Source organism: Gadus chalcogrammus, chromosome 19, assembly GCF_026213295.1.
Source record: "Gadus chalcogrammus isolate NIFS_2021 chromosome 19, NIFS_Gcha_1.0, whole genome shotgun sequence".
Taxonomy (NCBI): Eukaryota; Metazoa; Chordata; class Actinopteri; order Gadiformes; family Gadidae; genus Gadus; species Gadus chalcogrammus.
The window spans coordinates 12,067,449-12,211,627 of NC_079430.1; the positions used below are offsets into that span (position 1 = coordinate 12,067,449).

The following is a 144,179-nucleotide window of genomic DNA, read 5'->3' on the forward strand; positions in this document are numbered from 1 at the left end:
CACTGTCGGTTTTTTTATTGCCCGTCATCAAATAAACGTAAGGGGTAACACTGTCGTTTTTTATCAAATAAAACATAAGGGGTAACACTGTCGTTTTTTATCAAATAAAACATAAGGGGTAACACTGTCGTTTTTTATTGCCCGTCATCAAATAAAACATAAGGAGTAACACTGTCGTTTTTTATCAAATAAAACATGAGGGGTAACACTGTCTTTTTTTATCAAATAAAACATAAGGGGTAAAACTGTCGTTTTTTATTTCCCAGTCATCATATAAAACGTAAGGGGTAACACTGTCGTTTTTTTGATAAAACATAAGGGGTAACACTGTTGTTTTTTATCAAATAAAACGTAAGGGGTAACAGTGTCGTTTTTTATTGCCCGTCATCAAATAAAACGTAAGGGGTAACACTGTAGTTTTTTAATAAAACATAAGGGGTAACACTGTTGTTTTTTATCAAATAAAACATAAGGGGTAACACTGTTGTTTTTTATTTCCCGTCGACAATTAAAACGTAAGCGCTGTTGGGAGGTATATAGGCCTAGGACAACTGATGGATGCGTTGCCTAGAGCGTCCGGGTCCTTGGGCTATGTGTTGTGACTTTAATTCACTACTTGGTCATCACAGATGACCATTCTGCAAGCCATATAAAAGTATAAAATGTATATAAAAGTATAAAATATAAAGCAAAATATGAAAAATCTAGATGAATACACCTCCATGCAACAATCATCAACACCACCAACCGACAATTAGGGAAACTCTTTTGGAGGAACCCAGGCACGCCCACCTACCGTGGAGCAGCAATCACCATGGTGGGTCACATGGAATACACAGTGGGCTGCATGCCTCACTCAACAATAAAGCAGTAGACATGCAATCCCCATGTCCTACATCATCAATAAATCAGTAGTCACACAATAATCATTAAATCCACACAATCATAATGCCATACAATCATCATTAAATCGGTAGCCATAAAATAATTATATCATTCAATCATCAATCAGATTAAAAAAGGCACACATATAGGTTCAAAAGGCACACATATAGGTTCAATCATAGAAAAAACATCAAATACTTCTAAGTATGTGTGACACAAAGTTTTACACTTCATGCATTGAAAGTCAACAAAATAACATAAAAATAGGTGAAATAAGAATGAAATTTAGAATAAAATATTCCCTTCAGATTGGCCTAGATTGTGAATGATTCAGGTGATCTTCATATATCGGTGCGCTGTATGTATGTGGGGGGTTTATTTGGACATTGTTGTAGTAGTTGCTGTCATTTGGTCCTGATTTAATGAGGCCAATGTTCGTCATCAACCCGCCAGTACCGAAAATTGGGAGCTTACTCCCAACCACTCCAAAGAAACCAAGCCGTCCCATCGGCAGTACAGTGGTACAGAAACAGCACGCTTTATTCACCTCCAAACAAAACTAATGCAAATAAAAACATGACCCACAATGGTTGTAGAATGATTTGTTGTTCTATTAGACCAGGTATATCGATTATTGTAGCTACAGGTGCTGTACATCACGGGGCCCCGGGGACTATTCCATGGGGGCTTTCAGGTTTCTGTGTCCTGCTTTGGTGATAAGCATTCACAGTTTGGTGGTCTCACCATTGTCGTCGGGGATGTAGGTCCGGCTATATCCTTTCAGTCCCAGGAACGCTAGCATTTGTTGGACCGTTTTTGGCTTTGGGTACTCTTTATCGCGTTTATGTGTCCTTCGCTGATCTCTCTCTTATTCCCTCCTATTACTTTCCCTAGGAGAGTAATCTCTTCCTTGGCCAGTTGTAGTTTAGCTTTCTTGAGCTTGTAGCCTTTCTTTGCGATGGTCTGCAATAGGGCATCGGTGGCACGTAGACAAGCTTCTTTCGTGTCAGCAGCCTGGAGGAGGTCGTCCTCCACATACTGCACCAGGACCGTTCTGGAAGGAAGGGTCAGTTCTCCCAGGTCCTTTTTCAGGCAGGCGGTGGATATGGTGGGGTTGCATCGGAAACCTTGGGGCATTCTCGTATACGTGTATCGTTGCCCCCTATACATGAAAGTGAAGAAGGGTCTTGACTCGGGCGCTAGGGGGAGGCTGCACTAGAATGCGTTGGCGAGATCCACCACCGTGAACCATTTGTGTTCAGGGCTGACAACATTTAGGGCCACATAGGGGTTTGGGACTTTTTCTGGCGGGGTCACGGTTCGTGTGTTGATGGCCCTCAGATCATGAACCATCCTCCAGGTCAGTCCGTCAGCCTTTTTTATTGGTAGGATCGGAGTGTTCCATTCCGAGGTGGTTTCCTCCAGATCCCTGCGAGACATCCTATTGTTGAAACGGTTGCTCCAGAGTCCACTAGGAACGTGCAACGGTGGCCCCCCTACACACGCCTCCACTGTGGGTTGTCCGAGTCCATTGGTGCGCCCGGTGGGGGTGCACCCTGTTGGGGATTCTGAGGCTGGTATTGCTGTGGTGGGAAGCTCGGTAGGGCTGTGTCTGGGTTGTAAGAGGGGCAGTCCTTGATCCAATGTCCTAGTTGCTTGCAAAGAAAACACGCCTGGGTGAAATGTCGACGCCCACTTCCTCTTCTTCCTCTGTATCCCTGGTTCTGGTGCTGTGGTTGCTGGTATTGTAGTGGGGGCTGGGTGGGCGCCGAGGCGGCCATCGCGTACCCAGGGTAATTGGTGGGTTGGTATGATATCTACGAAGCAAAAGGAGAGGAATTGTATAAGCAGGTGTGGAGACACGCTGCTTAGTAGGACATTTGATGGATGCGTTGACTAGAGTGTTCTGGTCCCTTGGGCTTTATTGTGACTTTAATAATGAACAGGCGTGGCCTCCGTATTGTGCTCTGATTGGCTAAGCATGGTGCTGAGCTGAGCTCCTGGATACCCGTATGTGTACTTGATGCTGGTCCCTTGTGGCTATGTATGGGCATTACAACTTGGTTTGTGGCTTGGTCCTGACCTGGATGTCTGGACTTTCCTCATGGTTAACCGGCTAGCACCCCATCATCAATTTAATGTTTTGCATGTATTTACCTGTATGTCAATTATCGCACCCATTGCACTCCTGACCACCTACTATGCGTTTCTTCTCAAGATTTCTTCCTTGCTGATTTAAGGGAGTTTTTTCTTGCCCTTGTGGGGGGCTTGGGTAAAGGGAGGGTTTCATAAATATTTGGCCTGTTAAGCCCTTTGAGACTGTAATGGTGATTAAGGGCTATACAAATAAAATTGAATGAATTTACCTCTTGTGGCTATGTGCGGGCATTACGCACAGTCAGGCCTCGACCCGGCCTGTTGGTATCTCTAGAATTGATAGGTGTATGAATGGCTCCTCACATGAGCCGGATGCCTCCCTAGTTCTTGTTTTTGAGTTATATTTTCATAAAAAAAATTAAGAGCGTATTTGAAAAGATTTTTGAAAGCAAATTTATTTAATTTTTTTCTTATCTGCAAATGCTGAAAAGGAAAAGAAATAGTCGAGGCTTTTAAGTCAAAAGCTGCAGTAAATAGGATTTAGTGGCATACAATAAACAAACGATTATTGAGAAGACTGATATATATCTGTATTATTCTGTTATTGACACAATGTCTTTTGTCTTCCGAAGACCATTACTCATTTGATACATTTGATCAAGATACAATCATGTTTTGTTAACACACAAACGTGCGCACACACCCTCACACACACCCAAATACATTGTAAACAGGAACGCTTTGGCCAAGGCTGTTACTTCCCCCCCCAGAGAAGATCTAGATTGCTTTGCAACACAATCCTCCACCTCATTGGACTACCTTCAGCACCCCCTCCCCTGCCGTGATCTTCAGTGGGCTCAGCTTGCAGCCCACCCAAAGGTAGGGGTACGCCTTCTCGTTGAAACTGTGCTTAAAGAGGTAGATGAGCACGTTCCGGTCGGCGTCGTGGAACGAGACCCGCCCCTTGTCGTAGTCCAGCCTCACGCGGATCCTCTTGGGGCGGGACTTGAGGATGAGGCGCGACAGTGGCGACGTGCCGGCGAAGTACATTTCGTGGTAGAAGTACACGGTGACGTAGCCGTTCTTCAGCACCGACGACACCTTCTCCTTCCGCTTCACCGACTCGCCGGCCACGCCCACCACCCAGGCCGTGTTCTCGCCCACCTCCACGTCCCACCAATGGCAGCCCGAGGAGAAGCCGCGGTGGCCCAGCACGCCGGCGTCGCGGTCGAAGCGCTCCGGGTTGTCGGGGAGCTTCGGCCGGTCGTCGGTGTCGCTGACCTCCGTGAGGTCGTCCGAGAGGCGGAGCCAGGGGGCGGCGGTGTTGGGGTCAAGGGTCACCGGAGCTGGGGGGGGGGGTGAACCACAGGGGGAGGTGAGGAGCAGACAGAAGGTCCAGGGTTCAAGCCCCGAAACCATGTTCCTTAATGAACTGATCCGGGTTCTAACCCTGAACCATGTTCCTTAATGAACTGACCCGGGTTCTAACCCTGAACCATGTTCCTTAATGAACTGACCCGGGTTCTAACCCTGAACCATGTTCCTTAATGAACTGATCCGGGTTCTAACCCTGAACCATGTTCCTCAATGAACTGATCCGGGTTCTAACCCTGAACCATGTTAATAATGAACTGACCCGGGTTCTAACCCCTTGATTCTATAGGCTGGGAACACCATAACCACTACAACCTTGCTGATGGTTACTGTGTTGCCGTTCTGCAGGGGTAGACACTTGGGCCCAATCCCATTTCTACCCCTTCCTCTTACCCCTCCACCTTGTTTTGAAGGGGTAAGGGTAAGGGGGAAGGGGGGAGGGGTAAGGGGTAGAAATGGGATTGGGCCTTACTGTAACGGACCGTCTCGTACATCCCCACCAACGCAGAGTACTGCAGCGAGCCTAGGTAGCTGGCCACGTCGATCAGGGTTCCCGGCGGCATAGCAGCACAGTCTGGGGTGGTGGCACTGGGGAAAGAGAAGGGACTTAATAAGGGCTTCATTATGCTGACCTAACGCTAGCAACTGCTTCATAATGATGTCCTAACCCTAACCTCTGGAGGAAGAGAAGGGACATTGTTAAAACAAGGTGGCTTTTGGAAGACTTTGTGAAGACGACTCAAGTAGCCTTAGTGCTGACAAAATGGAGTTCAGTGATGACAGACGTTACATGCAGACATAGAGAATGAATACGTGGACTTTTACCTTCCAATGCTGCCGTCCTTGCATTTCTGAAAAACATGATTTGGCAAAATGGAAATCAATGGTTAGAAGATATGTGAACATCATTTATTGGATTTAGTAAGGAAAGTTCTCATACAAAAGACTTGAATACGGAGGTTAGGGCACCCTAATACAAGCAGTTCATTGGGGCTTACATCTTTACTCATTGTGGTGGAGGGTGATGATGACGTTTAGTATGAACGCAGAGCGTAGTGACCTGGGTGTTCCAGAGAGAGGTAGTAGATAACCGATTGCGCCGCTAGCCCCTACTTACCCCTACATTTATTTGAAGTCCCTCCAAGTTATCGTTTGCCGAATGGGGGGAGGGGGGCGGGGGGGGAGATGCTATTTGGGGTAGTCTGATATGCATATGGGTTGGGTTCACACAGGAGATTTGCATTTTGGTTAGGAAACATACATACAAAGTCCTGTATGTAAAAACATAGACTGGGGACTGAGGGTAGGCATTACTTCGTGTGGCATCGCTATAAATAATGTGTACTATGGGAAGGCAGATGCAAGATGGGACGGATTTTCAGACCTAGGAAAGGGTCATGGCCGAAACAGGTTGATGCTACTGCAGTAAGTCTTCTTGGCTATGAAGAGGTTAGCTAAATGACAGGTCAGCTGAAGGACTGACAGGTCGGCTGAAGGACTGACAGGTCGGCTGAAGGACTGACAGGTCGGCTGAAGGACTGACAGGTCGGCTGAAGGACTGACAGGTCGGCTGAAGGACTGACAGGTCGGCTGAAGGACTGACAGGTCGGCTGAAGGACTGACAGGTCGGCTGAAGGACTGACAGGTCGGCTGAGGGACTGACAGGTCGGCTGAGGGACTGACAGGTCGGCTGAAGGACTGACAGGTCGGCTGAAGGACTGACAGAGGTCAGCTGAAGGACTGACAGGTCGGCTGAGGGACTGATAGGTCTGCTGAAGGACTGACAGGTCGGCTGAGGGACTGACAGGTCTGCTGAAGGACTGACAGGTCAGCTGAATGATTGAATGCATAAACAACAATAGAAAACGTAGAATCGCACGTGCAAGAGAGGAACTGCGTCCAGGGCCATGTCTTCCTCCAGCGTCGTGATGGCGTCGGACAGAGACGAGATGTTGACCTCCACCTCGTGCGTCAGCCTCCTCACCACCCCTCTCTTCTCCTCTTCCTCCTGCTTCAGCGACTGCAGGGCTGTACGCTCAGCCTCGTCCAGGAAGTCCCGCAGCTCCTGGAACTCCTGGTGCATCCGCCGCTCCACAAACTGGGCCTGCATCTGGATGGGGTTAGCATTTAGAAGGGTGAGGTGTCGGTGTTGTGAATAACAAAGGAACAGGGCCCGGAGCCTGCACCCTCCCCCCCGCTGCTGATGCGTTTCTTTCTCTACCAATATTCCAGCAGTTTGGCTGAGAAGCCTCCAATATTTTCCAACATACAACCAGTTAGCATTAGCATGCTGAGCTGTCCGTACAACCGGGTCACAACACTGCATCGTTGTATACAATGCTACAACCAGTTTTAACAGGGGCCCAGTGTTGTTGGACCGATGACCCTCACCTCGATATGCGCTGAGGTGTCCGTGTAGTTCTGCTTCATCTTCTCCAACTCCACCATCTTCTGTTGCAGCTCGCTCAGGGAGGTCTTCAAGTCCTCCTGTGAACAGTTAGGGTTAGATTCACTCACCGATAAGCACACTCTGAAATGTAACGTAATTCACACATTCATACCAAGGTCACATATGCCCTTACCAATTAAAGAGTCTGACTTATCAGGCTAAGGAGGGATCCGGAGCCTAGGGAGGCGTCCAGCTCATAAAGGAGGCCATTCATCATGTGTCAATTCTAGAGATACGAGCGGTCAAGATGTTCGAGAGACCCAGACGCTCAAGGCCACAAGTGTAATTCTCGCACATAGCCACAAACAAAGTTGCAACGCCAACACGTAGCCGCAAGGGACAGCACAAAGACACATACGGGTATCCAGGGGCTCGGGAGTTCAGCACCATGCTTAGCCAATCAGAGCACATAACTGAGTCCACGCCTGCCCAGTAGATAATGGTGCGTTCCAGAGCCCATCCAAAGCAATGGGATGTGGAACTTATCCTACCTGAACTGTACTAGCTCCTACTTGGTGAAGTGGGGGTAGGCCGATCACCCCCCAGTTCGCTAGTAGGAGGTTCCACTTCGACGGTGGGATGTTCCACTTCGACAGGCATTCCAGTGCACTTTTCTTAGTTGGAGGTAGGATAAGTCCCACGTCCCACTGGTTTGTATGGGCTCTGGAACGCACCATAAGTCCCAACACATAGCCCAGGGGGTTAGAACGCTCCAGGTAAAGCATCCTTTTGAATGCCCTACTAAGTGTATCTCCACGCGTGCCTGTACAATTCCCCTCCTTTTGCTTCATGTATGTTGGTCAAAACCTTTGCTAAATAAAGTGAGTTAAGACTTTTTCCAAAAGAACACGGCAGATATAAACAATGACAGTGTTTTATACAAGACAACTGTAAGATACAACACCATCATTGGTCAACAGAGATAATAACCTAAGTCAAAGCCTGACGTGTATTGTGGTTATGTTCCATGTTATTATTATTGTTTGTTTTCTTCGATCACAACCTCATCTCCATTATGTTACATCTTAAGTCTGTCTAGATCAGACTTGATAGCAGTCGTTAGGGTTAGAGGATTATGGTTAGTTAGGTCTAACCCTAGCCCGAAGCCACTGAACCAGGACTACCTTCATGTCCGCGGCGGCCTCGCCCGCAGGGCAGCAGTCGTGCCCCTCGTGTCTCCGGGACGTCAGGCAGATCACGCAGATGGGCTCCCGGTCGTCCCGGCAGAAGAGCTTCAGCCGCTCCCCGTGGAGGGGGCACATCTCCCCGGGGTCGGTGTACAGCTCCTCCGGCGGCGACGATAAGGACGAGGGCTCTGCGCCCTCACACAGGTTCCGGAGGGTGAGGCTGGGCACTGGCTCGTCGGAAGACTCCCTCCGGCACAGCGGGCAGTCCCGTCCGCCCCCCCGGCTCGCCCAGTAGTCCCGCAGGCAGCCAGAGCAGAAGCTGTGGCTGCACTGGAGCACCACGGGGTCTCGGAAGATGTCGCAGCAGATTGCGCAGCAGAGATCCACCTCTGCCAGGGACAGTCGACCAGCCATTTTTACTTTCGTTACCACTACCACGGGTTAGTGTTGACGGGAACGAACCAATCAGCAGCCGTCTCTACTTCCTGTACCACTAGCAGTGAACCCTGTGTTCACGGAAACGGACCAACCAGTTGTACGCTGGCCGCTCCTCCCATTCCTCTGGAGCTTCATTGGAGCAAAGGTGATGACGCCACCAGGTAACCTGTCGTCATCGGTAAAAGAAGGAAATCTAAACTAATAAAGGCGCGTTCACGGTCCTGGTAATAAATTATTTCAAACAGTTCATGTGCACTGCGTTCGGAATCTAAAAGTTCTTCACAGCAGGTTTTTTTATCCGATAAAAAACAGTTAGAATTAAACAGAACCTTCTATGATCAGTTGCAAGTTTGAACGCCTTTATTATAGCAACAACAAGTATGGATGCCCGCAGGGAACTCTTTGCGCTTCTTTGCTGAATCAGATGAATCAGTAATTAGGACTGCTTGCGATGGTTGAACATGAGCGCGAATTTATCAGGTGATGTTTAGAATTGTAAGCTATAATGTATCATAATGCAAATGTTAGAATGGGTGTTAAGTTCGCCTCTTAGTGCTTGCTGCAAGTTCACTTTAGTTTATCAATGAAATGGGCAGCCATTGTTGTGACGTGATCTCAGAGGACTTGGGTAGCTTTACTTCCGCACTCGGAGCGAAAACTCTGACCCAACAGAGTGTTCAAAGCACTTTCCTCCGAGCTTAAGGTCCGAACCTCCGAACCTCCCGGAAACTCAGAGCGTTTTGAAGGCGGCACAAAATCTGGCCCCAGTTGCCGAACAGAAGTAGAATCATAAGAGCGTCATGAGGTGTCGTTCCCGAGAAATTTCCACTGTTGCGAAAATGTTTTCCCCATAATTCCCAGTGATATGAACGCGCCATAATTTACTAACTTATTAACTAACTAACCATAGAAATTAGAGCCTTGTATGACTCAACTGAATAAACAGCAAACTACAGGTTTGTAACAGACCTTTATTTAAACAGGCTGCATTTGAAAATAAGAATTTTGTTCTTAATTTGCTTGCCTGGGTAAATAAAGGTTAATGATAAATAATACTACTAACCATAACCCCGACCAAACCTCCATTTATTTAGGCATTGTTAATAAAAAAGAAATTAATAAAAATAACATAATAGATAGCATAAATTGAATAGATATGTAGTGCTTCTTCAAGGGCGCAGTTCTCAATACAACTTCTTGAAATTAATGATCTGTGCCCAAGGTGAAGAATAACTTATTATAATCCAAATTATAAAAGAGGTAAAGGTTAAACTCGTGATTAAATCAGTGGTCAACGAGCCAAGTTCATGAAGCGACTCTCAGTAGGGAATTCAGTTTATATTGAAAATGGGCGGGTTGGTAAATAAGCCACGCCTACAGGCATCTCAAACACACTTTACCCCTCCGTTTTCTTTGCAGCGTTTCATGAATATCTCCGTAAAATCGTACTCATTGCAAAAACGCATCTAGCTGTAGAAACGCTGTAGTACGTATTCAAGGCCACTGCGTGGCGCTGTTTCTCCACCAAAATAAGAAGAAGACGAGGCGGAGCATGCGCATCAAGCCTGCGCGCTATATACAAACATACAGTCGAGGAGGAGAAAGCAGTTGTTAAACCTTGTAGAATGAGCAGAAAATACTTTTTAATCTTCACTTAGTAATTCAATTTACCAAGGGGCTGTATTTAAAGCTACATTAATAATACTTCGATCTCCTTGGCCAAAGAGGCCATCTCTATGTGTGGAAGAAGTGGTCCGATGAGGTACTGATGTTGAATCATGTCATTTAAATAAAGCATAGACTCAATTAATTGACATCAGTGGGCTCCTTCATTACCTCCCACACGATTACATTTAAGGATATTTTACATGATCTCCAGGTACATCCAGAGAGAGCTTTCCTTCCTCCCGTCTCGTCCACCTGCATCAGAGGTCCACTTCCTTGAGTCTTGACCAACAGCAGCCTCCGGCGGCAGGACACAGTAAGCAAAACATCTACAACACAATCCGCACCCAACATCCGAAGTCGGATATACTGGCATTATCTTGAATCCTATTTATGGAGTTTAGCGTTATAATATGCATTACCACTAGGTGTCAGCATGTGCCCACTTATAGGGGGCCAAGCAAATAAATAACTGTGCCACCAACTAAAGCCAACAAACTGTAAACATGTCCATTACATTTTGTATTTATTCGTCTTATTTGAAACTGCATTTATTCATGGAGGAAACACAATATCACGAGGTATTTATCGCTTATAGGGTTAGCCCTGGGTAATGGTGCCTCATTATCTAAGGGCGAGATGCAGGGTTGTTGACGGAGAGGGTTGTCCGTCTGTACGGTCCCTAGTGGAGAGGACAGAAACACTGGCGGGCAGCGGGAGAGTGAGCAATGAGCATCAATGAAATATTGTGATGTGTTGTGTTGTGGTACACGGATGTATTAACAAAATAGTGTGGTTTAGTATGGTTTAGTAACGTATGGAATGCTTGGCCTATGGTATAGATAGCTACATGTCTTCAATAGAAGCCTCTTGTAGTAAAGTGTGGTATAGATAACTACTTTACAATAGAAGCCTCTTGTAGTAAAGTGTGGTATAGATAACTACTTTACAATATAAGCCTCTGATAGTGAAGTGTGGTATAGATAACTACTTTACAATAGAAGCCTCTGATAGTAAAGTGTGGTATAGATAACTACTTTACAATATAAGCCTCTGATAGTAAAGTGTGGTATAGATAACTACTTTACAATATAAGCCTCTGATAGTGAAGTGTGGTATAGATAACTACTTTGCACTAGAAGCCTCTTGTGTAGTAAAGTGTGGTACAGATTGCCTCATGCTTTGAAATAGGATGTCTTGTATAGCAGGGTTTCCCCCAGCACTGTCTTGTTAAGGCGGCCGCCTTAACAAGACTAGGGCCCCGCCTTGACTACCAATGTATTAAAAAAAAAAAAAAAAAAAAAAAAGTTGAAAAAAAAAAAAAAAAAAAAAAAGCGAGATTTTTCTGCCATGAATAGGGTAAGCCCATCATCTTCTCACTATCTTAGTTCAAAATTTAAAATATTAAATATACAACATTGACTTCATTCACTCTATGTGTAGATAAAGACAGACCTGCGAAACTGCAGGGCAAGAGTCTTACAGCCTGCATGAAGATCAGCATCAATGGCCCACCAGTGTCTAAGTTCAATTACAGCAGGGCACTAGAACTGTTCTTTGCACAGCCACGCAGAATTGCATGCACTGATGCCTTTTGTCAGCTGTGCCGCAAATAAGATCCAAAAAAGGAACTGTAAATAGTTGAATTTGCATACAAAAGTTAAGTGTATTGTCCATTATTTGTATTTAATTTGCACTTTTCTTTAATTTTATTTTGTAGTGTCTGCATGTTTGCACAACATTTGTACCTACTGTTGTTTATTTATATGGAAATAAACAGTCGTTTATTTCATTCATGCGTACTGGCATCTTTGAGCAAAATACCCCCAAAATTTTTCGGCGTGGCGCAAAGCGCCGCGCCAACAACACCACCGACTGCTTACCACCTTGACTGAGACATTTACTGGGGGAAACACTGTATAGTATAGTAGTATAATACAGTATAGTAGTAAATAGTATAGTATATAGTTAGTTTAGTTAGCAACAGTCGATAAAGTACAGTCATATATAGTATAGTAGCTAGTTGAGTAAGTTACGGTGAATATAGTACAGTAGTATATAGTATAGTATATATAGTTAGTTGAGTAAATTACGGTGAATATAGTACAGTAGTATATAGTATATTATATAGTTAGTTGATTTTGTTACAGTAAATATACAGTAGTATATAGTATAGCATAGTTAATTGAGGTTGTAACAGTGAATATAGTACAGTAGTTATAGTATAGTATTTAGTTAGTTGAGTTTGTTCCAGTGAATATAGTACAGTAGTAGAATTAGAATATCTTTATTGTCACTGTACACATGTACGATGAGATTAAAACAGCCCTCTCCAAGCAGTGCAAACATACATGAATACAAACACATAAACACAGGACATGAAGAGATAATAAAGGAGGTAGGGTGTGCAGTCCTGAGGAGTGTGTACATTGCAAATAAATAATAAATAATAAATACGGTACTATGCAGTGTAAGATATGTATATATTGCACATTATATATTATTTATATAGTATAGTATTTAGTTAGTTGAGTTGGTTACAGTGAATATAGGCCAATCTAAGATCAGTGTGGCTATCTCTGCCATATTATTTATTATTATTTATAACAACCTGTTTCACTCTGTAGGGAACTGAAATCACTAAATGTTCCAGTGAGCGCTTTGCGGGTCACAGCTGTGAAGAGATGAGAACAGGTAGCATTCATGGAGCAGATGCTGAGAGATTCATGAGCGGGTGTGAGAGTATGAGAGGGAGAGAGCTGGAGATGGAGAGGAAGAGAGAGGAAAGGCCTCAAGGATGGAAATACACTTCAAGACGTTTTCTTTTTTTCCCCAGAGTAGAATATCTCACTCGCCGCAGACAAATTATTTTCATGCTCTTAATGTGTAAAGGGCCGTCTCACACACAAACACACACATAGAGAGAACAGCCCTGCTTTTTCAACCCTTTCATTTGTGTTTGTTCACCCTCACACAAGGGTCTCTGGGAATTGAATTAAGACAACAGTTTCACAGAGCCTGCAGCGGCCATTTTGTATTGCGTGGACATTTGCGTAACATTTCCTCAACTGCAACTAAATGAAAACATCTAATCCAAAGTAAAAGCTTTTCTTTTACCTCTAAACCAATTTAGTTTGAGTCCTCTCCCTCTCTATACCTTCTTTGTGAAGGTACTGTGAAAGTGTGTGTGTGTGTGTGTGTGTGTGTGTGTGTGTGTGTGTGTGTGTGTGTGTGTGTGTGTGTGTGTGTGTGTGTGTGTGTGTGTGTGTGTGTGTGTGTGTGTGTGTGTGTAAAGCAGTGCTGTAATGGACAACCAATGAAACCATCGCTCGCTCTCTCTCTATTAGGCCTGTGGGTTCCGGCAGAGGCATCTCCTGCTGGTGTCTAGTGTTGGACACACACACACACACACACACACACACACACACACACACACACACACACACACACACACACACACACACACACACACACACACACACACACACACACACACACACACACACACACACGCACAGGGTGGCCACATATAAAATGTAATCTTATTTAGAGTGGCTGGCTCAAATCTTGGAGATGGGACGTCTCTCTGGGCTCCTGGAATAATGCCAGAGCTCACCAGCTCCAACAGGAGTAACCATGGTTATGTCTAACCCCCCCCAACACACACACACCTTTACAAACACACACACACGCGCACACACACACACACACACACACACACACATACACACAATTGTTCACTCTCTCAATTTCCCATTCAAAGGACTTTATTGGCATGGGAAACGTACGTTGAGTTGAGTTCGACAAAGCATGAAAAAGGTCAAAAAGGGTACAAATAAGTTACAGCATCCTTCATGAAGGTTTCTCTCTCTCAGCCCACCTTCTCCTCAACAGATCTCTCTCTCTCTCTCTCTCTCTCTCTCTCTCTCTCTCTCTCTCTCTCTCTCTCTCTCTCTCTCTCTCTCTCTCTCTCATTCTCTCAGTTACCCCCCCTGGTTTTACTCAGTCTCTCTCTTTTACACTCTCTCATTCACACGCATGCACACACGCACACCAAGCCCCACGCATGTGGTTATCCGACTGTTCCAGCTCCATCAGCATACCAGTGGAGTTAAAGAGAGTGACATTGATTGAGCACAGCAGCCCTGACAGACAGGGACGACCGAGGCCTGCAGAGCTGTCCTCTCTCCCTCTCTGTTTGTCTCTCTCCCTCTCTCTATATCTCTTCTCCATATTGTATCGTCAGGGTTAGCCCTTGGTAGCTACGCCGTGCTAGGTCGCTACCTAGGCCATGCTAGGTTGATACGACGTGCTAGGTCGCTACGCCGTCCTAGGTCGCTATGCTGCGCTAGGTTGCTACGCCGTGCTAGGTCGCTACGTCGTGCTAGGTCGCTAGGCAACACTAGGACATGCTAGGTCGCTACGCCGGGCTACGTCGCTAGCCCGTAGTCTCTTTGATGTGATGGTGGAGGTGCTGGAGGAGGTGGTGGTGCATTCAGACCACCGGTGGCGTTGACAGGGTCTTCTGCAGGTCCATGTGACCATTAATCATGTGACACCTATGTAGGTCATCTAGCCCCCCCGGGGTGGACAGGTCAAGCCCCTCCCCCAAACGCAATGACTCCCGGACCCATCAGCGGCCATGTGGCAAATCTGCACTGACATAGTGATACTGTGTTTGTGTGTAGCTGTGTGTGTGTGTGTGTGTGTGTGTGTGTGTTTGTGTACTGTATGTGTGTATGTGTGTGTGTATCATTTTTATTTTTATTTTTTATTCCTCTGCATACCACTAAATAGTGCTTCAGTTTGAGAGCCACAATTTGAGAACCAATGGACCAAATCATAAATTCAACAAGGTTTAGGTGGTTCTTTTAACGACCACACTTAATGTAGACATTAAGTCATCAAAATAGAAACGCTAATCACTAATACTCAGCTAACTTTGGATTCTTGGGTCAAGGACCCCCTCAGATTTATCTGAGGGGGTTAAGGTGACGGGATCCAAAGGGTCCTGCATGCACTGATTGAGTTGCATTTTGGCAGCGCCTTGTTCCTTATTAGCTGTTCGGCTCCTGAGAATAATGTCCCCAGAGACCAGAATGCCATAAGGCTCAGCCCAAATGACTCTAACCCCCGACATGTTTTAATACGGACATAAAAGTGGAGGAAAGAAGTGTTGTGTGGTCTTATAAAGCAAAGAAGTACTCAGGAGTAAAGACACTGATAAAGATGGTTCCTTTCTCCTTTTCGGCTGTTTTCTTTATTACTTGCTTTTCTTCAGTACTCTGGGCTGGTTACAGTCGATAACCCCATCCTTAATTAAAGTATTGAGTCTTTCTTCCCCCTCAAAGTCGTGTCTTAAAGAGTTCGGAGGAGTTGCTGTGAATATTATAAGTGTCTGAAGGTTTTAACTGCGGTTGAGGCTTTACGACGTGTGATAACTCGCACCAGCCTCTGATACACCGTCCTGCTCCCCTGTAGAACTAGAGGCTGTCTGTCCTCTGCCTCCACTACACCTCTCACGGTGATAACTAGAGGCTGTCTGTCCTCTGCCTCCACTACACCTCTCACGGTGATAACTAGAGGCTGTCTGTCCTCTGTCCTCTGCCTCCACTACACCTCTCCCAGTGATAACTAGAGGCCATTCTCTGCCTCCTCTCACAGTGAAAACTAGAGCCCGTTCTCTGCCTCCACCTCTCAGAGTGATAACTAGAGGCCGTCTCACAGTATCACAGCAGGGATCTTTCATCAATTATATACAAAGAGATACGGTCGGGCCCAGCCCGAAACATGCGCTGCGATAATGTTGGTTTGGTGTTAGGGTTCGGGTTAAAAGTTCTTCAGGGTTAGGGTTAGGCTTTATGTTGGTAAGGGTTAGGGTTAAATGTTGGTTCGGTGTTAGGGTTAGGGTTAAATGTTGGTTTGGTGTTAGGGTAAGGGTAACCTCATCCTCTCTTTATTGAAGGTCAAATCTGCCTCTGTTTGTTTGATGGTTTATATTGATTACACAGATGGCTTTGAAATGTTTTATTGATTCATTTAGAGCAGCTCATACACACATTGAGTCAAGTGAAGGTTACATAGCATAATTTAAGTTAAGTTAACATAAAATAATTTAAGTTAAGGTAACATAACATCATTTAAGTTAAGGTAACATAACATAATTTAACTAAAGGGAACATAACATAATTTAAGTTAAGGTAATATAACAACATCTATCGGACGTGGAGAATGAGTATTCAACATCCCTACATTTTTCTATGTGGATTTGAAGAACATTTGAACATGGATGTAATTAAAAGGTTCCATTTCCCGAAAACGCAAACCAAAAGGCATCATTCGGTGGAGTTAAACTGCAGTTATTTTGGAGAGTGAAGATAAATATGAAGTCAGTGTTTCAATGGCTGCTTTGTTCTATTTCTAATCATCTTCCACTTTAAAGGGATTAGTAGCTGTGATCAGAGTAATGTTGTCGCTTTCTGGGGTTGTCGGTTGGCCGTGAGTCACACTTTAGTGTGGCTTTGTAGTTATTTATCACTTTTGTTTTAGTCATTAATCCTTTGATTTACTCTTGTAAGAATTTATGAGGATTAATAGCCTCTACTTGTAAACAGAAAGAGACATTATCCTTTGTTTTGTTTGTGACTCTGTTTTCCTGCTTCTATGTCCCCTTTATGTTTTCGTTCTTTACTGTGTTCTTACTGTTCAACGGGTTCAATTAGGTTTCTGGTTGTTTCCCCTTTGATATTCATATTGGATAGAAACTCTTTCATCACCCCCTCACCACTACGTATATGGAGTGTTTTATTCATTCATCATGGATTCATTCATCCAAAGCGACTCACAGGGAATTCCGATCTCATGAAAGAGTTGTTGGTTACAGATACTGGCTTCATCCCAGTCACAAAGCTCTAAGATACTGGTTAACAAGGAAAAGAGAAAGTGAAAGAGAAAGCACCAGAGAGGGAGGAAGAGAGAGTGGGAGAGAGAAAGAGAGAGACAGAGAGAGACAGGGGGAGAGAGAAACTCCCAATTGACTTCACTTCTTGACGATACCGGGCACGTCAGACCTCCAAGACGGATCATTATGGGATGGAGGTGGGGGGGCGGGGGGGTCATGTAAGGTCAACAGAGAGGTCTTGGAGGTCTCACCTCCCCCTGGTTCTGCTCCAGACCAGACCTCATTAACCAAGGCACACCAGCTACTTTATATGCCAGCCGCTAGCCGCTAATGCAGACATCAATGGGGACGGTGGGGCCGGTTCTAACATCGCCGGTCTGTACGGCCCCTGTGAGGGCCCACGGTCAAGGCCCCACACTGCATGCCCACAACAAACTGTAGGCTATGAAGTAAAATCAGTTCATTGCAAGAGATTTCTTTGATTAGTGGTTTTCTTATGGGGACTCTCGGCGCTGTTAAGTATCCGTTACCATCCATCAACCGACATAGACAAAGCTACCAACGGCTAACCATAGAGAACTATACCAGCAAACCAAAGAGAACTATACCAGCTAACCATGGAGAACTACACCAGCCAACCATGGAGGACCATACCAGCTCATCATAGAAAACTATACCAGCTAACCATAGAAAACTATACCAGCTAATCATAGAGACCTATACAAGCTAACCATAGAGACGTATACCAGCTAACCATAGAGACCTCTACCAGCTGAGCACCTGAACCACAGGGTTAATAACACAATCCTGAAGTGAACGAAGAATGAGGAATAATGATGGAGAGCTGACACTTGACCTGACCTTCATCTCTATAGAGACTATGTGTGTGTGTGTGTGTGTGTGTGTGTGTGTGTGTGTGTGTGTGTGTGTGTGTGTGTGTGTGTGTGTGTGTGTGTGTGTGTGTGTGTGTGTGTGTGTGTGTGTGTGTGTGTGTGTGTGAGCGTGTGTGTAGCCCATTCAACCAGACCAGAAACATACACCTGAGGCAATGGGGAATGGGTCAATTCACGGACGTACTTTGGATTATTACTTATGCAAATATGGAAATCAACGAGAGAGAGAGAGAGAGAGAGAGAGAGAGAGAGAGAGAGAGAGAGAGAGAGAGAGTCAGAGAGAGTCAGAGAGAGAGAGAGAGAGAGAGAGAGAGAGAGAGAGAGAGGGGGAGGGGGAGAGAGAGGGAGAGAGAGGTCAATGAGAAGAGCAGTGAGGACAGAGCCATCTTCATAACCTCATTTACATTCAAACTCCATTCTCTTGCACACGCAAACACACATGCATGCGTACACAAACACCATATACTCCCCTTCTAAGACACACACACACACACACACACACACACACACACACACACACACACACACACACACACACACACACACACACACACACACACACACACACACACAGACGCATACGCATACACACCTAATAAAGGGCCTATTCTTGATGTTTTATCTTTCCGAGATATCCATTCCATGTGTAGCGAATGATTCAATTCAATAGCGCAGTTCGGCTGATGCATATGTTTCATTAAAATGAATGTTAATCAAAATGAGCTCAGAATTGTACAATCAAAACTAAGTCCCCACTTAAACCCAGCGCTCATTTTCCTTGTCTGTAATTACAACGAGCCGTTTGTGCCTTGAAGCGAATGGCTGACAATTCTCTTTCCTTCTTCCCCTAAACTGCCTCCCTTTTCATGTGTGTTTATATATATATATATATATATATATAGAATAAATATATATAAGTATATGTGTATCTATATATGTATACACAGTATATGTTATATGTTCCTCATTATTTGAGAGACATGCCATTCTCCCTTTCATCCAGGCAGACGGAAAGGCTGATTAAATTTGTGTCACACAGGGGAAATAAATAAAATCTCAAACACACACATACACACACGCACACTATGCACATCTGGAACCCGGTCGACTTCAGCAAATCTTAGGGATTAATGATCCGTACCTCAATGGGTTTTTTAATGCTCATAGATGCACACTCCCGTTTCCAAAGGCCATACTGATTCTGAGGGCTGTGTTGGCTGCATGTTGCTGGAGCGGGGTGGTGTAAAACAGAGGGGGTTGGAGCTGGGTGGGGCTATAACAGGGAGTTGGAGCCAGCCATGTCAAAGAAAAAATCTGCATGTTCTCTACCACCTCTACCTCTAAGTCAACAACTTTTAGAATGACAGTGAGCAGCTTGCAGGAGAAGGAAGAGCTAGCTTTCTAACCCTGTGTTGTGCGTTTCACACTCGGACGGGTGGACACAACCTCCACCATCAACACCACCAGCACCACGGCCCCCTCCACCACGGCCACCATCACCACCATGACCCTCACTACTATCTCGTCCACCTCCACCATGACCACCACAACCACCTCTACCACCTCCACCATCAACACCACCAGCACCATGACCACAATTTCCACCTCCACCACCACCACCAGCTCCTTCATCATCACCATGACCACCACTACCACCTCCATCATCATCACCATGACAGGTCCTGTACATAGCTACTGTCCTGTCTATAGCTACTGCTAAAAAGTAAAAACACATCTATTCCTGTATGTCTTGGCAGGGAAATAGTTCTGATTCATGGGTAGAGGTTGGAGGAGAAAAAATGAATAAGCTGGATCAAATAGACGGAGGAAAAGTTGGGTAGGAGGGTGTAATTAGGGCTTCAGGCTCCATCAGTGATAGCATTGATCCTATCAGATCTTCCCCTTCCCTTAAATCCTTAACTTAACTTGACTCTAATCCCTGTCTCCGAAAGCCCAACTAGACCCCCTATTAACCTGCCATTCATATCTACAATGGCTCCAAATGATGCCATGTTTTATTCTGAACTGGATGTCTCTGTGGACGTGAAGGGTTGGAACTGGTCATTTACCGACGTACCGATGGTTGGTTCTGTATTCTGAGCTCTGACAGTGGAGGGCAGTCACCTCCTCATGTCTGGTTCCTTTAGAAGCACCAGGAACATGGAGCTTTGGGCAGACTCACCTACATCATTTGTCGAAAAGTGGCAGGGAGGTAGAGGCTGCGAACGTCAAATGCTACGAGAGACAGCTAGAGAAACAGCAGTGTAAATACAGGGGTTATAACTTATTGGTAAGTAGGTGGAGTAACTGGCGTGGTCTTTTTGCCCAGACTTTAAGTTGATATAGCTCTATTTGATTCTAAATCTAGCCCTCAAGTACCTCAGTCATCTGTCTTGTTCATTGGAGTCTGATACAAATAGTCACAGGACAGAGAGGAAAGGCAATATTCCCAGTTACACTAAATATATCTTTGTCTTTAAGCATATTTGTCCTGCAGATTAAGGGTTTTAGAATCTTTTTTTGTCAGTTTCCTCAAAAAAATATGAATGTGTTCAAGTCTTGTGAAGCAGTGGAGAGCAGTCTGTTGTTTTCTGCCACAACAGAGTGGGGGTTTTCGAACAGCAACAACTGAATTATGTGACGAACAATCGCTTACTCAAAACTTCAATATCAAATTTCTTGGGGGGGGGGGGGGCAATTGTTACATTTGTAAAAATAATTCTGAGGCAAAAGCCATTAATGAGAACACACCAGACATTGAGTAGAAGAAGGAAATACGCCAGAAGAAACAAATGACTTTTTTTGGTGGGGGGGAAGGCGATGGAGTACAGAAAAACCAGACTTTAGGATCCTGAGAGAACTGTGCTTTATTTAGATCTTTGTACAGCATCGCTGTCATGCTGGCAGCTCTCTCTTTCTCCCTCACTTCATCCGTCGGCCTCTCTCATTCTCCCTCTCCCCCCACTTTCCTCTCTCTCTCTATATGAATGACATCACAAAACACATTTCTCAACAGCATGGGATTTTAGTTGAGTGCAAAAGTTGGTCTTCTTTTGCTCTCACTACCACATCCACAAGTTGACTATTCTGAAATATCCACAGAGACACTGAATGAGGGGTACAGTATATGTTGTTGGCTGAGGTTGAGGGTTAGGGTTAGCCCCAGCAGGGTTGGGCCGGCGTCGTGCTCAAGGAAACCTGTCAGCCGGTATAGTTTGTAGTTGAACGTCCCCTTCACCCCTCTGCTCGACTACACCTATTTAAAAATAGATGATGGTATCTAATACATTTCCCACAGATACAATATTTATACCATCAGGTTCAAATGCTTATCTCTCTGCCGCGCCTGTAGGGTTGTTATAATAAACGATAATTGGGATCAAATTGAATCTAAACGCTGCAGTGATACAGAACGTCAAGGGAAACAGCAGATAATGGGAGGGCGCTCTGACCCGCCGAAGACCAGACCAACCTTCAGCATCACTGCCACTGATTGTTTCTATGGGACAAGAAATGCATCTCATGCACAATTGACTTGATTTTTAAGTGGCCAGGAACAATCTGTGTGGGGTATGGAATATCTTGACTTTTATTAGCTCTGGCACGGGGACATAAATATTAATGTTTATCCAAAGACTCATGCCATATTAATGACACTGAGCGTCTTATTAAACTGACATCGTTGGAATTCATCCCTCGCTAGAGAGGATGGCTGGGTTTCTAAGGAATTGATCTTGACAGAAATCGTCTGTCTGTCCGTCCGTCCGTCCGTCCGTCCGTCCGTCTGTCTGTCCGTCTCTCTTTCTCTCTACATCTCTTCTCTCTCTCTCTCCCTCTCTTGCTCTCTACATCTCTCTATCTCTCTCTCTCTCTCTCTACATCTCTCTCTCTCTCTTTCTCTCTACATCTCTCTATCTCTCTCTCTCGCTCTCTCTCTACATCTCTCTCTCTCTCTCTCTCTCTCTCTCTCTCTCTCTCTCTCTCTCTCTCTCTCTCTCTCTCTCTCTCTCTCTCTCTCTCTCTACATCTCTCTCTCTCTCTCTCTCTCTCTCTCTCTCTACATCTCTCTCTCTCTCTCTCTCTCTCTCTCTCTCTTCTCTCTCTCTCTCTCTCTCTCTCTCTCTCTCTCTACATCTCTCTCTCTCTCTCTCTCTCTCTCTCTCTCTCTCTCTCTCTCTCTCTCTCTCTCCCTCTCTACATCTCTCTCTCTCTCTCTACATCTCTCTCTCTCTCTACATCTCTCTCTCTCTCTCTCTCTCTCTCTCTCTCTCTCTCTCTCTCTAACCTATCCAATGTAATAATCTATCCAAACCAATACAACAGCGGAGATGATGCCGTGTCCCTCTGTACCTCTGTTCAGTTCCTCTGTATCGTCCAGTTTGTGTGTGTGTGTCCGTTACAGTTTGTGTGAGAGTGTGTGTGTGTGTATCCGCAGGAGTGTGTGTGTCCGTGAGAGTGTGTGTGTGTTCAAGCCAGGCGAGGACAGGAGGAAGGTGTTGTGATTTCCTGCCGTTTCATCAGCGCTGCTGTCAGCCGGTCGGACCAGGCTCTCGAGAGGGCTTGTGGGGCGGGCGGGGGAGGAGGTGGAGGAGGTCTATGGTTGTATAGGCGTTGGGTGGTGATGGGGCGGAAGGGTGATGGTGGAGGCGGAGCTGGAGGAGGGTGATGGTGGAGGTGGAGGTGGAGGAGGGTGATGGTGGAGGCGGAGGTGGAGGAGGGTGATGGTGGAGGCGGAGCTGGAGGAGGGTGATGGTGGAGGTGGAGGTGGAGGAGGGTGATGGTGGAGGCGGAGGTGGAGGAGGGTGATGGTGGAGGTGGAGGAGGGTGATGGTGTAGGCGGAGGTGGAGGAGGGTGATGGTGGAGGTGGAGGAGGGTGATGGTGGAGGTGGAGGAGGGTGATGGTGGAGGTGGAGGAGGGTGATGGTGGAGGTGGAGGAGGGTGATGGTGGAGGTGGAGGTGGAGGAGGGTGATGGTGTAGGCGGAGGTGGAGGAGGGTGGAGGTGGAGGAGGGTGATGGTGGAGGTGGAGGAGGGTGTTGGTGGATGTGGAGGTGATGGATGGTTCTGGTGTAGCTGGAGGTGGTGGAGGTTGATGGGGAGGTGGAGGTGGGTGATGGTGTAGCTGGAGGGGGTGGAGGTGGTGGTGGGTAATGGTGGAGGCGGAGGTGGAGGAGGGTGATGGTGGAGGTGGTGGAGGGTGTTGGTGGAGGTGTAAGTGGAGGAGGGTGTTGGTGTAGCTGGAGGTGGTGGAGGGTGATAGTGGAGGTGGAGGAGGGTGATGGTGTAGCCGGAGGGGGTGGAGGTGGTGGTGGTGGTTGTTGGTAGAGGGGATTGGTGGTGTGCGGCACTGTTAGCTGGATTATACACACACACACACACACACACACACACACACACACACACACACACACACACACACACACACACACACACACACACACACACACACACACACACACACACACACACTTCAGACGGAACACACCCAATACAATACTTAACCCATCCATCCATGAGGTGCCAGGGATGGAAGCCAGTTTAAAGTGATGAAAATATCAGAGAATCGCAACAGGAACATTTTCCTCTTTCCTTTTGAAATTGAGATGTCGCCCCCATCACCCCAGTGGACATTATGACACATTTTAAATCTTCCTTGCACATATCATGTTATACATACATCACGCATATCATGTTTTATATATATACCACCATATCATGTGTTGTACTCTATATAGAATAAATTATATTGGTTATAAAACCTGTAGCATGTGTTATGAAGCCCCTAATGTGTGTTATGAAGCCCAAAGCATGTGTTATGAAGCCCCTCATATGTGTAATGAAGCCCCTATTATGTGTTATGAAGCAACTCATGTGTGTTATGAAGCCCCTATTGTGTTATGATTATGAAGCCACTATTGTGTGTTATGAAGCCACTATTGTGTGTTATGAAGCCACTAGTGTGTGTAATGAAGCCCCTATTGTGTGTTATGAAGCCACTAGTGTGTGTAATGAAGCCCCTATTGTGTGTTATGAAGCCACTATTGTGTGTTATAAAGCCCCTATTGTGTGTAATGGAGCCCCTATTGTGTGTTATGGAGCCACTATTGTGTGTTATGAAGCCACTATTGTGTGTTGCATCTCATTTAATCATGAAAGCCTGAAAGCGTATCATCAGCACTTAAGGGGGCTAGTGTGGCGTATGCTACATGCATCGGGGGCAAGAGAGGTGGCTAACAGACGTTGTGTATTATTTATGAGGGGGGACTATGAGACAATCGCGGCGGTAGAGTAGCTTCCTCACCCGTAGGACAATGAGCCATTAATGCTAATGGATGACCATTAGCGCAATTTGCTTTCCAGGTAATTCCGAATCCCAGGAGGAGTTAGGAAACGTTGTTGCTGTTTGCACGTGGCATCATGCCAGGTCACGTGCTTGGTGCTGACGAGATCCAGCCAATCGGATGACAGCGGTGGTGTTTCGTTCAAAGTTGGTCAGGGGGTTTGTTGGAAGTCGCGCACAGAGTTTTGGCTAGCAGAAGTGTAGCGTCACAGTGAGATGGACGCTGTGTTCCGCTGTAACCAAATAGAGCAACTAGTGATATCTTCTTTAAAGGTGGCATATTATCCCACCAGGTTTGAGTGAGATTAGCTACATTAGTTACAAGTTTGTATTAGTTGCAAGCCAATTTCAAAATCTGTCTCTTCTGACATCACAAGTGTCTCCACCTAGATCAGGGATGGGCAACTTTCATGATAAAGAGGGCCACATTTTTCATCATAACCATCAGAGGGCCACATGACTGCACACTTCAGCTAAACGTGAGCTGAGAGAAGCTACACAATTTTGAATTTGGTAGATACGATTCCTGTATTCTGGTGCATTTTGGGGATGGCCACTACCTAAAAAATCTTCCAGGATCATAATCTATGTACGGTATGTTAATTGAACCAACATACATTCATTTCATGTTTTCCATGCCCAATAAGCCACATGAATGGTTGGTATTTTTATCAGTGCAAAGGGCTCACATACATCATCATTCAATGATGCCACAAAACTGAAAAACAGTGGCCCAACATTAAGTGCAACAACTCAATGAACTCAAACCCAAGAAGCATGATATTCATTGCAGTTGTAGTAGTTGTAGTGGCGACTTAAGTGGATATCTTTAATGACTGATATCGTTTCTAAGCAAACTAGACGCATGGGTTTGCCTTTGAATTCTATGAATTCTTCTGATCTTTCTTGACCGAGTTTTCTGTAACTCGATCAATTATTATTATTATTATTATTATTATTATTATTTATTTATTTTTTTAATGATGTGCGGGCCTGACTGAGTGAGGATGCGGGCCGTAGCCAGTTGCCCATCCCTGACCTAGCTGTATGATGGATAGATGAAGATGAGTAACGTTTGCTACAGTCTACCGTGTAGGTGGGTAGCCTGGTAGACTGATCTATCTAACACGCATCTATTTGGACACGCCCACTTGTGATATCAGAAGAGGCCGATTTTCAAGACGGCTTGTAACGGCTAATCACACTCACACCTGGTGGTATAATCACCTTTAAAAGCCCTTGTGAACCCAATCATCAGTTTTTGATTGTCATTTCTTGTGGAACACAGGAGGTTTGCTCACTGTTCATACGTTCATGCGTTCATGTGTAGACAAGATGCTTCAACGTTCCAAATGTGTCATACAGCTATTTTACATTTGAAATGATTTACAGATTAAATGTGCCCAGCAAGTGAAAGGCAGAAATAGTTTTTCCTATTATTTATTGGGCTCTACAAACATCAGAATGTTATGAAAGGCATCGGTCTGAACTTGAGGTTTCCAGTTTTATGACATCTGATCTCTTCATGTGGTATTCTCTATATGAAGAGACAGCCATATGATTCTTGATGATAGCCGTGTTTAAACACTGTGGCTCCCAGCTCTGGGCTGCAATCTGTCGATGCTATCGACGTCATGGCTGGAAGGACTTTCCAACAGTAATATATTGTATAAAACAGCCTGCTGTTAACCAATCAGAAGGCTTTATTCTCTGGCCCCGTTGAGCGTTCAGACAAACTGTCCGTTGGCAGATGTATTGGTTTGTTTGTCCATCTTTCCATGGAAGGCTGTATCTCACAGCCAATGAAAACTTCTACACACACTCTCTCTCTCTCTCTCTCTCTCTCTCTCTCTCTCTCTCTCTCTCTCTCTCTCTCTCTCTCTCTCCCATCCGCCCTTCCTCTCCCTCTCTTTTTTATCTTTTTTATTTGTTTATTGATATTGCTGTTGTTGTAGCTGATGTTGTCTGGCTGTGCCACCATAACCTCTCCCCTCATTTCTCTCTCTCTCTCTCTCTCTCTCTCTCTCTCTCTCTCTCTCTCTCCATAACATCTCCCCTCCTCTCTGTCTCTCTCCCTCTCTCCCCATAACCTCTACGCTTCTCTCAATCTCTCTGTTTCTCTCCCATCTTTCTCTGCTGTGTACCAAAGTCTCTCTCATCCCTCTCTATGTACCATTGTCTCTCTCTCATCTTTCTCTCACTCCATATTCATCAATTCCTCCCCTCTCTTTCTCTCCCTGTGAAGGAATGTCTTCCTCCCATTTCTTGTTCCTCTGTACACATCCCAAGACACACTGCATCTTAAGTGCTCTCTCTTTCTTTCTTATCCCCCACCCTCTTCTCACTCCCCCACCTTTCTATTACTCCCCCACCTTTCTATTACTCATTTTGGTGCACAGACTGCACCAAAATGCAACAGAGGGTGGCTTTAATTGAAACGAGACTAGCAGCATTAGAAAAATGCAAAGGACCCCTACAGGATACAGTGCCGATGGGTGAGTTTGCTGAGCTCACTCGGATACAGCAAGATGATCAAAGCTACACTGTATCCTTCCCGAAGCTGGACAAGAGAGAGACAGTTCCAGCTGCGTTTCACTGGCACAGAGTCGGCGCTAAGCCAAAACAACATACCAAAGTGAATCAACAAGATCGCTCAACGCCAAATGCTAAACTACCCAAAGCTAAAGTTATCAGCCGGATTAGCCCGTCACTGAAATTAACCCTGCCACTGAAGAACCGGTTCCTGCCACTTCAAGAGTCCACGAACGAGCCTGCCACCCATGCACCCCTGAGCCCCGAGATGCGTCCGGACGGACAGTGCGGACAGAGACGGAACATGAACCAGTCGCCATGGAGGCGAGCTGCGCATGATTCGGCCACCTGTGCACCCCTGACCCCTGAAATGTGTCCGGACAGACGGTACGGACAGACATGGAACAACCAGTCGCCACGGAGGCGGGCTGCGCATGTGTCTGCCACCGTACAACAAGGGTCCATCTCAGAGGAAGCAGATGAACCAGACACTCTGATTATAGGAGACTCAACCATCAAGGATATAACCGGTAAGAAGATCAAAACATGCAACTTCCCATATGGAATGGTTAGTGATATCAACCATAAACTAGCCAAAATCATATTGGAAAACCCCAAAATCTCACAGATTATTGTGCATGCAGGATTTAATGATATTCAAAGAGAACAGTCAGAATTTCTGAAGAGGGATTACACTGATCTATTAGATACACTGGACAAAATACACATCAACTCATTCATCAGTGGACCCATACCATCAGTTGACAGGGGAATAAACAGATTCAGTCGTCTACTTGCACTGAATACATGGCTTTCCAGAGTCTGCAATGAAAGAGGAAGGGGCTTCATTGACAATTTCAACTTATTCTGGGGGCGCAAATATCTTTTCAGAGCAGATGGCCTACACCCAAACAGGTTAGGCTCAAAACTGTTGAGGGACAATCTTCTCTTCTCGCTTTACGCACAGGCCACAATCTTGCCATGGTCTGACGCACAGGCCGCAATCAGAGCACAGGTTGAGAAGAAGCGAGACTACAGCCTCCCCCACACATCTACTCTGCCACTATCTGACACACAGATAGCAGACAGCCCACAGACCTTGAAGAGAGACAACAGCCCGCCCGACGCCATCAACACTGTGCCTTCCCCAATCGCTGATGCTGGCTTGACGAGGAACGGCCACCCCCCTCCTCTGCATTACAGACCAAAGACCTTGAAGAGAGACAACAGCCTGCCCGACACCATGGACACCGTGCCCTCCCCCATCGATATGATAGCATCGCCAGGTCATTCCCACAGGCTGATAACACCAAAGCGGAGGGCGCCCCAGCCCCCCGCCCCCTGTACTGATAGTAGTCCTGAGTATTACTGAGACAAAAAAGGGTTCAGCCGTAGACAAAGTATAAAGGACGTTTCGCATAATCTGTTGAACCCAAGGTTGCCTATGTCAAAACATGGCAACTTTTGCATTCCTGCTGTAACCACTAAGAGAGTAAACAAAGGGAAACGTAGACACACTGCTAACCTCACAAATCTCATACATATTTCCTCCAAACCAAAAACAACCATAAAGCCTATCAACAACACCATCAGGATGAGTCTACTTAATGTTAGGTCTCTTAATAACAAATCATTTTTAGTTAACGATTTTATTACCACCTCTAAACTGGATTTTATGTTTTTAACTGAAACATGGCTGGAACAAAATAACAGTGCAACCGTTCTGATAGAGACAGCTCCTCCCAACTATAACTTTTTTGATGCATGTAGATCTGGAAAAAGAGGTGGAGGGGTTGCTGTTATATTTAAAAATGATTTTCAGGGGAAACAGATGTTATTTGGTGATTTTCCATCATTCGAATACCTTTGTGCTGTATTGAAATGCTCCCCCAGAGTTCTCCTATTAATTATTTACAGGCCACCCACATACTCTGCAAATTTTTTCGATGAATTCACAGAATTATTGTCTAGCATCTCCACAGACTTTGACTGTCTAGTTATAACTGGTGACTTCAATTTTCATACTGATGATTTGAATGACAAGTGTGCAAAAAAACTTTTTACCATTTTGGACACATTTGAACTGTCCCAACATGTGAAAGAGACTACTCATTGTAAGGGCCACACTCTAGACCTGGTTATCACAAAGGGCCTCAATGTTTCTGATCTCTCTGTGACTGATCCTTCCTTGTCTGACCACTTTTGTGTTTTCTTTAATATATCTTTTATTCCCGACATACAGACAAAATCAAATACTGTCAAAAAACGGTATATCAATGAAGAATCGTATGTACTTTTTAGAAAGGCCATCTCCTTACTACCACCTCTCAACCCATGTTCTGCTGATGATCTTGTAGAAAACTTTAATTTGAAAATTTTGAAAATCATGGATGTCATTGCACCTTATAAGGTTAAAACGATTTCTGGAAAGCAAAAGGCACCCTGGAGAAAAGCTGCCTCTGTAACAGCACAGAAAAAAGAATGCAGGAAGGTTGAACGCATCTGGCGTAAAACAAAACTTCAAATTCACCATGATATCTACAAAGAGAGCCTCCGTGCCTACAATTCAGACTTAAAAAGTGCTAGAGAAACATTTTTCTCCAATATCATTAAATCCAATAATAATAATGCAAAAACCCTATTTGCAACTGTTGACAGACTGACCAACCCCCCAACACAAATTCCACCTGATCTCCATTCCAAGCAGAAATGCAATGAGTTTGCAGCTTTTTATACTGATAAAATTGAAGGCATCAGACGCGCCATCAATATCTCCACTTCAAACAAAAATGTTGGACTACCACCCTGTTCAGGCAAAAGTAACGTGGCAGGGATGGCATGCTTTAATGTTATTGACTCTAAAACTCTTGTGGAAACTGTTACACAACTAAAGCCATCCACCTGTTGCCTTGATTCTTTACCTACCAACCTCTTTAAGAATGTTTTTGACTGCCTAGCAATAGGCATATTGCAGATAGTTAACAACTCTCTCCAGTCAGGCAACTTCCCAAAAGCCCTGAAAACTGCAGTTATTAAACCCCTTTTAAAAAAGCGGAGCCTAGATACCTCTATTATTAACAACTACAGACCAATATCAAATCTGCCCTTCATAAGTAAAATCATTGAGAAAGTTGTCCTCCAGCAACTTAATCACTTCCTGGCATCAACTGGTTGTTATGACACCTTCCAATCAGGATTTCGACCCCTGCACAGCACTGAGACCGCCCTCATTAAAGTTGTAAACGACATCCGTCTTAACACAGACTCTGGCAAAACCTCAATACTAATGCTACTAGACCTCAGTGCTGCATTCGACACTGTAGACCATACAATACTTTTGGACAGGTTAGAAAACTGGGTGGGGCTTTCAGGCACAGTCTTAAATTGGTTCAGATCCTACCTACAAAATAGGAACTACTTTGTTTCCATCGGCGACTTTGTATCAGAATCAACCAACGTGATGTGTGGAGTCCCACAAGGTTCGATCTTAGGACCCTCTTTATTCAACATCTACATGCTCCCACTAGGGCAAATCATGCATAATAACAATATTGACCATCATTGCTATGCTGATGACACGCAAATCTATGTATCGCTATCACCAAATGACTATCGGCCCATAGATCTGCTGTGCCAGTGCATTGAGCAAGTGAAAGACTGGATGTGCCGAAATTTCCTTCAGCTAAATGAGGATAAAACAGAGATAATTGTATTTGGTGCTAAAACGGAAAGGCTTAAAGTAACCCAACACCTTCACTCTCTGTCCCTGAAAACCTCAATCAAAGCCAGAAACCTAGGGGTTATCATGGATTCTGATTTACATTTCGAAAGTCACATCAAATCAGTTACAAAATCTGCATATTATCACCTTAAAAATGTAGCAAGACTTAGAGGGCTCATGTCCACAGAAGACTTACAAAAACTTGTACATGCCTTTATCACTAGTAAGCTTGATTACTGCAATGGTCTCCTTACAGGTCTCCCAAAACAAACTCTAAGGAAGCTTCAGCTTGTTCAGAATGCTGCTGCTAGAGTATTAACAAAGACCAAAAAATTTGAACATATTACACCAATTCTTAAATCGTTACATTGGCTTCCTGTAGGTCAGAGAATTGATTTTAAAATCATGTTGCTAACCTATAAATCCCTACATGGTTTAGGCCCAAAATATTTAACTGATATGCTTCCACTACATAAGCCTTCTAGAACACTAAGATCTTCTGAGACCAATCTGTTAATTATCCCCCGAGTAAACACGAAACATGGGAAAGCAGGATTTAGTTACTATGCAACAAATAGCTGGAATAAACTCCCTGAGGATTTAAGACTTGCCCCAACTCTGAGCACCTTCAAAACAAGATTGAAGACTTTTATGTTTGCTTTAGCTTTCTGCTAAATCTTAAATACTTTAGCTTTATTTTACTAAAATGCCTTTTTAACTTTCCCTTTATTTTCTCACTTTACTTACTAAAAAGCCTTTTTAACTTTCTATTTTACTCATTTCTTTGCATATGTTTTCTTTTACTTATCTATTATTTTATTTTAATGTATAACAATGTTTATATGTGAAGCACTTTGAGTCTGCCTTGTGTATGAAAAGTGCTATATAAATAAAGTTGCCTTGCCTTGCCTTGCCTTACTCTCTCTCTCTGACCTCTGTCTGTGTCACCCCCACCCCAATTCTGCAGTGTGTGTGTGTGTGTGTGTGTGTGTGTGTGAGAGGCATAAGCCGCGGCCGCTTAGGGGCCCCCATACTAGGGGGGCCCCCAACCAACCAAATTTCTAAATATATATATCATATTTCTCTTACATTTTTTTAGTCAAGTCGAAAAGGGAAAATAAAATTAAGGGTTTATTTCTCTCTCTCTCTCTCTCTCTCTCTCTCTCTCTCTCTCTCTCTCTCTCTCTCTCTCTCTCTCTCTCTCTCAAGTAGTTAGGGTTAACCCTAACTACTTGTCTTGATGGTTATATTGATAATGATTTGATCTTAAAAAGATAATAAACAGGGCTGATTTTCCTGGCATTTTGGCAAAGACAGTTGTTATCTGAAACCTGATTCTCTTTTGGGTTCCATCGGGACTATTAGTTAGTGTAGTGCTCCACTTTATGTGTTCTCTGCTTCCATCTTCACTTTTGAGTAAAGAAGTGTATGCAGGGTTTAAAGGGGACGATTTTTTTCTCATCTCCAACCTTTACTTCCGCGTAGATTAGCTTTACCTGCCTATCCACCTTTCAGTCTGTAATTATTTTTTCTCCATTCTCTTTTAAAGATCGGATGAGGTGGGCCCCATACATATCTTCACCTTGGGCCCCCAATTTGCTAAATCCGCCACTGTTGGGGGTAACGACCATTTGAACACGATTCAGGAAACCCCCTCTCACCCCTCTAACCCCCTCCCTCTCCTCGCCCCTCTCACCCCTCTCACCCCATCCATCTCTTCATCTCTCTCACCCCTCTCACCCATCCCTCTCCTTACCCCTCCCTCTCCTCACCCCTCTCACCCCTCCCTCTCCTCACCCCTCCAACCCCTCTCACCCCGTCCCTCTCCTCACCCCTCTCACCCCGTCCCTCGCCTCACCCATCCCCATCCAACCCTTTCTGTCTCCTCCCCTCTCTCCCCCCCTGACACCCCTCCCACCGGGCAGCCCCCACCCACCAGCCTCCTCCGTCACCAACAACAACAGAAAGGGCTCCGCTGCTAACATAACTCAGCACTGTGAGGGGACGAGAGACATAGAGAGAGAGAGAGAGAGAGAGAGAGAGAGAGAGAGAGAGTCAGAGAGAGAGAGAGAGAGAGAGAGAGAGAGAGAGTCAGAGAGAGAGAGAGAGAGAGAGAGAGAGAGAGAGAGAGAGAGAGAGAGAGTCAGAGAGAGAGAGAGAGAGAGTCGGACAGAGAGAGAGAGAGGATCTGAGGGACGACCAGCAGGGCAGAGGTTGTACATGAGCAGTCGCTACCAAACAACAACAAGCAGAACCGTGCGACGACAGCCAACACAACAACTGCCAGACCTCCAACATCAAGTAAGTCATTTTCTATTTTGCCGTCGTTTTTTATTGTTGTTTTGCTGTGAGGACGCAGGCCTTGCTGAGCCTGTCGCCGTGGTGATCAGAGATGAAATGCTGTGGTCAGGGTCTTGTTCAGAGAGCATTGACGGACAGAAAGACAAACATACCTCCTTAATAATCCCTGAGACTCCTACTCATAGTCTTGGTGTTTGTTGCTGTCTTTGGTCTTCATTCAATGTCTTACTTAAAGTCAACTTAACTTACAGCCAAACTCAAAGTACCTGGTTAAGGGTTATCAAGCCTACAACAACCACACTTCTTTCTTAGGCCAAAAGTAAGTATCAGTAAGTATCTGGTGTCCATGGTGATCATTGATAGAAATTCTACTTTCCTGAGGACATCTGTCAAGACGTCAAGGCAATGTTATTGTTATTTTTAAAGAAATGAGTCGTCCTCCTCCTCATCGTCATCCGCTTATCCGGGGTCGGGTCGCGGGGGGAGCAGCTCAAGCAGGGGGCCCCAGACTTCCCTTTCCCGGGCCACATTGACCAGCTCTGTCGTTTCATTTAAAATTAAAAAAACATCATTTTTTTAAAATCATTTATTAACATGTAGCCTATACCCCTCATATTTCAGTCAGTCAGTTTTTAATTAAAGTATGTTTCCTTCTACATCACGATCAAACAATAAACCCCAAATCATAAAAGCTTATAAAATAAGTTGCAACTGGTGAAACGCAGCCTCATCTGAAACAAAAGGTCATGCAATGACATTTGCTTGTTCACTCACACTGTGTGCCTTTGCTCTCGGTAAACATTGTAGGAAAGCCATTATCCCAGAGCTCATAGGCTGTGGATTGCTGTGCTGTTTCCACACTAGCTTGGGCCTGTTCCTGCACTGATTAGACATGAGGACCGCGATATGTTGGTGGTACGTCTCTGAGCCATCGCCACCGGGGCAAACGACCGAATGCTTGGACGGGAGCGATGCGCACATGCATGGGTACGTGCATGTGTGCGGCGGCGGCGGGCGGTCAAAGTGGGCCAGCTTTCCCAGGGAATGGTCATTTGGGTCAGGCCTGACTGGAATGAGAAGCCCCCCCCAGGCGGTCGCATTGTGGCGGTGTTATTTGCTCCAGTGGATCTTATGCTTGCGTTGCCATGGCTATCTCCAGGCCCGGTGTAGCAACCCAAGTCAAGACCAGCGAACAGTGATCCTCTCTCTGGGCCCCGTGAGCATTCCTTCCACCGTTAACACAAAAGCTTTTCTTCTGCTCCTTCTTGCTCCAATGGGGGCGACAGCGTGGTTCTCTTTGAGTCTACAGTCCCTTCCTAATGAAAGTAGAGATGATTAAAACGTGGATGTGGAGGATATGAGCTTCAGGAGCCATCCGGCCTCCCCTTGCTGATCCGGAGGAAGTAGCCAGTTAGTCTGGAGCCTCAGCAGCACCCAGCAAGCCTCCTAAACCCAGTGTGCTCTCCTGCTCCACACGTCTTCCACGAGACGGCGGGGGCCTTTTGATTGTCTCGTGTGGAGGTCCTCGTCTCGCTCCACTAGGAGAGCGAGGACCCAGCGGTGTGGAGGTGAGGGGTTCTGTTCCCCCGGCGGCCAGCCCACGCTATGAATCTATGCACTCCCGGATTGTTAGGATGGAAGTATCCACCAAAATGGGGCAAAAAGAAGACAGACTTTGTTCCCCAACTCCCCCAACCCCCATTTACCCCCCCTCCCCCTCCAACGCCAACCCATGTGACCGGGGCCTATATGTCAAGAGAACACACAAAAGCCACGAGGTCCATCCCCCCCCCGGTCGTACGGGTCCCCACAAATGCTTTCTCGCCGTGGAGGAGCTCCAGCAATAAGGCTGAGAAGAACCGTGCTGTGAGGGCCCTGAGAAGCTCTCTCCAGGGGGGGGAGGAAGGCAAGGAAGACCTCTGAATGGAGCCAATTCTAGTCTATAGGGCCGAGAGACAGAGAGAGAGAGTAGAGGGGAGGGAAAGAGAGAGAGAGGACATACACAATGATCTCCATATTGAGTGGCTGGTGTATTCTTGGGGGGGGGGCAGGGGGGCACACATGTGGGTGGAACGGAATGAGGGTCTTTGAACACCGCCAAAGGGCCCCCACAAGTAAGAGAGGAGGAGAAAGTGAGGAGAAAAAAGGAGGAGGAGGGGAGGAATGCCAGGAGAAGGTTGGAGGTGGGGGGGGGGGGGGGGGGATCTGGGCAAACGAGGGTTTCATTTACTGCATCCCCTACTTCTGCTCACCGAACCAAGCGATTGGCACAGTGGCACAGTGAACACCATGATGTAACCATCAGCGTCACCGACGAGAGAGAACCGACCAGGAGAACCGACTTAGCATACCCCGGAGAATGTGTTAGTATCAGCCTGTTGGTTTCACTCTCTACACACTGAGACAGGGGTCCTGTGTTTTCATGGCCGCTGAGCAAACACTCCCGTCCCATCACCAGAGAGGGGGATTCCCTGCCGTAGTTTGGAAAGGCATATGCTCTCCTGCAGCACAACCAAGTGTTTAGCAGGATTGGATGCATGTATTTGGATGTTTTAGTGTGAGAGACTCAGTGCCACACAGAAACACACACACACACACACACACACACGCACACGCACATACACACAGTAAAAGGTTCCGGTAATTAAAGGCATCATTGGGTAGTGAGAACACTTTGCTGTGGTCCTAAGGAGCTCGGGGGATGAGCATGTTTCTCCCGTGGCGCTGTATCACTACAGAGTGGGGGGGGGAAGGGCGGGGGAGGGCGTGGTTAGTAGTTTAGAGAACAAAACCAAAAGGAAAGATCTTTCTTGAAGGGCCAGTAGACTGTAGTGACTTGTAATGTTAGTGTTATCCAGTGAACTGTAGTGACTTGCAGGGTTAGTGTTTTTCCATTGGACTGTACTAGTAAGTTGCAGGGTTAGTGTTATCCAGTGAACTGTAGAGACTTGTGGTGTCCAACCAACGTATCTTAACAAACCATAAAGCATTTCACCCCCAACTGCACTATTAAATGCTGTTGCATAGTCTATGTTATAGTGACTTTATTCTGAAGCAAGCTGTGGGCTGTTCATCTCTAAAGCTACAGATTGCTAGGAGCAAATTGAATTTACTTTGCCTCTCACTGTAATCCCAATAGACAGCTATTATTCAAGTCTGTATTTGTATTGAACAGAAAGTTATCCGGTGCCAAACTTTTCTCACTAAGGCGCTGCCTTGCTAAATGGTTCCATCCCGCGGGGGAGCCGATACCTTTTCAAAGTGGCAACCTAAACAACGTACAATGCGGGCTCAATCAATTAAATCCCCTTTATTTACTGCCTTTCTCCGCAGGCACAGACGCCGAAAATTAACTCCATCGAGCTATACGAATTATTACCAATTTTATATCAATTTAGGTACGGGAGGAATTAGATTGCAGCTTGAGCAAAAAGTCCCAAATGAGACCAAGGGGTGTTGGCTTGTAGCAAACAGACCTTATTAGGAGAAACGGCGGCCGCTCGTCTCTCTTGCTCGACTCCCTTTTACCCGACAAGAGGATCCAAACTATTGGCGTTTGCTGTAATTGAGCCGACCGTGTTGAATGGAAAGTTGAATAGATTGAGCATTGCTGTAGCTTTTTCTGTCACTTCGTGTCACCGCTCCAAGCTCAGCGCTAATTGGATACGCTAATGTCTGAGGTGGAGTGAAATTGGAGACAATGTAGGCTTTCTTTTATTTATTTATTTTTTAATTTGATATGCTTTATGACAGAGTGAGACAGACCGGAAGGTATGGCAGATAGAGTGGAGGACATGCATTAATGGACCATGGGCAGTTGAAGCAGTGGCTCACCGCTTTACCTGGTGAGCCACCGGGATGTCCCGATGTACGTTTTCTGTACATTAGCTTGACCTGTGACAAGCGTATGAAGTAATGTAGCGATTTTACTGTTCATAAAGATCCATTCTCACCGTTGGTACAAGGTGCCAGGATAGAAGACTGACGAGGGTACTTCGTCACCCCTATCTGCTCATTACTGGCATGGATCGGTTATCCCTGCTTTGGATATAAGCTAAAATAGCCGAAATACCAAAGACAGGATAGCTTGCTGTTTGAAGGCGGAGATTACCAAAATCTTCCATTACCAAACCACTTAATGTCAGAATTAGTTTGAAACCATTTACAAATCCCCTGCCGGGGAGAAGGCGTTGGATTCCTGCTTCCATCTCCGTCAGATTTAATCCAGCACACGTTAATACTTTTTAGTTTCGTAAACTTTCTTTAGCCCTGGTATGAAGTGCCGAAATGGAGAACTGGATAGGTCCAAGTCATGCATACAAGGATCAGAACACAGACCTCAGAGCGAAGAGCTCTTAGAACCTCGGTCTCTAAGAGTAGGGGGGACGCTCTGAGCTCTTAGAACCTCGGCCCCTAAGAGTAGGGGGGACGCTCTGAGCTCTTAGAACCTCGGTCCCTAAGAGTAGAGGGATGTTCTGAGCTCTTAGAACCTCGGTCCCTAAGAGTAGGGGGGATGTTCTGAGGCCTTAGAACCTCGGCCCCTAAGAGTAGGGGGGATGTTCTGAGCTCTTAGAACCTCGGACCCTAAGAGTAGGGGGGATGTTCTGAGGCCTTAGAACCTCGGCCCCTAAGAGTAGGGGGGATGTTCCGAGCTGTGCCCAGGGGCCCGAAGGGGGTGGGGGGGGCTGATGCTTTAGTTCTGATCCGTTCTCAAGTATTCTCAGTTGTTTGGTGGTGTGTTCGGCTATACATAAAACATTCCAACATGGCCAGCAGTGAATGGCTCCTGTGAGTGGAACTCCTTGTGTCGGATCGCCGCAGGGAGGAAGAAGGGGGAGACGGGGGGGGAGTCGGACAAAAGAGGAGAGGGCAGGGAACAATGTTGATTGGCTTGGGAGAGAGCGTGAGAGAGCGAGTGAGAATCGAATACAGAGGAAAGTAGCAGAGTATATAAGTGCAGGGCGAGGAGTGGGTGGGGGCGGGGGGACATTAGGAGGATCAATTAGCATTCCATACACACTGGGTCCCCCCAAACAGAGCTAAACAAACAGCCAGCAGGGTCTGTGTGTGTGTTAGAGTGCTTGAGTGTGAGTGTGTCAATGTATGTCTAAATGTGTGTGAGAGCATGTGTGTGTGTGTGTGTCTGAGTGTGTGCATGTGTATTTGTGTGTCAGAACATTTGCGTGTGTGTGTGTGTATGTGTGTGTGTGTGTAAGAGTGTATATAAGAGAGTAATAGTGTTTGTCTGTGTGTCTGTGTGTGTGTGTGTGTGTGTGTGTGTGAGAGAGATTTCTAGTGTGTGTTTATTGGTAATGGTGAGAAGAAACAGTGTTTATGAGGGGGATATCATGTGTGTGTGTGTGTGTGTGTGTGTGTGTGTGTGTGTGTGTGTGTGTGTGTGTGTGTGTGTGTGTGTGTGTGTGTGTGTGTGTGTGTGTGTGTGTGTGTGTGTGTGTGTTTGGCTCTGGAGGGGCTGCACAGGCCGGCTGGTAGAGTGCAGTTGGGAAGGTGATGGATAATCAGTATTAAGACTCCAGATGCTGCGGCCCTGGGAGTAGCAGCTAGCTCCACCATGGAGAGAGGAGAGAGGAGAGGGGAGAGAGGAGAGAGGAGAGGAGAGGGAGAGGGGAGAGGAGAGGGAGCAGGAGAGGAGAGAGGAGAGAGGGAGGCAGGAGAGAAGAGAGGGCTGAGAGGAGAGAGAAGAGGGAGAGAGGAGAGGGGAGGGAGGAGAGGAGAGGGGAGGGAGGAGAGGAGAGAGGGGTGGAGAGAAGAGGGAGAGAGTCGAGAGGAGAGAGGAGAAGGAGGCAGGAGAGGGAGAGATGAGAGGAGAGAGGAGAGAGAAGAGGGATGAGAGGAGAGAGAAGAGGGAGAGAGGAGAGGAGAGGGAGAGTATAGGAGGGAGGAGAGAGGATATGATAGGAGAGAGGATAGGAGAGAGGATATGAGGGAGGAGATGAGAGGAGAGTGGAGAGGAGAAGAGGGAAGAGAGAGAGAGAGGAGAGGAGAAGAGGGAAGAGAGAGGAGAGATGATAGGGGGGAGGAGATAGGAGGGAGGAGAGGAAAGGAAAGGAGAGAGGTGTTGGGGGGGGGGGGGGGGGGGGGGGGGGGGCGTTCGGGAGGGCTGGCCGTCCAGCTTGGTCTCTTCCGTCAGAGCATTGAGCCCGTCGGCCACGCTCTGCTGTTGAATAAATTAGTCGTCACGGTGACCCAGTGCGTTGTGTTGAATTCCCACCAGCCACCCAGCTGACGTCAGAGAACCCCAGCGGAGAAGAGCGTCTCTGAGGGCCGTCATACCCTCCTTCTCTCTGCACCTCTCAGTCTCTGTTCTCCCTCTCTCTCTCTCTCTGTCTCTCTCTCTCTCTGTCTCTCTCTCTCTCTCTCTCTCTCTCTCTCTCTCTCTCTCTCTCTCTCTGTCTCTCTGTCTCTCTCTCTCTCTCTCTCTCTCTCTCTCTCTCTCTCTCTCTGTCTCTCTGTCTCTCTCTCTGTCTCTCTCTCTCTCTCTCTCTGTCTCTGTCTCTCTCTCTCTCTCTCTCTCTCTCTCTCTCTCTCTCTCTCTCTCTCTCTCTGTCTCTCTGTCTCTCTCTCTCTCTCCAAACACACATTGACAATACGAAACAAATGCAACCCGATGACATACATATTCAGAATCTTAAACAGTTGGAAAATGCGGTCTTGAAATGCTTTTTAGCCTGCGGAGGCAAACGGGTGGAGGCCTTAACGGGCAAACTAGCGAAGTTTATGCCAAGCAGGCAAAATGGAGGACAACGTCTTTAATGGTTTGGACTCAGAGTTTTCCCTGTAGAGACATCACATCAGTTACTGGGAGCTGGGCCACTTTTGGAGGGAATGGGGAAACAGTGGCTCAGTAACTGGGGGCCTTCAGGGGGACTGGGAGAAACAGGTGCTCAGTAACTGGGAGCCTTTAGGGGGACTGAGGGAAACAGGTGCTCAGTAACTGGGAGCCTTCAGGGGGACTTGGAGAAACAGGGTCTCAGTAACTGGGAGCCTTCAGGGGGACTGGGAGAAACAGGGTCTCAGTAACTGGGAGCTGTTATCTAAAGACGTTGGCTTTAGATAACAGCTGCAGAAAAACATCCATTTGGTTTTCTACTTCGTCGAGTTTAGACTCGGATTACTGCAGCGGATCCAGGATTAGAATCGCTTTGTGTGTGTGTGTGTGTGCGTTTGTGTTTGTGTGTGTGTTTTAAACTTCCGTTACTATTTGTCCATTAAGTGGGTGCTTTAGCAACCCTACAAGGACTGTGTGGACATAAGGGATCGAACCCAGTACCTTTCAGCTGGGAGACGAACACCACCAAGACCATTGAACAAAGCAAAACAAGCATGCACACGCACACACACACACACACACACACACACACACACACACACACACACACACACACACACACACACACACACACACACACACACACACGAACCAAGAGTCAATGCAGTGAGAGTGATTGATTACCTTTTTAGCCTTCACGTCATGTCCAGACGGATCAGACTTGTCCAATATATCAGATCGTCCATTTTCCAATAAACAACACTCTCTCTCTCGCTCTCGCTCTCGCTCTCCCCCCCAAGCTAAAGTTTGATTCACTGAAGTGGGCCAGTACCTCGTCCAGCCACTAGAGGCCAGTGTGACGTTGGAGTCCATGCAGGCAGCTGGTGTAGGCCTACTATTGTGTACTGAAGCCTATCTTCCCTCTTCTACAGAAGACCTAATGTGTGTGTGTGTGTGTGTGTGTGTGTGTGTGTGTGTGTGTGTGTGTGTGTGTGTGTGTGTGTGTGTGTGTGTGTGTGTGTGTGTGTGTGTGTGTGTGTGTGTGTGTGTGTGTGTCATGCAATGCTAACAGTAAAATTAGCAGACGGCAGGTATGTTTTCTTCTGAGAGGCGGTGGTTTGTGGTCTTATAATTATTGGCTTTTAGTCAGATAAAAGCAAGAATAGATAAAAGAAAGGTTTGTGTCAAAGTGTTGCTGAGGGTCGGCATAATGCCGCGGCCGTTATCTGACGGACAGAGTGGTTCAGATGCGGGTTCGATATGGCAGTGAAGGGTGTTGGGTGATGGCCGACCTCCATTAGAAGCACAACAAAGAGGGGAGGAGAGGAGAGGAGGTGCACAATGCGACGGACAGGTCGTGTTCGCCAAAGGGGGGGTTTTGTGGTCGACGACGTGCTTGACGTTCAGTCCTGATTCACATTAATAACCCCTCATTTTTTTTCCTGCCGCTTACTCTGTTATTTCCAATCCTCGCTAAAGGACAATTGTCAGCATGCATGAATCACAAGGCCAGCCGTTACGAAGATGAAGCACACATAACAATGGATGCACTTTCAAACAATGATCCCCTAACAAGCGAACGCACCATGAATAGAAGTAGATTAGGACTGCCTGTCAGACTGTCGTTGGTGACAATCAGCGTCAACTCCCTAATTTCTATCTACGCAGTCTGATAGCGACACCGGGATAAAGTGAACTTTATTTAGCTGGTTTTTGGTGTGATATCACTGATTCTTTGCTCATATTGTGAACATAAAGCCTCCAAGTCCTGCACCAGTGTGACTGGGGAACATGACTGAGAGAATGGTGGCATAAGAGTGAATTCATGAACGCAGTTGTGTTAAAGCTGCTCTAAAATGGTATTTTAACAACTTCTTAGTTGGAATGCCCTCTAGCCGCCCCCCCCCACCCACCCTCTGTTACAGCATTCGAAGACGTCAACATGCGTGTGGCGAAGTTAAACTAAAGATATTTCAACACGTTGGTATGTGTTGCATCACAGCGGCGTCCTCACGCTCCAACCGGCAGCAGCAGCAGATTCAAACAGAAGCCCCGAGCTCCCAGCCAGAGAAAGGCCTTCTTGTTTATCGCAGTGTTGTCCCAGTCAGTCCTCACACCTGTCTTCATTAGCCACACCTTGACAGAATGACTTCAGTTTTTCTTCACCTACAGCAGCCCTGTTATGGTGGCCCCCATGGGGTCTGAAACACACGTAGCACTACAGAACACAGCCCCATATACATACTTATTATGTTTGGCATCAAGAAATACGCATTAAGGCGGAATTCAAACACATTAGTTATCTGAGACTATTTGAGACTGGTTAGGGTATGAACATTGATGCATTCTCAAGTCACATTCCCGTTAAATATGTAAATAGTGAAAAATATGTGACTAGATTGGGCATTATCTGACAGGATGGTTTCCACTCATTATCTAAATCAGCTTTTTCTCCAAGCCTCTCTCCTGTGTTAGCGTACTAACATGCTGTGCTACAATAACTTAGCTTAGCTTGCCACCAATAATCAAGTCCATGAACACATTATCCTAGTATAGGATAACCTGGCTACATTCATCTCTGGACCTTTTCTTTCACGATGAATTATGAAGAAAAAAGATGAACATCATTCGGATAGTTCAGATAATTCTCACTAATGATATGCATAATTGTGTTCATCTTTGTTTTTTGGGTAAATATGTCAAACATTTAGACTTTCAGAATATAGTGATTGATTGCTTTGTGGGTACTAGCCCCAAAATCGTTTCCATGGGAAACCCTGGGTAACCCTGGGTTCAGTATTTAGTCACTTAGCATCGATTGAAATCCAAAGCAATTTGGAGTGTATTGTGAGACACTATCAACATAAATTGAAGGGTAAATTAGTCTCGCAAATCAGACTTTAATTTATTAATCTGAAGACTTCATATTGGTGATTTGTGATCTGTTTATATCACCGGCAGCGATATATTGTGTGTCATTCTTCTGACAGATGTACTTACTATTAGTCACTTTGGAAAAAAGCGTCTGCTAAATGCCCTAAATGTAAATGTAACATAAATGTTAGGGCATAATTGGCTTTAACAGCGAACACAAACTCGGCAAATACCAGTGAACTATAATAAAGTTTCTGAAAGGTTTCAAACCAGCTCTGTGCTCTTAATCAATTTCCCCTGAAAATGTCATCCGGTTGGGCGAATTAGTTCTTCCTCAGTAGAATCTCCGTATCCAACCTGGTTTAGCTCCTTCCCTGGCAGTCAGCCCAGGCGCTGTGCTGTCCCTGGGTCCGATGGTTTTGAACCCTAACCCTACTCTACCTTTAAGTAACAGGGGGAGATCGGGCCATCATGTTTTAAGATGCCAACAGGTTAGGAAGCAGACTTTGTGTGTGTGTGTGTGTGTGTGTGTGTGTGTGTGTGTGTGTGTGTGTGTGTGTGTGTGTGTGTGTGTGTGTGTGTGTGTGTGTGTGTGTGTGTGTGTGTGTGTGTGTGTGATTTTCTGGGTGTATGTGTGTGTGTGTGTGTGTGTGTGTGTGTGTTCATTATCTTCACAGCTTTCTAGCTAATGAGTCATTTGGTTGTTGTCGTCCTTGTTTGCGGACTGGACTTAATTTCCATGTTTCCAATAATACGTTCCTCCCTTGGCCAGCTTGGTTGTAGAAGGATGAAGGCTCTTATTCATAACAGTTCACCATAATTCCCCATCCACAGAGAGGCAATCCTGCAGGGATGTGCAAACAAAACCGTGAAAATGTAAAATCATGATCTCCCCACTTCCAAAGCATATTGCATGTGTGGAAATATGTGAATGGGGAATTGTGTGAATATCCCTTCCCTCTGCAATCTGCATATCACGCACTCAGTCTGCGTGTCAGCCTGTGTGGCTTTGTCTTGGAAATGCAGTACATGTGGAACCTTAAGGAAGAATGTAATGTCATCATTCAACCGTAAAACCCCGAGCTCTTTGGATGGCCTTGTGCTTCACCGTGCTACATGGGCTGTCCTTGAGGTCTTACTCTATGGTTTACATGCTATTGAAGAGTCGTCATCGTCTCTTCCTCCCAGGTGCTGTGGAGTTTTTAAAGGCACATTGGACGGGTTCATGAGAAGTTGATCCTGGGGAATGTGGGCTTAAAACACTCCTTTGGTTTAGGTTTGATTCCCACCGGGGACACAATGCTAAGACATGTATAGCTCTCACGGTATTGTACGGTGCTTTGGATGAAACCAAGTGGCATACAGTATATTAAGAAGATCATGTTTTCATGGCGTCAGCCAAAATTTGCGATCTTAACCGAGTTTTGTTTTAATCTGCAGTACGACCGGACGCTTATTTTATATTCTTCAAAACGCTTTGAGCTCATCAGAGTCCATCTAGGGTCCGGCCATCTGTTCATGGACACAGAAATATAAATCCTATATCAGCCAAATACACTGAATAGTAAAGGAGGAAAGAGACAGATAGTCCTGGGAGGGGACAGCAGTAGGTTACAGGAGGGAGAGCTCCTCTTTTAAAGAGACCTTTTCAACCTCGTTGCATCATTGCTGTTTTACATCCAAATCAAACTCAGGTGTACATTTTCAAACTAAAAATTTCAACCCAACCAAACAAAGGAAAGGGAAGGAGACCAGACAGGAATGAGGTGGACTGATAAGACCGGAATCCATAGTGTCCTGCCTTTCATCGTGCTTGAATACGCTTCTACAGAGTGCGGGTATATAAATATATCTGAAGAGAGACAGCGGGATCACGCTGTCCAGACGAACCCCATCTAAGGGGGGGGGGGGGAGGAGCAGACAGAGAGCCGCACAACACGCAGCATGTATTTCTCAAAAGCAATGAAAAGAAAATGCGTGTGGGCATGAAAGCCAAGCGAGGCCGTAAGACCCCCTCGGCGGACCCCGGGGGGCTTTGTGGCGGGAGATTCCGTGGGCGCTTTTCGCCCTCACTAACCCGGTCGGGGATTAAAGGCGGGAATGAAAAGGTGAAGCGGCTGAGCGCGGCGCGCAGACAGAAATAAAGCGAACGTCGCAGCAGCCGGTCCGTAATCTGCATTGTTGTTATCGAGAGTCACAGCCTGGAGTCGTGTGGGCGTCACTCAGGATCTCCGTAGGATACGATTCAGACACAATCTACAATCATGTGGACTGTGGACTTAAAGGTTCATAGCAGCTCGCGCGGCATTATGTTACTGAGGCATATCAGGGTTGGGGAAATGATGTGCTTGTGTGTCTTGTGTGGTGGTGTGCGTGCATGAGTGTGTGCTGGTGGTGTGCATGTATGTGTGTGTGCTGGTGGTGTGCATGTGTGTGTGTGTGTGTGCTGGTGGTGTGCATGATGTGTGTGTGGTGGTGTGCATGTATGTGTGTGTAGTGGTGTGCATGATGTGTGTGTAATGGTGTGCATGTAGTGTGCATGTATGTGTGTGTGCTTGTGGTGTGTGCATGTATGTGTGTGTGGTGGTGTGCATGTTTGTGTGTGTAGTGGTGGTGGTGGTGTGCATGTATATGTGTGTGGTGGTGTGCATGTATGTGTGTGTAGTGGTGGTGTGCATGTGTGTGTGTGTGTGTGTGTGGTGGTGGTGGTGTACATGTATGTGTGTGTGGTGGTGTACATGTATGTGTGTGGTGGTGGTGGTGTGCATGTATGTGTGTGGGGGTGGTGGTGTGCATGTATGTGTGTGTGTGTGTGTGTGTGTGTGTGTGTGTGTGTGTGTGTGTGTGTGTGTGTGTGTGTGTGTTGGTGGTGTGCATGTATGTGTGTGTGGTGGTGATTTGCATGTATGGGTGATAGGTCAACACTAATTTCAAATGGGCGAAATTAATATTACCTTTTCAGGGGATATAAAGAAAATTTCAGGGTTAGAATTTACATGCGTGTGTGTGACCATGCATGTGTGTGTGTATGCGTGTGTGTGTGTGTGTGTTTGTGTGTGTGTTTGTGTGTGAGAGATAAAGGGTAATTCAAGTATTAATAAAGGGTTATCTCTCTGTGTGTGTGTGTGTGTGTTCGTGAGCCCCATTGATGCAGGTCCAGTATTGGTTTTCCCTAGTCTCCTGCTGCTATGTTGAGCCATGAGCAAACAGAACTGTTATCTTAGCTATACGTTAGGGCTCTCTTATTCATTATTACTTTAGGTATAGAAGGTTTCTGTTTTATGCAGAGAATCCAAAAGTAAACACCAATTTCTTGAATACATTTACCTCCTGTATCGCTGTAACTGGCTCAATTAGCAGGTTTGGAAAAATGGAATAGCAGGATGAAGTAGTACTAAAATTTAGTCATAATAAGAAGCAGGTAGCAAGATTAATTAACAATAATATAATAATAATACAAAACAATATATATTACAAGGTTTTTACTAAAAGCGTTTATTATACTGTATACTGTCCCTATACTGTATACTTTATACTGTCCCTGTATACTGTATACAGTTTGACGATAGCCTCCATGTAATCAGTCTACACCTCGGCCTCAAACCAAGTGAGTCAAAGATCTCCACCAATGCACAGGTAAGATAAATCAATGTGAGCCTTCCCATGGAGCTAAAAGGAGACGGAGGGTGACTAAGCCATCGCTGCCTGGGAGAAGACGTTTCAAAGTGTTTTTATGTGTGCTGGGCTTCAGTTTCTCGCCCACAGGAAATGCATGAAGGTGTGAGCATGTTTGTTCTATGTATCTACTGTGTGGTTCTGTGTGTGTGTGTGTGTGTGTGTGTGATTGTATTTGAGCGTGTGCATTTGGTTGTGAATGTGTTTGTGTTTGTGTGAGGCTGTGGCTGTGTATCTGTGTGTGTGTGTGTGTGTGTTTATGGTTTTGTGAGAAATTGTGTGTATGGCTGTTGGTGTGTATGTGTGTGTGCATGTGTGTGTGTTTGCGTGTGTGCGTAGATGTGTGGGTGGGTGAGTGCATCTGTGGGTTTTGAGAAGTAAACACAATAGTCCTTGAAGTACAGAAGTGTCGGCTTCACAGGTTCCATCGGATATCAAACGACTCGCCGGTCCCCTCTTGTGCCTGTTTGGCCTCCGTGGTTATTGATATTCCTTCTGTATTCTCATTTCGACAGACTATTTCATGAAATGTGTTTACAAAAGCCCTCTCAAACACACACACACACACACACACACACACACACACACACACACACACACACACACACACACACACACACACACACACACACACACACACACACACACAGAAATACCCACACACACAAAAACACCCACACACAAATATATATAAGTTGTATAAATATCTGACATATTTTTACTCTTAAGATATTATACCTTATTAATCGTTCTCGAGACTTGAATTTAAATCTTTATCTCAAATGGTTTCTTTCTTGCCAAGGCTAAATTGGGTAGCTGTAATGTGTGATTTTATTTGTTGAATCAGAACAAAAGAAATACAATGAGAGCTGAGAGAGAGAGAGAGAGAGAGAGAGAGAGAGAGAGAGAGAGAGAGAGAGAGAGAGAGAGAGAGAGAGAGAGAGAGAGAGAGAGAGAGAGAGAGAGAGAGAGAGAGAGAGAGAGAGAGAGGGGAACAGAGTTTGACAGCTGAACGTCAACCACAGCACTAGACCAGTATCACCAGTATAACCATTGTACACTTTGTAGGTAGGCTAGAGAAGAGCCCAATCCCAGTTTAGATTACTAGTAGAGTACTGGTAGTTACTAGTATAGTATTGGTAGTTACTAGTAGAGCAATGGTATTTACTATTTGAGTACTGGTAGTTACTAGTAGGGTACTTGTACTTAGTATTATATTATTGGTAGTTAGTAGTAGAGTACTGGGAGTTATTAGTAGAGCACTGGTAGTTAGTAGTAGAGTACTGGTAGTTACTATGTTGTTGACATTCTAGAGGGTGAGAGGGTGAGAAGGTGAGAGGGTGAGATAGTAAGAGAGTGAGATGTTGAGAGGGTGAGAGGTGTGATGGTGGGATGTTAGAGGGTGAGATGGTGAGAGGGTGAGAGGGTGAGATAGTGAGAGGGTGAGAGGGTGAGAGGGTGAGAAGGTGAGAGGGTGAGAGGGTGAGAGGGTGAGAGGGTGAGAAGGTGAGAGGGTGAGAGGGTGAGATGGTGAGAGGGTGAGAGGGTGAGATGGTGAGAGGGTGAGAGGTGTGATGGTGAGAGGGTGAGATGGTGAGAAGGTGAGAGGGTGAGAAGGTGAGAGGGTGAGATGGTGAGAGGGTGAGAGGTGTGATGGTGAGAGGGTGAGATGGTGAGAAGGTGAGAGGGTGAGATGGTGAGAGGGTGAGAGGTGTGATGGTTGGCTGTTAGATGGTGAGATGTCAGAAGGTTAGAGAGTGAGAAAGTGAGGTGTGAGATGGTTAAATGGTGAGAGGGTGAGAGTTTAGAATGTGAGATGGTGAGAGAGTGAGATGGTCGGGTGTTAGAAGGTGAGTCCAACGAGCCACACCTCAGCGCCCAGAGTCGGAGTCTTTGCTCAGAATGCTTCCTTCGTGGGTTGCTAGGCGACATGGCGCGTCTGTCCCGCGTCAGCAGGAAGCACAGGAGACCTCCGCGCCTCGGAGGGTTCAGCGGTCAGGAGGTCGGCCGCTGCCTCTGTTGATGGACGCTAAACGGCGGAACAGCTGTCACTCACTGAACGGTTTAGAATAAAGTGTGGTCACACGAGGCTCCCTTTGTGAAGCCCCTTCACAGCGAGGCAGCACTGCTTGCGTTGGTCATATTAACTAAGGTATCGCACCATTAGTCCATTATCACTAGACCATTAGTTAACTGTTAATAAACTTTTAGATCATTGTTAGTTAATACTTATGATTGCATAAACTAACATTCATAAATGGATAACTTATGTACCCCTAATGTAAGTCTCATCAATACATAGAAACTCATTATAATGGAGGTGCTTAGAGAGAGCCTCATAGTGTCGAGGTGTAGGAGCCAGCGATTGATTAACAAACAGACGTGTTACTGCTGTCCTCCTCGTCTGAGTGCAGAGAAACGGTTTCTGGCATGAAGGCGCCCGGTAATTGCTTCCAGTCTCATGCTGTCTATCCAATCACGACGCACCGAAGGCTTTCAGAGCCTTCAGCAAACGAGATGCAAAGACGGAGAGGGAGAGAGAGAGAGAGAGACAGAAATAAAGACAGAGACAGAGAGAGAGAGAGAGAGAGAGAGAGAGAGAGAGAGAGAGAGAGAGAGAGAGAGAGAGAGAGAGAGAGAGAAATAAAGACGTAAAGAGAGAGAGAGAGAGAGAGAGACAGAGAGAGAGAGAGAGAGAGAGAGAGAGAGAGAGAGAGAGAGAGAGAGAGAGAGAGAAATAAAGACGTAAAGAGAGAGAGAGAGACAGAGAGAGAGAGAGACAGAGACAGAGAGAGAGAGTCTATAGCGATGTCTATATCTTTAACCCACAACCAACTGGAAGAATTATGGAAATAGGCCTAAATATGCAAATCGAGAACTAATTTACTAATTTATTCAGGAATTATAGAGAGGTGATACTTAACAGGGAGTGAGTTAATTGCCCATACACTGGGATATAACAGACAAGTATTTTAGTCTTCAAATAAAAGGAAGATAAATTAACTGTTATTGTTACTGTTACTGTTAGTAATATTTGGTTTCTCTTTTTGCCTTATAATAATTCCTCTGCAACTATAAGCAAATGCTTTGTTACCTCACCTCACTCACAATTAACGCAAGCGAACACATGACTGATTAGTCCAATAAATCAATGAATGGGTGGTTGCCTTTTTTCCATGTTTTTATTCATAATGAGTTCTCTCTTTCCTTCTCCCACCCCCTCTTTCTGTCGCTGTCTCTCTTGCTATCGTTGTACTCTCTCTCTTTTGCTCTCTCTTTCTGTCTCGACCGTTCTACTCTCTCTCTCTCACTCACTCTCACTACCGTTCTACTCTCTCTCTCTCTCACTCACTCTCACTACCGTTCTACTCTCTCTCTCTCTCACTCACTCTCACTACCGTTCTACTCTCTCTCTCTCTCACTCACTCTCACTACCGTTCTACTCTCTCTCTCTCTCACTCACTCTCACTACCGTTCTACTCTCTCTCTCTCTCACTCACTCTCACTACCGTTCTACTCTCTCTCTCTCTCTACCGTTCTACTCTCTCCCTCTCTACCGTTCTACTCTCTCTCCCTCTCTACCGTTCTACTCTCTCTCTCTCTACCGTTCTACTCTCTCTCTCTCTACCGTTCTACTCTCTCTCTCTCTACCGTTCTACTCTCTCTCTCTACCGTTCTACTCTCTCCCTCTCTACCGTTCTACTCTCTCTCTCTCTACCGTTCTACTCTCTCTCCCTCTCTACCGTTCTACTCTCTCCCTCTCTACCGTTCTACTCTCTCTACCGTCCTACTCTCTCTCCCTCTCTACCGTTCTACTCTCTCTCTCTCTCTACCGTTCTACTCTCTCTCTCTCTCTCTCTCTCTCTCTCTCTCTCTCTCTCTCTCTCTCTCTCTCTCTCTCTCTCTCTCTCTCAGGATGCAGGGTCATAAGCTGTGGTCTCAGGTGGCCTTGATCGCCCTCCTGGTGGTCGCCGTGATGGCAACCGATGGAGGAAAGACAGAGAAACAAGGTGACTCCTCCTTCAACTCCTCCTCTTCCTCCTTTCCTCTGCTCCTTCTATGCCTCCTTCACCTCCTCCTCTACCTGACCTCCACCTCCTCCTGTCCTCCTCTCCTCTGCTCTACATATTTCTACATACCTAGATCTATAGAGCAGCAGAGTGACTGGTCGGATGTATTATCCCATGATTTTATTCCTATCATATGAATGTTAATGAGATTGTAATTGGGTGAAGTGTCAGATTCATTTTATGATAATTTAAACCTTGAGTTAAGGCAAATGAGCTCAGACTTAATTATGAGTCAGTTATGTTTGCATTTCCATGTTAGGTTGAATATTTTGACCTTTCACTGAATGACTGTAGGCCTCTCTCTCTCTCTCTCTCTCTCTCTCTCTCTCTCTCTCTCTCTCTCTCTCTCTCTCTCTCTCTCATTCTCTATCTTTCTCACCCTACTCCTGTTCTAACGTGACTGTGTTGTTGACTGTTATTTTATGTCGTGTCATATTAAGAGGATGAGAGTATTGATAAGACTTATGTGAACAGTTTAAATCCTGAGGTCTTGATGACGTATCATATTAAGAGGATGAGAGTATTGATAAGGAACAGTATAAAGCGATAAAGGTCTTATATATATATATCCAAACAGTATAATAAGGTCTTGATGGCCCAGAAGAGAGCATTGATAAAGCCAATATATAGTGATAAAGGTCTAATATCAACAGTAAACAGGTCTTAATATAGACAGTATGAAGATCTTAACATAAACAGTATAAAGGTCTTAATAAAGAGAGTAAATAGGTCTTAATATGAGCAGTATAAAGATCTTAATACAAACAGTATACAGGTCTTAATATGAAAAGTATTCAGGTCTTAATATAGACAGTATGCAGGTCTGAATATACACAGTATACATTTCTTAATATAGACAGTATACAGGTCTTAATACAAACAGTATACAGGTCTTAATATGAAAAGTATTCAGGTTTTAATATAAACAGTATAAAGGTCTTAATATAGCAGTATATAGGTCTTAATATAGACATTATAAAGGTCTTGATATAAACAGTACAAAGGTCTTAATATAGACAGTATACATGTCTTAATATAGACAGTATAAAGGTCTTGATATAAACAGTATAAAGGTCTTAATATAAACAGTATACAGGTCTTAATATAAACAGTATACATGTCTTAATATAGACAGTATAAAGGTCTTGATATAAACAGTATAAAAGTCTTAATATTGACAGTATACAGGTCTTAATATAAACAGTATACAGGTCTTGATATAAACAGTATAACAGTATATCAAGACCTTTATGCTGTTTATATTAAGACCTTTACCGCTATGAGTTCAAGTCAAAGGTACAGTATAAAGTTCTAGTATAGTATATATAGGGTGTATATACGGTGCTCAGCGTCCCTCCTCATGCTGTGACTCCGCCCCCTCAGGTAAGAAGGAGCGTCGGTCGGACTGCAGTGAGTGGCAGTGGAGCGTGTGCGTGGCCAACGAGGGCGACTGCGGCCTGGGGACCCGCGAGGGGACGCGTGGCGGGGCCGAGTGCAAGCAGACCGTCAAGACCCAGCGCTGCAAGATCCCCTGCAACTGGAAGAAGAAGTTTGGAGGTCAGCAGGACTTCATAGGGATGGATGGATAGATCTATAGATCTATCCATACACGTAGATTAATAGATAGATCTATAGATCGATAGATACTACTATAGATTTTGAGATAGATAGATAGATAGATAGATAGATAGATAGATAGATAGAGAGAGAGAGAGAGAGAGAGAGAGAGAGAGAGAGAGAGAGAGAGAGAGAGAGAGAGAGAGAGAGAGAGAGAGAGAGAGAGAGAGAGAGAGAGATAGATAGATAGATAGATAGATAGATAGATAGATAGGGTTAGGTAGAGGGTAAGGTAGAGGGTTAGGTAGAGAGTTAGGGTAAGGTAGAGGGTTAGGTTAGAGTTATGTAGAGGGCTATGTTAGGGTTAAGTAGAGGGTTAGGTTAGGGTTAGGTAGAGAGTTAGATAAGGGTTATGTAGAGGGCTATGTTAGGGTTAGGTAGGGGGTTCGGTTAGGGTTAGGTAGAGGGTAAGGTTAGGGTTAGGTAGAGAGTTAGATAAGGGTTATGTAGAGGGCTATGTTAGGGTTAGGTAGGGGGTTCAGTTAGGGTTAGGTAGAGGGTAAGGTTAGGGTTAGGTAAAGGGTTAGGTGAGGGTTAGATAGAGGGTTAGGTGAGGGATAGATAGAGGGTTAGGTTAGGGTTATGTAGAGGGTAAGGTTAGGGTTAGATAAAGGGTTAGGTGAGGGTTAGATAGAGGGTTAGGTAAGGGTTAGATAGAGGGTTAGGTGAGGGATAGATAGAGGGTTAGGTTAGGGTTATGTAGAGGGTTAGGTTAGGGTGAGGTAGAGGGTTAGGGTTAGGGTTAGGTTAGGGTTAGGTAGGGGGTTAGGGTTATCTGTGTCTGTTAGGTAGTTCAGAGGCAATGGACAGGCAGACTAGCGTTTATATATGTACATATGTGTCTGTGCTTGTTCTTGTGTGCTTCTGTGTACGTGCCTTCAAGCACATTCTCTTTGTCTGCATGCATCTGTGTGTTCACACGCGTACAGTATTTGTCGTTGCGTGCTGAAAAGGGGGCCAGGGCATCAAGAGTAAAAGCAGTGACCTAAAGAAAAGATCGCCCTCCCACCAGCCTCTGGCCCTGGGCTCAGATCAACTAATGCATGGAGTCCATAGAATCTCTCCTGACCTCATGGACAGACATACATTACACTGCATTAGGATGAACTGTATGGGGGGCAGTGGTCAAAGGGGTATTTGTGTTTGTGTGTGTGTGTGTGTGCGCTATATCAGCCAACAAAGTGTGTTCAGCTGGCGAGAAGAATTCCAGCAACATGGAGCTCATGCTCTCTCTCTTTGTCTCTCTCTCTTAGTCTTTCTCTTTGTCTCTCTATCGCTCTCTCTCTTAGGCTCTCCCTCTGTCTCTCTATCGCTCTCTCTCTCCTCTCTGTTGACCCCCTGGGACTTCAGCGACTCAGGATCCACTGTGCGTTTATGTTGAAATGGAAGCGGGCGAACGAGTAACGCTGTTGAAATTACAGAGAGGCAGACAATTACAAAATAAATGCATATGCAGGCATGACATACAGACATGACTAACAGACATGACTAACACTACCTCCACCAACACATGTGGTTGTGCATCAACATGTACGCTAACCAAACATGGTGGATGCATGCATGCACATAAGGAGCGTGACTATGCTGATGTTAATGAGCTAGGACGAGTACACACACACACACACACACACACACACACACACACACACACACACACACACACACACACACACACACACACACACACACACACACACACACACACACACACACACACACACACACACACACACACACAGGCTCTGATTAACACAAACTAACATTCTGCTAATCATATGTGGACATTTGAGAACAATATCTTCGATAGTGGAGAAAAATAGATAGTGGAATGTTTAGAAAATCGTTTCACTACTGCTCACACTTTGAACCCGATGATTACATATAATGATAACTTTGACTTTTAATAGTTGGATACACGCAGCACTCGAGAAAAAACTGAGAAAATCATGCCGTACCTATCAGTGTTTCTTTAAAACAGAGGAAATTGAACACGCATAATATTTTACTCATCAAAGGATGAAATCACTTTTATCAGAATGAAACTCGTGCTGCTTTTAATGTTTTCATCTGCTGCAGAATAGTCTGTATTATGTTTTATTCGTATTTCCGAACACTTTCTAAGGAGAGAGCTAATTAGTATGTGGAAAATTATTATTTATTTTCCTCGCTCCCTGGATGGGAAATAGGCGGCAATCCCAAATGAGACCTCATAAAAAAGACAGTGTACGATTCTGGAAGGAGAACCACCCCAGTACCGTTCCATTGAGACGTCCCTCATTTGTCGACAGTTATCTTATAACATAATGAACCAGGATGGAAACTGAGGCTGTTTCTATCCTCCTTCAAAAAGAACCAAATCCCAACCCTACTAACCAAACCCCTACAACGGTTTGCATCAGAAGGCCCCTTATCCAGGTGAAACATACGCTGTGACATGAATATCCTCTGATTAGCTGAGCCTGAACGGACCCCTGCTCATGTAGCATTGTTGCAACACTCTATGCTCACTGAATGGGAATTAAAGGGGCGTTTATGGGAAGGCCAGCAGCCCTACCCTAAAATGACCACTGGGGGAGTGTGTGTGAGGCTACTTAAGCCAGCCATCATGCACACACACTCCCACAACCACAAACCTGAAAGCAGTTTTTAGGTTAGGGGGTTTCCTTTAAGCATAACGTTTTGTTTTCCCTCAGTGGTCTAACCCTTACCCTAACCCTGTCTCCAGGGGAGTGCAAGTACGAGTTCCAGGCCTGGGGCGAGTGTGACCCAGCCACCGGGAAGAAGAACCGGACGGGGTCCCTGAAAAGAGCCCTGATGGACGCCACTTGTGCCGCCACTGTCACCGCCACCAAACCCTGCGGGAAGACCCACAAGACCAAACTGCAAGGTGGGTTGAGGGCGGACCCACTTAAGGTGGCAGACCCACTTAAGGTGACCCTACGGACCCTCTAGAGGTGACACTGCAGGACACTCTTAACACTCATCCTGGGTCTGCTTCTTTTACAGAGTTGTCACCATAGGACACTCTTAACACTGATCCTGGGTCTGCTCCTTTACAGAGGTGTCACTGGAGGACTCTTTGGGGGTTTAGTTCATAGATGACGAAGCTCCCTACTACGGGATGATGTAATTGGTTCCAACAGTGTGGAAGTTATTGTTTAACTTTATGTATGTTATGGGTTAACAGAGTGAATGTTATTGGTTAACAGTGTTGACGTTATAACAGTTTGGATGTTATTGGTTAACAGTGTAAATAGTGTCTTGACGCATTGAAACACCTTCCTAGAATTTGTCTAAATAACTTTTAAAATTTGACTTATAATTATGTGTTTATGCAGGAGCCTGTTACAAAGGATATGTTTTCTGGTTATTTCTTGAGTTTGTTTTTTCCATTTATAATCCTGTCAGCCCCAAGCTTCATTCCAGCTAAGCTAAAAGGCTGAATGTGGTTCAGAGCCAGGCGTTGGAATGAATGAAAGCTGTGATGCAGGGAGCAGATCACAATCCAGAGCTGATGAAAATCATGCCCATCGGAACTTCATTTGCATAAATGTACAGACTTTCACTGAAGAATACGGCAGATATCCTGTATATATTTTCACTTGTATGAATGTAAATCTGAAAATTCGGAGGACATCCGGTACCGTGCCATTGTTTACCGTCAAAACCAAAAGCTGCAAGATAGGGACTGTTCCTGGTTCCGAGCCACAGCGTGAACAGCCTAACTAACACACAGTCTACAGACTAACTCGCAGACTAACACATCGTCTACAGACTAACACACAGTCTACAGGGCAGGCTAACACAAAGTGTACAGACTAAGACACAGTCTGCAGACTAACACGCAGACTAACACACAGTCTACAGACTGTCACTGTCTTTGTCATTAGGCAAATGCTATTATCTAAAGCGACTCCCAATTAATCCGGACATGATGGAGCAGGTAGGTGCGCGCATCATCTCATGGACGCCAACAGATAGACTGAAGACACCGGAGATCAGTCCCGAACCATTTGGCTGAACCTCCGACACTCCAGACGATAAATCACCCCCATCTCATGTTCCTATTTAATCTGAGAAGAATTCTGTCTCAAAGTAATGATGTGGAGAGAGCGGAAGACGGCCAAAAGGCAAAGGTCAAGAGTTGAACTTGCTGTTGGGTGGTTAATTGTGTGCTTGTCAAATATCTTGGTCTTATTACAGAGGCTTCACTCCCTCCTTTTCAAACCACCGCTTCCCTTCTTCACTAAATGAGAATGTTAGCAGGGGGTCAGAAGAGGTGAGTCCATACCGCTGACAAAATTGCTTTGCCCTTATTTTAATTGAAAGAATTCTTCAAACCGGTGCTCCACGGATTGACATCTGTTGGAAGCCGGGGCCTGAAAACATTGTCGTAGTTTCCAGTACAGAGGACAGAAAACGCTGACCGCCATACGAGTTGACAGCCATGTCATTTGTGATGTCACTAGAGGGAAGGCTTTGATATTGCCTGGTAATGGCACATCAACATCACATCATGGAAATAAAATAGGGGCAATCGAGAGGTTAGGGTTCGGTCCGGCTAACCCTAACCCTAATAGGTAGATAAGGATTGGGGTTGGGCTAACCCTAGGCTAACCGTAACCCTAACAGGTAGGTAAGGGTTAGGGTCAGGCTAACCTTAACCCTAATAGGTAGGTAAGGGTTAGTGTCAGGCTAACCTTAACCCTAATAGGTAGGTAAGGGTTAGGTTCAGGCTAACCTTAACCAAAATAGGTAGGTTAGGGTTAGGGTTAGGCAAACCCAAACCACCTTTAATATCGCCCCACAGCCATGTAAACGTCTCTTCATCTTAAAGACTCCAGGTTGTAATGACGTAATAAACTGAGTGCAGATCTTAGTTACCTTACTGGAGATCAGGTCAGGGGAAGGCCGGGGCGATCCAAACACGTTCTTTAATTACACAGGAGACAATCTGTGCCTTTATGTTCCTAAACGCCCCCCCCAGTCACTAGACTCCGGAGAAGATAAGGGCTATTTTAGAGACCCATTCTTCCTTTTTGTTCTGCTGTCTCATGGCTTCCTGCAGTGTGTAGGAAACGTAAATAAAGGCAAGAAGGTTGGCCTTCATATTCATTTAAATTGCCTTTTCATTCCATTTATAGTGTAGATTCATGATCCCCTCCTACATGTCGACACACACACACACACACACACACACACACACACACACACACACACACACACACACACACACACACACACACACACACACACACACACACACAGACACACTTTCTACAGATTTTGTATCAGGCATGCTTGCGCACATAGACTGTATCACGCACTCACACTCTGAGACTGTTAAGGTTAGGGTTAGCAGTCTGACGGTTAGGGTAAGGGTTAGGGTTAGCAGTCTGATGGTTAGGGTTAGGGTTAGCAGTCTGACGGTTAGGGTTAGCAGTCTGACGGTTAGGGTAAGGGTTAGGGTTAGCAGTCTGATGGTTAGGGTTAGCAGTCTGACGGTTAGGGTAAGGGTTAGGGTTAGCAGTCTGATGGTTAGGGTTAGGGTTAGCAGTCTGACGGTTAGGATAAGGGTTAGGGTTAGCAGTCTGATGGTTAGGGTTAGGGTTAGCATTCTGATGGTTAGGGTTAGGGTTAGCAGTCTGACGGTTAGGGTAAGGGTTAGGGTTAGCAGTCTGATGTTTAGGGTTAGGGTTAGCAGTCTGACGGTTAGGGTTAGTAGTCTGACAGTTGGGCTAGGGTTAGCCGCCTTACAGTTAAACTAAAAGAGAGAGAGATGGGAGGGTCAAATAGGTAAGAGAGAGAGGCTTAGTAAGAGAGAGAGAGAGAGAGAGAGAGAGAGAGAGAGAGAGAGAGAGAGAGAGAGAGAGAGAGAGAGAGAGAGAGAGAGAGGGTGACTGCCACATCTCATGTGATGCCCTTTCCTCCTGCTCAGCGGAGCGTAGAGGCCACAGAGAAAAAGCAAACAAGTGAGTCTGCAGAGTAGTGTGGCTTCTGTCCTCTTCTCTGAGAGAAATGAAATGCGTTGTGTCACCCAGTGACTGCAGAGAGCAAACCTACACAGACCCACCTTCAACCTGTGTTCAGGGGGGATTGGATGAAGGATGTTTTCAACAGCCATGTAGCCAGTAGGCTGAGCAGTGTTCACATTCAATCTAGTAGCAAAGACTAAATAAACACTATTTTCCTTCTGGTGGAAAACTGAAAGTTATTTTTGTTTTTTCGTTTTTTTCATGTCCTTGATGGAAATCGGAACAATATTTAAATCAAGGATGTCTTCACGATGTAAATGTGTGCCTGACTTATCGCTGTGAAAACCAAGGCATGGATTGAAATGTGTAGCAGAAATATTGAGGTGTATATCAGGCATTCCATTTTTAAGTTATTATGCCAAACATATTGAGCAAAATTGCTTTGCCCCATCTTCTAAGTTCTAAGATTGCTGTATCCCATGATCAACATCACCTGACAGTTGGAATGTCTCCACCCCCCTCCACCGTTTCAGACTCAAAGAAGCAGAAGAAGGAGGGAAAGAAACGGGAACGCACTCCGATGGACTAGGATGATGACATCACCGGCAAGGGCGAGAGGGAGAGTGACAGAGAGGGAGCGAGAGAGGGAGAGAGAGAGAGTCCTTTAGGTTGACCGTATAGCAACACATCATGTCAACAAAAACCAGTTGGGATTCAAACCAAATAGAAAAGTAGTTTTGACCTTGTGTTTTATCATCCTGTCCCTCTTTTGTTCCAGTCTGGTGAAGCCTTGTAACCCCTCGCCTAGTCCTATTAATCAATTCAAAAGGTGTGTGTTTTTGTCGTAGGGCACTTCCACCTAATCATGTCATCGCTGGGATTATTCTGTTTCTGCCCCACGGAAAAAACCCAACTCTTGATAGAAAGAGTTTCAAAGCGCTGGCTGGACGCTACAAGCAGTCCTCATCCCCACTTAATTAATTTGAACAGAAAGTTGTTCTACTGCAATTACGAACATGGTTTGAGTCAGGGCTTTATGATTTATTCTTTTATCCATTTGAGGGCTCTTTTTTTGATTAATGACTTTTCTTTATTATATTCCTGATATGAAATAATGCATTGTTTTATTTTTTTGCCCAGGGGACTGCGTTCAGCAGGCCTCTGGGTGTGTGCTGTGGGAACTTCTGTCTCGTGATCTCTGTCGAATTTTCCTTGTCATTGTCAAACTTTTCTTGAAAGCTGTCGGTTTTTAACAATGCGCTTTTCCCTGCCTACTACCTTCTGAAATAAATAATAATAAAATAAGTAAATTAAGAACCAAAAAGGTGTTTTTGTCTTCCAACACACCGACATACCCTGCACAAAACATATACACAAACCAAGAGCAATCAGTTTCTTTGTTAAATGACATCGTTTGGCATTGTAATTCATTGATTTGTCCTTAATTGGATAAGATTGCCCGTGTGGATGTATGATTTTGTCTCACAGTACTGTAATTGGCCAGGGACAGTAACACTTTCAGAGTTTTTATTGGTTAAGAGTGAATAATCACAAATGCAGCAAAATAGAATAGATCACCACGGTTACTGTACAAGGAGGAAGGGGGAGGGGGGAACATTCAGATAAAACTCAGCTAATTAACACATGTATGTACATTTCAGCTGAATCAGAATACATATAATCTATAGCATATCAGGTATATATACAAACACATAGAAACCTAACGAAAGATGTCTTCAACGACTATACGCTTGCCTATTGCAGAGCTACGGTGAGGACACAACGAGCATGTACACACGGAAGCCACTGCATTCGAAAAAAGCAAATACAGCTACAGCATTATATTTCTACATCCCAGACACTTTTTTTTAGCAAGCGTATTTTTTTTGTATATTTCTTTCTTTTCTATTAATACTAAATTTGTCCATCAAATGGTTTCTGATATTGTACCATTGGTGGTAGTGGTGAAAATGCTCTCATATGTTGGAGTCTCATGCCATACTCTGATCCAGGGTTGGTAGTTCACTGTTTCTTGTACTGTTCAGTCATTTGGCAAGGCAAGAGAACCTTAAACTGAGAAAAAAAACACCCTCATAAATAAAAATATGTCTATGTATGCATTTATATGCTCCTTTCATAATGAAGATAATCTGCATACACATCGTACATCTTTGAATTCAGACAGAGGAGCTCCCATTAAATGTCATACTGCAATTGCATTAAAACATAGATATTATGTTTATATATTTTTACAATGACAAAATAATCAAATATTTATAAAACGTGGTACAAAATGTACAATGATGGTTAATCAGTAATTCTTTGTTGGTAGAACATATTGTTCCCAAGTCAGTGTCTTTGGAAGTTTTGATGCTTCTTGTGAGAGAATGAGAGAGAGAGAGAGTCAGTGAGAGAGAGAGAGAGAGAGAGAGAGAGAGAGAGAGAGAGAGAGAGAGAGAGAGAGAGAGAGAGAGAGAGAGAGGGACAGAGAGAGAGAGAGAGATAGAGTGAGAGAGAGACACACAGTCACACAGTGAGTCTCCTCCTTGTATGTCCCTTGTGTTCAGACAAAATTCTTGTCAGCATAAAAAGTATAATCCTCCTATAACTCACTGATACACAAAAAACACATACATATCCCCCCCCCCCCCCCCCCCCCCCCCAACACACACACACACACACACACACACACACACACACACACACACACACACACACACACACACACACACACACACACACACACACACACACACACACACACACACACACACGCAAAGAGTCCACACGCAAAATAATACTGGAACAGATTTACATTGAGCAATGATAGTAGAAAATACTGCAATGTTAAACAAAGACGAAAGAAAACGTCATGCAAACGCAGAAACACACACCCATATTGACATTCAGGCATGCACGCGTGCATGCACACACACACACACACACACACACACACACACACACACACGCACACACACACACACACACACACACACACACACACACACACACACACACACACACACACACACACACACACACACACACACACACCAAACACAAAACATCCCGCTTTGCCTCCAGGGTAGGGTGTGCAAATGTCAGTTGTGTTATGTCCTATTATCTAGTGTTTGCTTTGTTACAAAACGATGTGTCTTCACCCAGCCTCTGAGGACCCCCACTCGTTAGGAACGCGGCGACGCTGTCTTTGAATTATCGTCACAGAAAGATGACTTTATGAGACATCACTACTCAGCAGTTTCTGTGTGAATAAAAAACACCAACAGCAGCCTCACATCTGAAGATGAAGGTTTGAACGATTAAGATCAAATGGAGCAATCTGTGTGTTCATCACATTTCATTTAAGGCACTGTGGATTGCTCCTTACAATCTGGCGATAGATAAATATATATATATATGTATATATATACATGCATATATTTACATATATATATTTAGTTTTGTTAGAAATAAAATGTTTACGTTATACACCAGAACATCAAGCTTGCAGTCGCTGCAAACACTTAGACCTTGCTACATTAAATATAGTATAATACTTATAAATCGTCTAATACGATACATACCAACTGTTCTTTATGTATTTCCAAACAAAAGTTTTAACCTTGAAAAACTAAACTGCACCGATGCTACCACCAAATATTAAAATATAATCCATTAATGAGGCAAGTCCATCATCATGGGGACTTATCCACACTAAAACTAAACAAAAAACAAATAATATATTAAACGTGAAGTTTCCCCATTTAAGGAGTTGAGCCCTTTTTCTATTAGCCGTGTGAAGATGAGCCAAGCTGCTCTGACGGCACATTATGGTCTGTTGGTCACCATGGAGACAGTGTTCTCGACCGCTAGGAGAACAGCCGAGTGCAGACTATGAATGGGTGAGGGTAAGGGTGAGATGGACGTTAATGGGTGAGGCGTAGGGTTTGATGAACATGAACGAATGTGAATATATGGTAGTGAATGCACTTTAACTCAAACCCAACATGGATCTCTTTGATCCTCCTGAATCCTCTTCCTCCTCTGAACTTGTGCATTGGATGACCCGGGAAATACCGTGAAATCCAAGCTAGAGACAGTTAACAGAACTGCCGGCACTTGTGTTTATACAACCGCTGGACGTCAACAATTCACCTGAACACACTTTGGCTGCCCTCTGAGGCCCGCTGGGTTTCTCCTTACACGGCTGTGATCTCCACCTTCCAGAGGTCTGCTGGGGTCTGTTTCAGTTCTCGGCCCCCCGCCGACCTTCTGTACTCTGTTCCTTGTTTACGTCTATCCCGGGACGATGACACCGTGCTCAATCGTCAATCGTCTAGAGTTTCCAAGCGTTCCTAAACTACTAAAGCTATTTACTAGATTAAACATATCACAACCCTATTCCCCCCCCCCCCCCCCCCCCCCCATTCCACTGTGAGGATATCTCATAGCACAGTAACAGTCTGAGGAGTGATGTAGCTAAAGCTGTAGCTTCAGCTCAAGCCACCGGCGACTGCCCACAAAGAACTCTGTAGTGCAGGTTGAAAGATGTATTTCACATGGAGAGTCCCTGGTGTCGGTGTCACTCCTGCCCTCGCCTTCCCATCCAACACCTCCAACAAGCTGCTCAAAGGCCTGGGTGGCACCTCGCGTTCCCTGCTGGTATCACTCAAACGGCAGCTTAGCCCCACGCTTAACCGGTCTATTCACAGAGGGTGCGTCGCGCTGTGCTGCTGCGTTACGCGATGCAGCGACGGTTGGCGGACACACGATTCATCAGGGTGACAGATGGCATCTCAGTGACAGATTCATCATGGTGACAGATGTCCCCCCCCCCCCCCCCAGCTCCCTCTCAGTCCACATATTGTGTCCGGATCCCCCCCAGCGTGCAGACTTAGTTTAAGGGCAATAAACCAGCTGTGTCCTCAATTCATTAATCCTTAATTCATATGCCCAGATACTTGCCATATATCTGCCAAATGACGGCTAATCTAAATTAAGCTCTACCTGGTGGCTGAAGGGGCGGGGGGGGGCTGCCACTCTAATGAAACAGATGGCAGCACTTTTCCGAACCAAAATCTACGCAGCCCTGGGAAGAGGGCCCGTGCATCCCAGTCGATCAAAACAATACTTATGTGGCACAATTGTGTCACACACACTCATTCCTGAACATTAATGGATGAATATGTCGAGGATGAACATGAGATGGATGGGGTAACAGTAAAAGTTGATGAAACGTTGAACATGTGGATATAGCCCTTAGTTAAGTCACAAGGTTCGGACCTGTGATTAGAAGTAAACTCCATTCTAGGAGTGCTTGCACACATCTCTCGATTCACACACACACCACACACCAAACACACACCACCATACATGGTATCACTCTATTGCACCCGCCCACAGACACACTTTCTCTCATCCAATAGCAGCACATATTGTGACACATGAACACAAATCAGCGAATCACCACAGAGATCCCAATCGTCTCATCCTCCACCCCCTGGTGGGCCGTGAGGGTTAGGGTAAGGGGGCTCAGGGGGGTCAGGGTTCACGGGGTTAGGGTGAGGGAGGTCAGGGTGAGGGGGGGTTCGGGTGAGGGAGGGGGGAAAGTGAAACCCCTTCTCACTGTCTCACTAACGAGCATACTGCTGGTTGGAATTGTACTTCCGCCGCAGTAGGGGGCAGTAGGTCATTCCATCTAGCCTTGGCCAGGGTTAGGGTTAGGAAATGTACCCCCATGTTAGTGGTATGGCCCAACTGGCCTTGATTGGTCCAATTTCCTGTCCTTATTTAAGAGGTTTCTCATTGTGTTGAGTTGAGTGAGGGTAGGTGCTGGCTTGATGCAAGGCCAGTACAAGAAACGCTATGGTATGCTAACTGTTTGCTATGCTATGCTAAAATATGCTATGCTGAGTTACTAGGTTGCTAAAAACTTTTTGAGATATTCATTTATAATTTGGAACGCTGGATTTATTTTTAGTGTATTTATTTTTTGACTTTTTTTCAGGAAATAAAACTTCACTAATTTCTTGGGCTGACCGGGTCGGTCCCTCACAGGGGGGTTAGGGTTAAGGGGGGTTAGGGTTCGGGGGGGTTAGTGTTCCGAGGGGAGGGTTCTGATAAGTTTACTGCGAACAAAGTCTCTTCTATCTCCACGTGAGATAAGATCAGTCATGGAGCCGCTGTGTGATGTACTGGAGGAACCAGGTATACCAACCGCCTAATTTAATAATGTGATCCAAACACTTCTCACCGGACCCTCATCCTCTCTGCCCGAGTGTAACTTTAGTTTGAAATGATGTTCAACCATTTATGTCATTCTTCTGGGATCCTACTAAACAAGAGGCTGGTTAGCGTAGGCTAGGCGTAGGCTTAGGGTTAGGGCGTTTGAGTCCCAGCCAATATGTTTTGGGATGGACCCCCCCCCCATGGGACTCCCACATGGCCACCATGTCCTACCGGCTCCTTCACCATGTTTCAAATGGAATTCACTTTGGATAAAAGTGTTGTTTTGTAAGCAGTAAGAGGCTAATGTTCTTTGTTCGGATGTCATCCCCTAGGAACCCCCCAGAGTCCTGATCCGGAGACGGCCGTGTGACTAGACGGGCTCGGCAGTTTGCCCAATGCCATACAAGGGCCTGGGTGGCGACGGCTGGGCCAATCACATCATCCTTGAATCAGTGCTACTGTCGTTCAGTGGGAGTGAGAGGAAGGATGGAGGGGGTAGTCCTCCGTTACATCATCGACTCTCCGGCAGCCGATGATCGACGGGGGGGGGGCGGGGGAAAGACGGAGGCAAAGAGGCACCGCAAGAACACACACACACACACACACACACAAACCCCCACGCACACACACCTTAACACAAGAAGTAAACACACATTGAGTACACGCAGATGTATATACAGGTATCTACAGTTATCATCACTGAATTGTAACCGGTCGAGGTTGGTCATTCAGTCAGCCCTGTTTTCCCATTGAAATCCCGTCCTCTAAGATTCCTCAACGGTACAGATGTTCCCACGTTTCTGATGGGTTGTCGTTCCCTCTCTCGCCCCCACTGTCCCGCTGCTGATGTGGTCCGCTGGTTCGATCCACGCCAGCTTATTCACCTTTGAACTTTGCACTCTTTGCGTCCGCGAGTCCGTGGAGCGTCCTCCCTGCACCGGCGATCCGCTCGGCTGACGACGTGTTTCAATAGTGGGGTGAGTGTAAAGTGCTACAATAGGTAATTGTGTCAACGACAAAGAAAAACACGCCTTTCTAATTATCACCCTTGCAGTCAGACCTGCACACACACACACACACACACACACACACACACACACACACACACACACACACACACACACACACGCGCTCTTATACTCGCAGAAATACAAACACACATGCGCAGACACATACTTCCACAAGCACACACATAGAGAGATACTCGGATTCACACACACACACGCTGCATACACACACACACACTGCATACACCACCACACACTAAAAACAAAGCTTCCTAAACACACTCTCTCCCTTCACTCGGTTCACCGGCCGGCCCTGATGTTGCGGTACTGGCAGAGCAGCAGGTGTTTGAAGGTCTTCTTGAACGTGACGTTGCAGAGGGCGTAGCAGGCCGGGTTGATGGTGCTGTTGATGTAGCACAGCCAGTAGCCGATGGTCCACACCGTGTTGGGGATGCAGCTGGAGCAGAAGGTGTTGATGAGCACCATGACGTTGTAGGGCGTCCAGGTGGCCACGAACGCCACCAGGATGGCCATGATGGTGCGCGTCACCTTCTTCTCCCGCGACGGAGGCGCCTTCTTCTTCTTGGTGGGCGGCTGCTTGGTCATCTTCACGATTTTGCGCGCCACGTGGTTCTGCCGCTCGGAGGCCGGCACGATCTCCACCGTCAACTGGTTGGCGGGGGTGTAGCAGTCGCCCTTGGGGGACTTGGTCTTGATCTTGATGCAGGTGAGCTTGGAGGAGACCCCCGTCTTGGCGCGTTGCCGCGGCTGCGTCTGCTGGTTGCCGTCGGCGGCGCCTCCGCCGGGAGCGGCGTCGGGCCTGGAGGTGGTGGGCTCCTCGTCGGGCAGGTGGGACGCGGCGGCGCTGCCGGAGCTGGACTCGTTGGAGCTCTCCTTCTCCTCCCCGGGGTGGTCCCTGGCCGCCGCCTCGTCGCCCGCCGTCTCGCCCTCGCCGGCGGAGGACGGGCCCTTCCCGTTCTGCAGCCGAGCGTCGTGCGGCTGGGACGCGTCCTCCGTGGTGCTGGCGGCGGTCTGGGAGAGGGCGGGCCCCGCGGCCAGGTTGTTGTTGTTGGCCGTGGGGAGGGCGGCCCGCGGGGACCGGGGCTCCGGGTTGGGGGCCTTCCGGGGGTCCTTCTTCACGCGGCTCTTGCTGGCCTTGGAGATCCGCCAGTAGAGGATGACCATGATGATGACGGGCAGGTAGAAGGCGGCGATGGCCGTGCCGAAGGTCACGGCGGCGTTGGAGAAGAACTGGATGTAGCACTCCCTCTCGGGCACGGTGCGCCCCCCGACGATGAACTGCCAGAAGAGGATGGCCGGCGCCCAGAGGACGAAGGACAGCACCCAGGCGGCCGCGATCATCATGCCCGCCATCTTGGTGGTGCGCTTGACGGGGTAGCTGAGCGGCTTGGTGACGCAGAAGTAGCGGTCGAAGCTGATGATCAGCAGGTTCATGACGGACGCGTTGCTCACCACGTAGTCCAGGGCCAGCCACAGGTCGCACACCACGGGCCCCAGGGGCCAGTAGCCGATCACGATGTACACCGTGTACAGGTTCATGGAGCACAGGCCGATGATGAGGTCGGCGCACGCCAGGCTGAACAGGAAGTAGTTGTTGACCGTCTGCAGGTTGCGGTTCACCTTGATGGAGAGCATGACCAGGATGTTCCCGATGACGGTGACCAGGCTGAGGGAGCCGGCCACCAGCACGATGAACACCACCTCCACCGTCTTGTAGGGGCTCTCGGCCTCATCCTCCGCCGCCGCCTGCGTCTCGTTGCCCTCCGAGGCGTTCCAGGAAGTGTAGTTCAACACGTCCATGGCATCGGCTCTCTGGCGGCCTTCTCCCACTCAGAAGGAACCTGGACAGGAAGTCAAACGAAAAGACGGGATGAGTCTCCTCCCACTCACAAGGACAGGAAGTCAAAGAACGAGAAGACGTGATGAGTCTCCTCCCACTCAGAAGGACAGGAAGTCAAAGAACGAGAAGACGTGATGAGGTGAACGTTTATCATAGCAGAACAAACAGGGCAGTGATGGGAACTGGAAGAAATGCACTAATATATACACGATAAGATTAGTTGTACTGGGAATGCCAAAAATACATTGCAGACACTTGAGGTAGAGATTACATCTCCTTTTAAATATCCCATGTGACCACAAAGCGAACAACGCTGAAATAGAAACATGGTAACAATTGAACCAGATGTTTGCGCTTTATACTATACTATACTTTGCTGTGCTATGCTATACTGTACTATACTATGCTATATTATATTATGCTATACTATAATATACTAAACTATACTATATTATATTATGCTATAGGAAACTATACAATACTTTATATTTCGTTTTATTTGTGAGCACACAAAAAGAAAAAAATGTGTCCAGAATGTGCTTCATTATCCATAGCATAAAATAAACACAGCTATACTATAACGAGTGGAAAAACGTTAAAATAAGTTATAACCCTGTCAGCATCTGCTCCCTTTTAAATAGCAACGTAGTTGAAAATAAGTCATTAACTTACAAAGATAGCAATTACCATAGAAATACACTTTGATAAATATCCCATTTTAATAGCCACACAAATGGGAGGGTTAAAGGGTTGGCAGGTTAATGAGATTTCTCTTAATAAAAAGTATTTGAAACAAACAACAAACAACCTCTGTTTTAATTGCTATTTAAAATGATATCAGGATCAACTGCTTGTGAGGATAGTGGCCCCTAAACGGTGTTTAATGATAGCTTAATTGAATTGAATTGGAAAACGTGCTGCTGTAAAAGGCAATTTAATAAAAACCCACATTTGCAGAAACAATAATTAATTTTACAATGAAATATTGTTTGTCATCCGTGCATAAATCTTCCAATGAGAAAGCGCTTATGGAAACGCGACAAGAAGGGAACTCGGAAATCCATCCATTATAGAGACAGATTAGAGACATTTATTATTGTTTAGAAACCCTTTGATAACCATCATAAATACACCCTCTGTGCATTCATAACAATAACTTTACATATGTATTAGTATAACAAGCATTTCATATTGTGTTGTATAACTTTTCTATTTATGGGGATAGTCTAAAGTCCTTAGTACTTTAACTATGCTGCTCAAAACGATGTTTGCATTGTTTGAGAATTAAATTAAATGTGCTTTCTTATTTGCTGCTATATATGACATAGGTATATATGCTCAATGCTTTTATGTGTATTCTCTTTCCACGTATCTTTAATGCTCTATAACTTTGCTAGATTTATATCATCATAATAATCTCATCTAAACTGTGTTTAGTTACTTGATGGCAGGAAGGGACATTGTGTTCTATTGTCTCCCGGCTTATCACACTTTATGAGCTGCCATGTAGCATCTGCTTCCCGGCCACAACAAACACAAATCAATGTTCACAGCGTGTGTATTGGAAAGTACAATAGGAAGTAAATGCAGAAAAAAAGTACATAGCCTTTGCTGTTTGTAGAATTTCAAGGCTTTTTAAACCATTGATCTGAGATTATCCTTATTTCCACCTTAATGACTAAGTAGGCCAACCCTCATTTCACAGTTCACCCTACAAACAACTCAATAAACATCATAGGGATTTATTGAACACATTTTCTATGGCTTTTTGATGTTACAATATCCAAATGTAAGAGGATTATTAGTTAACATTAATATTTCTCCATCTGTTGCTTCTTGATCTTTTTTGCCAGTGTGAATGTCTATTTATTCTGGGCTGTTAGATTTGACAAACCTGAAAAAAAAAAAAACTCAATGTGAAATCGATACCCAGGAAGAGCCGGTTCAGTGAAACGCTTCGCCGCACACGGCCTCCACCACGTTCAGCGGCCCAAAGACTGCCATTCAAGCTCAAGGTCTTTAGCGCTGGAGCTCGGAGCTTTTCTGAGTGACTAGCGAGCATTCACTTATCGTCCGCACCAGAAATCCCTAATCATTGCATTAGCCATGGAGCTGAGCCTGTCCCTAATCCTCCGTAAAATGTTTAACTCCGCCGATTTAAACTCGAGAAACACCACAACAATACGATGGGGACTGGTCGACTTGTGGCCAACAACAGACAAGTGGATTAGGGGGAAAGTGAAGTGGATGGAGTGGGTCACGTCATAACGGGGACAGCGCTAACTCCCCTTAGCGGCTAACTGTCCTTCGAGGCTAACTGCCCTCTGAGGCTAACTACCTCCATCTCTGGCTACTGTAAGCCTCCCCCTGGGGTCTCGGTAAGCAGGCACCCCCCTCAGGCCGGCCATATTGAGGGATCAAGATGTAATCCTGTCCTTTTAGGAGCCACTTAACGCTCACGCTTTCCAGGACAACTGGTCCCACGGACTGGGCCAAAATATAAGCCTTCATCAACACAATGTGAGTCATTTCCAAAGTAAAACTGGAACGTTTCCACAACGTGATGATTTGCTCAGTGTTAATAATTAATAAATATTGTTAACAGTCAGCCAAACCAGGAAACAAGCCCCATTCTCCTTTAATATGTTAAACCAATTCAATGTTTCCCATGACTCGTGATTATTTCTTATTAACTAAATTAAGATCAATCAACATAACACAAAGAGGGGCATACAAACTGAGCCTGATTATCTTTTAACTTTTAATAACTAAATAATTTACTTGTTAATGTTTCTCTATAGGTAATAACAATAATTTAACCCTAAAAAAGCATTAAATGGGATCTTTTAATGCCAAGTTTCATTGACACTTCACAATGTAACCTACCAAGAAAACGTAATCTTCTCTCAATTAATCTAAGTTAAATCGCCTCTTGTTGTTTATTCCTCTTAAGTGGGTGGAAATATCAGTTACCGGTATTCTTTTTTTAAATACCAAACGACTAAAAGCGGTATTATTGTATAAGAGTGACATAATTACTGAATCATTTGGTTTTGTGAGAATTTAACTTGAGAAAGCATTATGAAAGGTTCTGCAGGTGAAATTGTTTTACTGATTGCGCTTTAGATGAAGTGTCCAATTAAGCCGACCACACCAGTGAGTGCTCACTGGTGATAACGGGACCATTCCCATGCCGCTTGGATTCTACTGGTTTCTGCTCCAGTTGCTGCCACTACGAGTCCATGGTGTCTCTACAGGAGCAGCTAACCCCCACCCTGACCTCTCGACAGGAGCAGCCATCATGATGAGGGTGAGTTACTTACACCAGTGTGGCCTGACTCTCACCCTCACCCTAACCTCAACGACATGGGGAGGCCTCTGCAGGGGAAAGCAGTTCGGTTTCACTAGGAATCACACTGTGTGCTGAAGAAGGTGTTCATCGGGTCAGATGTGGCCACGCACGCACGCACGCACGCACGCACGCACGCACGCACGCACGCACGCACGCACGCACGCACGCACGCACGCACGCACGCACGCACGCACGCACGCACGCACGCACGCACGCACACTATCATCTCAAACTATTATTATCGGATTCATTCTCAATTTGGCAAGTAGTGCAACTATACAAAAGGCTTGTTGATCTACATGTGTTTATGAGTTCAGAGTGCGCGAGGAAAGCTTGGGCACAAACCTCTGTGCGTTTGGCTTGTTTGTTCATTTGGGATTAAGTGATTCAGTGGGCGAGATGGTGGGAGAAAGAAAGAGATAAGGGAGAGAAAATCGGAGACAGATGGGAGGGACATGAATAAAGAGCACTGAAGACTGAGATGTAGAGGGAGAGTGTGAAAGTGCAAGGGAGAGAAAGAAAGAGAGAAAGAGAGTGGGAGAGAGCAATGGCAGACAGATGGGTAGAGAGAGACAGAGAGCCCAATAAAGAGTGAGAGGGAGAGTGTGAAAGAGCAGGCGAGAAAGAGAGGGAGCAAGAGATGGAGAGAGAGAAAAAATTCATTTGCTAAAGGATAGATGAATAAGTGAAAGGTGCGTATTGTCCTGCGTTCTGCCTTGGCTGAACCCCACAACAGGCTCACCAGAGCTGAAAATTGCCTATGCGCTTTTGGGAGGAGGCTGGAAAGAAGGGCAACTTTAACCTTTCTCCGTTAAAGTCTTGTCTGGCCCGCCCTCACCTCGGGCCCCGATAACTAGAGGCCCTTAAATAGAAAAACATCTGAAGGTAGAACCAGCCTTGACATTTCTGCCTAAATGCCGCAGGCGTATTATTGGTAGCAGAGAAGGGTTTAGCCAGGTCAACGGTGGGATTGGGGTCGTGTTTGGACCAGCCATATTCAGGATGACCGCAGATATGGGGCAGGAAAGGGGTTTGACCTGTAGCAAGACGCCCCCTTCCGTTACCCACTCCTTAAGCACTTGGAAATTGCTGTGGAGGAGATAGTGTTGCATGCAGCAGAGGTGATGGTGCTTGGGTGGAGACCCCACCCTGACTGTTTGTTGTTGTTTTATGATTGAAGGTGCATGACTCGAATACAAGAGAGATCGTCTGCATTGCAGCCTCTCTGCTGGGAACCAGCAGAGAGGCTGGTTCTCTCTCTCTCTCTCTCTCTCTCTCTCTCTCTCTCTCTCTCTCTCTCTCTCTCTCTCTCTCTCTCTCTCTCTCTCTCTCTCTCTCTCTCTCTCTCTCTCTCTCTCTCTCTCTCTCTCTCTCTCTCTCTCCACACATTGAAAATTCGAAACAAATGCAACCCGATGACATTCATAATCTTAACAAATAGTTGGAAAATGCGATCTTGAAATGGTTTTCAGCCTGCGGAGGCAAACGGGTGGAGGCCTCAACGGGCGAGCTAGCAGAGTTTATGCCAAGCAGACAAAATGACAACGTCCTTTGTCTCTATCCCTCTGAGGTAAATATTGACCAGCATTCTCGAGAGTGGAGATCGTTTCTGTCCTCTGGCGTCCCTCGAAGGAAGAAGAAAAAAAGCCATGAGATCCGTCCAACAGTACAATGAACTTGCATCAGGCACACACACACGCACACACGACATCCATTTCTATTGCTACGATCCGAGAGCAGAAGATCTGCTTCTGGTTGAGTTGGGGTTGTTTATTGGGCGGATTCAGTGAATGCATTCTTTACTTTTGGCGAGTTTTTCTGTCTCGTGCTCCGATCAGATTTCATGGAAATCATTCCGAAATATATTTCCACCCTGAGGCTCATGAATATATTGATCGCTCTTTTGGCCTTAGTATTGAAATATTCCTCCATACAATTCCCAATTTCACGTAGTATGGCCACTGCGTTCAATTTCAATCGGAGGTGATTCATTTCAGCGCAGGAGGTGCACATGTCAGAAGGTGTTTGTCATATAACGACACACACACCCATTCGTTGTGTATTGTGGTCCCCTACACACCGAAGAGGTGTGAACCTCACATGATGTTGATGCTTCTACACATTATTAATCTAACTGTGGGGCTGGCCCTCTATACAAGGCATCTACACCTCCACCCCCAATCATCTGCACCACCACCCACCAACCATCTACACCACCACCCCCAAACCATCTCCACCACCACCCCAACCATCTATACCACCACCCCCAAACCATCTACACCACCACCCCCAAACCATCTACACCACCACCCCCAAACCATCTCCACCACCACCCCAACCATCTACACCACCACCCCAACCATCTACACCACCACCCCCAAACCATCTCCACCACCACCCCAACCATCTACACCTCCACCCCCAACCATCTACACCACCACCCCCAAACCATCTACACCACCACCCCAACCATCTACACCACCACCCCCCAACCATCTACACCACCACCACCCCAACCATCTACACCACCACCCCCCAACCATCTACACCACCACCACCCCAACTATCTACACCACCACCCCAACCATCTCCACCACCACCCCCCAACCATCTACACCACCCCCACCACCACCCCAACCATCTACACCACCACCCCAACCATCTCCACCACCACCCCAACTATCTACACCACCACCCCAACCATCTCCACCACCACCCCCCAACCATCTACACCACCCCCACAACCACCCCAACTATCTACACCACCACCCCAACCATCTCCACCACCACCCCAACCATCTCCACCACCACCCCAACCATCTCCACCACCACCCCCACCACCACCCCAACTATCTACACCACCACCCCAACTATCTACACCACCACCCCCAACCATCTCCACCACCACCCCAACCATCTACACCACCACCCCCAACCATCTCCACCACCACCCCAACCATCTACACCACCACCCCCAAACCATCTCCACCACCACCCCAACCATCTACACCACCACCCCCCAACCATCTCCACCACCACCCCCAAACCATCGACACCACAAGCCCCACAAAACCTCACCGCTCCTCTACCTCCAGATAGACACACACACTCAAACACACACACACACACCCGCTCCATCTCTCAGTATTCCGGCTACGTAGCGATGGAGCACGTCATGCCATCTGTGGAGAAGGGCGGTGTAAATATGACCTCGCCCCGTCAGCGGTAATATGCTGATTTATGTTTCTGTTTCAACCTAAACTGAAAGCTTTTTCACTCAGGAAGATAACGTGAAGCGAATGACAGCTTTCTGCAGTCGTAGATATGAAGGAAAACTAAGAGGAAATATGTCACTTTTAATGACAAGGTTCTTATGTTCTTCAAAGGATTGAATAGTGAGGGAACAACCCAAGGCACAAGTGTTCAGATCTGAGATGTTAACGTAACATGGAGCTAATTTTTCTGGATGCATATTCATGATTTTTTATTGCTATTTTTTTCTTATCCTATAACAGGGAGTGGGTCAGGGAAACGGAGGTCGGTGGGTGTCCTGGATGGTGCTATACCTGCCATGATATAGTCAACATGCAAGCAAAGAGCAAACCTTTATTTCCACCACTATCAAAATAAGAGTCCCCCCAGCTCTGCACTGACAGTCACACGAGCGCGTCCAATGCTCGTGTTCCGGCCCCTCGCTTCACATTACACGCAGAGTGTTACAAACACAATCCAACCACCGCAACACAGCAATGCCCCAGAGTCATCAGAAGGCTTCAAACTTTTCTCGCTTTTAATGATTCTATCGCTCTTGCTCCAGAAGTTTACACGAAACAATGTTTATAAAGATGTGACCAATAGCAGAGACTGCAACGTCCCTTCCAGCTCTGTACAGATAGACAGAAGTGTTTGTTACAATGTCTGACACCGCCATAAATCCAATGACACACACACACACACACACACACACACACACACACACACACACACACACACACACACACACACACACACACACACACACACACACACACACACACACACACACACACACACACACACACACACACACTATGTGTGTGCTGCTTAGCCCACATGGAAGCTGGCGTCCCAGGTGTGATTCTTGGCAACTGGATAAGGCTGGTACTTTCCCTCTCCACCCCCCTCTCCTCTCCACCCCCCTCTCTCCTCCTCCCTCTACCCGAAAGGGGAACCAAGGACAGATATAAACCATTATCCAGAGGCTGGAAGTTTGAACCGTAACACCTGGCTGCCCCCCTCCTCCCATCTCCGGAGCAGAGTGGTGCCATCACCCCCCGTCCCCCCCATCACCCGGCCCCCGTCCCCTCCGGTGAACTAGCAGACTGCACACATCCATCCTGTGAGACCCCTCGGGAGGATTTCCTTTCGGGTTGGGTTTTTCTCTAACAGCGATCTAATCTTCACACATCGGCCCAGCCTTCCTCCTGAGGTATCGAAGCAGGCGACCGAATCAGGGCCAAGCTTTGCTAAGCATCAATTTGGAGGAAGAAAGGCATCCTGCGGCGGCATCCTGCCTCCTGCCGTCGATGAACAACGGACGATCTCAGAGAGCTGTGGTTCTGCATCCCCGATACGTTTGGGAGATAACCCATAGGGCAGCTCCCTTCACTCAGGCTCGCTCCCATGCAGCAGTGAGGTTCTTCAACCCATCGGGAAGATCCCTTCACTCAGGTCTTCAACCCATCCACTCCCCTACTACTATATAGTATGCATTTTGTAGTACGCGAAATATTTAGCGCGTCCGAATACTCAGTAGGCATTGTGTAGTATGGAAGACGTTTCCGAATGCGTACTACCGCCAAAGTAAACCACGGACTTCACTACGCTATCCCACAATGCAACCGGAGTCTGGTAACGAACGAAGAAGGGATGGCTGACCCGACACCACCAGAAAGACGTCGTAGAAAGCGGCGAAAAAAAGAGACATTAAAAAGAGTAAAATAGTAAAGTAAGTAATTAAGTAAAAAGAGACATTTTTAATTTAATAGCAACGATGACAAGACGGAAAACAGGTAACTTATCAAGGTAATTTTGCCGGCATCTGAGGGGAGATACGTAATCTCCAAACATCCGGACGAGTTTCGGCGATGTTCGGAAGCGTTCTACGCATAGCTGTAGACCGTACTACACTGTCAAGTGTGGTAACGTCAAGTAGTAGACACTGAACAGAAATAGTATGTACTAAGTATTCGGATTCAGCCTTGCTCTTCTGGTCTCTCTCTCTCTCTCTCTCTCTCTCTCTCTCTCTCTCCCCCCTGGTGGTCTCAGTAAAGTCTTGCTCCGTGCCATTAGCGAATGTGGCGGCGCAGCTGTGCAGTGTCACTCAGGCCAACCCATGTGTGAAATGTAAGGGGAAACGATTCCAGCGCAGCTACCGCACCTTACCGTTTGCCATCACGCTCGGTGAGAGACTTTCCAAGGCGACCATCACACGATATTTGGAATAAAATACGAAGGCGTGTCTTACCTTCAATTATTTTTCTACGTGCTAACGTAAAGCTCTCCCTGATAAAGGAGTGGAGGTGTGACTCTGGGTTAATACTGCGGCTGCATTATGCCCCCCCCCCCCCCCCCAGCTTTGGTTCCCTGGTCCGCCTTGGGGCAGGTGTTCTGCCTCAGCGAATCAACATGAGGGGGTCAGAGCTGCCGCTGGCGCCGAGCCGAGCCGAGTGAATCTCTCTCCAGACGTGTTGTTTCATCACGGTCTGCCCCCCGAGGGTGAGGCGTCCAGGCTGGGTCCAGTCACGAGTGCACAGGACCATCTCACACATATCTCCACCCGACCCGCTGCCTCCCAGTGCTCGAACTCGAATGAAGTCACCCGTCATGACCTCGCTGTTTGGTTCCATGATTCCATCATACGCCAAACCGCCCTCATTGTCTTCTCTGGATCTCGGGTGCTCCTAGGGCTCTCCTCCTGGAGGTGTCTCAGGGCTTTGGGAAGTGGTCCTTCAGAAGGCCGATTGTCATGGGGGGGGGGGGGGGTTCGAAGAGGTCACCTTCATCCCCATCCAGTGTTATCCACCACCATCGCCTCCCCCTGCAGGGTCACAGTCAACTCTGCCCCAAATCCTCCACACAGTCCCTTGCAGGGGTCAGCAACAGCCACCCCCAACCCCTCCTGGTCCCCCCCCCCCCTCCCCTCCTCACCTCCTTCGGGATTGGCTCACAATCGGCCCCACTGAAACCTCCTCATTGACCTGTATGGGTCACTGTCAGCCCCCCCCCCTTCCCCGCTCCCCCATCACCCCCGCTCATCCCCCCCCCCCCTCCTCTCCATATCAGACCCTTGAGTCTCAAGTATGTTTTCTCTTCCTTATGCCCATGTATGGGCTACTGACACCTCCTCAGTCTCTTCTCTGGTTCACCATCGCCTCTCCCCCCCCCCCCCCCCCTCCTCTCCCTCTCTCTCCCCACCCTGGCTGCTGTCTGTGATGCCTCATGGTGCCACCTTCACAGAGATAGGATGTCCCGGAGCTCGTTAAGATAAAGACAGAGTGGAGGATAGAGAGGACAGAAACGTTGCGGAGAGGGAGGGGGGGGCTGTTGGAGTCGTTCCACTTCAATGTTTCCTGTTTCTCTCTTTATCTCTCGGCTGTGTTCCCCTTTAGTAAGCAACAAAGACTGTCCTTGAAGAAGCATTTTTTCGTCTGCACAGTACTGTACTACACACATTGCAACGTACAGGAGACCACATAAATAATAAGCAAATCACGAGAGAGAGAGAGAGTCTCTTATGCTCTTTTAGACTCTGTGTAATGTGCATGGTCACATCTTGAAGAGCCCAATTCAAACCAAGTCGACCGGCTCGCTCTCTCTGAACTCTGAGACTCTCCAGAGAAAACAATCTTTCGTTGGATCATTGGAGAGAATACGAGCCCAGGCCTGGAGGACTTTACAAGGCATTTTGATTGTTTACTCAACAGACACATTTTCTCCAAATACTAAAGCTCTCAACCTTAATCTATTATTCTAGGTATTCTGTGCCTCAAAGGTATAGAATATCTGTTCCTTTATCTTTTTTTTACTTTCCCTAACCCTCACTCAAATTGATTTTAGATGATTCAATGAGCATGAGGCATCGGGCATCTCAGAGGTCGGGCTGTGGACATAAGGGTTAGGGTTAACCCGTACCCTAATAAAGAGATGGCTAAATCTTTACAATTAGAGTATATTCCTTAACCTTTAATTAACATTAGTTGATTCAGTTGATGTACAGTTAGTTAATGGTCTAGCAATAGTTATACTATAGTAATTCTAAAGCAACAGTGTTACCTGAGGTATTCTTTGATACATTATTTAATAGGGTTAGGGCTAACACTAACCCCTTTGCTAATGCTATTGATAATTACTTTACTAATGTTAACCCTGTATCCCTGTGTTGTTACTTAGGGCTGCATCAGTATCCTCACAGTCCCAGCCTCCAACCATCACGGTAATCCACCAAAATCAATCTCTGTCCCAATATCAAATGCAATGGCGGAAAGCGGTGAAGACGCAATGGCCTGTCAAGCGAGCTTGTTACAGAGACAGGCCAATTTCGCCAAAACTCGCTTGTGTGGCTTTTCCGCTTGATTCCCTTGTCACTGTCTTCCCCACCGTGACTTGTGGCAAAGATTCACTATAGATTAACGCTTGACAGATCCCGTATAGCTGAGCCATGCATGAAATTATTAGCAGCGGCTTTGATAGAAAGCTTTGCTCATTCCTCACAGGAGGGGGCGACTTTTAGCGGAGCCCTTTTTATTTTGTCTGCCTTCATCTCAAGATATTTTTAGCTCTGGTTTTGACAAAATAGTCTAATTGGCGGTATTTGCCCATTAAAATGATGATAGTTTTGTTTCAACGGATACTTACTCTTTATTGTTGAAGTCGTAATTGTTTAGGGCCTATTTACGTTTAGGTCACTACAGCGAAAAGTAGTGAAAAGCAACAAATTAATGTCATCCATTACATGGTGTGTGTACGAAACACTTTAACATCCTTTTCTGCACTTCACTCATTTGAGTAGTTTTGTTAAGGATGATGTTATGTTTAGACGTCGACACAGAACTTTATTTTTTCTCGTTTTCTAAAAAAAAGCAGACCAGACTTTAAATGGTAATATTGTTATTTGGGAAACACAAGGAGTACTGGTTTTGGTCCGAGCGTTGATTTTGTGCCCAAACATACAACAACATGGTTAGGGTTAGGGTTACAAAGCCCAGACCTCTGCTGCTCATAGGGTGAAGGGTTAGGGTTAAGGTTGAGGTTAGCTGACTGTTACGATTAGGTATAGAGCTTAGTGTGCTTCTGGTTATGGTCAGTACTGATATCACACAGCGGGGGCAAAGTTGAGGCGCTGAATAGCAACAGCTGAGGCTGCAGGTGAGTCTCAGGAAGTGAGACTATGAGTTCAGGGTCTCCGGTGGTGGATCTGGGGGTGAGACTTGTAGGATTAACACCGCACACATTTTTTCAAGACACTGCTATGATATAACTTTTTGGTTGTAAATACATGGTGTACCTGAAGGACTGGAGTCAAGGCGCTGGTCTTGACTCCAGCGGTCAACTGCACTGACGGTTTACCCCAACGGGACCAGGTGCCGGTGTGTGTGTGTCACGGAGAGAGAGCTTTTCGCTGACGGTGGCTGTGGACCTGCGGTGAGTACCTCTCACCTAACCCCCTCGATAGGTACGATTGCACTCGGCCAGGGAAAGTTTAGGAGCATACTTGGAGTTCAACGCGCCACGCAGGGACAGACATTAGGTTGCGGGTTGACTACCCGGGTCACAACGAGTACGATAGGTCTAGCATCGTAACACAAAGCCCAGACCTCAACCTCAGCATATGAAGGGTTAGGGATAGGGCGAATAGGGGTTGAGCGACAGGGCGAATAGGGTGATGGGTTACATCTCTCTCTCTCCCTTCTGCTACCAGGAGGATAATCGGTGTTTCCTGAACGTGCCATTAGCATGCAGCGCCCCAAGCCTCCAAGCTTCCCGTCAAAACACCGCCACATGACCGAGTCAACCAGACATGTATGCCTTCCAGCGATTTTTTTTCTCTTAGAGGCCTGACACTGGTGGGAGTGAGGGAGAGCAGGCTGGGGGTTACATTTGTTTGTCGGGGGGGGGGGGGGGATTGCTCCTGCCATCGCTCCGTCAACAACATGCTTATTAATTGGTCAATTTTTGTGTAATACGGCCCGAGGCAAACTTCCTGCGTTCAGAGGGCCATATGCTGAGCTCCATTTTGTCTGTTAACACAGCGCTTGGTGTTGCCAGTGCTTGAGGGAAACTCCACAGCAGCATGTGTCACACAAATTGGATCCATGTCAGTCACATTTCTTTCATTTCATCTACGTCCCCCATCTGAACTATAAGTCAGTGGATAAGGTACTTAATTCCTATCATTACATTTATCTTAAGGATGGATTAGCCCATTTCCCTCACATCTCACTGCATGCGTACAAACATTTTTTGCTGGATGCTGGGTGATTTATTTGATATGTCTCCCCGTAATTAACCCTCGAGGGAATGACCCGGTTCTGATGCATCATGGGTAGTGTCAACTCGCTGTTGGCATCAGGACCGGGAGCCGGGCCGCGGGTCATCCTCTCACTTCCTGTTTGCGCTCGGTTGACGTGCGGTGATGACGCAATGTCATCCGGGGGTCACGAATGGAACCGCAGCCAGGCCCGCTGTTTGTTAAGCTGAGCTTAAAACCGCTAACTTAATTAAACAGCTGGACACGTGGGGTTAAGGTTAGCACTGGTTAGGGTGGTTACATGCTGCCCTTGTAAGGCGGTCCCTTGTTAGGGTTAGGGTTGAAAAGCATCTGATTGAATCTATCCAGGTTAGTGAGGCGTACAAAAGTGGTCCAAGGCTTTAATAGGGTTAGGATTAGCACTGGTTAGAACTGGTTAGACCGAGGGTTTAATAGCCCAACCTTTGTCTGAGGAGGATACAAACTACCTGCATGGTTCCGTTGGTTTTTTACACAATGAATTCACTGAGCGGCAGGAACACGTGAGAGGCCGTGGGACGCCCTACTAACAACTCCTAACACTCTTACCTAACCCTAACCCTGACCATATCGCTGGGGACCTGCTTCACTGATGGCCCACAACAGACACACAACGTGATAACATCGCTGGCCCATGACGCACAACAGACACACAACGTGATGACAACGCTGGCCCATGACACACAACAGACACGCAACGTGATAACCAAGCCATCTCTCGATGCTTCCGAGCTGTTCTGTCGCTATCTGCCTCTGAGTAGGAGCACATAGTGGCCCAATCCCATTTCTACCCCTTACCCCTTCCCCTTACCCCTTCCCCTTGTTTTGAAGGGGTAAGGGGAAGGGTAAGGGGTAAGGGGAAGGGGTAAGGGGTAAGGGGAAGGCGTAAGGGGTAGAAATGGGATTGGGCCTAAGGCCCAATCCCATTTCTACCCCTTACCCCTTCCCCTTACCCCTTCAAAACAAGGGGGAGGGGTAAGGGGAAGGGGTAAGGGGTGTCTGTTAGGAGGTTATATTTAGAGGGTAGGAGGGTGTTGTGTGCTAGGGTGTGGGAGCCAAAGGGAACCGACGTCCACAGCCTAACCTGTGGGCGTCCACTAACACGAGACCCCCACCCTAGCCCTCCATACAGAACCCCACCCTAACCCTCCATACAGACCCCCACCCTAACCCTCTATACAGACATATGAATCCACTGTCGGTTTGGATAAGTGTAAATTAGGGGGTCTAACCAGATTGAATGGTTGAGCAGGGCCCTTGTGTGGAGATTAGATTTCTGTCTTTGCCCATGATTAAAGAGTAATCATAGCGTCAGTCAGAGAGAGAGAGAGAGAGAGAGAGAGAGAGGAAGAGAGAGAGGGGGGGAGAGAGAGAGAGAGAGAGAGAGAGAGAGAGAGAGAGATATGAACTTGGGGAAGATGAACAGCTGCTGTCTCTGTTGAATGTCACTCCATGGCCGACCAGTATATATATATATATATATATATATATATATATATCTAAAGCTAAACGTCTGCTGGAAAGCGACTCTGTGTTGTTGGGGAAAGACTAGGAGGTTCTTTGAAAACATTTTGCGAAGGACGATCAGCTCGACCTTAGTGGAATGAATAAAAAGAGAGATTGATCGATCAATCCTTTTGTCTTCTGTCAAATGTAAGGGCCTGACCAGCCTCCCCCTAAAACAGACCAACCCAGTGGTGATACCATGAGAAGATTCATCCTCTCTTACTGTGGCACCGTGATCCATGCTGGGTGGGCAGCTCAATGCACTCTGCAGTCGACAGTCACGACTAATTGATTAATGGACCACTGTTCATGAATCAAAACGTTTGAAAAGCCAATACTCATGAATAAATATATGTATACATTAGTGAAATGTACCCAAAGCAGTAACTAGGCATTCATTATTGGTTAATCAGTTGCAAAGCATGACCAACTTGCATAGTTTGTCATGAATTGATTGTATTACAAGCCCAGCACAGATCTTTGTGTGTGTGTGTGTGTGTGTGTCTCTCTGTATCATCCATCTTTGAATGGTCTCGCATGTGGCATGAAGTAGTGTAATCGGATACGACAAGCTGACGTTAAGAAGTTAGCATTTGAAAATCTCTTTCATGCGTAAAATGATGAAATCTCTTATAATTAAATTCTGTTAATTAGTTATTTCACCATCCAAAATCAAATCAACCGAAACTTTCCCTACAGCTGAAAACATGTTGTGACGACGAACTTTAAATATCATCTAATCATTTCATGTTTAGACATGTTTCTGCACTGTCTGACCCCTACCTGCACCTTAATGACCTGTCTCTGTACTGTATAACCCCTACCTGCTCCTTTAGGACCTGTCCCTGTACTGTATAACCCCTTCCTGCTCCTTAATGACCTGTCCCTGTACTGTATAACCCCTTCCTGCTCCTTAATGACCTGTCTGACTCTATTTCCTGTGTCTTTCCTAACTAGCATGGGGGGGAAGGAGCTCTACTGCTAAAGTAGATATTTAATTTGAGTTGGGTGATAGAGACTAAATGATGCTTAAACGTGTGTGTGTGTGTGTGTGTGTGTGTGTGTGTGTGTGTGTGTGTGTGTGTGTGTGTGTGTGTGTGTGTGTGTGTGTGTGTGTGTGTGGTTTACTGCTTTTGTTTGTTTACTCTCTTCTCCAGTCCATGTTCCTGATTTCCCCAGACTCCCCTTTTAGTGAGACACACGCACGCACACACAAACGCACACACGCACAGGAGTGCGCATCAATCAAACATTGAATCTCGGTAGCGATCATTGATTTCTTATTTCTTTATTTACTCTTTTAAATGAGACCAACGATGGCGTACGACCACTGCAGTCTGTTAGCCCTCTCCGTTGGAGTGTTAGTACTGACCCCCTTGTCTTTAAGGGAGTGTTAGTACTGAACCCCAGTCACATGCCACTCCATACAGGACTGTGTTCGGTGAAGCCTTCACCGTAAACACACAATATCAGCTGCTCTCCACCTGTCTCTCTCTCTATCTGCCAGTGGGGAGTAAGACAGATGCATTAGGCTTTCTCTCTCTCTCTCCCTCATTAAGGCCTCTCTCTGTCTCCCATCTCTCTTCCACTCTATTAGGCAACATCTCTGTTTGTCTCTCTCTCTCTCTCTCTCTCTCTCTCTCTTTCTTTCTCTCTCTCTCTCTCTCTCTCTCTCTCTCTCTCTCTCTCTCTCTCTCTCTCTCTCTCTCTCTCTCTCTCTCTCTCTCTCTCTCTCTCTCTCTCTCTCACACATATATATTAGCTGGTATTAGTCATTGTCTCTCTCTCTTGGTTGCCTCCTTCTTTTCTGTCCCTCTTGGTTCCTCTCATTAGATCGTCTCATGAACTCCTCTTTCTTTGTCTCCTTCCTTTCTCTCACCTCTTTCCGTCTCTCTCATCCGCTGTCGTTCTCACCGCTGTTCACGTTACTCCCCACGTCTCTGTCTGTCTGTCTGTCTGTCTGTCTGTCTGTCTGTCTGTCTGTCTGTCTGTCTGTCTGTCTGTCTGTCTGTCTGTCTGTCTGTCCAGCTGAATGCAGACTCTAATCAGATCAGAGCCTCTATTGGGCGGGTTGCGGGGTGATGTAGGAGGCAGGCCATTAGCAGATTAGCATCATTAGCTTCTATCTGGAGAGAGAGAGAGAGAGAGAGAGAGAGAGAGAGAGAGAGAGAGAGAGAGAGAGAGAGAGAGAGAGAGAGAGAGAGAGAGAGAGAGAGAGAGAGAGAGAGAGAGAGAGAGAGAGAGAGAGAGAGAGAGAGAGAGAGAGAGAGAGAGAGAGAGAGAGAGAGAGAGAGGTTCTGCATCAGTTTCATTACAGACATCCTTCTCCTGCTCTCGCCCCTTTCCCCGTTTTCCTTTTTTCCAGTCTTTCCCTTTCTTTTCTGATTAATGAAAGTAATTAGCGCCGCCGCAGCGGCAGGGAGCTGAAGGGCGAAGGGAAGCAGCAGCCCGAGGAAGTGGGCGTGGCCGGGTCTAATAACCTCCTGAACGCTGCAGAGTGGTGCCCACAGCCTCTCCCCTGGTCTCAGTGTTACTGACGGCTGGAGAGTGGTACCCACAGCCTCTCTCCTGGTCTCAGTGTTACTGGAGAGTGGTACCCACACAGCCTCTCTCCTGGTCTCAGTGTTACTGGAGAGTGGTGCCCACAGCCTCTCTCCTGGTCTCAGTGTTACTGACGGCTGGAGAGTGGTACCCACACAGCCTCTCTCCTGGTCTCTGGGGTACTGTCCAAAAACAGAACATGAGGGAAAAGAACAGGATTTGGCAGGAAGTGCTCTCGGGAAGTTTGGACGCAGAGGAAAGAGGCTATTTTATCCCCCGACAGCAGGAAGTGATTAGAGTCCACCTGGCGCCCAGTTTGACGAAAGCAGCCATCAGAATGCCATCGCTATGACGACAGTGATAAGGAGGAGGAGAGGGAGGCGGAGGAGAGGGAGGAGGAGGAGAGAGAGGAGGAGGAGGAGAGGGAGGGGGAGGAGGAGGAGAGGGAGGAGGAGAGGAAGGAGGAGGACGAGGGTTTGAATCGCTGGTCTTCCGGTTGGAGTCTTCACCACCTCCCTTCCTACTTCCATCACGGTGACCGACTCTAAGGATAAGACCCCCCCCTCCCATTGCTTAGAAGCTGTATTGTATGTGACCAGGCACTTTGAGTCTGCCTCGTGTATGAAAAGTGTTCTATAAATAAAGTTGCCTTGCCTTGCCTCCCTTTTGTGGTTGAATTGTATGGCTGGCCGCGGGGAAGGGGGGGGGGGCGGAGGGTGGGAGGGTCTGCTTTCATTCTACACCCTCTGCAAAGTGGGGGATACGTGTGTGGGGATTTCTGGTTGTGTGTGTGTGTGGGACCCACATGCACACAAGTACAGTTTATGAAGAGAATATCACTTGTGCTCTGAGCACATTCATGAGGCCGCTCTATCACTGACCCTGCAGGCACAACGACCACCGGCGTTATCCATCAGGGACGGAGAAAGGGCAGGTGCAAGCTCAGGGCTTCTGTGATTGGCCTCTGCTGAACTATTCCCTGCTATTGGTCCAGAGCGTTCACTGTCCCCATCACTGTAGACCTTTGTCTGGTTGTCCCACGCCCGTCTTGCAGTGAATCCTTTAGGACTCAACGAATGCATCTCATTGTGTGGTTCCCGTGGGGTGACCATTATTTCAAGGTTTAGAAGAAACTGGTGTGTGACAGGGGGATAAAGGATCTTTCAGTTTGGGTGTTTCGTGCGGCTTTTAAGTGCATTTTAAATGCCTATTGCCAGGAACATTCACAAGGTTATGTTATAGATTCAAGTATTGGAGTAAGATGTTGACAGCTATGGAAATCAACTAAGGCGAGTAAAGAGTAAAGATTTAAAACGCCACAATATGCAGACAAGGCATAAGAATTGTGAGTTTGTTGTCAGTGTCACATTTACAGTTGTACAGCTTTTATACAGTTATTGTTGTTATTTATTTATTATTATTTTGTGTTAACAATGTACATAACGTACAATATACGTTATGTACAGTCCGTTGGACTGTGTGGTTTTAGTGAGTATAATATAAAGTCGCACATCAAATTTCTAACTGTCGAAGACTGTATTACGATGAAGATGGCTAATTTAACAGATTTTGTAATTTCCCCAAAAGACGTGTCATCTGTTTCCATGAACAGCTGCTGCCTAATGATCTGATTCCTGCAGATCCCTCCAAATCCTTTACTTCATTATTTCTAAACCTGTAGCCATAGTCGTCCCGATGCCATCGCTGGCTCATGGTTGTTAAAATTAGATTCTTGGAATGATAATACCCCCATCATTTTCCCCGTCACTCAGTTACACGCGAGACAAATCGTGAAACTTTTCAACACAAGGAAGCGCTTTTAAAAATTCATGGCTTCATATCTATTACTTCCATGTCCTTTCCCTGGTGGCCATTTACACACACACACACACACACACACGTGCGCACATACGCACACACACACTCAAGGCAGCTGCACCTCTCCCTACTTGAACCTCATCTGTTCTCTGATTCTGCCAGAGTTTCCAGGACTTTGCGAGCTTCACAGAGCATTATGGAACAAGTGCACATTTTGGAAATGATTCACCAGATTGTGAATTGTCTTTAGCAGTGAGGGTGTTTGAACTCCCAGGCAAAAGGGGACTGGGTTGGATCTCCATTTCCAAAGCCTTATCTCTGGAGAAAAGGTCTTCCTCCAGCTGCTCGTCAACGGACAGCCGCAGTACTGGAGATCAATGAACCGTCTCTCCAGGCTTCACCAAACGTGAGCATTTGCATGTACACACTTTTGGTCTTTAGACATTTTGTAAAAATACCTGTATGACGAGTCAGTGTTATTTATTTCACTACAACTCCGTTCTGACGGACGCACAACGAATCCAAAAGACAAAAGGGCTTTATGTTTACCTTTGTGGCAAGCGCTCTTACGCTGAATACTCTCCTGCAGAATTAGTATGAAGTCAATGTGCCAAACATTATTGGTACGGGATGTTTTAGTGGAGCTAGGAAGGAAGGCTACGATGGTTTGTCAGCCAGACTGATATTGTCCGCTACTGAAAAAGACGAATTCACAAGTAAGTCTCTTTGGATGAATCAGGGCTAAAGGAGGCTAGTAATGGTAGCTGAGGTGTTGTTTGAAGAGGCCCACGCTCTTGGCTGCGTATACCCTGGCTGAAGCCCATGGAACTGGAGGCTTCAAAGGCTGGGTGGAATTACACAGTGGGTGGGTAACAGTGGAAGTCTGCTTCGACTGCCTCTCGCTTTCAACAGAAAACAACATAGATTTCTGGGGGAACACTTTCAGGAAGAAAACTTTTCTGAAATTTACGATAATCAGAATTGTTTTAATGATAACTGAACCAAGTAGACCGCTCTGTGCCTTCCAGGTCACCTGTGTCTCCCCCATGTGGGATGGCATTCATTCTCATCACAACAGAGATGTTGACATTTCCATCAGAACGTCCACTGGGAGCGACCAGGCATTAGTCACCGTGCGGCGAGCGAGCCCCGCATACAGTAGGCTACAGACTTGCTCTCTCTCTCATCCCCCACCGCCATGATGGCTCAGCTCACTTAGATCTCTTCCCCTCTGTCTCTCCTACTGTATACCTGATAGATAGATATAGATAGATTTATGTACATATATGTATAGACCATCAGACGTATAAGGAGAATGAGAGAGGGATTAAAAAAACGAAAGGGATGGAATTCAAGATGAAGAAAGAAACATTCAGTAGAGAAATGTCTGAGCTTGCATTCTTTTAAAGCTGCATATCATGTCTTAATTGTTCTCTCTCGACTTTCTTAATATTGTATGCATGAATCTTATTTTTGCTTTGCATATGCATTGGCAATGCAAACGGACATAACACATGTCAACATAACTGTGTACACGTCATGTGACTCCATCTGATGGACAGCTGTTTCTCTCCTCACTATTAAAGGGACTCCAGGTTCAGCGTGAATCGATCGAACTCCTCCTCATCACCCTCCTCCTCCTCCTCCTCACCCCCCCTCCTCCTCCTCATCACCCTTCGTCCCCGAGTCACGGGCGGCATTACTCTTAACCACGAGGGACGTCGTTTAGCGGGGATTAAAGGGGGATTAATAAAGCAAGGAGCAAGGAGGGGAAGTCAATACTTTGTGAAGTAATTTGAGTCCATAATGAGGTCGTGTGTCGGACGGACGTCAGGAAGCCTTCAGCGGATTAGCCAGGATTTCTTTGATAAATTACCTTTTGCAGGGCATTTAATTTTTTGATTGCAGCCGCGATAGCCGGGTCTATTTTTAAGAGTTGGTGGCTCGGCTGAAGCAACCTTTAGTCATTTAGTAGACTGATGTTATAAGTGTTATAAGGACTGTAGGTGTGGGCCACATTCTCCTCTTCTCAACACAAACAAGATCATCAATCTTTCATGCGTCACAATGAGGACCTAAGGGAAGCCCTAGTGTACACCAAGCCAGGAATAAACACACACACGCACACACACGCATACACACACCCACACACACAGAGTGCCGTTGACTAGCTTGTATATCTTCCAGACCCAATCCCCCAATCCACAGGTAATGGGATCCACAAAGTAACACACATTCAAGGTCTTGGATGTAAAAATAGAAATCCCTTCCATTTCTTTCGGACGTTTCCGTTGACCCCCAAGGACCCCGAGGAGAACCAGATAGAGGAGACCCAAGAAGAGCAAGAAAGGATAGTCTCTTATCTCCAGCTCACCGGCCATCCATCAGCCACGCTCAGCCATCTGATCGGCCCGTGATGTCACACATAAATCAAACAGGATGCGTCAGGACGCTCTCTCCTCGACGAAAGACAACTGCAAATGTCAGACGGCGGCTCCGGCCGACGATTGAGCGGGCCTCCTCCTTTCCTGGGGGGACCCGCGTCTCTCACGGGGCGATGGGGGGGCCAAGATGGACCTGCAGTGGGGGCCCCAGAGCGACCCGCAGGGGGGGCCCCAGAGGGACCCGCGTCTCTCACGGGGCGATGGGGGGGCCCAAGATGGACCTGCAGTGGGGGCCCCAGAGCGACCCGCAGGGGGGGCCCCAGAGCGACCCGCAGGGGGGGCCCCAGAGGGACCCGCGTCTCCCACGGGGCGATGGGGGCACGCAGTGGGGGCCCTAGAGCGACCCGCAGTGGGGGCCCCAGAGCGACCTGCAATGGGGGCCCCATAGGGACTCGTGTCTCCCAAGGGGCGGTGGGGGCCCCAGAGTGACCCACGGCTCCCACAAGGCTGCCGGGGGCCCCAAAGGGACCTGCTGATGTCTTTGACTCCCGTCATTCATCCAGACATTAAAGTGACAGGGCGATGGAGGAGTCCTGTGGCTGTTGTGTTTCTGAGAATTAGCTCTGGCTAACAGTGTGCAACCCATGCCGCGAGCCGTCGTAACGTCCAATCGGAGGACGTGAATTATTCAGCGGTAGGGTATCACAGCAGCGCAGGGGTCTGCATGACTGTCAACACACCTCCACCGTCTCTGGGTCTCTCTCTCTTTCTGTCTCTCCCTGCCGTGGACCATTTATCTTAATAATAATATATGATTTATTTTCATCACAGCCTACATACATTTCCCTTGTTCTCCCTCTGTCTCTCTCTCTCCCCCTCTCTCTCTCTCTCTCTCTCTCTCTCTCTCTCTCTCTCTCTCTCTCTCCCCCATTCTCTCAGCCACTCCCTCTCTTGCTCTCTCCCCCTCTCTCACACACACACACACACACACACACACACACACACACACACAGAAAGACCACCTCCTCATGAGAACACACATTGATTCCTCTGCCTTCCTGACCATGTAACAACAACCACGGTGACATCCTCTCTCTCTGTCTCGCTGTGGGTCTCGCCCTCTCTCGCCCTCTTTCACTCTCCCTGACTCTCTTTAACTCTCCTCGATTCTATCAAGAAGTAACCCAGGAATGATGTTATTTGGAGTGACCCTTGCAGCTTGTGTGCAACTGTGTGCACACACAATGGCGGGTGCATGCCTGTGCGTGTGTCTGCTTTACTGGATCACTGGGGATGGAAGATCACACACACACACACACACACACACACACACACACACACACACACACACACACACACACACACACACACACACACACACACACACACACGCGAGGACGTACCTGTCCTCATAGCAGCGCTGCGACCACAGGGGCATCCAGGTGTGAGCGGCCCCTGAGCTCCTCTTCCTCCTCCTCCTCCTGCTCTTCCTCCTCTTCCTCCTCTCCTCAGTGCGGGACCTCTACAGACTCCCCTCCTGAGAACACAACAGAGAACTCTGAGAACACGACAGAGAACCCCGAGAACACGACAGAGAACCCCGGGAACACGTCAGAGTACCCCGAGAACACGACAGAGAACCCCGAGAACACGACAGAGAACCTTCTGTCCTTTCTTTCCTTCTATAGATAAAGAGTGAACTACGATTGTTAGGATACTAGGAATAAGGTTAGTTCTAGTGTGCTCATGGCTAGGCTCAGTAATGACATCACACAGAGGGGGCGGTGTTGAGGTGCTCGTTAGCGGTAAATAGCCACAGCTGAGGCTACAGGGAGACCCAGGAAGTGATGCTCTAGGTAGAGAGTCTGGGAAGGTGTTCTGCAGGTGAGACTCGGAGAGATTGAACCTAACCCGAGGGACACACGATGCTCTTGGAGACACCTCTATGGGAGAATCTTTTGGTTGCAAATACACGGTGGAACTAACTGGACTGGCGGTTCACCCCACCGGGACCAGGTGCCGGTGCGGGGTGTCGCTGAGAGAGAGCTGTTCCCCTACGGTGGCTGTGGACCTGCGGTGAGTACCTCTCACCTAACACCCTCGATAGGTGAGATTGCGCTGTCCCAGGGAAAGCTTATGAACGTACTTCGAGTTCAGGGGCATACTTTAGGTTACGAGCTGACTACCGGGATAAATAATGAGATCAGTGCGTCACAATGATACATATCCTTCAAGCAGGCGGGGGCCTCTTGATCAGCTGCATAAAGCTTCTACACATACACCATAGACCTTACCCCCCTACTTTAATATAGCCCTGTTATGTATCCATCTATATATTATAGATATAGATGACTTCTGTATGTGTTCCCCAAACCCAAGTTTGGGGAACCAAGTTTAATAGGGTTACCAAGTTTAATCGGGTTAGGGTTAGGGTTCGGATTGGGGCTTCAGCCCGGAGGGGGTTAGGTTAGGTTTCTTTTGGCTGTCGCTAGGCAACTGCACTCAACGATTCCAAACATTTGACCGGCTACCTATCCTTTTTATTACCTAAAAATATATGCAAGAGAAAATGGATTGAATTCAAACCCAACCGGAAAAAAGCGAGCTGATAAGATGTATCTCTTTATGAATACAAGCCCTCTCCAACACGGCACTACGCTGACTGTCATCTGATCCAAACCCAGAGGGGGACACTCTGACCTGTTGGAGAACAAATGAGATGAAGTGGCGGCCCGCCGCGGGAGCACAAAATAGAAGTCCTCTGTTGGATGAAGAGGATTTAGAGAAAGTGCCTGAGCGCTGGGAGATAACCTTCGGAGCAAGTGACTTAGTGTGCGTGCTCAGAGTGTGCATTACACACACTACACACACTTCACACTTCACACACACACTACAAAAACTACACACACACTACACAGTCTACAACACACTTCACACACACACTACACACACTACACACACTGCACATACACTACACACACACACACTACACACACTACACACACTACACCCACACACACACTACACACACACTTCACACACTTTGTACACGCTCCTCCTGGTCTGACATTCACCCGAGGAACCAGGGCCTTTTCTGGGCCCGTTCCTCAAAGGGGCCGTGGGGTCGCTTTGGACAATAGGACGCCTTCCTCGTGGCTCGCCCCCCAGAAGACGGCGCCTTGCTCTGGGGAGCCGGCTGCTGATCGGCGTCGCCTGCAGCCCCCTCGCTAACGTGACCGCGTTGGAACGCTGGTCCTCACCTTCTGCCGAGCCGAGCAAAGATCTATACCACATGCATAATTCACCAGCAAGCCCCTCCAAGCAGAGATTCATCGTCAGCCTCCGAAGGAAACAAATGGAGAAAGAAGAGCCAAGTGCGCCGTGGAGGTTCATCACTGAGGCTCCACCCAGCGCGCCACTGGGGAGACGATGTCCCCCCCCCCCCCCCCCACGAGAGACGGCGTGGAGACGCCACACGCTCCACACGCCTCCGCCACGGCCCAGGGGAGCTTTAGACCCGTGTTGTGTCAGCACCTGGAGATCTCCTCTCTCTCTTCTCCTGGTGATTCCCCGGAGGCCCCGACTGTAATCAATGAGCAGGTTCTCCCAGTAATTACTGTTTACTCTCATTATTCGAGCATGCCTTCAGTAGAACAGCAGCCAGCCGCTCTCTGAAGGATCTGTCCTCATCTTAATGGGAATGAGGGACTGGTGCTGTGGTTGTTGCTGCGGCGATGGCAGTGATGGTGGCGTTACACGCACCAAAGAGTCCGGAAGCTAGTTCCGCGGGGGGGGGGGGGGGGGGGGTTCCACATAGGAGAACCTCCTGAAAGAGGAGAACCTCGAGGGGGAGGAAAAGGAGGAGGAGGAAGAGCCCCTCCTGGAGGAGGAGGAGGAGAAGGAGGAGGAGGAGGAAGAAGAGAACCCCCTGAGAGAAGGAGGAGAACCTCGTGGAGGAGGAGAACCTTGTGGAGGAGGAGAAGCTCCTGGAGAAGGAGGAGGAGGGGGAGAAGCTCCTGGAGGTGGACAGCAGACCATAGAGGGGGAGTGGCGATGATCTGAACATCAGGAGGACTGGCTAAAGACTAGAAAAGGGAAATCTGAGGCTTGACAGGTGTCCGTCACACGGAGAGGAGGGGGGGGGGGCGAACGTGAAGACACACAACCTGTTTACGTTCATGCCCGCCTTGATGCAGATGTTGAGCGGCAATCCTCCCCCAGCTTTGAAACCATCTGTGTTCTGCATTAATGCCGCATAATCACCAGTATCAAGATTCGCCGATACCAGTACCAAACTAATTTGAAATATGTTCAATCATGGCACACTCTGTTTGTCGTGTGACAAATTCACAACCACTTACACATAAGGACCCACGCACACTCACAAACACACACGCACTCACAAACACCCACGCATGCACTAACACACACGCACGGACACACACGCACTCACGAACAGATGCATGCACTAACACACACACGCATGCACACGCAGACACACGCAACCACGCTTGCACGAATAAACACAAAAAGAACAACGCTCCCCAGCGTCCCCTGACCCTGAGGGTGTCTCCGAGTCTGTGTCAAACACCGCGGTCGACTTCAGCTCTGTCTCACGATTGACAAAAAGGTTTTTTGTCCTTGTTGTCATTTAATTATAAAAACATGAATAATGCATACACATTTAAATAACACAAACACGCATGTGCTGTTATTACCATTGGGGCATTGTTGCAAGTAATGACGTCCAGCATATCAAATTAGGTATGTCAGTGTTGAGGCATGTAGCGATTCACTGTTAATGACAAGACACAGCAGGCCAGGATGCCGCTCCATTTTAATTAGAGTGCACATGCACGCACGCACGCACGCACGCACGCACGCACGCACGCACGCACGCACGCACGCACGCACGCACGCACGCACGCACACACACACACACACACACACACACACACACACACACACACACACACACACACACACACACACACACACACACACACACACACACACACACACACACACACACACACACGCGCGCGCACAAACACACACACACACACACACACACACACACACACACACACGCACTCCATCATCCCAACACCCCCGCTGCTCTCCTCTGAGTGCCATTCTTTAAATGTCCTTTGTGACCCCCCCCCCCCCTCTCCATAAGTTAAGATACCAGCAGCACATGCATCATGCATAATGCACACACACACACACACACACACACACACACACACACACACACACACGCGTACACAGATACGTACAGACACAAAAACACACTTTGCTGCGATCACTGCTGCAAGGGTGCCATCAATGTACTAATTCAAACAAAGACAGTATTTTTATGGTATACAAAATAGTATACATCGTATAAAATAATATGTCATTAAATAAACGCATCTAAATATTTTATTGAATGCATCGTATTCAGAAGAATATTCAGAAATAGTGCCTTAAAGGCTGGAGTGTGGACCAGCTCAGAATGGGGCGGTCCACAACCTTATGCCTGTATGCCTGTTTATATGGCCAATATATTCCACCATTTCACCTCATCATTCTACCTTCACGACCCCCAGGGCTTTCAGCAGCCAGCAGATTGCTCTCTGAGCCCAAGCCCCATCACAGCGAGGCGGGCTGGTGAGGAATGAGTCCAAGAGCCTTGATGATTATAGACGTAGTGAAATGAGCTTGACCCTTGACCCTTTTGGTCCGTTGAGACCGGGGGGCTGCGTATGCCTTTGTGTGTTTTCCGATGAGGTCATGGCTGGTCGACCTCCGAGGGGGGGCGCTATTACGCAATGATTATGTGTTCTTCTAGACCGACCGACCGACCGACCGACCGACAGACAGACAGAGAGGCAAATAGCAGCAATGTTCGACAGAGTAATGGCTGACGATAAAGAATTATGAGCACAGCAGAGCTCCCAGCCAGTACATTACACACACACACACACACACACACACACACACACACACACACACACACACACACACACACACACACACACACACACACACACACACACACACACAGGGTGTGGGAGAGGGGGGGAGTGAGGAGATAGGTGGAGATAGGAGGGCGAGAGCAGGGGAATGAGAGAGAAGCCGGGAGAGGAGTGGGAGGCAGAGAGACGGATGAGGAGAGAGAGGGGAGATGGTGGGAGAGAACAAGAGGGAGGAGAAACAGAGACAGAGGGAGGTGTGAGACACACACACACACACGCACACACGTACAAAATATAAAGCTGTTGATGAATGCCCGAGAGGAACGGCTGCGTGTGAAAGCTGCGGTCTGCGCAGAGCTCCCGGGAACTTCCAGAACGCATATTAACGTGTGTGATGTTTAATACAACCTCTTGAAACGCACAGGCTGAGAGCCTGTCTGATCCCAGCGTACCGCACTGCACTGTGGGCTAATTGGCGCATTATTCCTTTGGTTTGATTTAGTATTTTAGTCGTTTTTAAAGGTGCCGGGGCCCTTGGGACTCTGGGTGGGTAACCCCGCTCTATCGCTCTCTCTCTCTCTCTCTTTCTCTCTCTCTACCAGTCTTAACCCTCTCTCTCTCTCTCTCTCTCTCTCTCTCTCTCTCTCTCTCTCTCTCTCTCTCTCTCTCTCTCTCTCTCTCTCTCTCTCTCTCTCTCACCCTCTCTTGTTTTCACTCTCCTGCTCTCGTTTTCACCCTCTCTCTCTCCTTCCCTCTCCCCCACCGCCATGGCTCATGGCTTAAGAAAGCAGGTTTAGTTTCAATAAAATACACGCATATAAATGAAGTGCCTGATAGTCATAATGCTGACAGTGAGCAGCACATGCGTGGACGTTCATCAGAACAACCTTGTAGGTTAGGGTGTGACTCCCGGTCATAAGGGTCTGGGTTCCCCAATGTACCCCAAAACCTTCAGCCTGCCCTGAGGCCTCCGAGAGCACCACGACTAAAGGGCTGATTATGGTTCCACGGCGACGCAACGCGACGACCACGCAGACGCTTCGATGCAGTCGTGAACCTGTTTTTGGTTCTGCGTAGGGTTTGAGTGAGCTGACCAATCATAGCCCTCGCGGCTGCGTCGCCGCAAGGAGGGTCCGCAACGACGTAATGGGTCCGTAAAGCCCCTTGCGTTGCGTCGCCCTGGAACCATAACTGAGCCTTTACCGTGTCTGAAGAACTCAGGGCCTGAGAGAGGACAACAGGAGCCCAACGCCTCTTCAACCTGAGGGTGAGGGTTGGGTTAGGGTCGGACCCCAACACCTCCTCAACCTGAGGGTTAGGGTTGGGTTAGGGTCGGACCCCAACTCCTCTTCAACCTGAGGCTTAGGGTTAGGGTTGGGTTAGGGTCGGACCCCAACACCTCTTCAACCTGAGGCTTAGGGTTGGGTTAGGGTCGGACCCCAACACCTCTTCAACCTGAGGGTGAGGGTTAGGGTTGGGTTAGGGTCGGACCCCAACACCTCTTCAACCTGAGGGTTAGGGTTGGGTTAGGGTCGGACCCCAACACCTCTTCAACCTGAGGGTTAGGGTTGGGTTAGGGTCGGACCCCAACACCTCCTCAACCTGAGGGTGAGGGTTAGGGTTGGGTTAGGGTCGGACCCCAACACCTCTTCAACCTGAGGGTGAGGGTTAGGGTTGGGTTAGGGTCGGACCCCAACACCTCTTCAACCTGAGGCTTAGGGTTGGGTTAGGGTCGGACCCCAACACCTCTTCAACCTGAGGCTTAGGGTAAGGGTTGGGTTAGGGTCGGACCCAAACGTCTCTTCAACCTGAGGCTGAGGAGCTCAGGGCCTGATAAGAGTACAACAAACAGATACGACTAAACATGTGTGGTGTGTGCCCGGCGCCTCCCCCCTGGTGTGTGTTTGTATTCCACACAGGATCGCCCTCGGAGACAGACGGGCGTCTGCACCCTGGGACACTTAATCCCTCGTCACGGTGATGCACACACACAAGGGTTACAGCAGACCCCCGCCCCCACCCCACCCAATAACCCTAACTAGTGTGTGTGTGTGTGTGTGTGTGTGTGTGTGTGTGTGTGTGTGTGCGTGTGCGTGTGTGTGTGTATTTGTGTGTGTGTGTGCAGAAGGGGGAGGGCAATATGACGGCAATTACCCACAATGCCCTTCTAGGCTTCCATACACACAAACCTAATGAATGTCACACACACTTGCATACAAAGTCGACCATAATGTATGCAACTGCAAACACACAACTTCCTTCCCACACTACAGACACAAAGTCAAATATAATATGAGCAGTATACGCCACACATATGCCGAACGGATTAAAATGGAACACACACACGCGCACACACATGCACACACACAGACACACATCACAGACACACGTGCACACAAAGCGAATCTTTGATGTTATTTCCCCAACAGTGTGGCTCTTCAACGTGCTGTTACCCAGTGCAATATTTCAAAAGGAGAAGCAAGCTTTGAACTGTGTGTGTGTGTGTATTATATTATATTTGCCTTTGTGTGTGTGTGTGTGTGTGTGTGTGTGTGTGTGTGTGTGTGTATGCGCGTGTATGTTATATTATGTTTGACATTGTATCTTTTTGCTCCGAAATGATGTTTGACTTTGCATGGGATATGTGTGTGTGTGATTGTATATCTGGTTTCTGTGTACATGTTTGTGTGTGTGTGTGTGTGTGTGTGTGTGTGTGTGTCTGTGTGTCTGCTTCTCTGAGCATCAATAGCATCAATCTCTTGGTGTTGATTGGTCGATCTCGATCGGCCCCTGATGGTAAATGTCACGACAAGCTGTGACTAGACGGAACTTAAAAAGTGTTCCCAGGCTAAAAAGGTCAACTGGACAACAGAGAAGTAAAGTCAAAGGAGTTTTCAACATTCAACAACTCCAAGTTCTGATGCTGGGATCTACCCTACAACATCTGCCACCACTACTCGCTAGAATAAGAAACCAAAACTGGTATGGATATTTTTTTATATCCATAGGTATTTATTATACACACGCAAATTGCTATGTCCCTTCAGCCCATAGCTAATGTTGGATCCAGCAGTCCTACGACGTTATTCTATAACTACTAGGAGGTTAGAACCTCACACACACACACACACACACACACACACACACACACACACACACACACACACACACACACACACACACACACACACACACACACACACCCCCAGGCCGGTGCGTTCTGTGCAGTATGTGTAATGTATATTGTTGATGGGGTGATTAAAAGGTGACCTCTGACCCCTGCTCACTAGCTCAGCAGCACGGTGAACAAGGCTGCATGTGCTCAGGGTGGACAGGATAGGACAGCCTTTATTGTCTCAGAGGGGAAATTGGGTTTGCAAACAGTAGTCAATGCAGCCTATACACAAATAAATACAGCCAATAATAAATGAAAAACATAGCTACATGTAGCATATGTAGACGTCATCCTATTAAAATTACAGTGAGCTATAAAGCACTAAGAGGTCATCAGTCCTTGTTCAAGTGTGTGTGCAATAGCAGCTAGGCCTACAGCCTGTCTAAAAACCAAACAGCTGAAGGAAAAAATCAGCTCGGATATCTATTTATGATGATCTATAACCAACAGAAAATCCCCTGCAGGGTCATTGGAACTAACTGATGATGTGAACGTTATAGGCCCCATTAGTGCGCATCAATGACTGGAGTGTAATCGACGATCAATGCTTGTATGATTCCCACACGTTGCTGTTATTGATCTGTGAGAACAGAGACTTTTAACTGACGAAGCGTTCTGTTCTGATTTCCAGATTTCCCAACGGATCAGATTTCAGAAGGTGGCTACACCACGGGTTGATAGTCTAATCCAACCCCTAACCCTAAACCTGACCCTGACCCTTACCCTAACGCTAACCCTGACCCTGACCATGTCCTTCACCGCCGCTGACCGCACACTGGATTACTGCTGGAGTACTGCGGCTCTGACTGAGCCACCCTTCATACCGCAACGCCGCTGAGTAAAGAGATACAAGACCTTACCGACCCTGACCCTGACCCTGACCCTGACCACCGTTGGGATGGATGGGTGAAGAGGGCCCTGTGGTGCTCAGGGGTCGGGCTCCCAGCCCTTCCTTCTGGGTTTAAACCCCAAAGTCTTGATGTATAAGCGACCGTGTGCAAAATGTCCCGCCCCCTACATCCTCCTAAACAACATGGACCTACAAGTTCACTGTTAATGCCTTGGACAGAAGAATCCTCAAACAGACAAAATGTTGGGTAAGTGTCTGTGTTTATATCAATGAGAGATAGATACAGCATGTGTGTGCATGTGTTTATGTTTGTGAGAGATAGTGTGTGTGTGTGTGTGTGTGTGTGTGTGCGTATGTGTGTGACCTGTGTTCACCTTGTGTATGCATCCCTCCACCCTGTAGCGCATTAAATTCAGAAAGAGCACTCTGCCTTTTTCCAGACAAGACCAGACATGCAGTACCTCCTCCTCACACCTTATGTTTAAATACTAATTTAAGTCTGGCCCCTTGCAGGAGCACTCTGGAAAAGCTCTTTGCTGAACGCTGGTTATTGAAAGTGTCGCATAACAAGCCCTTGTTTAGATTCACTGAACGGAGGACAGGACGGAGAAAGGAAGAGTAGAAGAGCTTTGCACTTTGGAGTCGCAGCGTCGCACAGAAATACTGGGCAAATGCAGGGCATAATAAACGGCACGTAGAATATCACAGGGCTTCGGATGTTCAATCCCTGCATGCAGTCTGTAGTCGTCCTTTAGCAAGATGCCCTGAACCATATCTTATCCTTCATGATGTTTATCTAAAATGTCGCCGGACAAAGCATCTGCTAAATGAATAAATGGTACATGGCAGAAGGGCAATGCAGCACGGATACATGATGAGTTATCGCGGTCACCCTGGTGTTTAACCAACACGAGGCACCAGCAACCCTGAGGCCGCCGGGTCAAAGGTAAAGGATCTCTCACGGCTATCATAATAAAAGTAGGATGACAGCACTGCTATTCAGTGCAAGGGAACGCAGTGGTGTTGAATCAGACTGTTTACGACGACCGCACACCAGTGGGTTGTAAAATCTAAGGACACTCGCAGGAGCCCTGCTCTTGAGAAAGTGAAAGAGACGGCTTTGAAAAATGAAATCAAGGTCGTGAGAAAGAGAGAGATGTCTCACTGTACCCTGCAGCGCATGGTGTCTGTTTAAATGGTTAGGAGTATTTATTCTTCGCACGTTGTGTTCTTCATTGTGTTCTTTGACATTTTTGCCGGTTGGTTGTGGTTGTCCTTTCTATAGTTGACTGTACGATGTTGAGGCGGCGACTCGAGAGTCGTACACAGGAACCGACTGTGTGTGTAAGGTGGGGTTAGAGAAAGCTAACTCACAGACAACAGTGCTGTCCAAATGGTCCCAACCCTTCAGTGAAACATGTCAAACACTACCTGAGGAATAATATCACTAATAACACTACCTGGGGAATAATATTACTACCTGAGGAATAATATCACTAATATCACTACCAGTGAGGAATAATATCACTAATTTCAATACCTTTGGAATAATATCACTACCTAATTAATAATATCACTACCTGTGGAATAATATCACTAATATTACTACCTGAAGAATAATATCACTAATATCACTAAGTGAGCAACAATATAACTACCTGAGGAATAATCTCCACCCTTTAGGATGTGATGTTATATTATATTCACCATCCGGACATTAGACCCACTAGCTGAAGACGGCTGGACCCGGGGGCTGGAGATCCAAGGGCCAGCCCGGCGGAGAGTGATGCCCCCCATGAGGTCTTCTAAGCAGCTCCTAGCCGCCGCCGTACCCGCGGCATTAGTGGTACGAGATTGTGTGCGGTAACAACTCTCCGACGCAGAGCTGATGAGGGCTGTGAGTATATTTCCTGTTCCTTTACTTTTTTAATCTCTTCTGCACTCCATCACCCTAACATCCTGTCATTAGTTGTCTGGGGCCTCAAGGGAGGAAGGGAGAAAGTGTTATTTAATAATTGAATAACACAACCTGTCCAAAAGCAAATGTCCACTGTGATGAAGTAGCTGTCGCTTATCAATGAGTTCAAAGAGGAAGGGGAGGGGAGGGGAGGGGAGGAGAATGGAGGGGAGGGGAGGAGAGGAGAAGAGAGGAGAGGAGAGGGGAGGGGATGAGAGGAGAGGAGAGGGGAGGGGAGGAGAGGAGAGGAGAGGGGTGGTGGATGGTTAATGTACCACAAGGGGTAAAGTTAGGTGTTATTGAGTGAACACTCTCTGGCTCAGCCTTTACTTTTAGTATTTCTACACACCACAGGATCGTCTGCCTAGATTGTATTAAAACTTTTATTCTTTATACATTTTTCTATTTGGCCCATACAGTGTTGAGCTCCAGACCTGTGCATGGGAGGCACGTGATGATGGCGCTCTAGACCACCATCATACCTAAGCGAAGAAGGCAAAATGGCTGACACAATCACTTTATTGGCTGCACATGTGATCAATGCTGTGCTCGGAAATCAAAATGGCTGACGTTCAGACTCTGTGAAGATCAGGAAATAACAAAAGGAACCTGGTGAGTTTTAATGTGTGGCGTCGGTCCGTATTAAATTGGATGGCAGGCGTTCAAGGTTTTTATCAATCATTATTTGATAACCCCCCCCCCCCCTCCTCCTCCAAGGGGTGCGTGTGGGGGGGTTATGGCCGTTAATAAATTAAATAGCTGTTTCTTTCCACATACAGATCAGGTCTTAAAGAGCAGCGTTTCATTGGGGATCGAACCCAGTGCATTGTCCTTTCTGGGTTCAGACCAGCATGGTGGATGGACAGTAAGGAGACATTGTTGTTGCCCATTGTTGCCCACAGGACTACAGAGATGAGGAGGAGGAAGAGGAAGAAGAGGAACTCGGAGCGAACAGAGGACTGCTCCATCTGAGAGGGGGGAAGGTAGGACGATGGCATCCCTAAGACGCGCTCCAAAGCATTCTTTCTGTATTTGGGGGAGGGGGGGGGGATTCTGTTCCGTCCTGGTCGTAAAGTTAATTAAGGCCCTGCTCTGAATGTAGCCGGTCGCGGCGCCAGATAGCATCAGAGCAAACAGCGCCGCGGTAATGGTCTGCATGTTACACTACATTTAATTCAATATGTTCCCCGTGTCTTTGTAATGCTGCCACGCAGTCAACTGAATAAAGAATGAATAAATAACCGATGTGCAGACCCATGCGCTGGGATGATGAATGGATGAATGAGGATTAGACCAGCTGTACTTTATTAATCCCCAATGGGAAATCCAGCATTGCAGAGAGAAATACGAAAAAACAATGGAAATATAAATTAATTATACATACAATTGATGCCAATATATATATTTATTTATATTTTAAAATATATATATTCAGCCGCTCTATAAAGTTATCTAATTAGCGGTTTAAATTAACGTCCACATTTCATTCATACGTTATGAGTGAATACATTAAATGTCAATGACACTTTTAAAGAGTTAAAAATATGATTATTTTTAATCTATTTTATTTCCCGACTGACCTTTGTCCCCATGTTACCTGACCAAGACACGTTTGGAACCCGCCAACAGCGGGTCGTGTCCGTCTTACAGAATGAGATCAACTCGTTCATGCCAGAGCGAGCCTTGTGTCCCTGGCAGAGTGCTTACTGTATGCTGTTAGTGTGGAGGCCTCTCTGAAAGGCTCTGGAAGTAGTTCACCTATTGAATGGTCTTTGTGTTCGCCGTCTCGCTCTACTTTCATGCGTCTTTATCTATTCTGCTTCCCACAGCAGCGCTCTCTAATATTTACAAAATGGGACCTGAAACTTCAATAGTTAAAACTGTTCCAAGTACTATTAAGATACACTCAGCCAGTAGTAAAGGGGAACGGTTATGGGTTTGAACCCCGATGTCTGCATTGTTCCTTGAGCTGGATGCCATAACCCAGGCTCTTTGATTAGATGTTTATCGATTCCACAACGGACCCTATTCCTGCCCTCTCGCACACATTCCATTTTACGTAACACACTGACATTCGCTCACCTAGCTCCAGAGTTCTGATTGGATGAAGCCATGGAGGAAGGTTTCAGAAACCCTCTACCTTTTTATCGATATTATATATTTCCTGAATGTTTGTTGAACAATCAATATCCCTTTACTTTTGTTTACCACATCCCCGTTTCCGAGTCTTTTCAAAGATCCAAGGCATTGAAACGTGACCTTGTGTTCCATAAATCAACTCCCGCCCTTTGCTCTTTACAGAGGGCAGGAGGGGGTCGGACCAAACGCTGTGCATGGATCCACCCCGACTACGGCCGCGCGCACACAAGGCAGGTCGCCCCCCAAGAGCCTGACCCAACGTCTACTGTTGCTTTGGTCTCTGGCCGCTGGTTCAGGCTACTGATCGACTTCTTTGCGGCTGAAACTCAGCGTTTAATCTTTGGGCCAGCGGGTCGATGGTTCTGTTAAGCGTGAGGAAAAACAGGCAGTAAAACCAGGCGCCTCCTCGGAGGAAAAACTACAAGCTAGAGACAACAGTCTGGTCTTTCACGAGCTCAGTTGATAACATTGTAAATTGGATTCTGCTCCTTTTCTAGACTTCATTCAATGACAGCGCTGGGATTTGGTGGACGGCACCTGTACTTTACTATTTAAGCCCAACACCTAACACCACTATATGAAACAAGGTGTGCCTTCCGAACATGATGTAGCTGTACCAGAGAGGGGTTCCAACAGACCAACCGGGACGAAGAGGAGGCTGGAAGAAGCCATGTTGTGCGAGGTCACTTTGTACAGTCTTTGAGTTGTACCTTCAGTTCTCTTTCAGATCCAGCACTTGTAATGATATAAGTTACAGCAATATAAGTTCCTTCTCCTTGGATTCCTCAAGCACTAGGCTTCTCATTTCATGAGTAGTACATGAGCCCTTAGTGGTGCACACCCACACCCACTACGGTGCGTACACCACTATTGTGTGTACACCGTGGTGCACGCACCAAATGTTATCACATTTAGTCTAGTTTAGTCCTTACAAGACTATTAGTTAATTAGGGATGGCTAATTAAAAACTGGGAGGAAGTACCCTTTCCACTCATCGAAATCACAGGAAATGGTTGACCTGTTAAAAATAAGTGTCTCCTTTTAAAATAAACCTCTTTCATTTTCATAATATATCGGGGATCGCTATCGGACAACTCTGCATCATCGATTATTGTCCCCTCGCCTCCTTTTCCGATTGATTATTCTACTTCCACTTTCACTTTTATCTCGGCCCAGCAGAGGCTCCTGCGCCGTCACGCCATCCCTTTTTGCCCCGAGAGTTGGAATCCCTCCATGCAGGTGCACAAGAGCGGCCCCTGCATGCTGCACTGTGCTGATAGCCTCGGCTGCTCTCTCCTCGACGGTGAACTGTGTGGTGGAGCGGTGAGGTCGGGCGCTCCCCCGTAACCCATTCTGCCCTCGCCAAAAGAAATGCTGAAAAGATTTGCTCGGCAAAACGGAGGAAACGGACCCGAGTAGGCCCCGAGTGCGGAACGCGTGTTGATGAGAAACATTCTCCCCACACAGCAGATGGAGATATGGTTGGGAGGGATTCAAACGATATGATGATGGATCTCGATCTGTATTGTTCGTGGCAGCCATGGAGGGCTATTCAAACAAAGTGCATCATATTCATATTTTTGCCCTATCTATTAACTTTGAAAATGGCTTCCCTGGAAGAAGTCAGCAGAATCTTTTCCTTCCCTGTTCCTCCCCGACTCGGGTTCTGACAACAGCTTGTTCTGGCTCTCCGGAACAGTCCGTAATGAATTAGTCAGGCTTGGAAATGAAAAGATCTGCTGTCAGCTCTACCTGTCTCTCTCTCCCTCCCCTGGCGAGCAGGAGACGATGAAGGTGCTTTCATGATAAAAGGCACCTGCACGCTGATTTTTCTGGGTTATCGGTCATTTCCCTCTACCTCTTTGTATCGCAACGGTCCCTTCCAACTATCTCTCTTCCTTCCCAACCCTCTTCCCATCTCTCCATCTCCTCGTCTATGGCTCTCCTCTTCCTCTATCTCCCTCTGTATGGCTCTCCTCTCCCTCTATCTTCCTCTTCCTCTATCTTTCTCTCTCTGGCTCTCCTCTTCCTATATCTTCATCTGTCTCTCCTCTCCCTCTATCTTGCTCTCTCTGGCTCTCCTCTTTCTCTATCTTCCTCTACCTCGGTCTTCCTCTTCCTCTCTCTGTCTGTCCTCTCCCTCTTTTTTTTCCTCTTACTCTATCTTCCTCTTCCTCTATCTTGCTCTTCGTCTATCTTCCACTCCCTCCATCTCCCTCTGTTTTAACTCTGTCACCTCTGCTGTGTTTGAGGTGAAGGTTTGGGAATCGTAAACACAAAAACCTTTTATGGAGAAGAGGGAACATTCTGGTTTGTCACCCCTGGAATCTCAAAACACACACACACACACACACACACACACACACACACACACACACACACACACACACACACACACACACACACACACACACACACACACACACACACACACACACACACACTAACAAACACACACGTCCGTTTCCCCTGAGCGGTTACGGGGGATAATAGCGCTCACAAATCATCCGCGGGGAGAAGGAGGCGAGCGTCTTTTATAAATGGGCCTTCATTTCAAAACAATGGATCTGCCTCCGAGGGCCACGGACGTCATAACTAAGCGGGCCGCTCTGAAGCTTCTCATGCTGCGACGGTTGACACCATGGAGTGTTGGGGTCTGAATCCGCCAAATAACTGGTGAAGGGGAAGAACCATGAACGCGGTGCTAAACGTTTCTCTATGAACAGCGTTCATCGATACAGATCCTCTCAGGACTAGAGCTGTCAAGCGATTAAAATATTTAATCGTGATTAATCGCATTAATGTCATAGTTAACTCACGATTAATCGCGATTAATCGCAAATTATTTTTCTATGCTATATATCCCTTGATTTTCTTGTCCCATAATTCTTCTCATTTTAATTCTCTTATCAACATGGTGAAGTGCATCGGCTTGCCTTGTGCAAATGATTTTTTATTGATAACAACATTGGCATATACTGATCAAAACAGGACGATACAAAAAAAGAGCCTATAGTGCAATTAAACGACTGCTTTGAACCAATGTCATTTGAACATAGCAGTCAGGCTACTGCTTCTTTGTTTTGAGCCAAAAAAAATAAAATACATTTTTCTTTTAATAAAATAATTGCGTTAATTGCGCGATAAAATTTTTAACGCCGTTAAATTTGGTTTGCGTTAACGCCGTTAATAACGCGTTTAACTGACAGCTCTACTCAGGACACAACTGGACAACTAAGGTTCAAAAGGTTTTCTGTCCGTCTGCTCTTTTACCTAAAACTATACCTAAAATAGTTTAGTTTGGCCGACCGTAGGACGATAGGGACTCACACATCCGTCTCTGAGTTGTCCAGAAATACTTCTTCACTGTGGAGGCTAGGTTTGGTATTCTGATACTAACTTATTTCCAGAGTGGTTCTGTGTGTTGGGATGATGCATTCTGCATGTTTACCCATCGGGGCAGCACTGTCTTTAGCTAGGGTTAGGGTTGTGGGTTAAGGGGGGAACAGGGATGGCTGGTTAGGGTCAGATGATGGGCAGGGGGGGCGAGGGGACGGGTTAGGGTTAGCCCCACAACCTGATGAAGACGAACGGCCGGGTGACACCCCCTCACTCGGGGTCCCCTCCTTGTGCCGCGTGACGCGGGGGTGGACGGAGGTCCCGCGTTTTGGGCGCAGTTCCCAAAAGCGGATTAGCTGCCTCACGTGTCAAACGATGAGGAATGTGTTTCGAAGTCTATGTTTGGTATTATCATGATTGTGTTTAGTCGTAGGATTCCTTCAGGAACGTGTTGTTGAGGAGTAGAGATGAGTCATCTCGTTCTTGTCATCTGAAGTGTGATGTTTAGCACACTCTTTTTAAAATATGAATGTCCAAACAGATTCGAAGCAGCCTCGCTATCAACACGTTGGATCGTGTTTGTGTCATTCTGCGATTCAGGATGAGGATGCGGTTGTGCCACGGGTGTTTGACACCCAGGAAAAGGTTTCTGGGTTCAATCCCCAAAGTCCACAGTCGATGAAAGTCACATTGTGATCACTTTCACGTTATGTCATTATTACAATTACAATCCAAACCCAAGGTTAGTTTTAACCCATTAGCCTGGCTAAAACCCGACGGGGTTAGACCTTAACGCCCGTCCCCTGCACGCGTGACAGAGCGATAGCAGCCCCCCCCCCCCCTGGTGTGGAGCTGGAAGGGTCAAAGGGCAGGAGGAGTTCTGCTGTTCTGCTCCGAGGCGCGGGCAGACATTCCGCCGACGGCGCAGCCCGCGAGACCGACGGTGCAGCCAGTGAGACAGGCGGCCAGGTCGGTCCAAGAGGGAAGAATTCATTCGACCAATTGTGTTTATTAACACACCCTTCTGTTAGGCTTAAGTGTGTTTATTAAAGCACTTAAGTATTGCCCCACACAGGAAGGTCTCGGCCACAACGCAGCTGTACACAGCCTTACATGGCCGTATGTTGCTGCTCCGGGAATCCATTCATTTCCTAACAGTTCCCGTATGCGAGTAGACCTCACCAGCAGCAGTGATGCATGCGAAGCAATCCAAAGCCTTCGGTACAACAGGGTCATTCTGAACCTTTAAATGCCTTGGCGAGGCGCGGCTTATCTGCACACAAACAACAAACTCCCTTGCTCAACACAACCACACAAGTTACAAGCTAAACATGCAGAATGGGGCTCTTTGGTCATTTTTTCCCTCGACCTGGACCCCCTAATTGGGGTCTGAGCTCAGTGGTGTAGCCCTGACCCAAGGCCCTTTGGGGCCCACAGCCAGTGCCCTATGGGCCCCAACCAAAGGCTCTGTGGGGTGAGCCTTCATTTGGCTGTGAGCACCATAGGGGAGAACATTACTGAGAGAGAGAGAGAGAGAGAGAGAGAGAGAGAGAGAGAGAGAGAGAGAGAGAGAGAGAGACTATAAATCTCTCCCCCCCCCCCCCCCGGGATGTTCTAGTAGTACCCTCTTGCGACTGATTTTCCCAGAATACGACCAGATAAGCAGACGTGGGGAGTGATGATTATTCTTGGGTGGGTAGAGATTCCAAGAGGGCGTGAAGGAGGGGCTGTCACCACGCCGAGGGGGCGGGGGGGGGGGTGTTGGGGGCTATGGTAAACAACCAACGTGCCACAGCACTCTGACTGGAGATCTCTGACTGGGAGCAGTTTTTTAAATTGCTTTGCTGCTCCTCGTTTCTCCTCCACCTCCTCGTCTTCTCTGAGCTGTCAGTCATTCGGTTTATTTTTTTCACTTTAAAGCTCTGGACGCGGGCCTCAGCTTGTGGCTCACTTCCTCCCCGTGTTTCACACTCCTGTTCGTCTCATTCCGGTTCTCCCGCCGGGAGACATTTGAATGCAGGACCACACGTCCCCCAGCTCGCCTGGAATCCAAAGACACATTTTTGTTCTCCTTCATCTTCTTTCTCTCCGCCTCACCTGAATTAACAGTGGCTCTCGTCACCATTTTGACATTCTTTCTCATATGGCTCCCCCCTCCCCACTATAGTTCGTCTCATTATTGGTCTGCATGGTCCGAGGAATGTTATTACCAGGAGCAGAACAGGTGGAAACGCATTTCAAAGCATCTCAAGGGACCAGAGATTTAGATGGGCTTGATGCCATTCGGCCGGCTGTATTTACCGCCCCTCCCAGAATACCTATTACTCTGTGGTTTCGGGTTTTTCATACACAGCTGAACAGGAGGTGATTGGAAGCCCGACGTTTGCATTACGGTTTCAAAATGAAATGTAGCTACCATTCGCCTGGAGGTGTGAATTTCACAGCGAGTTTATTTTAAAGAATAGCTCCATAATCCTCAAAGTTCATCCAAAGAATTGCCATTTCATCATCCAACAACAGATGGCTTCTGTTCTTTACAGAAAGGCACCAAAACAACCGGTCCCTTCCAGAAACACCTCCGCCTTCCCAACGCCCTCCACCGCCGCCAGGAGAGGCTGTTGATTGGTTCAGGTGTGGATGGACCAGGTCAGAGGCTAATGACGTGTGAGAGTGTTTGGTTTGTGATTGACACTCCAATTGGAGAAACGGACTAGAAGCGGCTGCACTGAGACCTCAGCCCACTCCTCAGCAGCTTACTAAGGGGCTCCACGGAGTGATGACATCACACCGATCCACTCACCTTAACCCTTGACAGTTAGGCGGCGTTCCAGTCAATCAGAAGGACCGCCCTTTCATGACGATAGGTTTCTATGGCAATGCCGTATTTTTTACGAGTTGAATAATAAACGTAATATTCCGATAAATTTGTGTCTATTACATTGAATGGAGCTATTCTATCCTAAATGACACACACACACACACACACACACACACACACACACACACACACACACACACACACACACACACACACACACACACACACACACACACACACAGACACACACACAACCTCAAAATGCCCATTCTTCTTCTTCTTCTTCTCTGGCATTTCCCTCCAAATGTCAGATCATTCACCTGGAACACGACCTTCAGGGAACCCCCCCCCCAGAATGTCAGAGAGCCCGAAAAGCGCCTCAGGGCCCCTGGCCCACAGCACAACGCTCAACACTGGCCTCAATGTGCCACCACGGCCCCCGGTGCTGGGGCAGTGTGTGTGTGTGTTGGGGGGGGGGGGTGGTGGTGGTGGTGGGGCAGTGTTGCTGGGGGAGATGGTGGTAGTAGGGGAGGCAAATAGATGTACCAGCAGGTCTCCCACGACTCTTGGTTCCGATCATGATCGGTAATCCCAACAGCCCGGGTTTTTGTTTCTGAGGAAATTCTCTCTCTCTCTCTCTGTCTGTCTGTCTGTCTGTCTGTCTGTCTGTCTGTCTGTCTGTCTGTCTGTCTGTCTGTCTGTCTGTCTGTCTGTCTGTCTGTCTCTGTCTCTGTCTCTGTCTCTGTCTCTGTCTCTGTCTCTGTCTCTGTCTCTGTCTCTGTCTCTGTCTCTGTCCCTGTCTCTGTGTGTCACTCCCTGCAGTCAGTGTTTATGCTGGTGGAGAGATCCCTGACCTTGTTTCCTGTCTTCTTCTGCGGTCCTGGAGTTAGCTGTAGACCACCATCTTTACGGCCGCCATCTGGGCTTTGTCCGATGTTTATTCTGTCTCTGACAGCGGTAGTAAATGAGCTGTGGCGCTATGAGAAACAATGTAATGGGACAAAGGCCCTGGGTTTCTGAAGATTCTGTGAGTCCTAAAAACACCAGAAAAGAGAGTGTCGCTCGTACCCGAGTATGTGCTCATAGATGGATAACCTTGCAGCCCAATAACAATAACACAGGATTAGCGTTAGCGCCTAGCTCCCGGAGGGGAGGGGCCACGACCCAGGGACGAGCCCAGCCACACTTCAGTGGAAGAACTTGTTCTCTGGCTCAGGAGCTCAGTCGTGTGTTTCTGATGGCAGAGTGCGCCATGTACACTCCATGCATCACCTCCTCCACCCCCTGCTCCATACACCACCTCCTCCCAACACCATATCCTCCACCAACTCCTCCAATACACCACTTCCTCCACCACCTCCTCCCATACACCAGCTCCTCCTCCACCACCTCCTCCAAACACTTCTACCTCCACCCCCTCCTCCTTACAACTCCTCCTCAACCACCTTCTCCACCACCTCTGCCCATCCACCACCCCCAGTAATCTTGACATCTCATCCTCGGCTCAGCGGGTTACAGACGTCAGAGACCCAGACTTCATTCACAGGGTTTAGAACAATTTTCGTTCTTTCAGTTAGCTTGGGTCGCCATGCGAAGGATAAAATCCGGATTTATGTGTTACTTTATCCCCTGATTCTGTTGTTTATACAATGCAAATGAAGTCCGAGTTAAAGTTCAGAGTTGCTTTCAACACGAGGTAGCGTGATGAAAGAAGAGACATAAGTGTGTATCCAAGGCTTCCATAGCAGATCAAGGCTCCAAATCGTACTCCTGTATTCTGTCCTCAACGGCGAGAAATGGTTCAAAGTCGAATTAACGAGAATAACAAAGATCTTACAATCAAAGCATTATGGCAAAAGTAATGAACAACAGAAAGTTGTTAAAGGAAGGATCCCTAGGTACTGGCTTCAGCTCATGTTCCTCATCAGGTCCAATCAGGGCGACGGGGATCAGAACAACATCGACAGGGGAACGGTTTCAGTACGGCCTCGTCATCCAGAGGGACACAATCGGCTCCATTATCTCAATTATGTCCGGCTCTTTTTTCGCGTCCTCAATTATAACGGCGGCCATTAGTTAAATGGAAGGTTTTCAGCGGGGGGGGCGATGAACACTGAACACAGAATAAACACGTCTGCATAAGAATAACAGAAAATAATTACTGGGAAAGGCCTGTTGATCACAAATAAACATGGAAACAAACAAACCCAAAATGGAGCGCCCTCTTAATACAGCAGATCATCAGTGTCTAGACGTATTGTTATGGACAGGAGAGCGAACCGTCTGCCTCTGTGGATAGCCATCGCCAGGGCTGGGTTTAAAGCCCTTTAAAAACGCTCAGCAATGACAAACGACATCGGATCAGCGTCTTATCGACGTCTGCAGAACTCGACCGAGCGGAGACGCTGAGGAACGGCACGGGGGTTTTGAATTCAATAATTAGTTTAACTATCTCTTCTTCAACTTGCCATTTACTCATCCGGGCGTGCGTCTGTTTTTTTTTACATTTGTGTCATTAGTCCCAGAGAAAGCCAAAACGGCACCGGGAATGTGTGGCGTCGGTTTTCATTACTCTGTGACTACATCCCGCCTTTCTCCGCAGGCCAGGGGAGGATGAATGTGACGTCCGGCTCATAAACACCCACACGGCGGGGAATAAAGAAAGACGGAGCGAGTGAGAGAGTGAGAGAGAGAGGCTTTATGTGTCGTGTCCATAAACACACAAACTGGTTTGATCACGGGCAACGAAAGGGCAGCTTCGACACATGTTGTGTTTTACAGCTCCAACACATGTGTGTGTTACAGCTCACACACACACACGCGCGTGTTACCGCTCCAATACACGCGTGTGATACAGCTACGACACACACGTGTGTTACAGTTCTGATACACGCGTGTGATGCAGCTTCCTCCAGGAAGGAATAGGGCCCTACGGTTGCACGATGATCGCCTCCCTGGACTCCCCCGGGCTGGGGGGGTGTAGAGGTGTCAGAGGGCGGGAGTCGGACCCCTACATTCTCTCGGAGCCCGTGCTAATGAGGGAGCAGGGAGCCCAAAGTTCAGCAGGCGAGCTGCAGCAGGTAAACGGCGGGCCGCAAGCCGGTGTAGCGCGAGGTAAACGGCGAGCCGCCTCAGTGTAGGGTGAGGTAATGGCGAGCTACCTCAGTGTAGTGTGAGGTAAACGGCGAGCTGCAGGTAGGGGAGCTGCCTCGGCGTAGACGCAGGTAAACGGCGAGCGGTCGTCTGCGTTAATGCTGGTTGAATGTCAGGACTCTTGAAAACAGCGGAGGCTCTTGTGGAGGCGGTGACTCTGGTCACGATCACTAGCTTCCTCTCGGAGATCGTGGAGATTAGACGCCCGCTGAAAGACATTTTCTGTGCCGGAGCCTCATCTTTGTGATTCATCTTTTTAATTTATTTCCCTCTTTTTGATTTCACTTTTAATAACTGCTATGCTGACATTGTATGAAATGCTTGTGCTACTGAAAATATGGTTTTAATTCTGATGAGTCTAGGAGAAGGTTTTTCACTTGGCCCCTTTTGTCGAGGTCTTTCATTGTTCCACACGTTTCGTTCCAGTATTACCGCTCTTTCTCTTCTAAAGCTAGCTGACCTGAAAAACAAAAGACAACATGACTGTACTTAATTGAAAAGCGCTGTAAAATGTTAAGTCACAGAAATGTCCTCACCGTTAAATATTCATCATCTTTTCAATTGGAAATATTCTTTCCTTGTCTTTTGCTTTTCTTTTGCACATTTCCATCTGTTGGCTGCAGAGCGACCGGTCTATGATTGATAGGTGATGTGTGTGTACTGCTGTATCATGTCTCTCTTCATATTGGCAATAGAGTCTTTTGAGAGGGACAAATCTTCAACCTGTATTGATCTTCCCAGGAAACGGCCCCAGAATGGCTCCAGACATGTAGAGCTTTATCTTGCATGTTTTCAGCAGACGGTACCATGTCCATTAGTACAACAATACAACAGCAGCATGCTAAATTCTCCATACTGCAAGCACCTATTATTCCTCTTAGCTCTTGCACATCAACTAATGGATGACACGCAGTCATGCTAAGAGAGCGTTTATCATCAGTCTGTTCATCGAGCTGAAACACACAACCAAATCGTCGCCAGCCACGCTTCACAATCATGCGGTCAAGTGGAAACATGTTGACAATGCCCAGATATGGAAAGGCTGCAGTTAATTGATGAACGTTTGCGATGTGTCATGAATACCACAGAAGGTTACAAAACTGTCCTCAAAGGTTAGGCATGTGTTTTCCCAGCTTTATACTACCGAAATGTGACGTGATGGAAATAATTCCATGCTCAGTCTGTTAAATATGATCATCTCTATAGAGGAGTTGTGTGGTTAGGGGAGGCAGACTCTAGACGTCGACGAGCGCGATGCAATCATTTGCATGTCAATGAAATACGCTGACATAATCGGAAGAAACAGTCCCATTCAGGTCGCTGCTTAGTCCATCGATTCCGCAGCTCTTTGTCACAAATGCAATTACACCCGTTTGTTTCATGCGACTCTCCTTCCCTCTCCTCGGTAGATGGTGATCTGAGGGAGGCCACCCCCCCCCCCCCCCGCCCCCCTAGGCCACCCTTCCATCCAACCTTCCCCTCCGTCTCCTCCTCCGTTCTGAATCAGACCAGTTCTCCTGTCTTCTCCTGCTATTTCCTAGCATGAGATGAGCAGCTACGGCTGCAAGGCATTTCCCTGTTGACCGAGTGAGGGTCTGAGAGTCTGACGCTAATGTCTGAGCTAGCCGGGGCTACGAGGGGAGGTGGGGCGGTGGCGGTGCAGGGCTGATCCGCTGCTCTGTTGAGTACACAGTTGTGTTTGAAACGTGGTATTAAGCTCAGGTATGCGGGAGGTCACTTGGACGGGTGGCTCTGTGTTTGCTAACAACAGAGAGATGTTCGAGGTTGTGTTAAAGGGGAAGCTTATAATGGGTTTTATGAGGGGGGGGGGGGGGGGGTATTCTGTAGTCCATCTGCTAGGCTGTTTGACTCCATGTCTGAATCCCCCCTGTGGTCCCACTGAGCTAGTGAACCCCCTAACCCTAGTGAACCCCCTAACCCTAGTGAACCCCCTAACCCTAGTGAACCCCCTAACCCTAGTGAACCCCCTAACCCTAACCCTAGTGAACCCCCTGACCCTAGTGAACCCCCTAACCCTAGTGAACCCCCTAACCCTAACCCTAGTGAACCCCCTGACCCTAGTGAACCCCCTGACCCTAGTGAACCCCCTAACCCTAGGGAACCCCCTGACCCTAGTGAACCCCCTAACCCTAACCCTAGTGAACCCCCTGACCCTAGTGAACCCCCTAACCCTAACCCTAGTGAACCCCCTTACCCTAGCCCCCACGCGGCGACGGTGTGGGGGTTAAGACGCCGTCTTGGTGTGGGGGTTAAGTGTGGGAACAGTTCTGTTGGATTAGCTACGTGAAGAAGCGCACACACACACACACACACACACACACGCACACGCACACGCACACACACACACACACACACACACACACACACACACACACACACACACACACACACACACACACACACACACACAGCTGTAACCCAGCCCCCTCTCACCTATACGAGCTTATAAAGGCTGTAATCAGTGTGTTTACGAGTGTGACCGCGGGCTGAGGAGGGGAGTAATACGACTCAAATCAATGCCCTCCCCCCTATTTATACCATGGTGTGTAATAGTGTATATATATATATACTATAGTGTGTGTGTGTATATATATATATATATATATATATATATATATATATATATATATATATATATATATATATATATATATATATATACTATAGTGTATATATATATACTATAGTGTAAATATCTTAGCGGGTAGATAATTATTATAGTGTTGATATGAAGATTATCGTATATATATATTAGAATTTGTTAATATTATAGTGTAAATAATATATTATAGTGTGCGTGTATATATATATATATTAATCCCATCGAGCCTCTGGTGAAGAGGTCCTGAGGTGAGATCCGTTGGTCTGGGTTCCTTTCAGTCCAAGTAAACAAAACACGCTCAGAATAATGCACTCAAAGGACAAAGAATGAAATGTGTTGCTTATTTTGGAGCCAAACATGATCGGACCAGCCAATGGACTTGAACCTTGGATGACAGGGTGAGGTCGACTGTCCCTTCAAACCAAACCACAGAGCAGACTCTACAGAGACCAGGGGGTCAGACCCTGGCTAGGGCTACTCAGCTCCGTTAGTTAAAGGATGCTCTTCCACCTACATGATGTACCCTACTTAGATCAGCACAGATAAGAATATATTGATTTTCAGTTATTTCAGTATTAAACAGGTTGCTATATTACACAGCGTGTTTTTATTTCGGATAGCCTACGTTAAAAACACTGAATGGAATGAACATGACACGTATCTGGCGCACGGGTCCCGTGCCCTCATGGTAAACAGGTGGATTCTTCCATTCCGTATTTCATCATTTCATCTTCAAAGTACGATACTAAATCACCGTGTCGGAGCTCGTGCGTCGCTAAATGGCTGCCCTACATTGCAGCTCCTCTCGCGCGCTTTTACGCACGCCTCTTGGCTGTGGCGCGCCGTGACAAACCATCTCAGACCCTAACAAATTTCAAACCCTAACCCTAACCATTGAAGCCCCTAACCCTAACCATTTCAGAACCGAACCCGAACCCGAACCATTTCAGACCCGAACCCGAACCCTAACCATTTCGACCCTAACCATTTCAGACCCTAACCCTTGCCCTAACCATTTCAGACCCGAGCCATTTCAGAGCCGGTTAAGACGTGAGAGTGAATCGTTGATAGTTTCAGTTCAACTCGCTCAATTTCAACACGTAATTGATGTGATATGCGTATTAGCAATGCCGCCTTGAGAATGGTTGCACTTGAATGGGGAATAACATCGCTCTGGGCCAAAAACTATTTTAGTACCAGAAATCTTCCGTCTGTTTTAAAGGCGGCAGGGATTTGATCAGAACCGGTTATGGTGCATAGTTTCCGGTTCTATATATTTTTCAGAATAAAGGCATTTATAAAACCCTACGGGTCTCCATCCGTATGAACATGAGAGGATGAACGCAACCCAGCAGCAAAGGAACGACGAAGACCACTCAGCAATCAGGGAAATAGGTGGAAAGGAGGTGAAGGAACATCGAGGAGAGGACGAGGGGAGGTTGAGGATGAGGGGAGGAAGAGGGGGGGTTGAGGGATTCTAAATCCAACAAAGTTACCTGAGAGACGGGACTGCCGTTACTCTGATTTCAGAGTAATTAAAAACGTTTCAGTGTACTTTTCTAGAAATGCCAGAACCCAGACGATCGTTCTTTGGCTTTTCTGTGATTTAAAACTGTTTCAGCTGATCCGAACTTAAACCCATTTCTTACGCCATATAGCTCCATTATCACACACACACACACACACACACACACACACACACACACACACACACACACACACACACACACACACACACACACACACACACACACACACACACACACACACACACACACACACACACACACACACACAGCAGGGTAGCTGGGACATGACGGGAGGTTGCAGGTTCCAGTCTCTTACCTGAGCTCAGCTGTCCTCCGCGCACCGCTGCGTTCGGTTCCCTCGTCGTTGTCGTCGGCGTCCGGTGGCGCGAGCAGCCAGCAGCACGTCTGAGGACGTCTCCTCCAGCAGGCGGGAGAGAGGAGCTCCGTCCCTCCCTCCCTCCTCCCTCCCTCCCTCCCTCCCACCACGGAGGAGGGAGGAGAGAGAGGAAAGTGTAACGTGTGTGTGTGTGTGTGTGTGTGTGTGTTTGTGTGTGTGTGTGTGTGTGTGTGTATTTGAGTGTTGGGGAGACGGCGTGCGTTTGTGTAAGTGGGCGTGCGTTAGAGAGAGAGAGAGAGAGAGAGAGAGAGAGAGAGAGAGAGAGAGAGAGAGAGAGAGAGAGAGAGAGAGAGAGAGAGAGAGAGAGAGAGAGAGAGAGAGAGAGAGAGAGAGAGAGAGAGAGAGAGAGAGAGAGAGAGAGAGAGAGAGAGAGAGAGAGAGAGAGAGAGAGAGAGAGAGAGAGAGAGCTGTGAATAAGGAACTCGACTCATCGCCAGAATGGGAAAAACAGTTCTAGAAGAACCCGATAAGGTTCCGTTCTATCGACGTTCCGGGTGTTCAGCACCATGGACAGCGTGTCCAGATGCGCGCGTCCAGAAGCGCGCGCCTCTACCCCGCTGACAGGCGCTCTTTAGGAATTCATCTGTGATTCGGATTCTACGAATTTTGCACTCTTACTGTATCGCTCCCCACAGCGAGTCTGATACCACGTTCCGTCTAATGCGAGTAAATATATGAAGATGTTGGTTTGATGAGGGAGGAGGCCGAGAAGTTCACTCGGAGCACGATGATTTAGACATTTTATATTCGTGACTAAACTTGATTTATTTCAGTTTGAATAGTTATGTTTGCTACCTGAGTCCCCATGAAAACAATGGGGATGTTCTAGTGACACCTAGTGGTGTGTGTGTGTGTGTGTGCGTGTGTGTGTGCGTCTGCGTGTGCGTGTGCGTGTGTGTGTGTGTGTGTGTGTGTGTGTGTGTCTGCGTGTGTGTGTGTGACCCTCAAATCAAACGTCTCTCCCCCACACACCCTCCTCCCACGTTCCAGATAATACTGTATATTGACAACCGGTGCGATACTGGCTCCAACGCCGGTGAATGAACGAATGAATGTGCTCACCTGCTCCAGGCTCCCTCTCGGCCACCTGTCTATTTTGGGGTTCCCTCCCTCTCCGCCATGACAGAGCCATCGCTCCCAATGTTTCCGCTGATTAGCTCCTCGCTGCCTCCTCCTATTGGTTTGGTTCTTTCCACCGTGGACGCTGTCGGATCGTTTTAACGATGCCCCTTCAAACCCCAAATAGGATTGTGATCCACGTGCAGTCGAGGGAGAGGTTTGGGTTCATCTATTATTGCTCAATGTGGGCTGATTTCTGGGCCACCCATTGGTTGAGCTCGCTTTACTCCCAGCCAGAAGGTTGTGCGTTCCGACCCCAGCCTCACCGCTACCACATAGGATCGTTCATCACATCGATTGCATGCTGACTAGTCGCAAATCATGTTGGGTCAAAGCTCAAGCTACCTGCAACGTGGACCAATTAGGACTCACCAAGCGCACCACACCGTCCAATCAGAACTCCCTCCTGACCTCCGTAGGACAGAAGTGAGGACGGGAGCAGAAGATGGTGTGACAGTAGCTGGTAGTGTACTCGCATTAACGAGATAGAGAGAGGGAGAGAGAGAGAGAGAGAGAGAGAGAGAGAGAGAGAGAGAGAGAGAGAGCTCAGTCCCCAAGCTCTTCAGTACACTTGGTAGAATACTTTAGTAAGATGCTCCACCCATATTCACTGTCAAACCCCCAACTTCTCTTTTAACTCCCTCTCTGGATTCACTGTCTCGTCCCCACCAACCCATTAAGGACCTAACCATCATACCTTGCCTTGAAGGTACACTCATGAACTTAGAGACAAGGAAGAAAATAGGATAAATAATTGTGCGCACCACTCAATAGTCCCAGGACCCTCGATTAAGAGAGAGGAGATGATGACCACCTTGATGGTCCAAGCTCCTCCATTAAGAGAGAAGAGATGATGACCACCTTGATGGTCCAAGCTCCTCCATTAAGAGAGAGGAGATGATGACCTCCTTGATGGTCCAAGCTCCTCCATTAAGAGAGAGGAGATGATGACCTCCTTGATGGTCCAAGCTCCTCCATTAAGAGAGAGGAGATGATGACCTCCTTGATGGTCCAAGCTCCTCCATTAAGAGAGAGGAGATGATGACCTCCTTGATTGTCCAAGCTAGGGTTAGACGCAGCATTGGCACTTAGTACTTCTCTGGGCTAGGGTTAGCCATAGCATTAGCGCTTAGTGCTACTCTGTGCTAGGGTTAGCTGTAGCATTAGCGCTAAATACTGCTCTGGGCTAGGGTTAGCCGTAGTGCTGCTCTGTGCTATAGCCCTTCAGCATTGGGCTGTGCAATGGCCTGCGTGTTTGGTGGGTTGTTAGATGCAACACATTGTTATTTTATGCATTACATACTGAGCAACAGTAAGATGTAAATCTTTCAGGTTTGTGTGTGCATATATGTATGTGAGGAATATGTGTATGTATTTATTTATTTTCAAGCTCGTAAATGCATGTTGTTGTTGTATTCCAAGTGTTTTTACACTTCTTTGGATGTAATTTAATGATAGAAGATAAGCTATCTTTCTATACGTCATACATATTCGATATCCAGTACATTTAGATTTGGTTGGTTTGAAAGGGGTGGAAAGGTATTTTATCCTTTGGTCTCTTTAAGCTAAGCTAAGTCTCAATAAAAGCCTTTGTAAAACCAATCTGAGTCTCAACAAAAGCTTTTATAAAACCAATCTGAATCCCAACAATAGCCGATTTAAAACCAATCTTAGTCTCAATAAAAGCCTATTCAAGTTGATTTGGTCCACATGCCTTCATATCCAATTGCACACAACTCCTCCTGGAAGAACTCCTGTCCTGACCCCAATTATAACTACAGCAGAATGCCGACGTTTCCCGTCATATGCACAAGACGAGCAGGACAGGCACGGCTAGGGCTGACCGATTATACATGCTGGAAGGAATTCTTTTTCTTTTTCTCTTATTATGCAATCCTTTCACAACACTACGGATGTATACATTTACATGAGCATTCTTAGAGATTCTATTGTATTTTTTCTCCTCAACCTTTCCCTTTTTTCTCCAATTCCTTTAATTGTATGATGTAATTTTACATGTGGCCTGTGCACATCCTTTATATTATTGTTTCTTTGTTTGTTCCCAGGTTTGGGAAAAATTGAAAGAATTGAATAGAATCTCTTCTGCAGGTGTTACTCTTCACTTTGTTGGACCCCAGGGGTTAGGGTTAGTTAGATGGTTGTTTTCATCACTTCATTAGACTCCAGGGGTTAGGGTAAGTTAGATGGTTGTTACTCTTCACTTTGTTGGACCCCAGGGGTTAGGCTTAGTTAGATGGTTGTTTTCATCACTTCATTAGACTCCAGGGGTTAGGGTTAGTTAGATGGTTGTTACTCATCACTGCATTAGACCCCAGGGGTTAGGGTTAGTTAGATGGTTGTTACTCATACCTTCATTAGACCCCAGGGGTTAGGGTTAGTTAGATGGTTGTTACTCCTCACTTTATTAGACCCCAGGGGTTAGGGTTAGTAAGATGGTTGTTACTCATACCTTCATTAGACCCCAGGGGTTAGGGTTAGTTAGATGGTTGTTACTCCTCACTTTATTAGACCCCAGGGGTTAGGGTTAGTAAGATGGTTGTTACTCATACCTTCATTAGACCCCAGGGGTTAGGTTTAGTTAGATGGTTGTTACTCTTCACTCCATTAGACCCCAGTGGTTAGGGTAAGTGTTAGTAAGGTGGTTGTTATTCATCCCTTCATTAGACCCCAGGGGTTAGAGCTGGAAGTCTATGTCGGCGCCAGAAGCAGATGATTACTTGGACTTAGGGAATATGGGTTTCTTTTGATGACATGTAGGTGTGCAGGTTACCGCTCAATCCTAACCCCTCATCCGCTACGCTATTTTACATTAGAAATAGAAAGTAAAGTCCAGTATGATTGAATCCTCTAGATACATATTTTGGTGAAAGGACACATTATAAGCTGGTCTTCACTAGGCTTTATAGGTTGAGCAATCCATCTTTCCTTTTCCCTGGTGCGATCATTATAGGAATCGGCCCCATCGGCGCCTCGCGGCTGATGTAAATTGTTTTCAAGCAAATATTTCTTCGGGGTTTTTCTTTTCATATCGCTCATTTGATACGCGTCGGGTGTAAATGCAACTTTAGCTGCAATGTTTACCGGCAAGGTGTGCAGATGTCCTTTTGGGGGCGGACACAGGCTTCAACTGGTACAACTGGTACAACTGGAACAACTGGTACTCGGCAATTGCAGGAACGGTGCTCTCCTGATACCACGCTGTTGTAACTTCTTGTTTTTTGTAATTTTCTGTTTGTTTCATTTTCCTCAATGCGCAACCGTAAGAAAAATAAGTCGTCTATGTCCCTTTTTTGGGAGTGTAGGTAAGCCTTTACGGTGACCAAACAAGACGCTTTAATAGTGAAAGCGGTTAATGGCTGCCTCCCTAGGATGGGTAAGGAATACTAATGGGGTTGATCCAGGGCTCCGTGCCAGAGCATATTATCCTTATTGATGATGGGGTGCGGAACGAGGGGGTTCAAGTGCTGCTGTGCTGTCTACCTCTGCCCCATCCGTACAAGGAGAGAGGATAAAGCAGTGCTGGTGTTATTTGCCCTCACGACCGGGACTTTTTACATCCCCAAATTAGCTAATTAGCAATTCTTCACAGGGCGCCTGGTTCATTGAGGGTAGTTGTCTTAATTGAGGGTAATTAGCTGAAGTGACAGCCATAGTGGGTTACCAGACAAAGCATCAAAACCCCTCGCAGCTAAAGGATGTGTCCTATGTTAGTATTTTGGCTAATTGTGACCTCTTCAGGTAGAAGATACATATTCATCCTACACTTAAAGCCTCCTCAGAAGGGGAGTGTCCCAGCTCCAGACAGGAAGTAACAGTGTAGACAGTGTTCTCAGACGACATTAACGAATTGGTACTATGCTAACCACTCCATCACCTATTAGCATTTCAGAGCCCGCAGCAATTATCTTTTTGAACTTGTTTTAACACATGCTCTGCACTCAAGCGCTACCATTGCCTGGGCAACCTGCAAAAACAAGTACATACTTGGCAGGGACACTAATCCTCATCCACCGTGCGTCGGTGCATACTTGATAGACATTAGCATTGCTGTCTGATAGCATAGCGCCAGCAGCCGCCTTTCAGACCAATCATACAGTACACCTGTGTGACTTGTGTCCTCCAAAGGGTGAAGCTCCCTCCCAAAGCCTACGGAGCGCTCTGACCGCCACCCCTGAACGGCTATCAGCATTTGGCTTAGCGGTAAGAGCGGAGCTTACAGTCCTGGGGTTGCCGGTCGGAGCCCCTGCTGGAAATCAATGAGTCAGAGAACTGGTGTGAGGCTGACAAGTCTCTGTAAGAGAACACACTTTCCATGTCTCTGTAAGTGAACACACTCTACAGTACATGTCTCTATGTAAGAGTGTGAACTGCGTGGGAAGAGTGCATCTGATTCTTTTAAAGTTGAGAGAGTCTGCTACTGACTAAATGGGGATAGTAAGTACGGAGTACATTTGAAGACGCAGGACTTTCTTTACTTCCTCTGTAGCTGTGTTGTTTCTCCAGTCTGTCAGGATGTGAGCTTAACTGTGATTATAAGCTAATTGACCACAGGAAGAGCGAGAAATCTTGTAATCATCCAGCGGCACAGTAGTAGACCTATTAGACGTAGTGGACAACTAGAGCTGCTAATGACTAACCCTTTGGCCCTACTCTATCTCCAATGACTTACCCTTTGGCCCTACTCTGTCTCCAATGAATAACCCTTTGGTACTACACTATCTCTAAGCTGCTAATGACTAACCCTTTTCTCCTACTCTATCTCTAAACTGCTAAATGCTTAGCTGCCTGAGATCATGGCCCTCACACCCGTAATGGCAGAAAAGTTTACTTCAGGTATGGAATAATTCAACAGGATATCTTTTGTTTTGTCATTTTGCGGCTATTTGTTCTTCCTCTCTCTCTCCTTGCTCCATTTGCTGTTTCTCTCTGTCTCCCTTTTCTCCCTCTTTCTCTCTCCCTCTATTTGCCTCTTTTATTTTCTCTCTACCTTCCTCTGCCTCTTGTCACCTCCCCACCCTCTTGCTCTGTGTTGTCAGTGTGCGACAGCTGAAAAATAACAATTACAACCCACGAAGCATAATTGAAAAGCAAGCGAGGTAAAGGAGAGAGGGAGAAGGAGAGACAGGGACAGAGAGGGAGAGAGAGAGAGGGACAGAGGGACAGAGAAGCAGAAGGAGAGAGGATACGAGGCCCACTCTTAAATGCTGTACTTGCTGTGACATGCCCCCCCCCTCTAATTACCAGGTAGAGACAATTACAGGAACACAACTGAATCACAGAGGCTCAACTCTGCATGAATGGAAAATTGCTTTCCAAAAACGTTTGGATAAGTACGTCTTCGTCTGTCGAGAAAATGCATGTGGAAGGTGGAACCAAAGTTTGTTTACTGACTGAATTATTTACTGAAGATGAACTTTTCAACTTCTCAAAGTACAAATTCACACACGCACCCACACACGCACACCCACACACACACACACACACACACACACACACACACACACACACACACACACACACACACACACACACACACACACACACACACACACACACACACACACACACACACACACACACACACACACACACAGACACACATTCCTAAAGTGTGTGTGTTGCTTTGACATTGCTTTGGAATGCTCTTTAACTGTGGGCATATTTGTCAGATGAAGTATGAGTTATAATATTTGATAATGATATATCATAATGTAACACTGGCAATAACAGGCAGCAGCATGACTCATAAAAATGCAAATGCTTTTATAAGGAATTAACTCATTTTACGCTTCCATGCTCTCTCTCTCGCTCTGTCTCTCTGTCTCTCTGTCTCTCTGTCTCTCTGTCTCTCTGTCTCTCTGTCTCTCGCTCGCTACTGCCAGGCATCTTGATTCTATGAATATGAGGGGAAAGAATGATTCTTTTCGGGGTGGGTTTGGAGGTTTTCCCCGACTGAACCATGTGGGGTTTGTTAGGAGAAGCGAGGCCGACGTCCGCGACACTAAACCAGCAGGCAGTGACATACTGTTGAGATCAGACTTGTCCAGCATGCAACCTGGTCTCACAGGAATCCGTGAAATGACTACGGACAAATAACTCGAAATCCGTGGACACATCACGAAAACACGCCGATTTCCGTGATGTGGCCACGGAATTCGCTCCAATGCAAGTTAATGACGCTGATGTTCCGTGGCTCACACACGGATCCCCGTTTCAACGAGCGAGTCGACCACGGGGACTTAACTCAAAACCCGGGGTGGTCTCACTGAAACACTTAAATTGTCCTTGTTGTGTCCACGGAAGTTGCTCCAATGCAAGTAAATGACAATGATATTCTGTGGCACACACACAGATTCCCGTTTCAATCTGTGTGTGTGCTCCCGTTTCAATCTGTGTGTGTGCCACATTTGACCACAGCGGGGGCTTAACTCAAAATCCGTGGTGGTCTGACGGAATCACTTCAATTGTCCGTGATGTGGCCAAGGAATTTGCTCCAATGCAAGTAAATGCCACTCTTATTCTGTGGCTCACACACGGATATCGGTGTGTTTCCGTGATGTGGCCACGGATTTCGAGTTAAGCGTCCGACCGTAGTCATTTCACGGATTCCTGTGAGACCATGTTGCCAGCATGACACACTCTAATCCTCTGACTGAAGTATCCTGGTCATGGTCGGAAAGACAAGGGCGAAGAAAAGAGAGAGACTCCTGGAGGGGTGGAGAATGAAGGAGGGCCAAGTGTCGGCCCTGATCCTAGACCAAGACCTGGTCCTAGGCCAAGAACTGATCGTAGACCAAGACCTGGTCCTAGACCAAGACCTGGTCCTAGTCCAAGACCTGGTCCTATTACAAGACCTGCTCCTAGACCAAGACCTGATCCTTTATCAGGTGGGTGATGGAGGAGGACGTTTATCTGCCAACTCTTGGCCTCATAGCGTAGCGAACAGGGCTGGTGTCGGTGGTTTAGCGGGGCTGGTGTCGGTGGTTAAGCGGGGCTCTTGTCGGTGGTTTAGCGGGGCTGGTGTCGCTGGTTTAGCGGGGCTGGTGTCAGTGGTTTAGCGGGGCTGGTGTCGCTGGTTTAGCGGGGCTGGTGTCGCTGGTTTAGCGGGGCTGGTGTCGCTGGTTTAGCGGGGCTGGTGTCGCTGGTTTAGCGGGGCTGGTGTCGGTGGTTTAGCGGGGCTGGTGTCGCTGGTTTAGCGGGCTGGTGTCGGTGGTTTAGCGGGGCTGGTGTCGCTGGTTTAGTGGGGCTGGTGTCGGTGGTTTAGCGGGGCTGGTGTCGCTGCTTTAGCGGGGCTGGTGTCGTGGTTTAGCGGGGCTGGGGTCGGTGATCAAGCGGGGCTCTTGTCGGTGGTTTAGCGGGGCTGGTGTCGGTGGTTTAGCGGGGCTGGTGTCGGTGGTTTAGCGGGGCTGGTGTCGGTGGTTTAGCGGGGCTGGTGTCGGTGGTTTAGCGGGGCTGGTGTTGTGGTTTAGCGGGGCTGGTGTCGTGGTTTAGCGGGGCTGGTGTCGGTGGTTTAGCGGGGCTGGTGTCGTGGTTTAGCGGGGCTGGGGTCGTGATTTAGCGGGGCTCAGTAGGCATTAGCAGAGCAGCTACACGGTCACTAGCCGCCCAGCCGGCAGGGTGGGCCAGAGAACCAGAGGAGGCCGTGGCCTCACTAATGAGCTGCTGCACTTTGGCTGGAAACACAGACCCCTAGCTCATCACTGTTCACACACACACCCACACTCACACACACTCGCACTCACACACGTGCACTCAAACGCGTGCACTCACACACGTACGCACGCGCACACGCACACTCTCAAACACTCACTCTCACAGACTCAGACTCAAACACTCACACGTTCCAAAACCATCGACAAGCACAAGATGATTCAAACATACACACATAGACGCACACACAACACAGAGGACACATTGAAACATTGAAACATGGTAACACAGTCACAAACACACACACACACACATATTAACACAGAAAACAACACACACAGACCCACACCCAAATACACACCAACCGAAATAGAGGTATGCACAGGTAGCTCAGAATGTGCACAGATTCCTCAAAGAGGAAAGTCCAAAATGGGTTAGGTTAGTGGTTAGGGTTAGGTTAGTGGTTAGGGTTAGTGGTGGTTAGGTTAGTGGTTAGGGTTAGGTGGTGGTTAGGGTTAGGTTAGTGATTAGGGTTAGGTTAATGGTTAGGGTTAGGTTAGTGGTTAGGGTTAGGTTAGTGATTAGGGTTAGGTTAATGGTTAGGGTTAGGTTAGTGGTTAGGGTTAGGTTAGCGGTTAGGGTTAGGTGGTGGTTAGGGAAAGGTTGGTGGTTAGGGATAGGTTGGTGGTTATGGTTAGGTTAGGGGTTAGGGTGAGGTTAGTGGATAGGGTTAGGTGGTGGTTAGGGTTAGGTTAGTGTTTAGGGTTAGGTGGTGGTTAGGGTTAGGTTAGTGGTTTGGGTTAGGGTTAGGGTTCGGTGGTGGGGGGCCTGCTGCCATCGTCTATCTGGTTATGGATCCTGTATAACAAGCCTCTTGGTGAGGAGGGACTTCAGGGGTCGAGGACACTTGACCCCTGAAGTGTGTGTGTGTGTGTGTGTGTGTGTGTGTGTGTGTGTGTGGTCATGCAGAAGTGTTTACAGTTTGACGGAATATTTCATATTTACTATGTATCATACATATTTGTTGTGTGTGTTTGGCGCATATAGCAATATGTGTGTGTATGTATTGAGGTTTGTGTGTATGCACATACTGTATTTGTGCCTTTGCTGTGTGTGTGTGTGTGTGTGTGTGTGTGTGTGTGTGTGTGTGTGTCTCTGTGTGCGTGTGTCCTGCTGTTTGTTGTACTCGCTCCAAGACGCCCAATGCGTCGCTCTGCGTCTCCCCCAGAATCCTCCCTGATCCCCCAGAATCCTCTCTGATCCGCGGCCAGATGAAGTTGTAGCGCGTCATGTCACCCAGCGCCAGGCGCCATGGGGGGGGGGGGGGAGGTAATTAAAAATGACTCATTACATTATCATTATGTCATCACGCAGGAGAGAGAGGCTCAGAGCATCAGGCATCAGGACAGAGCGACGATCACAGAGCAGCCATCAAACAGCAGTCATCACAGAGCAGCCATCACAGAGCAGACAGAGCAGTCATCACAGAGCAGCCTTCAGAGAGCAGAACAGTCATCACAGAGCAGCCATCACAGAGCAGACAGAGCAGTCATCACAGAGCAGCCTTCAGAGAGCAGAACAGTCATCACAGAGCAGCCACCACAGAGCAGCCACCACATAGTGTCTAAAATAAACGCTGCTACAATTATCGTCACCGTTGGCAACGACCTCATTAGGAAGACTCCTCTCACCTGAGAGAGAGAGAGTCTGTTATTAAAACGTCCAGAGACCCCAATAGTGTCGATCTGGTGAAGTAGGAGAGAGAGAGAGAGAGAGAGAGAGAGAGAGAGAGAGAGAGAGAGAGAGAGAGAGAGAGAGAGAGAGAGAGAGAGAGAGAGAGAGAGAGAGAGAGAGAGAGAGAGAGAGAGAGAGAGAGAGAGAGAGAGAGAGGTGGAGAGAGAGAGAGAGAGAGGTGGAGAGAGAGAGAGAGAGAGAGAGGTGGAGAGAGGAAGAGACTGAGGCGATTTCCCAATACGCCATTTTGCCCATTTTCAAAGTAAACTGGGACAATGCCCCATGTGTAGTGTTGTGTTGTTGCCATTCCCGTAACAATGAGATGTCCCATAATGCAATGGGGTGTGTAAAAAATACGAATAAAGCTGGTGTTAAAGTTATGTGGCCATATTCTCCTCTGCGTCGCTCTGCATCTCCCCCAGCTTTCACTTTTTATATTTGTTCACAAATCTTTCTCTAACGAGGAACAGTTGGGAGTTTTACCCGCCAACGCGAAGATGTATAAATCTACATTTAATGTAGCCTGAAGGCACCCTAAAGTGTTGATTAAATGTTGATTAAGAAAAGTTTAAAGACCCAATATACTAGATCTCTTTTTGTCTGGTGTTTGGGAATTTTAATAAAGGATAAGGAAATTATCAAAATTTGTGTTCATTCTAAAGAACTGAGGAATCAGTTTAGGTAACATGAGGTAATGTGTGGGGGCAGTTTAGGTAACATGAGGTAATGTGTGGGGCAGTTTAGGTAACATGAGGTCATGTGTGGGGCAGTTTAGGTAACATGAGGTCATGTGTGGGGCAGTTTAGGTAACATGAGGTCATGTGTGGGGCAGTTCAGGTAACATGAGGTCATGTGTGGGGCAGTTTAGGTAACATGAGGTCATGTGTGGGTCGGTTTAGGTAACATGAGGTCATGTGTGGGTCGGTTTAGGTAACATGAGGTCATGTGTGGGTCGGTTTAGGTAACATGAGGTCATGTGTGGGTCGGTTTAGGTAACATAAGGTAATGTGTGGGCCGGTTTGGGTCCTCTTCCATCAGGGTGAGGGGCAGGAGACCCTGGGCCCTTGGGGAACGGGTCGGTCTCAGAGGAATTATGAAAATGGAGGACTGGTTGTTAATGGTTTGGTGTTTTCATGGTGTTGGCTATGCCTCTGAAAGAAGGAATTAACATTGGTGACTATTGTTGGTCTGTTTGAACCAGAAAACCGGATTCATTGTTATATTATAATATATATTAATTAATATATAATTAATTATACACGTGACTTCAGTCAGTGTTGTTGTAAGAATGCAGAAGTTTTATTTCTCATGTGCAGTGTTCAGGGCTGATTATGGTCTCACGTTCACGCAACGCAAACAGGTTACAGACCCGTTACGTCCTTGCAGACCCTCCTTGCGTCCACCGCAAGGGCCTGACGTGCGCCTCCCAAAAATTGTAACCTTCCGTCGAGGCTGTGATTGGTCTGCTCACTAAAACCCGACGCAGAACCAAAACAGGTTCAAGACTGCGTAGAAGCGCCTGCGTGGTCCTTGCGTTGCATGACGTTGGACCATAATCAGCCCTTTAGGGGTATGCAGTGAAATGTCAAAGGTACAGGTGTGCAATATAGGACCAAAATATAAAAGATACAACGTGATTTAAAAGTAATAATTGTAATCGCTCTACTTCATATCGACCGGTCTAACATAGAACTCTCCACTTAATAAGTTTTGCATTCAAGTGTAGATAACTTCCAGACTTTTGACTTTGTATGAACACGTGTTATTATTTTAACTATTGAAAGAATTGTCAATTATGACTAAATTAATCTCCTTTTGTGCTCCCATGTTTCATCTTTATTCAGTGGTGACCCAGGGGGCGTATTTAGGTTCAATAACGGCTATGAACCACGATACTGCGCCTTATTCATGCATAGTGTGTGAGAGAGGAAGGGAGAGAGATAAAGTGAACTACATCAAAAGAGAAGGCAATAAAAGGTAATTCATGTATCATTAACTATTTAAATCACCTAATTAAATCAACTATTTAATTAAAATATTCAGGACTAAAACTTGCCTTCTGGTTTCTTGAATTCCCTTAAGCAGCGGTTTGGACCGGATGGACCGGCGTAGGTCTGGGAGCTAGCCGCCGCTGAAGCACTCAATAGGAAATAAACTGTGGTACTTACAGGAAACGCTCGATAAGGTCACAGCAACTCCAAACAATAAGTCGGCATAATGAAACCTCATCTATTATATACCAGTCGTTATTGTTAATACGAGGGGTCCAGGACTGAAAGCGTCCACCTTCTGCTCGTGTTCATGTCGGCTGATCGATAAATTGAATCCCGTCCTGGGAGGGGTTGAATCCCGTCCTGGGAGGGGTTGAATCCCGCCCTGGGGAGGGGTTGAATCCTGTCCTGGGAGGGGTTGAATCCTGTCCTGGGAGGGGTTGAATCCCATCCTGGGGAGGGGTCGAATCCCATCCTGGGGAGGGGTCGAATCCCGCCCCCGGGGAGGGGTCGAATCCCGCCCTTGGAGGGGTTGAGTCCCGTCCTTGGAGGGGTTGAATCCTGCCGCTAGATGCTGTGTGCTCTAGTTAAGCAAATGACTCACGTCTCTATTGAACTTGCTAATGGAAAAAGGCCAATGAAATATTCATGGGGGGCATTAAAACGCTCTTTACAAAGCCACGCAGTCGGCCGCCTGTTTCCGTAAAACGCCGCAATTACCGACCGCGTTCTGGACCTTTTCATCGTGTTTTGTCCTTTCGACGGCGTTACCTTCACATTTAGAACAACAAAGACGCATAGCTAGCGTCCTTAGCGCCGTGTAGATTGTGAGAAAGTTGTCCAAAGAACCACCGTTACAGAATGATGTGAATAAACGTTCAAATATATAATAATCTAATGTGCTCCAGGGCTGGCACCGTTCCTCAAATGGTATACAAACACAATCGTAGGGACATATGGAGAATACTAAGGACAAACAAAGTGAGGCCACATCCACACACTTAGCGGAGTTTATGACAAACAGGCGGAAATAGGAGAGGCAGCCACCGTCATGACTTATGTATGCAATCCCCTTCCCCTCATTTAAAGGTAATGGGCAATAAATAAACGTCTTGGTCAAGAATGGATAACCACAGGGGGGAGGGGGAGGGAGAGGTGGGAGGGAGAGGAAGAGTGGGAGGGAGAAGAATGGTTTGCGAGGCTGACATTAGCAAAAGGGTTTCTTTTTACATTACAAACAATCAATGTTCAACAAATTACATCATAAATGATAGTATTTTGTTGTTTAGACAGACAGAACACGTCTGTTGAAACCCTTCAAGGAGTTCCGAGCCTAATGGAAAAGGAGACAGAACCCTCATTAGATGTCCCTGTCCTCTAAAATCCCTGGTCCTGCATTATGGGTTCAACCTCTGAACTAACCTAAGATGTTTCTTTAGTTCTTCTCTGTTAAATCCTTCAGAGCCCATAGCTCTCAGAGGGAGAGTCTGTGTAGTTCTAAAGTATTTACTTTAGTATCACCTTTAGTATAAACCCCACTCCGCAGGATCCCACCAGTGCTTCTCTACGGCTTTGTCCTTCTTTGGTATTTTATAGTTGAATCCCATAGACAACCATGTTGTCTTCGATTATCCATCAGAGGAGGGAGGGAGGGCAGTGTTTCTGAAGCAAAATAAACCTCACCATAACCTCCACCACCACCTCTAATACCGCTACCACCACTACTAATACTGCTACCTCCACCCCCACCTATAATACTGCTACCTCCACCACCACTACCAATACTGCTACCTCCACCACCACTACTGATACTGCTACTACCTCCACCACCACTACTAATACTACTTCCACCACCACTACCACCACCACCCAGGGCCGTCGATAAGGGGTGAAAGGTGATGACGATTCTAGGGGCCCACAGCCCAGGGGGGGCCCACAAAAAAAAAAAAAAAAAAAAAAAAATTTTACTACCAGCCAATAGTACTACCATAGCGCCCCCCCCCCCCGTCAACAATTTCTCCCTCGTCAAGCTCCTTCCACCCCCCCCCCCCGTCAACAGCAGGGGGGCCCATCAGTAAATCTTGTCTAGGGGCCCAGGAATCGTAGCAACGGCCCTGCCACCACCATCACCATCACTGAGGCTAACGCTGTACCTCAACAACTCCAGGCCTAGTCCTGCGTGGGGTTTTCTTACTCAATGGTTATTTTGCCAACACTGTGCGTGAGTTTTTTCAAAGCAGACTTTCAGTTGGACTCTAACACTCTTCATTAACACTCATGAGGAGTCCTATGTGATTGTGTACCTTTTGTGTTTGTGCGTATCAGTGTTTGACTTTCATCCTCTCCACTGTCAGTCGCTAGCTGCGCCCCACACGGCCCCCCGCAGCCCCCCGCCATCAGGCGTCCTCTGCCCCTCATCATGGATGCATCTCCCTGTTCATCTCCCTGGCCGTGTAGCCCTCCATGTGAACAGATAAAGGTGGTGCGCTCCTTATCACTTTAACGCCGACACCACCACCTCTCTCGCCGACGCCCTGCATTTTTTCAAAAATCCACCTAGCAGCTCAAATCCCCCAACACAGTGTTTCTGGAAGAGAAGGAAGGAAAATACCGTACAAAAAAAAAAGCGGTTGGGAAGATAAATAAAAAGGCGGTTGAGGAGATAAGTGCATTCTGATCTGGCTGGGCCGTCTCGCGGGGCTGGAGGCTGAGGAATGAATAAATACACAAATACTGGAATATAATACCCTGCCTATCAGAGAGAGAGATAGAGAGAGAGAGAGAGAGAGAGATGCAGAAATTCTTTGAGAGTTTTCAAAGAGAACTTCCGGCTCTGCACGAAGTGCATGAGGATTTAATATATTGAATAGCTACAGATATTGAAATCCTCTCAAAGTGATGAACATTATGCCAGCGGAGGTTTTAAAGAAGGTGTTGCGGATCCAAATTAAAAGATGATGGGACTTTAATAAAAACTGACCATTCTGTCTCAAACATTTATGCTGCCGTTAATAACGTGTTTTAATGAGTCAGTCTTCCTGATACATTATCCTGAAGTGCACTTGTATATTACTTTAGGTTCAGTTAGGTTACATCTGTTACGTTATGTGCAATATATTACTTCATGTGAAGAATATTACTTCATGTGCAGTATATTGCATCATGTGCAGTATATTACATCATGTGCAGTATAATCATTTATCTTCAGTATATTACTTTATGTGCAGTATATTACTTCATGTGCAGTATAATCATTTATCTTCAGTATATTACTTTATGTGCAGTATATTACTTCATGTGCAGTGTATTACTCTATGTGCAGTACATTACTTCATTTGCAGTATGTTCCTTTATGTGCAGTGACGCCGTAATAAACCAAGCACAGTAAAAAAACAATAACCGATTTTAAGAGACAAATATAGAAAATAGGTTATTTGTTTGGCAGCAGGTTCACACCCCTAAATCATCCACCTAAGATCCAAAGACCGATAAGGATTTGGAACAGGCCATTTTTTATAAATACAAAAATTAATAACATATTTGGCAATTGTTCAGACATTCAAAATGAAGTGTAAACCTCCATGTAAAATGCTGAATCAATTGAGTAGTTTTTTCTCCATTTAGATTAAGTGGTCTGGGCTCCAGAAAACATGTGATTTACTGTGATTCATCTTAAATCGAAGTGTTTTCCTAACATCCATTTTCTTAGCATAGTTAAAAAAATATCAGCAAGAAAATAGTTTTTCAAAGGAAATTATTTGCATACATTTAGAATTTCTGCAAATTGCGATAATTGGTTTGGCTTCTATAATGTCATAGTTGCTCTAGTTAAGACACTTTTTTTCCTGTAAATATATATTTTTATATGATAATGGATGTATCTAGATTGGATACACTTAAACTTTGTAGTATCCGTGATTTATGTTTGAGCCAAAGAAATTAGATATTTTTTAGGGATTCAGTTAAATTATGTAATCAGTTACAGCAAATGTAACTGAAATGATGAGAAGAACGCATGTGGAAAAAATGATATAATAAAATAGACCAGTACACAGTACACAACGCATACAAAACATATCTTTAAACAGTTTTCATTGCAAACATATTTATTTTGAAACTACCGGTAATTAAAAAAGGATGTACGATTTTTCGAAAACAAACATCCTATTAGTTGGTGTATTAAAAACTAAGATCGTCCTCACCCTAACCCTTATTTGTTAACCCCTAGATGATGACAGAATACATGAGTGTGAAATTGACATTCATTGTCTTAACAGTGGCAGATTTAGCAAATTGGGGGCCATGGCGAAGATATGCATGGGGCCCACCTCATCTGATCTTTAATGGCTGGTTCAGACTACACGATTCTCAGATATGTCTCCACGATTTCACATGTCACACTATGCGATCACAGAGCCAGGAAATCGGGCCTTGTCTCGTCGGAAGACTGGCCACACTACAAAATTTGAGGGTGCGACGCTCTAGGATCTTTATGCCCTGTCCACACCAACCGGGGTAAATATAAAAACGCACAATCGCAATGAAAACGATCTCCGTCCATACTATCGTTTTCAAATCGTTTTCGGAATGTTTTTTTCATCCACTTTCCACACTGAAATGATTTTGATAAATAGTTGTTGTCATGATTACGTGACTCCCGCCTCTCTGTTTATATTACAGGCACGTGATCAGCTGTGATACTTGCAGTTGATCAGCTGGCTCATCGTTTTCACTCACAAGCAAAAATATGGCTCAAGCCAAAAGTACAGAGGCGAGTTTTCTTTGTATCGTTCACGATAAACGCGGCATCAACGCAGCAACAAAGTGTAAATAACAATGGATCCTATACTAGGCATTATGATGGCGGTCCCTCTGCCTAGTGCAGTGAAGTCTAGTTAGTAACGATGCGCTGATGAGCTGTAATGTCATCCCGATTTTGAGTTGCGTGTTCCGCAATGTCTAACCACTATGAAATGTCCCCTGTTGTCAGCAAACGTGGCTTTAATATAGCCCGATCATTAACTAAAAGCCACATAGAAAGAATAAAGCATCCAGTATATGGTTTCAACAATGTGTGAGGGCGTACGCAGCAGGGATAATCACACAGTGGAACGCTTATGGAAAACCAGCGGACGAGCGCTGGGCAGAGATTTCAGAAGTAGGGAGAATAAAGAAAGATATAACATCAAATTTGTCAGTTTGCCGTTTGTCTATTCAATATGTTAACCTACTTATTATATATTTATTTATTTCAACCGCGAAGTATTACTTTTTTTCACGCAATCCACCCAAACCGTGGATTATCCAAGGTGTCCAACTGTGCATCTCTACTAGTTTTTACTTCACTAGTTGGTAAACACTGCCCGTGAGCTCCAGCTGTTCGCGGGATACCCTCCATGTCAACAATGGATACGTCATGCGATTCCCCCACAAGTCACATTACAAGACCTCGTCACGTCGCCGAATTTACAAAATCGTGTAGGACTCCCACATTTTTCTGTGACGAACGAATCGGGGCAAAATCGGGCAGTCTGAACCAGCCATAAAAGAGAACAGAGAACATTTTTTTACAGACTGAATGGTGGATAGGCAGGTAAAGCTACTCTCTGCGGAAGGAAAGTGTGGAGATGAGAAAAAAAAACGTCCCCTTTAAACCCTGCATTCACTTCTTTACTCAAAAATGAAGATGGAAAGCAGAGAACACACAAAGTGTAGCACTACACAAACTAATAGTCACGATGGAACCCAAAAGAGAATCAGGTTTCAGATAACAACTGTCTTTGCCAAAGTGCCAGGAAAATCAGCACTGTTTTTTATTTATTTTGAAGATCAAATCAATATCAATATAACCAGCAAGACAAGTAGCTAGGGTAAACCCCCATAAGTCATATACTTTTCAAAACATCCCAAACAGCCATATACTTACTAAATTAAAAATGTCAAGCTGAATAATTTACTTTGTATGTGTGAGTGAGGTTGCATTTTGCAGTGCACTTGAGATTGACATTTCAATCATTCTACAAACAAACCCATGTACAAGATACAGGATAGATTAAGTGAATTGACATTACATCTGAGATTGACACTTTAATCAATCTATAAACAAGCCCATGAACAAGATACAGGATATTGTAAGTGAATTGACATTACAGTTGAGATTGAACATTTCAAACATTCTACAAACAAACCTGAGAGAGAGAGAGAGAGAGAGAGAGAGAGAGAGAGAGAGAGAGAGAGAGAGATGCAGAAATTCACATAGATTGTTCTCCACATCACACACTCCTACTTATTGATGTCTTCTCACAGGTCTTCAGCTAGCACCACTTCACAGCTTGCTGCTGCTGCTGCTGCTGTAGTGGCATGTTCAACACTTTGGACATTGTTGTTCCTGTCTGTATCCCCAACAGTTATTTTATTTGAGCCGCTTTGGTAACTTTATTTCCTAACCCTGGGGGGGGGGGGGTTGGTTTACCATTTTAAGCCGCATCTGAGTCTACATCAACTTGCACCAATGGTTTTATTGATGTATAGCTAATATAATATAACTAACAGCTTCAGGTCTCTCAGTCTCAGCAGTAGGATTTGCTTTCTGAGCTTCATTTCCCTGCATTATTTTACAATGGTAATATATTCTCTGTGGTTCTCTCTCTGGTGTGGAGGAACCTTGGGGTTGAAATCCTCATTCAGAGGTATGGGGACCGATGACCTCCATAGAAGGTATAATGCACAGCATACAAGGAATCATTCCCTGCGGTTTACTTCTCTGGAAGCTCAAACAGATATGTTCAATGTCATTCAATCAAGCTATCAGCTATAGCTGTCCGGTGTCAGCCTTACTTCCTATCCAAGGCATTCAGTAGCACCGAGGTTTGGAGAGTTTTGGCCTTAGGGAACGTCTACAAAGTAAAGAGAATCCCTGACCTCTGTGTTTTATAGGAGTGTGAATGGGAGGAGATCCCACTGGGCTCTCCACCACGAACGCACAAACCATGGTAACACCCAGCGGTCTGTGTGTCTGTGTGTGTGCATGTGTTTCTGTGTGGTTGCGTCCATTCATGTTGAAGTATGTGTTTGTGTGCCCACACATGTGTGTGTCTGGTGTGTGGGTCTCTAAATGTGTGAGTGTGTGTATTTGAAACATGTCTGTGTGTTTATTTCTTGTGTTTTGCAGTGTGAAAGGAAGGGATTATACAACAATGGCAGCCATCTTCCCCCCACCCCCCCCCCCCCCCACACACACACACACTCTGTGTTATGTTGTGTTGTTCAATGGCTAACTGGGCCGCTGAGCTCAGGTGAGGCGGGAAGCAGCTGGCTTTGTTCTGCTTCTTGTTTAGCAAAAGAAAAGAGCGGGAGTCACTGTAAGCACAGCCAAAGAAAGGAGCTGAAGACTCTAATGAGGCATCACTGTCTGTGCTGCCCATGCCACTGTTAGCTTAGAAAGAGCTAAGATACTGATTAGACACAATTAGCATATTCTCAAGCATCTTTTCCTTCTGAGAACATTCCTCCTTTGCCCAGGAATAGTCGGTCTCTCTGGCGTAGTTAGGGTGAGGGTGCTGATGTAAGGAGGGTCCTTCCTGTTACCCAGATGTATACGGACAGCATGGGAAAAGACAAAGGGTCCTACATTCACAAGCTCTCTACAACACCTACTGGGAAAATGAAAAAGATGATCCCAGCTCTGTGTTAGCTTAATATGACATGGGCTATTGAGACAGCTGGTCAGAGGCACCGCTGTACGGATGTCACTATAACAACACCAGAGGAAACACTAGTGGATTTATGAATCACGCAAAGTCATTCAACAAATACTGAATGTTTGTAGATAAAAAGACAATTCATGGTTCTAAATTTTCCCCGCCTGAGTGTCAACGAACCGGAGCCAGCGGAGACCACTGCTGCAGGCTTTGTTTTTTATCCACTGATCGTTTTTTCCTTTTTAAAGGCAAAAAGCAAACCTACAGAATCACGTATTGCTCCGTGGGTGCCAGTGGGTTTGCCGCAACTGACACCTTTTCCTACTCTGGAATCCGGCATGTTTAAGAGTGATGGACGAGTGACGGCCTGCTTGAATCAAAACAAGAACAAACAGGAACATGAATGGCCTCTGCAGTCCTCTCATGAGTGGCGTCTGGCTGCTCATTCCCAGTCCAAACCCTTCCTCTGTGGTCCTGATGGTGGAACTCAGTCTATGGGTGGAGCAAGCTACCACGCCCCTAAACAATCTGTTGGATACCTCGGTGTCTCCCAAAACGACTTTAATTAAAACTCTAGTGATTGATGCACTATGCATTGCACTAATAAACTACCTTCAGGCTTCTTCACTTCCCGCTGACCAGAAGGAAAATCCTCAGAACAGACCTTTTCTCTCTTTCCTGTCCACCAGAGATATGCACAGCGTGGTCCACCAGTGTCTCACCCTCCCAGTGTCTCACCCCCCAGTGGTGGACACGCATCACCTCAGGTATCAGGCGGGCAAGAGAACATCTGTCAGGAGGGGGGGCATTAGAACAGTTGAGTTATTAACTAAAAGCAGCACGCGCGAAAGTCCTCCCATTAGACTTAGTTCCAGCTGCGCTGGGACAACCTGAGCCTTCCAGACCACCTGATTAATAATTGCAGCCCCTTGTCCACCATTGTGATCCATTAGTCTGTCAGCGGGGGTCCTTCATATGCCTGGTAGATTCCACGGCGGGGCCCATTAGGTAATGGCTCTCGGTTCACGGCGGGAACTCATAACAGACCGCCGCCAGCAAGCCGTCAGCCGCTGCTTTATAGGGACAGAGGAGACACAGGGGAGGGAATCTCTGTGTGAAATCCCTGTAGTGTCAATTTATTTAGACTGCGACCCGTTATAAATGTATACTTTTATGGCAATTGTTTGCCTCCTTTTCTTCTTCTATACTCAACTGCTTTCCTCAGATGCAGGTGCCAATTTATGTCAAGTCATCTGAGGGACAGGGTTAGTCTCAGATCGGACTCCAGATTACCATTCCTGTCTGATGGCAGACAAACTCAGACCTGGGGGAACCGGGCATTTCTCTTTATTTCCCTTCAGATTTGTTTGCTGGAGTATGAGATCGTCAGCACATAATGGGCTGTAAACACCAAATCGGCCAGCACTAGGCTACTGTAATACTCCTCACACCATGTAGAGGTACACCTTAAAACATCTTAAGATCCTCTTCTGACGGCTTTATCCACTCGCCCAAAGTAAGTCAAATATCTCTGTAACAAAACAGGAAACAAGGCCTGACTCCGTCCCTTTCAGTTTTTTGTTTTTTTTACTCTCTGTCTGCCCCCCCCCCCAGAAGTTATCTTTCTGCTTTAAAATGGATTAATATTAAGCTTCCCAGTCCGCACTGAGTCCAATTATTTACAAAATGACAAACGTATGGGCATTGCTGTCTGATGGTTTTCATTGAGGCCAAGAACATACTGTCACTTCCAACCCAGTTCCCCCTTGTTGATTCTAGTCTTCCCCGTTCCAGTCCATCTTCACTCTGTGGGACTGCGTTCAGTCTCCAGGACCTGCAGGTCTGACCGTAGTCCTTCCTAACTCATGACCCAGCTGACCTGCATCCAAAGTCTGTTAGGTGCTTTGAAGGAAAAGGTCTCCTGAATAGAGTCAGACTTGTCGACAGTGAATGCAAGCCTCATCACCCTGGGTATTCAGCTGGTAACTGAAACCACCAACCGCCACCTCTTCACCGAGTGGCTCATAGTGTTTCAGTCGCCAGCGCCGCCGGCCCTAGGAACACATCCTTCACCCAGTGGGTGCTAATGCTCCCCTTGTCACTTGAAATCAAAATGGATTTCCAGTCAACCCTAAAACTTTAGCTGTAGGCTGCTGGAGAGAGATGTTGAAACATGGGATATCTTAAGAAACAAATTATATCATACTAGCATAGCATTGGATAGCATGACCTAGCATTGCAGTGAAAGAAAATTACTGATGTAAACACCCCCACCCTGTAGCGCGTTAGCAGCCATCATAGCTGTATGTCTGTAGCACTAGCAGCCATGGTAGCTGTAGGTCTGTAGCGATAGCAGCCATGGTAGCTGTAGGCTTCTGACCTCCAGCTAGCAGCCATGGTAGCTTTAGATCTGTAGAGCTAGCAGCCATGGTAGCTGTAAGCTTCTGACCTCCAACTAGCAGCCATGGTAGCTGTTGGTCTGTAGAGGTAGCAGCCATGGTAGCTGTTGTTCTGTAGCACTAGCAGCCATGGTAGCTGTTGGTCTGTATAGCTAGCAGCAATGGTAGATGTAGGCCTGTAGAGCTAGCAGCCATGGTAGCTGTAGGTCTGTAGCGCTAGCAGCCATGGTAGCTGTTGGTCTGTAGAGCTAGCAGCCATGGTAGCTGTTGGTCTGTAGCGCTTGCAGCCATGGTAGCTGTTGGTCTGTATAGCTAGCAGCAATGGTAGCTGTAGGTCTGTAGCGCTAGCAGCCATGGTAGCTGTATGTCTCTAGCGCTAGCAGCCTTGGTAGCTGTTGGTCTGTAGCGCTAGCAGCCATGGTAGCTGTTGTCTGTAGCGCTAGCAGCCATGGTAGCTGTATGTCTGTAGCGCTAGCAGCCATGGTAGCTGTAGGTCTGTAGAGCTAGCAGCCATGGTAGCTGTAGGTCCCTACGATGAAGTCCTACCACCCCAGTGAATGAAGACACTTGGAGCCCCTTGGAGACTAGGAGGCATCCAGCAGTACCCTCCTCTCTATAGGACCATTATTTGATCAACAGGCATACAGAATAGCATGCCCTAAACAAGCCTAACACCGACGTTGGCCTCCATCTATCTACGTCTCATGTTTGAAATTGCTAGTGGCTTTGGATAAAATCTACTGCCAAATAAATAAATGGAAAGGATTTGGATGTGATTGGGTCATGCAAACTGTAACAAAATGCAGGTTTTATATCAAAATGATATATATATATATATATATATATATATATATATATATATATATATATATTATAGACATATTCACATTATTTTACTTTGTAGAGAAGTTACTTTTGGACAATAATTTGTTGAAATGTGAACAATATGAGTGGAAAGTGGCTGGCAAGATGAGAAATCCATGGTTATTATTTTATCACTTCATTGTGACCTTAGCACGTCGAGACGAGGCTAATGTCAGAACTCTGGCTAGATTAATCTCCATTGTTTGAAAAGGGCCAGTGATTATCTTTCCCCAAGAGGCAGAGAGGACTTCTCATTAGCTTGAGACACTCTGCCTGTTCACGGAGAGATAGAGGGAGAAGGCCTTCAAATAAAGTAGATGTGTTTCTGACTTTGGTTAAATGATGACTAGACCTATGTTATATATTATTTTGTTGAGTTGTGTACCTACATTATCAAAATTTTCTAACAATGTTCAAACCCAGAGAAATCCGTAGTTTACCGGTAACGCTCTGTTACATTTGGTCCCGTGTCGATTCCGTCACAAGCCTTTTACTCCCAAACAACCTGATATTTCGACATCGATCTAGCTCACTACAAGGTGCTACTTTAACAAGTAGCTCATGCAGTGCTCCACACACAGACTTTACTTGAGCCGGTCATTTTAGGTCAGATCATACTTAATAGTAGAGCTGCGTGCATCATATTGATTCGCTCTCTCTCCCCCAGCTCAGCTCTGATAACAGCCTCTCCCCTCCTCTCTGCTCTGATCAAAACACGAGCTGACGGACTGAGAGTGAAGACAATCAGTCCGAGTTCAGAGATCAGAATGAGGTGTGATGGACGTCCTAATGGAGCGTACCAAGTGGTATGGGGGTCCATCTTTTCCTAATGGACCGTACCAAGTGCTAGGGGGGTCCATCGTGTCCTAGTGGACCGTATCAAGTGGTATGGGGGTCCATCGTGTCCAAGTGGACCGTACCAAGTGGAAGAGGGGTCCATCGTTTCCTAGTGGACCGTACCATGTGATGGGTGGGTCCATCGCCACCAAGTGGTAGTGGGGTCCAAGGAAAGAGCAGTTGACCTTCACTTCCCCGTTTGAGTGGTTCTGTACTAATGTCTGTTACTGTAACGTACTGCAACGTCTGTTGCAGTACTACTCCAACCCCAGCCCCAGAGAGGTTAGGAGTAGATGCTGAATCATACTAGCTAGAGGTCCTGCCTGTTCTGAGGCAGAGATAGACAGGGAGAGGCAGAGGGAACCACAGGGACACTGGGGCCAGAGAGAGAGACAGGGACCTGAGAGAGAGAGACAGGGAGAGGCAGAGGGAACCACAGGGACACTGGGACCTGAGAGAGAGACAGGGACCTGAGAGAGAGACAGGGACCTGAGAGAGAGAGACAGGGACCTGAGAGAGAGAGACAGGGAGAGGCAGAGGGAACCACAGGGACACTGGGACCTGAGAGAGAGACAGGGACCTGAGAGAGAGACAGGGAGAGGCAGAGGGAACCACAGGGACACTGGGACCTGAGAGAGAGACAGGGACCTGAGAGAGAGACAGGGAGAGGCAGAGGGAACCACAGGGACACTGGGACCTGAGAGAGAGACAGGGACCTGAGAGAGAGACAGGGACCTGAGAGAGAGACAGGGACCTGAGAGAGAGACAGGGACCTAAGAGAGAGACACAGACCTGAGAGAGAGACAGGGACCTGAGAGAGAGACAGGGAGAGGTAGAGGGAACCACAGGGACACTGGGACCTGAGAGAGAGAGAGAGAGAGAGAGACGGACCTGAGAGAGAGACGCGGACCTGAGAGAGAGACACAGACCTGAGAGAGAGAGAGAGAGAGACAGGGAGAGGCAGAGGGAACCACAGGGACACTAGGACCGGAGAGACACAGAGCGGGTAGAGGGATGGAGGGAGAAAGAGAGACACACGAGAGAGGGAAAGAGAGAGAGAGACGGGAGAGAGGGAATAAGAGAGCCCCTCTGATCCCATTTGGAAGGTAGAAATTGGAGGATTGCGGTTGCCTTGGCCCCTGGCCACGAGCCCCCCCCCCCCCCCCCCCCCCCCTTCCCTGTCTACCTGCTCACCAGAGGGCCGTGGTGAACAGGACAATATCTAGTTGGGATCAAATGTCAAAGGATCAACCAAATGTTTCCTTAGAACATCTGTAGAAAGTCCTGCAGGCACTTTTGTTTCATTCATGCAAATGCAATTAATGAGTTGTGATTATTGTTATTATTATTAAGTTATTATGGCAGCTTGCTGAGGGACATGGTAGACTCCTGACATTTGGGCTCTGCCTCCCTTTTTGCTGGGAGCCAAACATTTCCGCACCAGCCTACTCTATCGGTTACTGCTCTTTAAAAGTTTCATTCTCGGAGGTTTGCCAAAAACGTATCAGTGATTTCAGTGTATTTGTACGTTTAATTTACTTTATAAAAATGTATGCCATCGCACTGGTAACCAAATAAATCATGGCGATTCCTAATCACATTTCAAATATTGTAATGTGGACATAGAAATATTCGCTCCACTGCATTTTCTTCAGCCCATGGAGTTTATTCCGTTTAGATCAAAACAAAGTCGTTCTTTTTATGCATCTAATGCTATTTGTTATTTTTGGGGGAGAATGTGGTTTATCCTTGCCGACAAATACACCCAAATGGACCTAATTAGGTCCGGATGCCAATTTTTCATCTCTGGGATTTTTACTCCCCATAAATATTTTCATTTGAAAGTTCCTGCGGCAATATGGCATGCTTATTGATGGATACTCATGGATGAGGAACATGTTGGCTCTGTGGATGTATGGGGACTGGGCTTGATATGCTACCCCAGGGTTAGCATGGTGGCTACGGTTAGCCTGGTTGCTAGGGTTAGCATGATGCTTCAATGGTTTTTCAATCACAAGTAATGGACTTCCTTTTATCTAGCGCTTTTATCCAAAGCGCTTTACAAAATTGCCTGAAATTCCCCAGTTCATGCACACATTCACACATCGACTTTGGAGTCAACCATGCAAGGCGACAGCCAGCTTATCGTGAGCAGTTAGGGTTAGTTGCCTTGCTTAGGGAAACCTCGACAATAAGCTACTAGTGACCTTGCGGTTACGAGCCAACATGCTTTACCTCCTGAACTTCTGCCGCCCCACAATTTAACCTAGGTAAACAGCAGACGAAGCACAGAACAGACGCCTTTATGTGTGTCCAGGTTGTTTCTTTGTCAGAGGTGGTGAGCATTGTGAGTAGAGGATGGTGATGTGGTATTCATCATGGCGTCTCTAGTCTTTCTGTGTGGTGGAGGCTGCGTGTTCCCGGCTGTGCGTTCATTGTCCCTGCAGGGCGTTGGTTCTACCCTACACATGGAGACGTGTTGGGCTTGTTAAGTCTCTGCCCCTGATCAGTCTTGTCGGTTCCCCAAGGCAAACCATAAAGTATTCACCTGGGTGTTCATTGGAGATGGGGAGGAATAGAATATATGGATATGCGCTCTGAATACCATTTGTAATCCCCTAAGGTTATATTTATTTTATTAATATTTGAAATATGGTTGTTTTCCCGGAGCTAATAAATAACTGTTGAATTAAAGAGAAAGTTTCACTTTATCAAGGTCAGCACAGCGAATGTTATCAGGAAATAAGAGGAAGAGAAAAATGTGTTTTTTGACAGCCAGCTCCAACGTAGAGTATCTCCACCAGATCCTCGGTCGAGTGGAGAATGTACCCTCCTCCTCTGGTGCTGCTGAGCATTACCTCCGGAGCAAAGCAATGATGAATAGAGACGGTTACAGTTAGCACCGTAGCTCCCCCGATGAAGGGGGGGGGGGGGGGGGGGTCTCCGGTGAGGTGTTTGTGTCTATGGTGAGGTGTGTGTTAGTGGGTGTGTGTGTCTCCGGTGAGGTGTGTGCGACTGGGTGTGTATGTGTGTCTTCGGTGAGGTGTGTATGTCTCTGGTGAGGTGTGTGTGACTGGGTGTGTATGTGTGTCTTCGGTTGAGGTGTGTGTGTCTCTGGTGAGGTGTGTGCGACTGGTTGTGTATATGTGTCTTCGGTTATGTGTGTGTGTCTGGTGAGGTGTGTGTGTGTGGGTGAGTGTGTCTAAGGTGAGGTGTGTGTGTGTGTGTGTGTGTGTGTGTGTGTGTGTGTGTGTGTGTGTGTCTCCGGTGAGGTGCGTGTGTGTGTGTGTGTGTGTGTGTGTGTGTGTGTGTTTGTGTGTATAAGGTGAGGTGTGTGTGTGTGTGTGTAGGTGTGTAAGTGTGTGGATGGATTGTCGGCAGCAGGGATTCCCTTTATCCTTTCAGGAGTGAACAGGTGTAAGCCGATTCAGATAAAGCTCTTCCTCTTGTTCAGCAGAGAGGAAGAGGATGAGGACGGCATCCACACCTTCTGAGCTATGGAGAGAAGAGCTCTATTTACATTATTACATTAATATTCATTTGCTCTACTTTATTATTCAAAGTAGTTAAACACCTCTTAAAAATTATAGCAATATTTAATTTACAATTTTTAAAGTAAACTCCTGTGTCACCCTATCTGTATGACCTGTTTTGACTGTATAAATGATGCTTCATTTTAAAATGACTTTCTTAATGCATCAGAGCCTTCTGGCTCTACACAAAACACCCCTGGAAAAGGCAAACATTGTGAACAATATTTCTGCATTTAGAATGAGGAAAGAGTAATAGCTTTTTCATACAAACTGATTGCTCATACCCAGAGGGTTCCAGAAAGACACACAACTGGTCAATTAATTTAAACATAGATTTCTGACTGCGTTGTTCTAAATGTTCAGTGATTCATGAGCGGGGATGATTGAATCGCATTATTTTGCACTCCTCTATGATACTCTGA

At 46.7% G+C, this 144,179-nt stretch overlaps 3 protein-coding genes across 4 annotated transcripts; 1 reads left to right on the forward strand and 2 right to left on the reverse strand.

The window, feature by feature from the left end:
* Positions 1–2,774: 2,774 nt before the first annotated feature.
* On the reverse strand, positions 2,775–8,469 carry LOC130372691 (nuclear factor 7, ovary-like). The gene is made up of 6 exons (XM_056578823.1): positions 7,930–8,469; positions 6,748–6,843; positions 6,236–6,466; positions 5,182–5,207; positions 4,829–4,944; positions 2,775–4,328 (listed from the first exon to the last, which is right to left on the reverse strand). Exons 1-6 carry the CDS (start codon positions 8,344–8,346, stop codon positions 3,790–3,792), a joined length of 1,425 nt encoding a protein of 474 aa, XP_056434798.1. The 5' UTR covers positions 8,347–8,469; the 3' UTR covers positions 2,775–3,789.
* A 24,067-nt stretch (positions 8,470–32,536) lies between these two features.
* Positions 32,537–59,064, forward strand: ptn (pleiotrophin). Its single transcript, XM_056578935.1, has 5 exons — positions 32,537–32,724; positions 49,979–50,073; positions 51,517–51,690; positions 54,476–54,637; positions 58,259–59,064. The coding sequence occupies exons 2-5, from the start codon at positions 49,980–49,982 to the stop codon at positions 58,312–58,314; spliced, it is 486 nt and encodes a 161-aa protein (XP_056434910.1). The 5' UTR covers positions 32,537–32,724; position 49,979; the 3' UTR covers positions 58,315–59,064.
* Positions 59,065–62,140: 3,076 nt separating this feature from the next.
* On the reverse strand, positions 62,141–115,925 carry chrm2a (cholinergic receptor, muscarinic 2a). 2 transcript variants are annotated; one of them, XM_056578620.1, is made up of 3 exons: positions 115,829–115,925; positions 89,373–89,506; positions 62,141–66,822 (listed from the first exon to the last, which is right to left on the reverse strand). In XM_056578620.1, the coding sequence occupies exon 3, from the start codon at positions 66,779–66,781 to the stop codon at positions 65,261–65,263; it is 1,521 nt and encodes a 506-aa protein (XP_056434595.1). In that variant the 5' UTR covers positions 66,782–66,822; positions 89,373–89,506; positions 115,829–115,925; the 3' UTR covers positions 62,141–65,260. The 2 variants fall into 2 exon arrangements, with proteins under 2 accessions (XP_056434595.1, XP_056434596.1); XM_056578621.1 differs by lacking the exons at positions 89,373–89,506; positions 115,829–115,925 and adding an exon at positions 75,680–75,767.
* Between the last annotated feature and the right edge of the window lie 28,254 nt (positions 115,926–144,179).

Coding starts and splice junctions, on each gene's coding strand:
- LOC130372691 (XM_056578823.1), bottom strand. CDS start 8,346: ATGGCTGGTCGACTGTCCCTGGCAGAGGTGGATCTCTGCTGCGCAATC. Junction 4,945..5,181: donor AAGGACGGCAGCATTGGAAG/GTAAAAGTCCAC, acceptor CTCTTTCCCCAG/TGCCACCACCCCAGACTGTG. Junction 4,329..4,828: donor GTACGAGACGGTCCGTTACA/GTAAGGCCCAAT, acceptor CCCCCCCCCCAG/CTCCGGTGACCCTTGACCCC.
- ptn (XM_056578935.1), top strand. CDS start 49,980: ATGCAGGGTCATAAGCTGTGGTCTCAGGTGGCCTTGATCGCCCTCCTG. Junction 50,074..51,516: donor AGGAAAGACAGAGAAACAAG/GTGACTCCTCCT, acceptor CCGCCCCCTCAG/GTAAGAAGGAGCGTCGGTCG. Junction 51,691..54,475: donor CTGGAAGAAGAAGTTTGGAG/GTCAGCAGGACT, acceptor CCCTGTCTCCAG/GGGAGTGCAAGTACGAGTTC.
- chrm2a (XM_056578620.1), bottom strand. CDS start 66,781: ATGGACGTGTTGAACTACACTTCCTGGAACGCCTCGGAGGGCAACGAG.